Here is a 115819-nt window from a genome sequence, read left to right as displayed (position 1 = left end):
ACAGAGCATCATACTCATCCCTGTAACCCCACGTGCTTATCTGGCTAATCCCCCTAACCTTCACATCCTGGGACACTAAGGGGCAATTTACCATGGCCAATCCACCTAACCTGCACATCTTTGGACTGTGGGAGGAAATCAGAGCACCCGGCGGAAACCCATGTAGACATGGGGAGAATATACAAACACCACATAGACAGTCATCCAACACCGGAATTGAACCTGGGTCCCTGGTGCTGTAAGGCAACAGTACTAACCACTGTGCTACTGAGCCACCCTAAAGCAAAATACCAATTAAGAATTCAGCCCAGTTAGCAAATAACTGGGAAGTTCCTCTCTGACCTGCTTAGATCATCAGAATGAGTCCAGATTATCACTCTTGCCTTGATTAATGTTATACAGTCCCTACCCTTTTGTACAGGATGATGTCTACCTCAACCAGAAAAGAGTTCTCACATGAAAGATTTGAACAAACAGCATTCATTGCAGGGGCTAGCACCATGTTCAATTAGGTCCACTATTTGAGAGGATAACAACCACCTCTTCATATCTAAACTAGCTCTGTCTTTCCAAACAAAAACACAATCTACAGCACAGAAATAGACCATTGACGCAGACGAGCTGGGCTGAATATTTAGCTCCGCCTACTTCACCTCACCTTATTTGTATATCATTCTACTCCTTTCTCTCTCCTGCATATGTCTAGCTTTCCCTTAAACGCTATTCAATTCAACTACTCCAAATAGTAGTGAGTTGCACATTCTAACCATTCTCTGGGTAAAAGTGTTCCTGCAGAATTCCCTAATTGATTTATTAGTGACAATCTACATTTAGTCCCCTAATTTTGTACTTCTCCACTAGGGGAAAAACCATTTCCATATTTACCCCATCCAATCATTTGGAAAATTTAAAAATCTGCTTTAGGTCACACCTTACCTCATAGTTATAGGCCACGATACTCCCATCCTGCTGTGTTAATTTTTTAGCGCAGCAGGCTGAAGGAAATCACATGTTGCCCACGGGAATCGCAGGATTCCTGTGAGTGTTCATGCCACGCTTGCACATTCTAGGCCCAGATTTCCGTCGACAGAAATCAGCTGGGAGTTGGGGCTAGCATTTAAATAGTATTTTATATACTACTTAAAAGCCATTAGTGGGTCTCGGACTGAATTCTCCAGGCCCTCCACCTTCTCCCACTCCTGCCAGACCAGTTCACTCCAGTGGGGTTTAGAGTAGCTCCCCACTTAAGGGGCGCTAGCAGCCTGACTCTGCTGGAGTGAAAGGAGGCTAATTGGAGCCCCCAAGGGGTCAGGTGGTGGTGCCCCCTGGGCATGGGCACACTGGCAGTACCAGCCTGTGACCCCAGCACTCTCCAAGGGGCAATGTGCCCATGCCCAGGAGGCACCTTGGTAATGCCCACCAGGGATGGACAACTGCAATGTTTGTCTTCAGATAAGGCATTTTACAGCCTTCAAGACTTAACACTGAGTTCAACAACAACTTCATTTCAATTTTTAAAAATCTTTGTTTCCTCCCACTCCCTCGCAGAGTTATCTGTATCATGTTATGATGTTTTGGTTTCAGAATGTTTACCCTTGTTCCGCTTTTATATTCTGTTATCTAACCTTTATGCTACTGTTAGCAATTTCCTTATCCTTCAACAATATCATTAGCACTATTTGCCTTGTCCATGATCTCTTCATCAAATCTCTCCTGAGCTCCCACCTATCCCAGGCGTTCTATTTTGCTCCACCCCCTCATGAATAATAAAAAAGTCATATTTCTCTCTTCAGCTCTGAAGTGCTCATATGGACTCAAAATGTTAACTGTTTCTCCATCAACACATGCTGCCAAACCTGCTGACTTACTCCATTACTTTGTTTTTAATCTCATCATAACTTGCTTGTTTTTAAAGCCTATTCATTCAGAAATACACCCCAATACTTTGATTTCATTTTTTACTGTCTTTCTTAATGTTTATTCTTGGGGCTTGATATTCGCTGGAAAGTCAGCAATTATGACCTATCAGTAATTACCAGAAGATGGTCATGTGCCTCCTTCTTAGACTGCTGCAGTCCATGTGACTCAGCAACACCTTCCAACCCCTCAACTGCTACCATCTAGAAGGACAAGGGCAACCCATACATGGGAACACCACCAAACTGCTAACTATCCTGACTTGGAAATATATTACAGTAAAAAGTCTGGTGTTGTCAGACTTTTTACTGTGTTTACGCCAGTCCAACGCCGGCATACCCACATTGGAAATATATTACCATTCCTTCCCTGTCACTGGGTCAATGTCCTGGAACTCCCTCCCTAACAGCACTGTGGATGTACATACACCAAGGGATTGCAGTGGTTCAAGGCAGCAGCTCACCACCATCTCCTCAAGGGCAATTAAGGGTGGGCAATAAATGCTGACCTAGCTAGCAATGCCCACATTCCACAAATGAATTTAAAAAAGGTACACCCCATTGTCATTAGTCAATGGGTTACATGATTTTAAAGCACATTGCAGCTTTTAATAATTTGAGAGAGTAGCTCTTGATTCTACCTATAAATCCTAATGAATTTAAACAAACTGTCTAGACGAATTCAGCCCATTCTCTTCAAACTTCAGAGATGGCTGGGGCCCGATAATTGTGTGGGCTTAGATAAACTCTACCTATGCAGTTTTATGCCTCCAGAAATGTGCAACTTCATCCAGGTCTTTTATCCCCAAGTTTTTTAGTTTCCAGTTCATTTTGCGACATGTAATGGAGTACGTGAGAAGTATTGCGGCAGAGGTGGGCTGGTTGGAAGGCCTATTTTGCTTCTCCAATACAGTGGCCCAGCTCACAAAAAGGTCCCCTAAACCTCAACTGTCACTCACCTCCATGCACCTCAGCTCCTCCATTTTCAGACCTCATGAGCCACACAATAAAAGACTGAGAATTATTTTAAAATCATTGAGGGGAAAATTAAAACCCCAACAACATAATAAAACTCTGAACTCAAACACAGCATCATTGATATTAGAAGGAAGAAAAACTTTCTCTAGTGTAAAGAAATGTAATTCGTTAAGTACCTATTAGGTTTGTATACAAATAAGAAACCACATCAAAGAAATATTACATTATTACAGCTGCTTAGAAGTGTCAATCATTCATGATCCCAGAAACAGCTTCAAAGACCATGTACTGATCTGAAACCGAGGCAAAGTTTCATAATGACTACAAACTGCTATTGCGTACATTGCCCAAAACAGATGAACAGAATGGAATCCAATCTTTATTGTAAAAAAAGAGAGCCCATCAATTAAGGGGAGTAAGAGAGGGAGCAGTAGCATGGAAATATTTTCAACTTCCAAATTCTTTTTTAAACAGCCAGAGCTGTAAATTGATTTAAAATAATAGCACAAGCAAAACAGCAATGTTTGTACATTTTTAATTCATTATGTCACTTTGGACAACTTAATCAACTAGTTTAATACATAACAACAATTTCATAATATGGTCAAGATTACATCACTTACCTTTACAAGACATATCCTTATGGCGAATCAAAAACACATTTACATTTCAATACAGCATCTAATAGTGACATTTGAATCTGTCAAATCAATTTACATTTGTCTGTCAGATTTTTCCCCGATTCCTTGGCAGGCATTCTCCAATAAGTTTTTTTTAAGGGCTTTGAAAATCCCACAGTAGCACATGGAAATGGCAATTTTCTTGTAGCCTTCACAATGGGCAGCCCCAACTTTGGAAGAGGTGTGCGTGCATGTTTACACCAGGCCTTCTTAAGGTATGGAATGACCAAATGCAAATGCTGTGGGGTCAGGAAGGTAGAGGAATACATTTTTTCCTGATTCCCAATCCAGCCCCTGATCTTTTTTTGAAACTCTTGTCTCTAGGACAAAGTTCTAATTGGAGGTTGAATTTCAATTTCAGGGTTCTTTTGGAGAACTTAATCTGATTAAGTGTCCCTTTCAAACATCTGCAGGCAGGAAAGTGAGCAACGTGTCCATCAAGTTATGTTAGGAAGTGGCCTATCTGATTCAATGAGGTCCATAGCATTGTATGCTTAGTATCAGCAAGAGATGCACTATTGTAGATTTTGAGACAGTCACCTGTTTTGAATATATAATTGAATATATATTTGGGTAGTCTGTGGCATTGGAAACAAGATTCATTACCAGACATGTAGTGCAGGGTAGTGAATTGCATAGAGCAAAGCTGAAGAGAATTTTTGTTGTATCAGAGATAGGTTTTGTTGCATATTGATGACATGAGGAGCATGGCTTGTTCAACTTGGAGGTGATGTTGGTGGATTAATACCATGAGGACTGCCTGGATTTGAGAGCTGAGGCAAGGAAGAGATAAGTAAACAAATCATACAAGTACACAAAAGAATGGAAGTTAGAATTGACCCTTTAGCCCTTTGAGCCTGCACCACCATTCAATTCCACCTTCCCATAAGGTCCTCATATCCCTTCATCTTCATGAAACTGCCAACTTCTATTCTGAATGTGATCAGCAATTAAGCATTCTCCGTTCTTGGGATAGAGAATTTCTAAGGTTCACAATCCTCTTCCCTTACTCCAAAATGTTATTTCATGTTCTCTAATCCATAGACAAGAAACATATTTTCTCAGAAACCAGGCTGTCAAGCTCCTCAAGAATTTTATATGTTTTAATTAGATCATAATCATCTCTTTCTAAATTCCAGGGAATGTTCATAGAATCATAGAACCCTACAGTGCAGAAAGAGGCCCTTTGGCCCATCGAGTCTGCACTGAACACAATCCCACCCAGTCCCTAACCCCATACTCCTATATATTATATCCACTAATCCCTCTAACCTACGCATCTCTGGACACTAAGGGGCAATTTCTTAGCATGGCCAATCAACCTAACCCGCACATCTTTGGAGTGTGGGAGGAAACCGGAGCACCTGGAAGAAACCCACGCAGATACGAGGAGAATATGCAAACTCCACACAGACAGTGACCCGAGCCGGGAATCAATCCCAGGACCCTGGAGCTGTGAAGCAGCAGTGCTAACCACTGTGCTAGCGTGCTGCCCTTATTGATCCAATCTACTCAATTTCTCCTTATGGGACAATCCCCTCATCCCAGGTACCAGCCCAGTGAATCTCCATTGCACTTGCTAAAGACAAGTCAGTCTTCAGGTCACACCAAATGTTTTAAAATTTAAAATGAAAATGAGACTATACACTAATAAAAAACATTGTGTTGGAGACTTTCCTCAATTTTTTTTAAGAAACAACTGAACTGTACAACAGGAATATTCTCAGGCTCATTTGCTAATCTGTGCTATTGTGCAGTTCCAAGCAAGTGATTTTCTATTTACTTGATTGGTACAACTTATTGCATTAGTACAACTGTGATCTGGCTCAGGAAAGGTAAAAAGTGACCAATTTGGATTGGCAGACCACTACGTTATAAACGTATCTACCACATGGACTGCAGTGGTATCAACTTCTCAAAGGCAGTTAAAAATGGACATTAAAGAACAGACAACTGGACAATTAAGAATGAGCAAATGCTTGCCCATCTCTTAAGAATAAACTAAAAAAGACCGACACAGAAGAATGTGCATAACTCTGACATCCCTCCAGTTGAATAATTGTGGACATTTTCAAAGCTAACAGACATAAATAGAAGAAATTTGAATGAGGTGCCAGAATGTGCACAGCATCAGAGAAAAGATACTGGCAGAATCCAACAAACTAAGAAAAAAAGTAAACATTGTGCTGTTTTTAAACTACAACGTTTATTGATATGCAAGAGAAAATGGAAATGTAGTAAGTAGCATGTTAGTTTACCAGAAAATAGGATAAAGTGTATACTTAAACAACAACACAAATTCTACATTATTCATTGTATAAATGAAGCACGTTCAAGTGCCTTCATTAAGAAGCTGAGCTGCTTTCACATAAACCTGGTCAAAGAAATATCTTGAAGTGCTGGAGGGTGAAAATTGCAAGGTGGGGTGTAAGGCATGTTTTTATTGGGTGCAGACGGTGGGGGACAAATTAACTAAATTACATCTACAAATATCATGATCATGTAAGTGGTTAAAACCATATTCATACGTTAATATCTATAAAAACTTTATTTAGCACAAATATTTTATTGCTGGCAAAATAAATAATGCAAACCAAAACTCAGCACAGAGTAGATATGCTATATCCATGGAAATGTACAGAGCGTCATCTGCATTTCAGTCAAAGACAAAAGATGGAGCAATTAATAAACATGATGAGAATGGAACTTCACGAGTAATTTGAAAATAAGCAGCGCTGGTACTTCTCTTAAAAATAACCTGCTTCAAGTATTAACAGAAATTCAGTAACGCTTCTTAAAGTTTGAAGCACTGCAGATTGTTTTAGTCACTATGACGGAATTACTGATGGGTTTGTTAACTAGATTGAGGAATTTGCATTTTTAATCTTACAACTTTGAAATAAGAGGAAGACCATCATACATATCTGCTTTTAATTTAAACCAGTCAGATACTTTCTGAAGCATGCCCTTTTCCTGACTAAGTATCCGAGCAGCTTTCCTGAGCTTCGGTTCATTCCGTTCAAGGTACCGGGTCCCATCCATCTGCAACTGATTTAACTTCTCCTTCCGGTTTTCATCCAACACTACATCCTCACTCATGAAAGGATTGAACCTGAAGTAGGTGTCAGGAGGCAGAAGGGCATCAAGCATGGTATGAACTTCTGAAATAAATGTTAAAAAAAAAACTGCTCAGGAGAGTTCAAGAATTGTTAAAAATAAAATGAAGCAGATACATATTAAAAAATGAAGTTTACATTGAAAAGCTGAAAAACAATTGTGCACATTGCATAATTTTATATACGTCACCTTTCAACGTTTGATGGTAGAGTCTACGTACTGGATGAATGGCCTACATGAGATAAATTAACTTTTCTTCCTTCATATTTTATGAAAGAATGTTTATACTGTAAGCATTTTCAGAAGGAATGCCTCTTGGCCAAGCTTAGCACAGACCCAAAGCTACTTGTTCAATAAGTGAAAGTGCTGTGTAAGTTCAGTATTCCTATTTCCTACAACAGCTTCCATGCCACAGAGGTGTAACTTTAGTGCTAGGTTGCATAGCATTTTGAACTGCTGGAGAGGCAGCCAACGGTAGAAAGTCAATGCAGTTAGTGCATAGCAATTTGGAAAGTCTCAAATTATTTGCCAGGGATCCATTATAACAAGTGGGAGGCTCTGTATTTAAAAATATAAAATGACACAAGAAAATCTTGTAAATTTTTGTTCCAGCTGAAGTATAGAACAGGTTCAGTTCAGTAGAAGTTCTTTCACCACTGGTATCTCCCTCAACATCCAGAAAACTCTCAGACCTTTCTGTCATCACTCTATAGTTTATCCATACCAATGGAAATTAAAACTGCTTTTCTCTTCCTCTGGACTCCTGTTCTAAGCAACAGCATAGTTTTTCTACTGATGGCTTTGCTTTAACTTCCCTAAACTGCTAACCCCTTGGTAGCACATCTTTTCACTTCAAGAGTTGTAAACCCTCATTAAAATGTATGTATACAAACAGGGCCCTAGACTGGCCTGTAAGCAATATCTTGTTCTTAACACCACAAATACAACTTACTTAAAATTGGGCGGATTCTTACCAAATATGGTAAAATGGCACAGTGCCAATCTGTGTCAAGGGGCAGTACCAACCTGTGTCAGGGGCAATACTAGGCAGTGCTTGGCCATGTTGCTCTCCCCGAGGGACTATACTTGCCTTTACATCCCCAAGGGGATCCTAATGACAGAGTCACATTTGGGTGAACTTACTGTAAATATATAATGGGGTGATGGGGGAGGGGAGGGAATTATTTAATGATATTTAAATTCATTAAAATAAGGTTCTTGCCCTCGGTAGACATGAATTTCATTATGTCATTGGAGAGGTACGACAAAAATCAGAAATTGCAATCTTGCCAGCGAGATTCACCGGTGTTTGAGGATCTCGACAACCATCCCCTCCCATTCCCAGGAACAGAGATAGCAGGCTCAAAACTGTCCCCATTATATCAGCTTTATAACAATTAGTAGATTTATTTCAATTTGCCCATTTCCACAAATGATCTTAAGAGATCAAGCCAAGTAAGCAGCTCAAATAGCCCAACAATGCTTCAGACTCAAACTAATCATAAGCAATGGCAATGTAGGTTTGCCTACATTATTTAAAATATCACAAAATATCCTTTAGTAAAGCTCAGTGAACAGCCCTCAGTGGATTCAAATTCCAGTGATAAAGATGTCTCTCACCACCTTTACTTCATGTATCAAATGGGGTCTCAATCAGCTGCTGTTTAACACCAAGAATAAAGGATGGTTTATAATCAAATAGTGCCACTTTTAGAGAACTCTTCAGATATAATTGAAGCTTTTGTGGCATATGGAAGTGGTACTCAGCTCTCAGGAATAAAATCAAAAACAAATGGAAGCAGGCACTGATTTAACGGATGAGGGGGTGTGGAGGGATTGCTCGGTTGACTAGTTAGTTCAGAATAATACCAAAACCGTGGGTTTGATTCCTGTTCCGGCTGAAGTAAACTTAGGACCAGCCTCCTTATCCTGCTGCTGCAATTAGAAAGTGCTGGCAAACCAACACTGACAAAAATCTGCCAAGAAAATGGCTCAGGATCAAGCATCAGCAGAATATCAGCCAGGGACCTGCCTCCAGGCAGAGCGCATGTAGCATGACATTGGTTTAAAGCAGGAGTATTCCACAAACTGGCACTCGTTGCCCAATTACCTCATGCCTATTTGTGCTTATATTTCTCGTCGGCAGTTTTTCCTCGTTTCAATTTTTGTGGACTGGAAGTTTTGAGAAGACTTCTAATTAGCAGTGTTGCCTCATTGGGGAATCAACTGCAAGTTAGAACATCAAGGTGTACAAATGTCAGAAACTTTTGACAAATGCAAGCTAACTAGGGTACAATTTAGAGATTGCATGCAGCCTGTGAGGCCTCTGTAATTTGCAAAGACAAACACATGGACAATACATGGTTTACGGTACATTATATGGGACTAAAATAAGACATTTTCTTTTTAAAAGATAGTGCCCCTGGATATAAGACAGCATTTATGGGGATCAAATTGGCTCATCACAAGAATTTGGAGATGCCAGCGTTGGACTGGGGTAAACGCAGTAAGACGTTTTACAACACCAGGTTAAAGTCAGATGACGCCTGATGAAGAGGCAGCGCTCCAAAAGCTAGTGGCTTTTGCTGCCAAATAAACCTATTGGACTTTAACCTGGTGTTGTGAGACTTCTTACTGTCATCACAAGGAGGCAGGGAGTAGATACTGCACTTGAAAGAATTTTAAAAAATGCAAAACTATTTGCATTTATTCCATTGAAGACCAAGTTTTAAAACATCTGAAAGACAGTCATGCTTAAAAACCTTTCCAATTCCAGAAGTCAATTAATGGTTTATCTTTCATCAAGAATGGTTGCATGCATCATAAATTGTACTTGATGCACATTTACCACATTTAGTCACTAATGCTCTCATTAATCACCTCTGCCCAAGTCATATGTTAAAAAGGCCCAAGTGAAGTCTGTAGCATGAAAGTTCACAAGATTGGATTGAATCATGGCATTATGTTCACAGCTTGGCTATATACATGCACACAGGTTTTCAGTAATCACACATGTTTTAGTATCTCTGCTTTTCAATTTTTGTCACCATCAACGATCAAATCCATTACTTTTGAGCTGCTTTACAACTTATTTTGTTTGATCTGATATTTTGTAACATTGACTAATGTTAATTCTGCATCAGGACAGTTTAATTTCAGAACACGGAAGCTCAGTTAATGACCAAGGAAATCTCTTTTGCAGTTATCTTACAATGACTAACCTTCTGTATCTGTGGCACTGCTAATTACATTAGTCAGTTTTGCCTTGAGGCTTGTATAGGTCATATTGTTTTTCCCCAGTGTTTCGTAGCGTCCTGTTCCAAGGGAGATTACACACTGAAATGGTGTGTTTGGCCATAAACGCTTGCACTCATGTATGGCCAATGCGCACGGATTGTTAATGAGCAAACCACCATCCTATAGGAGGGAAAACAAATCGATTATTTAACCAAATTGGCAACAATATTCCACCGGATATTTACCAAATTCTCCTCTTCCAAAGGCATACATTTTGTAGAGTTATAATTCTAACGGAGTCAGTTATTCTGTTGTAACAGGATGAAATAACTACTCTTCACCAGTGGGCATTTGTAGTTTGTAAAGCATCAAAGTCAAGTCCAAAATTGTCGACTCTACTCCCAAACCTGAATACTTTCCAGTAGCAGTCATTAAACAGTCATCAGAGAAGGAAACTTTGGCTGATTTCCAACCTTCTCTTGTCACATCTTGTTCAGGGACATGAAAGCAATTGTAGCCTCTAGTGTCAAGCCAGTTGAGATCAACTGACCCAGCATAATGGAAGTCAACATAATGGGGCTAGTCATTTAAAGGCTCAATTTTGGAGTGCCTTTATTAATTAACTCATACTTTCAACATCTATCATCAAAAATTTGTTTAAACACATTCGGAAAAGTGGGGGGAAAAAAATCAGAAACAGGCTTAAGTAAGCAGGTGGAAAGCCACACCCAGCATCTTCCATATTGACTATTCTTCTAGCCTCTTTCAGAAAGGCTACCAATTGAGGCCAAACTGGGGGAAATTAGAGATGTTGTGCCACCAGACTGGACTGTAATTACATAATTCACTAGGGACCTTTTTAAACATGAAAGAAAATATTCCCTTCATCTCATTACCCCAAGATGGTATCAAACCCAGATCCAACAAGTGAAATGTTTTAATTAGGATTCTGTCCAAAACACTTGCTTTTTACAAAAGCAACTTCACTAAAAAAAACACATTCAAAAATATCAACTGTCAAACTATAAGAAAACTTGTAAATTTGGGACAGCCAAGTGACTTGGATCAAGTGCCCTTTATTTGCAGGGTATAAAGTGCTCTACAGCCCCAGACATGCTGAGCAATGGTATTATTTTCATACTGTTCATTTTAGGTAAATAGACCAGCTATATTGTATTGTACAGGATTAGTTATATCTCCTGCAGCTTTCCCTTTTTTCTCCTGCATGTGGAGATGGACCGAATTCTGTAGTCATTATTCTGTATGTATCATTCTGTAGATTTCAATTCATTTTGGATTGTTGCTTCTAGCTCATTGTCATCCTAAAGTCCTTTTCCACTGAAGAAGGGATGTCCTGATTCTGGATTCCATGATTTTCATAGTTTGTGAAGAACAAGATGGCTGTTGTTTGGCAGGAATGCCTGGCAGATCCCAGCCAAACTACAGGCCGGGGGGACTGATGAGAAGACATAAACATCCTACAGATCCCTATTCAGAACCCACTCTGTCCATATGTTGCAGCTACTGAAGTCCAAAGTTTTGTGAGGTGGGTGTTGTACTGTTAGCTGTTTACCTGTACTTAACATTTTGTCTTTTTAGTTCCTGCAAATTAGTGCATGTGATAATCTGACCGTTTAATTGTCAGAGGAGTCACTGTCAAAGATTGCTGGATATCCTATGAAGCACCTCAAAACCTTAACACTGATTGTGGTAGCTGGAAATATGTTTGCGTATTTTTAGTAGTTAATACGATTTTACTTTACTTAAAATCCTATTACAAAAGCAATGCTGAACTATTTCAGTCATTGTGATGTTTCCTTAACCACAAGAGCTGCTTACAATAAATCAAAGTAGCCTTATGAATAATCAATTTATCCTATGTGAATGAATTATTAATTATGAATTATTAATTTTGCAGATTGAGTTTATTATAGTACCTGCAGATCCATGTGTATGCATTTTTATACTCATGGTTTATTTGTCAATTAACTGTCACATGAAACAAATTAAGGTACTGGAAACGGTAAGGTCAAAAATGTGACAAAGATGACTGCAGGACTTCATTTCAAAGTAACAGATTATAAAGTGCTCATGACTCTAGCAAATGAACTGCAACAGGGATTGATTAATGATGCCAACAAATGAGTTTGGTGCTCACTGACACAAGCATACTATTCATATAAAGAGTGAATGAATGATCTAATCTAATAAAAGAAAATGCCAGTTGTGACAAATTACAAAAGGAAAAGCTGAAATGATTTTCAATCAGCTGTAAAGTAATCCTGCACAAGGAATGGAAACCATTGTTTCATAACATACCCGGTTTAACGCATATCCTTTACCTATGGGACAAAAAGAAAAAAAAAGAAAATAATGCTCCAACATATATTTCTTTGTATACCACTTTCTTTCTCCAAGTGCATATATTTTAAATCTCCTCTAACCAACCTATAATAAACAACTAACTTGTAGTTTACAAAGCAGGATGATGAATCTACAGGCTTCCTACATAAACAGTGTTTTATGACCTGTCTGTCATACACGCTCAGATGCGAAACCTATTAAATCTGCAGTATTAATCCCGCCAGTAGAACTGTCAATTCCTTTGCTAGATAAAGCATTTTGTATCAAAATGAAGGTGCACAATGTAGTTTGAAAAAAGAGAGAGGAAAAGAAGAAGAGAATAAATCCAGGAAGGTGGATCAGGAAATAAAAATGGCCTCTATGCATCTGTAAATGAAGGATGGTTCTTCATCTGAAAAAAAATGACCTATTTCCTGAAACCACTACTCCATCCACATTTCTAAAAAATTTTTAGATGCTCCCAATCCCTTTGGGTAATGCAAAGGATTTCTGTTTTCATTCCAGGAGTCTTCTGTAAAAATAGAGTGGCTACATTTGCAAATGTTTTACTGAACCTACTGTTTTCTACTGGACGCATAGAATGAATAAGTGATCTACCAGAGTCAGAGTGCAAATATTCATTTGATATCACAAATAAATAGTTCGCTTTCCTCCTGATGCTGAAAGCACCTGCTCCTCAAGTGTCTTTATTAATGGGATTTGCCAGCGACAAGATAATTTATTACATGTTTCTAGATTAAATTATTCCGAAGATAAATCATTCTATGTTGGTTAATCTTTCAAAAATTGAGCTACATTGCAATAATGTTCATTTCTAAGAGGGGAAAAAATGTTTAATTGGCAAACAACTTCCAAAAAGAGAACATTTAGTCAGTCATATATACCACTTAGAGCAGTGGTGGGCAACCTGTTGCCCATTAGACATTTTGTTAACCATTGCCCACATGTAGGGCTGCTACATTCTGCCAAATTTCCAAATGTATAGTCTTTTTAAACTTACCAGTATGACAGAAGTGACACACAGGTAAAGCAGGGGCACATGCTGACTGCACACAACATTGACTGCAAGAGCCACGCGCTCTTTCTGTTTTCCATTTTACCATTTGAAGTTGATGATAGTCCTATTAATATACGATTGATTCAGCATTTTCTATAATTTGTGGTGAAATATTCAGCATATATTAAAATGTATTCTATGTAATTCATATGGTCATGATTAATCAATAAGTCCAATAACAATCTTATGGCCCTCTATAAGAGGGCCATTAAGGTGACCCATTCACTAGCCCAGGTTGTCTATCACTGATTTAGAGCTTTCTTATTTAAATTTTAGCTTCTATTTCTTTCCTTTCTGAGCTTACTCTTACCTGCTAGCACCAACTTTCGATTAGAATAACTTGTGACGAACAGTCCATCCTAATGCAACAACAGGTTCATAAAGAAAGCTATCAGAGTGGTCCTCCTGTCTCTTTCAATAAAATTACTGAAAAAACATGCATTGAACTGACCATGGTTTTTAAATCTGAATGCACGTCCTTTGAAAAACCTAGTTCAATAAGTCAGAGGTTCAACCAAATCTTCAAGGGGATTTAGGTGGTTGTCATCAGATGGGGTACCTGGACGAGCACTCAGATCCTGCACAGACCAGTTGGCAGGTGGTATTCGTAGACATCTTTAACCTCTCTTTACACCAATCTGAGGTCCCTCTGAGGTTAATCCTACAAAACTCATCTCTAAACTCCGTGGCCCAGAGCTCAGCTCCTCCCTCTGTATCTGGATCCTGAACTTCCTAATTCACAGACCGCAATCAGTAAGAATAGGCAACAACACTACTTCCATGATCATCCTCAACACCCATGCCCCACAAGGTTGTCTCCTCAATCCCTTACTATGCTCCTTAGATACCTATGATTGTGTGGCCAAATTTCCCCCCAACTCAATTTTCAAATTTGTTGATGACACCACCATATTGGGTTGGATCTCAATGACAAGACAGAATACAGGAAAGAGATAGAGAATCTGGTGAACTGGTGCAGCGACAATAATCTTTCCCTCAATGTCAGCAAAACGAAGGATATAGTCATTGGCTTCAGGAAGAGTACTGGAGGACATGCCCCTGTCTACATCCATGGGAATGAAGTGGAAATGGTCAAGTTTCCAGGTGTCCAGATCACCAAAAACCTGTCCAAGTCCCTTCATGCCAACGCTATAGTTAAGAAAGCTCACCAATGCTACTACTTTCTCAGGAGGCTAAGGAAATTTGGCATACCCGCTAAGACTTTTACCAACTTTTCCAGATGCACCATGGAAAGCATTCTCTCTGGTTGTATCACAGCTTGGTATGGCTTCTGCTCTGCCAAGACAACAAGAAACTACAAAGGGTCGTGAACGAAGCCCAGTCCATCACGCAATCCAGCTTCCCATCCACTGATTCTGTCTACACTTCCCACTGTCTCAGAAAAGTAGTATAAATTAAGGACTCCAGGCAACCAGACATACCCTCTTTGAAATTGAAGATCAAAAGAGCAAACAAAATACCAAGAAATGACCTTCAAAATATTGGAAATCATCAAAACCAAATTAGTGAAAGCGCAACTTCAGAACAAGTTTTGTTTTCAAAAGTCTTTCACTTAGGCAAGGAAAGAAGTGTTAGATCTCAGTATATATTGCCTGTCAATTGCTCAGCCCCATCAATAATCATTGTCCTCTCACCTTGTTTATTCTGTGCACAGAGTTGATGTCAGAATTCCAAATTAATGCATATTCCAAGAGCAGACCTGCTTGCTCCACCTGGTTTCCGAAAAGCCAAACACCACACTTGGATTGAAAGAGAAAGTTGGTGTCCCTGCTGGCTTCCCGGTATGCTGACCGTTTCAGGCATTTCAGTCTGCTGTCTGCATAGGAACCAACCTGACAAGTTGAAGCTCGTTCCTCTCTGGCATTCTGATTTGATGAAAAAAATGCTAAATGGAAAATGTAACCTTGTCTCAAAACTGCAAAGTTGATAGTGATTGGAGAAAGCAGTTTTGCAATGACAAAGTTTTGAGTAAAATGGGTATTATAATTTTATTTCATTGTGTGCAGTTTTGGAGAATAGGTATTCTTCACATCACTGCAGACTGCGAAATCTATAAGGCTGTATTATACTGGAGGGGCCTACAGCACCTCATCAGAAATGACTCCGCTGAATCCATAGCAACCGTTCTGCAACAACAGCTGTGAGGAAGCACTTGGAATGTATCGATGACTTAAAACAGTATGACAGAAAAGATTTCAGCGACCTTCAGTGTAATGTGCGAATAAGAACAATTCTGCTCTTTTCTGCTTTTGTTCAATTCTCTATACAGTGAAATAAAAATTTAAAACGGGTAACTAAAGGTTATTAAAATAGTTTAATTGCTTGTGAGATTATTTCAACACAGTTTATTGAATGCTTTATGTGAAAACCTATAAAAACTGGACTGTAACAGATAGAACAGAGAGCTTAAATTATGACTTTACAACCCTTTCATTTTACAAGAAGCTTGTAACCAAATTACAAGATGGAACATATTCTGTAAACTCATTACATGACTTACAGTTTCAAATAAACTGAAATGTTAACCAAGAGCCAAGGCTTCAGTTATCACTGAACATTTATTCTAACGAATGTAACATATCATGATAACTGGGAGTTACCATTAAATGTAGCCAGGTCATTTTTTCTGTGTTTTGGAAATTTAATATAGCAGCACCAATAACGAGAGTATTTAAAATAGAGAGAAAAAAAATGAAGAATTTGGGTTTGTGATATACTACTTGCCATTTCCCTTTCAATCATTACTTCTGGTCAATTTTTCCTTTTCTCTTCACAGTGCTGACTTCTGTCGATTTAGTACCTCGCTCAAGTTGGCAGCGTTCATTCCTAATCCAGTCAGCAAGCATTAGTAGGCCGTAAGCACAGTGGGTCTCCAAGTTATATCCAACATTATTCTCACACAATGACTACATAACCTGATTTTCCTCAAGGGACGTGGGGTTCGATATTTGGCTGATTATTCCCGTACACAAATCAGGAGTGTTATTTACTGCCTATGACATCAACAAGTTGCATTAATATAGTGACTTTAACACAGTAAAGTGTACACAGGAAGTACAATCAGACTAAAAAATGATATTGAGCCAAACAAAGAGACATTAGGACATGCGATCTAAGTGCTTGATTGAAAGATAGATTTTCAGCAGAGTCTTAAACGAGGAGAAGAAGTGGCGTTGGGGACGAAATTCCACAGCTAAGGACTTAGACTGCTGAAGCCAATGATGGGGCGAAAGAAGGAAGAAAGTACACGGCATTAGCACTGAGGGAACATAACAGTTTTCAAAAGCTGGAGACGATTTTCGAGAAATAGAAGGACTAGGCTAAGCAGCGATTTGAACAGAAGGCTAAGCTAAGTTTAAAGAATTCAACAGATATCAGGAACTGAAGCAGCATTCATTTGTATTGCTCTCTTTTCCATTAAGAAATTCATAATTCCAAAATCTTTTTAGCCAATTTGACTGAGCCAATGGTATGAAAACTGAACAAATCCTATTCTGGGAACAACCAGCGTAAAGACCACCAAACTATTTAACCACAGAGGAAAAAACTAGTGGAGCCCAGCGCTGGTCTTTCATTATTGTGCATCAGGAATTACCGAGTCACAATCAAAATTGTAAATAGAACAGAAAACACAAGAAACACTCAGCAGCTCAGGTGTCATCTGTGGAACGAACAAAGAATAACATCTCAAGTTGATGATAACCCTTCAGAAGAACACGAGGAAAGATAGAAATGTAATCATTTTTGACAAAGCAAAAGGGGAAGGGAAAGAACAAAACTGAAGGTCTGCGATAATGTGGCAGTCAAGAGAAATTAAACGGCTAACATTCTGTTGTAATGGGTTCAAAAGTATGAGATGTGAATGGCTAGCTAGCACCTGTCCGACTGCAAAGTTATCAAAAAAAAGAGGAAAAACTTAACCAGCAAAAAAAAAAGTAATACGGAGGCAGAGATTTGCTCCAAAGTTATTGAATTCAGTGTGAAAATTCAGCAGGTGGAGAATGCAGAAAGATGAGGTGCTGATCCTCAAGCCTGCGTTGTACTTCATTGGAACGTAAGAACATAAGAAGTAGGAGCAGGAATAGATCATCTGGCCCCTCGAGCCTGCTCTGCCATTCAATAAGATCATGGCTGATCTTTTCATGGACTCAGTTCCACCTACCCGCCCGCTCACCATAACTTAATTCCTTTACTGTTCAAAAATTTATCTATCCTTGCCTTAAAAACATTCAATGAGATAGCCTCAACTACTTCACCGGGCAGGGAATTCCACAAATTCACAACTCTTTGTGTGAAGAAGTTCCTCCTCAACTCAGTCCTAAATCTGCTTCCACTTATTTTGAAGCCGTGCTCCTAAGTTCTAGTTTCGCCTGCCAGTGGAAAAAACCTCCCTGCTTCTATCCTATCTATTCCCTTCATAATCTTATATGTTGCTATAAAATCTCCTTGCATTCTTCTGAATTCCAATGAGTATAGCCCCAGTCTACTCAGTCTGTCCTCATAAGCCAACCTCTCAACTCCAGACTCAACCTAGTGAATATCCTCTGCAGCTTCTCCAGTGCCAGTATATCCTTTCTCAAAAAAAGAACAAAACTGTACACAATACTCCAGGTGTGGCCTCACCAGCACCTTATACAGCTGCAACATAATCTTGCTGTTTTTAAACTCCATCTCTCTAGCAACGAAGGACAAAATTCCATTTGCTTTCTTAATTATCTGCTGCACCTGCAAACCAACTCCAACACCCAGGTCCCTTTGCACAGCAGCATACTGCAATTTTTTACCATTTAAATAATAGTCCATTTTGCTGTTATTCATTTACCAACATTGTACTCCATCTGCCAGACCCTCGCCCACTCAGACTATTTATATCCTTTTGCAGACTTTCACAATCCTCTGAACACTTTGCTCTGCCACTCACCTTAATGTCATCTACAAATTTTGACACCACACTTGGTCCCCAAATTCCAAATCATCTATGCAAATTATAAACAATTGCAGTCCCAACACTGATCCCTGAGGCATACCACTGATCACCACTAGTCACTGATTGCCAACCAGAAAAACACTATTTACCCTCGCTCTTTGCTTTCTGTTAACTAATCCTCTATCCAATGCTAATACATTACCCAGAACACTATGCACCTTTATCTTATAGTCTTTGGTGTGGCATCTTGTCAAATTCCTACTGGAAATCCAGATACATCACATCCACAGGTTCCCCATTGAGAACATTACATATGCAGTGGACAAAAAATTCCACCAAATTTGTCAAACATGACCTACCCTTCATGAATCCATGCTACATCTTCCCAATGGGAAGTTTTATATCCAGATGTCTTGCTATTTCTTCCTTGATGATTGATTCAAGCATTTTCCCTTCTACAGAAGTGAAGCTAACCTGCCTTTTGTCTACCTCCTTTTTTACAAGATGGCATCACATTTGCTGTTTTCCAATCTGCAGGAACCACCCCAGAGTCCAGCGAATTTTGGTAAATTACCACTAGTGCATTTGCTATTTCTCCCGCCATCTCTTTTAGTACCCTGGGATGCATTCTATCAGGACCAGGAGACTTGTCAACCTTTAGCCCCATTAGCTTGCCCAACACTACTTCTTTCATGATAATGATAGTTTCTAGGTCCTCACCTGCCATAGCCTTCCTGTCATCAATTTTTGGCATGTTATTTGTGTCTTCCACTGAAGACTGACACAAAATACTTGTTCAATGCCACTGCCATTTTCTCATTTCCAGTTATTACATCTCACTGCTCATCCTCTAAAGGACCAACGTTTACTTCAGCCTCTTTTTTGTTTTATATATTTGTAGAAACTTTTGGTATCTGTTTTTATATTCTGAGCTAGTTTACCCTCATAATCCATCTTACTTATTTTTATAGCTTTTTTGTGGCTTTCTGTTGACCTTTAAAGATTTCCCAATCCTCTAAGTTCGCACTAATCTTTGCCACTTTGTATGCATTTTCTTTCAATTTGATACTTTCCTTTATTTCCTTAGATATTCATGGTTGATTATCTCTTTTTCTACAGTCCTTCCTTATCACTGCTTTATACTTTTCCTGAGTACTGTGAAAGATCGCTTTGGAAGTCCTCCACTGTTCCTCAATTGTCCCATGATAAAGTTTTTGCTCCCAGTTTACCTTAGCCGACTTGTCCCTCATCCCTTTGTAGTCTCCTTTGTTTAAGAATACAGTGGCAGGGCAAAAAAGTCAGGGGGAGGCAGATGGAGGACTGAAATGACATGTGAGGGGAAGCTCAGGATCATGTTCAAGGACTGAATGGAGGCACTCCACAAAGCGTTCACCAGGTCTACATCTGGTACCCCTGAAGAAGAGGAGACTATACTGTGAGCAGTGAATACAGTGTACTAAACAGAAAGATGCACAAGTAAATGGCTGTATCATTTGGAAATGCTGGCTTTTTCTCACATAGCCATGGTTACAGATGCCAAATGCAGCATGTCAAAATCTGCTCCAAATGACATCAATTGAATTTGAATAGATAAATAAGTAAATCTGGAACTTTCTGGTCTGTATGGCATCATGTTACATCAGACTTTGCCCACAGGGGCTATGGAAGGACCATCCCTGGCAAATTAGGACAAAAATTGTCCTAATTCTTGTTAAAATTATGTTATCTCTGCAGTTTCATTTACTGCTTTCATCTATTTGAATTCACTCAGATGTAACGTGTAGTGCATTTATTACTGCATATATTTAGTTTTTGGCACCTTCACTTCATGAACGTATCACCTATACACTTCTTCATAACTGTCATAACCAGAACATGATCGAGACACTACCAGTAAATTGTGAAATAATGCACCGTGCTTTCAAATATTGTCCAACAAATATCCAAATGTTTGGTAGCTTGTGCTACTAAATAAACCTGTTGGGCTTTAACCTGGTGTTGAGATTCTTCTTATTGTGCCTACCCCATCCAACACTGGCATCTCCACAAAACATCCATGATAAACAGCAGTTTGGAAACTCTGTCTCCATCTTTCACATTATACTTCAAACACTTCTGAAGGCATTCCACTCAGATTTGTCAAAAGAACATCATGCAAATCAGCAACAGAATGGTTTACCCCATTCCCTCCTGATTTATATTTGGTTGATCCCATGTCACTAATCAATGAGAATCAGGGAGAGGTCAAGTCCAGTCTAATATTGATACTTCAACCAATTCCACCAAAGTGGTGAACTAACTCTTTGCTGTTAATGGGGTCTTGCAGTATGTAAATTGGCACCCACATTTATCTACACAGCAGATGTGACTATACTTTAAAAGTAATCAACTGGTTGTAAATTGATTTGGAACTTCTGGGAGATGAAAGGTGTGATATAAATACAAGTTGGATCATTATTCTCGTTAAAATAAGTGGTTGAATAATGTACCAGTTAAGCTACATGCATGCGGTATATTGCAGCTAGCCATACCTGATGAAGGTCACTGCCGATTGCATATTCTTGGAAATAGCCAGGTGCTGCCGAGGATGCTCGAATTGCCTGCCACAGTTTGTACTGACAGCCACCCATATAGCGCGATCTTACACTGGGAAGATGATTGTAATTCCTGAATACGAATGCTTTCAGTGGTGTCCCTTTGTTTACTATGGTACTTACAGCTGCCACCTGAAAAGTCAAATAAGATAAATATTTAACTGCACGACTTAAAAGAATAAAATGACTGTCTCAATTTTTGTGAAGCACTGCATTAATTTAACCACTGATCCCCGTATGTAATGCATCAGCCTGCAGCTCAAGTTGTGTTTTTTCAATCCCATTCTACCATATATCATTGAATTTTTGTCTTCGGATTCCGGCTAATAACTGACAAAGGTTACAATCAAAAATTCTCTCCATGCCGCTTGGTTTAAAATGTTTTCACAGTAGTGCTAAGCATTCTGCAATATGAAACATCAATAAACTTTATTTTAGTTGAAACAAAAATCATAGAGTGTTGAGTTTAGCAACGCTTCACTTAAAGTTTATATTTGCCCCCATCCCTTTTGCTTCTCTTAGTGTGTATCTCATTGGGTCATGTGCAGCCAAGCAGGCAGACAGTTCATTTTCATTATCATACATCTATGCTATTCCTTGTACAGCTGCTACGTGATGCGAAGCACTTGCCTTGTCTTAGCAATAGCTTTTCTATAAGGTAGTGGCAAGCAGGAACCAGGCATTACACCGTAGATAAATGGCCTTTTTTTAAAACCGGGAACTTGGCAGATGAAGGTGGATAAGGAGGGTGTGGCTACAAAATGCCACAGTGGCAACCCTCAATTTTATTGCCACAACGCAATGTAACTGAGCAACATTTTCATTCAATGCCATCCTCAAACACCTACTTAGAACAAGGAATTAAATGTTCATAGAATCATAAAATCCTACAGTGTAGAAGGCAGCCATTTGGTCCATCGAGTCTGCATTGACCACAATCCCACCCAGGCCCTATCCCCATAACCCCATGTATTTACCCTAGTTAGTCCCCCTAAGGGGTAATTTAGCATGGCCAATCCACCTAACCCGCACATCTGTGGACTGTGAGGGGAAACTGGAGTACCTGGAGAAAACCCACGCAGGCACAGGAAGAATGTGCAAATTCCACTCAGACAGTGACCCAAGCTGGGACTCAAACCTGGGTCTCTGGCGCTATGAGTCAACAGTGCTAACCGCTGAGCCACCGTGCTGCTTGATTTATCTTCATTACAAATATATTAAGCACTGTGGCTATAATTATACCACATGGACTGCAGCAGTTCAAAAGGCGCTCACCACCACCTTCTCAAGGGCAATTACAGATGGGCAAGAAATGCTCGTCTTGTTTGTGATGCTCACATCTCATCAAAGAATAAACAAAAATATTTTACTTGGAACTCTAAACAATGTTATTCCTTCAACACACAATTTGTACTATACCAAGACCAGATGTATTTTTGACCCAGCAGTAAACATTTATGGCGCAACTTTTCCATGTAAGATTTCCATTTCAGAGATTCACATGGATTCTGCAGTTAGCTCAATGAATGAAGTCCGTACTGACTTTCAGGCACTCAATACAGTGAGTCACTTTTTACCATGGGCTTCAGGACTCCAGTGTCAGGTCTCGTGCCTGCACTCACCACCAGCAAGATCAGCTCAGTGATTACATTACAGGAGGCTTCCTAATTGCTACTTATAAGCCCACCTTAAAACTAGCGACCAGCAAAGGTGGATGCTGCCGAGAAAGGTTGGAGACTCCAATGTGACCTTACCAGCAGAAATAATAAGTTCAGGGTGGTCGTGTGGGCAGGTCCCACCGATCATCCCGCTCATGGAGCCTTCAACTTTGCTGACCACCCCCGCTGCCCCCCACCTCTCCATCCTGGGTTGCCACAGGGAAGCTGCCATGAATCTGACATGCCCCACATGGTGGCAGGCCACTTGACTGTTGCCAAGGTGCTGACTGCCCTGTATAATGGCCTTTGATAACAGTATTCTTAATTATGAAAATCTGCTGACTGTCTCTGTCAAGCAGGCAGCTCACCTGCCTTGCAGACTGGGCCACCATTGGGAAATTTGAAATTTCCCATCAGCAGGACAATGGAGAGCTGTCCCCACACAGATTGCTGGGATTTTATTTTTTAAAAACATCCTCCCTGCCTCCATTCCCACCATCCAGGGGCTGGCAAAATTCAGTCCAGTATGTCAACCCTAAATAGGAAAATCAATCTACTCAACCTTTGCCTTGTTTAGCATAAATATTACCACAAATCATGCAAATTATAATCCAAGAAAGCTCTCCAGGATGATGATATAAACTTTCCTTTTCCAACGTTCCACCTCTGTGGCCAATTTAATACTGAGAGGTTCTTCAGTTTCAAGTACATAGCTTTCCCCTTCAATGGTTTACTCAAAAAACTGAGGTTAAATGTGCATTTTCACTGCTTGGGTCCAAACTTAATAAAAATCAAGAGGATTGAACCTACAACATTCTTCACTTATAAAATCAAGCAGAGTGTACTTTTCTCCGAGATATTGTGGAACTCTTTCTAAATTTATATTCCTTAAAAAAAATTCCTTGAAATTCAGCCATTCATATAAAAACACAATTACACAGAAATATTGAGAGTAACAATGCTAATCATAGTATTAAAATAGGATTACACTTAAACATTTGATTTATTCGTGAAAAACACTATTACTGCAAACAACACACTTTCCTACATAGAAAGCCAAGACGACTCATTCCTACGGTTAGATGAAACTGATTGGAGAAAACATGGGGGAGCATGGCAGAGCATAGAGAATCCTGATGGAACAAGTTTCACACTTTTGGGGGGACATTTTTGTTTTGAACAAAGAACAAAGAAAATTACAGCACGGGAACAAGCCTTCGGCCCTCCAAGCCTGCACCAAACATGCTGCCCGACTTTTACTTACTCCAGATTGCATTCAGTAATCTTGTGCACAGGAGAAGCATTCAATCTTTCTCAGTTTCTGTTCTGGCTTACATGATTTACAAACTCCCTCTTCTCTCTCCCCCATCTACCAAATCATGCTTTCCTAATTCTCATAGATATCTCACAATTGTATGTGACTCCATACATGATGATTTTGAGTGGTGCTCAGCAAGCTTCAGTACTTGGAACTGTTGTTAATCTTAATCCACACTACTGAGTTTGATAACAAGATCAAAATCATCGCAGTAACCAGCCAAAGTAGTTAACAATCAGACAAGATTTAAATTGATGATTTAAATTTGGACAGCCAAATGACATTTTAACAGGGATAAACAAAAAGTATTGCACATATATATGATAAGCAGGTCTGGGGTGGCTGACAGAGTATCAAAAAGGGACGAGACAATGATGATAGTGAACCAGTTAAGTCTATCTATAAGAAAAGACAATCAAAACAAGTAGATAGAATCCTGAAATACTTCCAGGACAGTAAGGCTCCAGAGATTATGCTGGTATTTTATAATGCACTAGTCATTACAATTATTATACTGACCATGTGCAGTTCTGATAATGCCACTTGTTGGAGGGAAAACGGAGAGACCAACCCAGCAGATTACTTGTATAAAGGCAAATTAGTTATGAGCAAAAACCAAAGTTTGAGCTCTAAAATTTTAGTCCAGTTAAGCTTCTGTTAAGTGCTATAAAAATTTTGCTATGTTAAAGTATTTTATTGTAATCTAGAATTAAGATCTTGAAGTTTCATTGAGGAATATAAAATATTAAAAAGGTATATATTAATGAGGTAAATCCAGAACATTACTTCATGTTCAGCAGGAAAAAGTAGGCCAAGGGAAATTTAAATTAAATTATTAAAAAGTGCACTTAAAACATATTAGAAGCAACATACTTATTGAAGAAGTGCTAAATATAATGAGCCTGAAAAGCAATGAAGCCAAAGGTGTTAGTAATGTTAACTTTAGTTGCATATTGCAACGTGAGTAGAAAATGGTTAAGCTACCATGGGCCAAGAGGCCTTTTCCCACCCACGTATTTTGTGGTCCCAATGGCGTCACATAGGAGCAGTTTGTGACAGGAGTGACAAAACAACAGTTAGGAACAAAAGCATTGGTTCATTTTTTTCCTTTTCTAGCTTAGAAAATGAAGGCCAACACACCTGCCCACTGGAATAGAGTACAAACAATGTAGATCAGAGATAGGACTCAGACCCTCGACTTGAACTGCACTGAACAGTGAGTTATTCACCAAACATCAATCCCACATGTCTTCAAAGAACAAGTAAATCCTATCCAGAAGATACTTAATTCTTAAAACAAATTATGGAATTTTCCATAAAGAAGGTATTCAAGAGTGATCATAGAATCTTCACAGTGCAGAAGATACCATCCGGCTCATCGAGTCTGCACCAACTCTGTCAGAGTATCTTGTCCGGGCGTCTCTCCCACACTAAACTAATCCTTCTAACCTGGACACTAAGGGATAACTTAGCATACCCAATTGACTTAACCTGCACATCTTTGGACTATGGGAAGAAACCAGAGCACCCGGAGGAAATTCACAGACATGGGAAGAACATGCTAACGCCACACATACAGTTATCCAAGGCTGGAATTGAACCCAGGTCCTTGGAGCTGTGAAGTAGCAGTGCTAACCACTGTGTCACCATGCTGTGATGAAGAGCAAATTTAGCAATGGATTCACGTGATCACATTAATCTGCATGTGATTTAATGAAACATGCTTACTGCCTGGGAATGGCTCACACGACCTCTTATCTTTCATAATGTACACTGTGAAACCCAAACAGATAACACCATAGTAAGCTGTGTAGTTGGGACCAAAAAGTTCAAAAAGTGACAGACTAAATAGGTAGGCAAAATGTGGCTGATGGATTTCCACGTGAAAAAAAAATTCAGGTCATTTACTTTCAATCCAAGAATGACAGATCAGAAAGTTTTCTTAATGGGTTGAGATTAAGATCTGTGGTGAGGCAAAGAAATGTAAGAGTCTGTAAATACTAATACTACAAATTGGTGCAGGGAAGCAAAATAATAATCAGGGCCAAACTTCAAAGCTCCAAATAGTTTACAAGAACCTTTCTTTAAAATATATTATTCAGCATTCATAAAAAAAATTTCCCTTGACCCAGGCATTTTTTGTTGTAGCTCCGTGCTCAGAAGTAGATCAGAAATATACAGGAATGCAATTTTTCAGCTGCAGAATTCTTTGCATTCTCGTTTTCTGAACTATTTTAATTTAAAACCTTCCTGAATCCATTTTTAAATTTTAAAGCAAAGACAAATCAAAGATTATATACTGCTCTCACCTCTGAATAATTTCTATAATAATGGAATAGCTTTTACAACACTGCTGAATATATTTGTATGTGAATAAACCCCATTTTAAAACAATTCACTGAATAAATACAGTTTTCACCACACTTATACATTGTGGAAACGTGAATTAGGATCAGAAACAGCACTAATGAGAGAGATGCTTGCATAGTAAATTTGCAGAATATAACAAGGGGCCCACTTTGACAGAAAATAGAGATAGATTAAGAAAATGTTCTAAAATGATATATAAAATTTACCTAAAATTACCAGCATGGTTTAAAGTCAATCTGAATAATGAAAAGCTAATTTCTTTATTGCATTATTTTCCAACTGAAACTTTGTTGATTATATTCACCCATTTATTTTCTACTGGTCAGCATTAATCTTAATTACCTTGGGTAGACAGTTGATGCATTTTCTGATGAAAATTAAATATGGACTGTGTTGCAGCTAATCCTAATTGATCAGTCTCATGATCTGAGGAAATTATCAAGGCACCAGTTCAAAGGTTTTAGTTGGCAGCTTAGCATATTGCAATCCAGTTGGCCAAAACAATGTCTACAGGGTTCTCTGGCCTAACAAAAGAGACTGAGAAAGCTTTTAAAATGGCTAAATGGAAAGACTTTGAAATGAACCTAAAAAACAAAATTCTATTAATGAAATTAGTTGTCTCCAAATTTACATTTAAATACTGATCAAAGAAGTGGTTTGATTGTTTGAAACAGCATTGTTTTGTATACATGTAGACTGCTGTTTTTATCATACTAAAAAATTCAGTGCATTATCTCACACCAGTATAATTTTTATTCTAGTTCATAGCACACAGATATAATACATTCCGTTTCTTCACCTCAGCTTGCTAGTTAGTTGCCATATGGGGCAATAACTCCACATTAATGTTGAATGAGGCTTCTTCCAGCACCACACATTTACTACGTGCCAAAGGCTCACCTGTCTTGACTGATAGGCTTAGAAATGACTAGAGAAAATAAAATTGCTGACCTTGCAGTTTCCAGGAGAAATGATAAGCAGCAGAACTTTATAATTACAAAGGCTTTGTAGATATCGCAAAAACACATGATTTTGAAGCAGCATCATGAACTGGCCACTGTTCTAATAAAAATCTCTATAATGTTACTCTATAGTGCAATGTGGTATTGAGTTACAGTGCAGTGAGGTCCCAAAGCCTCTGCAGTATTGCCAATTTCAGCAGAGCAACCATAAATATTGCCTGGCCATGGAGGAATAAAATGACAAACGTCTATATTCCTGATCATGGTTGGAGATATAAACGAGTAGAAGTTCAGTCAAAGCCAGTAACAGCATTACAACTACCACCAATGTTCTCTCTCAATGTTCAAGTCACATCCATGTACATTATTCCTAATTGAACGGAACTGTTTGTCCAGCACTTCTTCGCAGCAGTTTTTGGTACAAAATTGAAGCCAAAACTGTCATGTTTGGTTTGATGCAATTTGCTGTCTATGATGCCATTTGCCATGACCAGTCCGTAGTTTACAACTTGGCTTATCCTCATGATTATAACTTACTTAAAGGTATCACATCACACCCAAAACCTTCACCGTGTAGTAAGTATACTGAGTAATTTAACTAAGTAATATATACTGTTACATATATTTCCCACCTCTCTTCTTCAACCTTCTCTTTACTCCAGAAGACATCTTTGATTAAACCACTTAATCTCACTGGACCCAAAAGGACAAAGGGGAAACACCACAGGACCCCAGCAATACAGCTTTTCTAGTTCCAATACCTAAGCAGGAGGGTAGGAAATAATTTTGGTAACACAATTAACTTTTTTATTGGTACTTGGAGAGGTAAGTTTTAGGGATAGGAATGGATATTAAAGTTTCCAGATCAAATTAAGAACATTTCTTGTGAATAATAATTTCACCTCATTTATACTGAACCAATTCAAAATGATAAGTTACTAATGTCACTGACAGAATGTATCTCATCTTTTATTGTCCATAATCAGTATGTTTTGTATGGAAAGTTTATGTTTTTGTTACCCTTTGAGTGTGTATTCCAATTAACACATGCATGCACCCACCCACAAACACGTGCACGCACACACACCCCCCACCCGTGGTTCTTGAATGGATGCGAGATTTAAAATTGAAATATGGCTGTTGTAAACTAATGGGGTCATAGCAGATTGTGAGGTTTTTTGTAGTCAAATATCTAGGAGTTTGGTTCCTATAAGAACTTTGAAACCAGAACATTAAGTACTTTGGCTGTTAGATCACTTGCAGCTAGTTTTAGAGTCTGGATCTCTGATTGGTTGACGAATGACAGTTCTAATGAACTGCTGGATCAAGGTTCAATAACATGACTGCTGGGTTAACATTTCTGAGGCTCACCCAGTTTAATTTGGAGGGGAGGGGCCCATGCGATACAAAGTAAAGTTGATAGTAGTCACTGCACCTTTGTCTTATCTTTCATTCAGTATGAAAAAGTTAAACAAGCAGTCTGGAAACTTGAAGTCTTTAGGTGGAACCAGAGCCATCCTTAAATGGAAATGTGTGAATTCCACAAATGGCTGTGATCACTTACATCCACATTGAATCAAGCATTCATCGAAGACTTAACAGTTAGTAGTCGAAATGCCAAATATTACGTGCTTTGCACCAAGCCTAACAGCTTCTTTGTGAACAATTTTTGGAAGGTTTGACTGAAAGAATATAACATGCCTATACTGAGCTTGACAATAGGAATTGCTGTTGTTTATGTACTATAGTGCTCTTTTCTCTGTGATCTGTCAATTCTCTCAGGTATGGGCATGTGACTAGAATACTGGAAAATTCATGCTCCAAGTAGTTTGATATTTTGTGAGCTCAGCCAAGCAATCCCTACAAGTTTTGATTAAACTGTATTCACAGATGGCAGCAGGACCTGATGATGCTTAATGTGGTACAGCCAGAACTGGTGGCAAAGAACCATTTGTCTGCCAAGCCTTTCAGGTTCATGACCATTGAATTTAAGGGAGCAAGATGAGGGCTGTATCAGGGGAACAGCCAGCCTTACATAACCAGGGTCACAATCTGTAAACCCAGAGGAGTGAGCACTACCATCTAAACCAAGCTGCCACATGTAGTCGTGCTCACCATCCCTCAGATAAAACACCCCAGTTGGAGGACAACCTGCCAGGAGGAAAGATCAAGGAATAGTTTGAATTGCATAAAGAGAGCTCTATATACCTTTATCTCCAAACAAGAATATCATTTTTGATTGAGTGTACATACCTACAAAATAATATTTTAACACTGCATTTGATACAATGGTACTGACTCTCAGAACAACATCTGTATCCACAAAACAAAAATCTTAATCACAAAAAGATTAAATTTCAATGCTTTTATTGCACAAAGCTATATAGGATTAAAGCTAAAACATTAATCTTTAAAGTCGAATTTCCAACTCTCTTATAGTTCCCCTTTTCCCAATCATCCTAAAAGTGTATACATTAGCCTTCTCATGTCTCCCTCAATCAAAACCTCACCACCTCCCCCCTCTCCTCTCCTGGAGCAACACCTTATCAATTTTTCCACTGGTTACAATTTTCACCCAAAGACTCACAGCAACTCAGGTATTGAAGTAAAAATGATACAAGTCACAGCTAATGCAAATACCTTGGTTAAAGTTATAAATTTAAGCTTAATCTATTTTGCAAATTGTCCATTCAGTACATAATACTGCTTAGCTTCACCTGGCACTAATTTTAAAAATAAGCAATCATTCCATGATGTCTCGTTATATTCACGTGCTTGAAGTAATTGGGTTGCTTCCAGACTTCTGTTATCATGGCCAAATTTCTTTCTATATTTTCTCCGCAAAATTGATCATCTCTAATTGTGCTGAAATAAAATTCTACTCGGGAGTATTTACCAAAATTATTTCCACTAAGACAAAATACACATTTCAACCTGGTACTAATGAGATTCAGTTTCAAAAGACTACAGTACATTTTTTTCATTGAAAGACTGCTGGCAATGATTATAACAGTACACAAGATATTAAGTCAGTCCACCAAGAACAAGTGCATTTCAGAAATTTACAACACAAAGGATAACTCACCTTAGGACTTTTAGGATTCCTTGCAGTTTGAATTAAAAGTTCTTCACCCATTCTTTCTCTATAATTGAGAACATTATTAGCCATGGTTATAAAAGATCCGAACTCCAAGCTAAACCTCAACAAAAGATAAAACTACAAGGAGTTGAATTATTCATCACTGCTGTGTCAATGTGCATTTCCCAGATCTTGTCACTCAATGAATTTGTTCATTGAGGGTAGAGCAATGAAATAGTAATGTGACTGAATAGCTAAAAGTAGTGCAGTTCTACAAATGGTGGTCTTCGAATAAAAGAAATGCAGGTCAGTGAGCATCCTTATTTAATTAAAATCAAAATGATAAAGAATTAATTTCTAAATTCAAGTTTTGGTATTATAATGCTTTGACAACTGCAAACACTAAAGCTTCTGAAGATGCTAGGGAGGGAGTCAAAAGAACTTTGACTTTTAAAGCTTTTATATGCTGTACATTTTCTAAAATCTTTTTGAGGGTATTGAAGAAAATGTGCAACTTTCTCGGGTGCATTTTGCCTGAAATATTTAGAGAATTCCTTGCTCTTACAAGTATTCACTATATTCCACACAAGAGTAGCTCAATTCTTAACCAAGAGAAAGCCCAAGGGCATTTTCATAATTGAAGGATTTATGGCTTCACCAGTTATTCATTTTCCTTTCCCTTATAATGCCAGGCTCCTGGGACAATTAGCGACGAGAGAGGCCAGCTGCCCTAAGTGCTGTTTTTTCCCTCTGTCCCCAAAACTATTAAAAGGAAGATCTCACAAGGATAGTTATAAGCTATAATTGCACCCTGAAAATCCACAAGATCTCTTGATCTGCACATTTACCTGATCTACAGTGTGGTTAGATAACTCTGGCCCAGTCAAGACGGTTATTTTTAAGTGAACTTAGGCAACAACAATTTCTGCAAGTACTACAGGATGAGATAGTCCTGAGTATTGTTTTTCCTGTGCTAATATTCTTAGAGGGAGGCCATATGGTCCTGGGGGCAGTGTCGTAGCAGCAAATCTCAAAAGGACTCGTGTCAATTTTACAAGAGCGTACTAAGCAACAGCTTCCAATGAGGAGATGCAGAGGCTACAATTTAAAAAAAATGTTCCTGAGGAATAAAACATTTGTTTTCAGTCAATGTTGGAAAGATAAACCCGATTTAAGAAGCTTAATTACTTCAGCAGACCAAGCCGCTGTATTAGTGCCGTTTATTCAACTGAAGTAATTTTAACATGGGACATCATTCTCACAACTCCTTTATTGCAAGGAGACTGATGCTACAGAAAATCAGCCTCCTTTTAAATCACTTCTCTTATTATACTGGCACATTTACTGATGTGTCTGCCACCCTAAACGTCTATCTCTGCTTAGTCACAGCTAACTGCTGAGTTTTAAGGCTCTATTACTGGAGATAAACTGAAATCCAAAAACTTACTTCAGTATCTTTTCCCACGGCTCACTCTCATAAAAGGCATGATTCCAGCCCATTTTCATTGTTCCAACTATCACATTCTGTTTGAATACATCACTTCCTAACTTCCGGTACATTTCCTCACAATCATCCAGTGAAATTTGGAAAAACCCCAGCATGAATGCCAGTATGGCACCTGAAAATAAAAATTGCAAATTAATAAATTAAGTCCAATTTAAAAATTATAATTAGGTGGCACTGCATTTACAGACTTTGACCTATCCATCCAGTTAAATTAGGAGTGGCTTTTGACAGTGCAATGCAAGGCTGAGAACCAATGGTGGCAGCAACTTGAGAGAATCAAGATAAGCACACAAGTTGTACATTAGCACTTTACAGTTAATTACCAACAATATGTTGGCACCAAGATGCTAAATGAACTCACTGACAACTTGGAATTTATTATGATGGTGAACAAACAGCCTTGGTAAAAAAAAATCAGTGATGGCATTTACCTAGTAATTACAGATCAGTTAACGTAACCTTTACAACCTGAAAAGTTCCTGAAGAAAATGCTTACAATTGCATGGCACTCGAGGCAATTCAAAATACAGTAAGATCCCACAAACAACAATGTGAAAATAACTGGAAAATCTGTTTGAATGATGTTGGTTAAGAGATAATGATTGAAACACCCGAGAGAACTCCCCTACTCTTAATTAAATGAAGTGTGATAGTTCACTGTCAGCTGAAAGGTCAAAGGGGATGTTAGCTTAATGTCTCATCTGAAAGATGGCACATCTGATCGTCAGCACTCCTACAGTGCTGCACAGAACAGTTGGCCAAAATAATATAGTTTTGTTTCAGGACTGGAACTTGAACCCAGGCTCGGAGAATGCTGCCACTAAGCCACAACCAGCATTCCACAGGATGCTATTAAAGAACATAAATGTCCTGGGGACCAGTCAGCAGGCTATTAGAAGAAACAGATAATTAATAAGCTACTGAACTAGATTAATTCAATAGATGGAGTTTACTTAGATTTCCAAAAAGAGGCGTTTGACAATGTTCCTCATGTAAGCCTATAAAAGAACACTAAAACCTCATCAATTATTTGACAAATTGTCATCAAGAATTGAGAACTGGCTGGTAACAGAAAATATTAATAAGTAGAAAATTTTCTATGATGGGAAATGCTAACCAGTGCAGTTCCATGGGGGTGTGTTGCCAGACCCTGCTATTTCCCAAATTTGTGAATGATAACACTACTAAATTTTTTAGCGATGCTGAGCTCTCTGGGTGATAACAAGGATGAAGCAGATCTCAAGATAACCAATTAAATGGAGAACATGAGATACGTGAATAAACTGGGCATTGCATGTGGGAACAAATTGCAGTGGACATGTATAAAATTGACAAGTCCTATTTTCTGGAGGCACTGCAATATCATGTGAATCCAGCCTAGGTAGAGGGGATGAAGGTTTGCCTGTCTGTCACATGGAAGGGTTCAATGTGAAACTGGTTTTCATTAGTATCAGCAGAATTGCTAAAGCATCCAGTCGGTAACGAACTGCAATGTTAAAGAAAGCCTTCATTTGTAGAGACAGAAAAATATTCTGGATTAATAATACTCAGAAATCGTCTAGCCTGTGGGGGGTCAAGTATTAAATGAGGCAAACCCGAAACGAGAATTGGCCTCAAACTCATCTGTAAAATGTCACCACAGATTCTGATAAATTGTCAACTGAAACAGATGAGTTTGAGGCCTGAACTGGAGCATGGCAAACAGATTAGCAAGAGTGACCAGAATGTCTGGAAACTAAAGGAGTTAAATAATCAAGAAAAATCTTCCCCAACAAAATTTAGATATATTGGAGCATGACTGAGGATAAACATGATTTAGGTTTTCACAGTAATGTAGAGGTTGAAATAAGCCTGATTTTTAACATGCAGTTTGAGTACAGGATGAACAGATACAAATACAAAATTCACAATGCTGGAGAATAAACTTTGTTTCTTATACGAGCTCATCCTTCCCTCACTTTTCATTCTTAATAATGGAGATGAGAAAAAGACTCGTGGACACGATAGCTAACACTGAATTGATTGGTATGGTTAAAATGAAGCTGGATCAATAAATGATGGGGATGACGGCAGATGGAGGAGTCTGTGGGGGAAGAAAAAGATACTGACAGCATTGCTGGATTCTTCCTTTAAAAATAAAAGGGGAATAAACTCAATTTTCCTAAAGAAAGGAATCAACTGTTTATCTGGAAGGCATATCCATAGAAGAATAAACACACACAGGTTTGGACTGAGCAGACTTGGTAAGCCAAGACACCTTTCATTGTTACTCAGTTTCATACACTATTAATCACTGAAGAAAACAGATCAGTAAGTTATTTAAAATGCTTTCATTTTTTAAAAAAGGGAAACAAAAAGATGTGAAATGCCATAATTAATTTTAGGTAGAATTCTTAGAGGAGATGTTCAATTCCTTAATACGTTAGCTTCCTCATTCTAAAGGCCCTGCTTGACTTGAAAGCCTGGATAGCTTATTGTGCATCTAGGCATTTGCTAATTATAAAGTAAGATTCTTCCCCTTGAAGGATGCAGCAGGAATCATCATATCTATCTTTCCTTATGTTTTGTTTACTTGTATAGGACATAGAATCAAAGCGCTGAATCTAATGCATTAGATTGGTATTATTAACAACTAGTGCCCTCTAGTGTTTAAGAGGAGCACTCGGCATAAATTTGGTAGAATACACTTCCTCTATTATATAACAACTTTACACAGTAAAATGTCTCAAGACACTTCACAGTAGTAAGGTTTGGCACCATTGTCACATAAGGAGATATTAGGACAGATTACCAAAAGAATGGTTAAAAGAGGCAGGTTTTAAGGAATACGCTAAAGCAGAAAAGACAAGTGGAGGGAATTCCAGAGCTTTGAGTGTTGGAAGCTGAAGGCATGGCTGCCAATGACAATGCAATTAAAATCAAAGATATTCAGGAGGAAGAAAACTGGAGAACCTGGAGGGTTGTAGGCCTGAAGACGGTTACAGAATGGGGAGCAGCAAAGAAATGGAAGAATTTGAAAAGAATGAGAATTTTGAAATTAAGATGTTGCTTAACCAGGTAATCAGTTCAGTGAGCACAAAGGTGACGTGTGAACAGGACTTGGTACGAGTTTGCATACTTGCACACTAGATACAGAAATGGAAAGGAAATAGAGTTTATGATATTACAGGGAGATAAAAAAGGTATATGATGCTTCAAAATAATTTTTTGGCAAATTGTTGCTGCTAATAAATAGTATATCAACTTGTTTTAAAACCACGTAGCATCATATTGATCAAACCTTTCAATTGATTGATTTTTTTGGGGACATTAACTTCAATTTGATGCATTAAGGAGTATTTTCTTCATGGATTTTGTTTTATTATTGTCACATGTATTAGTGTACAGTGAAAAGTATTGTTTCTTGCGCGCGACACAGACAGAATGAGGGGCAGGGTGACACCACCTTGTTATTCCATAAATGTTGGTCAAGGACTAACCCCCTACACCGGTGCACACGAGCCCTACTTCTCAGTTACATTTATAGCTTCATAAAGAACTTGAAGGGAAAGTTAAAGTTTGACTAGAAGTTTAAGTGTGGCACAAATAGAAATCCATAGAATCCCCACAGTGCAGGAGGCCAGTCAGCCCATCTAGTCTACACAGACCCTTCAAAAGCACACTCTACTCAGGCCCTATCCCCATAACCCTGTGCATTGATCACAACCAATCTATCTAACCTGCACATCTTTGGACACTAAGGGGCAATTTAGCATGGCCAATCCACCTACCCTGCACATCTTTAGACTGAGAGGGGAAACCAGAGCACCTGGAGAAAACCCATGCAGGCACAGGAAGAATGTCCACACATATAGTCATCCAAGGCTGGAATCAAACTCAGGTCCCTGGCATGATGATGGAGCAGTGCTAACCATTTTGCCACCGTGCCACACGTTGTTGGTAAAATCAATCCGTCATCCATGAGCAATGACTACTGTAGTACCATTAATAAATAGCAACCTACAGATTCCTACACAGTTGAGCTGTGGTCCCAAAATTACAATTAGTAATACACAAAGTAAGGTAGTAAGGGATGCAACATGACAGAAAAATCTAGCTGAGCCTGGTACCAGTGAGGTAAGTTTGTCTTTTTAGTGTTGGAAACTAGCAGTATTATATCTTCTAGATGGCAGATGTGTTTCAATGGGAAAATATGCTTCACCACCAAAATTCATCCAGCAATTTTATTACAGCATAGTCACCAGACTGTCCAGTCACAGGTCCAAACTGTCAAAGTAAATTTAGGACTGATGCTAGGTTAAGTTCGTGTTCCATAAAGAATGATCAGTGTAATGAACATTTGCATGCAGCCGAAGTAAATTCCTTTGAATCAAAATCATATGAGGAACAACACAATGCTCTCAAGGAAATAAATAGAACTGATAATAGGTTATCAGTGGCTGAATGGCATGCTTAGTTATATTGAGACTTAGATTCTTGCCTCAACATGTAACCTACCTGTGCTCACCCCACAGATGTAGTCAAAGAGTTGATAGATTTGCTTTCCAGTTAGTTCTTCAAGTTTACGAAGTGTCTGAAGAGCAACCAGTCCCCTGTAGCAAACAAAATATTTCTTTCAACACTTGCTCAATCTATTTTCATGCCCTAGTTCAGGCCTTTATGGTGAATGTAAGAAAGAATTTCTAAACTAAATGGTGTAGCAAATATTGTTGCTACAAACACCATGTTTCATTCTATTTGTTGCAAACAAACATTACTTTTTAATGCTCCCATCTCAAATGATATACAATTTTTTAAAATCCAATTCAATCAAGTCCAATTCAGAGTCTCAACAAGTTGAGACATTCCCAATCCAAGCTAAGACAGGGCTCTCACCTCCTGTCTTGAGCTTGATCTACATGATCCAAGCTGATTGGAGTAGGCATAGCTCCTCCTCCCAGGCTTGATCTCATTTGCATCTTAGCCAAAAGGCTGGGATGCCGCTTTTAAAAGCTGCTTCAAATAAAGCTAAAATGTAACCTAATGTACAGCATGTCGATACTATACTTGATCTTAAATGATATACAAATTCAACAGATCTGCAGATTATTTACCATTGGTGAAAGTCACATTTGGTGTGAAGCACCGAATACATAATGACTCACCACAAATCAATGCAGCTAACTGGGAAACTGTTTTGTATGTGTTCAAATTGTGTCAAATTAGTTATGTTTCATATGGAGCATTTGCACAAAAATCAATACTAACATTGCTGAAACAATGGAGGGCTTCATAATGACATAGAACACTCAAGGTGGGCAGCACGGTAGCACAGTGGTTAGCACTGCTGCTTCATAGCTCCAGAGACCTGGGTTCAATTCCCGGCTCGGGTCACTGTCTGTGTGGAGTTTGCACATTCTCCCCATGTCTGCATGGGTTTCCTCTGGGTGCTCCAGTTTCCTCCCACAATCCAAAGATGTGCGGGTTAGGTTGATTGGCCGTGCTAAGAAATTGCCCCTTAGTGTCCTGGGATGTGTAGGTTAGAGGGATTAGCAGGTAAATGTGTAGGGATATGGGGACAGGGCCTGGGCGGGACTGTGGTTGGTGCAGACTCGATGGGCCGAAGGGCCTGTTTCTGCACTGTAGGGTTTTATGGTCGTTGAACATAGTGGAAGATGCAATAATAACCTAAGTGACGACATAGAACTAAGATAAAAGCAAATTATTGCAGATACTGAAATCTGAAACAAAAATAGAAAATGCCAGCAGCTCTGACAGCATCTAGTCAGATTTCTGATAAAAGGTGATCCTGACTCAAAACATTGGCTCTATTCTCTCTCCACGGATGCTGTTAAACCTCTTGAGACTCTCCAGCATTTTCTGTTTTTGACCACATAGAACTATTTGGTCCCAAATGAGTCTAATATCCTAGCAATAAGCCAGACTTCTGAAATTTACCCAACAGCTCTCTGGGTTCAGTGCATTTGACAAAGTTCTGCAAGAACAACTCCCAGGAATGCAGATCTTGCTGGCAAAATTGAGACAAGGGTTGACTGATTGCATAAGAAAAGTCAACACAGGGAAGAGGATTCAGCCCATTATGCTGAATATATGGATAATCACTATGATAGTCACTATCATTTACACACCACCTAACTGATCCTCAATTCTGCAGAACAATTTGCCTTAGCCGAAAAAGTGTTTCAAACATCTCTATACGCTCAATTTAGCTCTCAACAGATGGCGTACTTTGTGGAAAGATCAGAAAAAAACATTTAAGATGGAAAAGGGAACCCATAACGTTGTAAATAAAGACTACATCAATGTTACATACTTTATTTAAATTGTAAAAGGGTCATGGCTTTGTTTTCTAAATGGAAGCAATGCCTGCTATTAGTCAAGTGCATTTGGTCTTTTTGTCCAAATGATCTGCAGGAAATGCATATGAAGTATAAATTTAAAATAGCTTCTGTCGTTCTGCCAAGAAGGCATGAAAGAAAATATATACCTACATCACTCTGGCTACCTCATGAATGTTTTAAAAATATAATGGACAAGAACTTTTACACTTTGTGAAGCCATGACTAGTAATGACTCACACAAAAGGAATTTTTAGCCTTCAGAAAACCACAGCAGCCTTGTTATCTCTAAAGACCTGCTAATGACCCCCACACCAAGCCCATCCCATGATTGCAAAAGAAATGCCCAAAGCCCTGTTTGCATTTCTGAGATGGAGCCCTGGCCAATGCAATCTGTCTGCAAGCACAAAAGAAGGACCCAGAAACTTTAGTAAACCTATTCATGGATGAAACATCAACTGTCTCAAGAATCCAGACCAGGAATTTACATCGTTTGTCAAAGGGGAAGAAATGGGAGTTACGTCACACGATTCCCCCCAATTGCTAGAACCTGTAATATTGCTTTGCGGAGCAAATTAAAGCAATATATTGCGTTCCGTCAACAGAACAGCAGAACTAGAGCTCTGTCCAAGTCTTGTCTTTATCAACATTGTTCCAGCTGAAACGTCTGAACTTCTGTACCTGTGGATACTACAAAACTACATTTCTGCATGTTTCGTCCATTGGAAAAGTGGATCATCCTGCATCAGCTTCAGTCTGCTGACCTCTCTGAAGGATTACACGACTTTCAATTCCGGAGACATGGGAAAACAATGAGCTGTAGTGCCTGAGGGGAATGTGGGGGAAGAGCTCACCAGGTAGTAGTTGAGAAGAGGGGGGTACCCCAAAGATATGTTGGGGAATTCCCTTTGGAAGTTCCGAGGTAAGGGTTAGCATGGCAATTGTTCAGAAGTGCAACCTTCCTCTGGACACAACACTGCATTGAGATCCATCCAAAAATGCAATTCAAATTACAAACTTCAAGTGGTTCCAACTGTGATACCCAGCTGAGCTTTATGCTTTACTTCTCTATGGCTCAATAGTTCTCATTTTGTATGGAGCCTTCACCTTGTACCTCTTTTGTTCCTTCATCCCTTTATATTGTATGAAGTGTGGGGAACGGAAGAAATCAAAAACCACCTTTCAGTTTACAGATGGGTGGTGAGAGAGAAATCAGGGCTGTTTGAAATTAAATCCCCACCTGTCTGTAACACTTAGTGTTCGCCAGAAAAGACATACCATCTTCGTGGGTCTTTAGGGCCAGAGTAAACAATAGAAAAATTATTTAATTAATTTTTCAGACTACATGGGGAAAGTTGAGACAGAGTTACTAACTATAAAGGCTGTTATATGGGCTTAAGAAATAGGAGCAGTAAGTCATTTGGCCCTTTGAGCCAGCTTTACTATTCACTAAGATTATGGCTGATTTGATTATGGTCTTAAGTTCTCTTTCCTTCACATCCCCATAATCCTTGATTTATTTATAAATTAGAAGTTGAAACCAGCCTTGAATTCATTCAATAATTCAGCCAGCCTCCACTGCTCTCTGGGATAAAGCATTCCAAAGACAAATTCAGAGAAAGTGCCCGTCATCTCAGTCTTAAATTCCTTTTAAACTGTGTCCCCCTGGTTCTTGATTCTCCCAAGACAGGAAACATCCTCTCAGCACCTAACCTGTCAAGCCCCACCAGAATCTTACGTTTCAATAAGATCACCTCTCATTCTTCAAAACTCAAAGGAGTACAGACCCAACTTACTCAATCTTTCTCTCTAGACAGCCATTTCATTCCAGAAATCAACCTAATGAACCTTTTCTACAACTATACCCCTCTTCAAGTAAGTTGACCAAAATTGTATAGAATATACGAGGTGCCATTTCACTAATGCCCTGTAAAGCTGTAGCAAGACTTTCTTACTTTGATATTCTAATCCTCTTTCAATAAAGGCCAACATTTTGACATAACTTGAGACGGAATTAAAAGTCACGTTGACAAATGCAGGTTAATTAAGGAGTGTTAGTATGGGTCTCTTAAATGAAAATCATGTTTAACCAACTTGCTGGAGTTTTCTGAAGAAGTTATAAAGCAGGTCTATGAATACAATGCGATTAAAGTGGGGTATATGGACTTTCAAAAGGCTCTTGATATAATGCTATACAGACTTGTGAGCAAAGTTATTGCACATGGAATTGGTTCAGTGACCGAAAACAAAAAGCAATGGTTAATTGGAAGATTGATAGTGGAATTCTCCAGGGGCTGGTACTGGGACCCTGGCTTTCCTGATAAATAATGATCTAAACTTTGGTGTATTGGGAACAATTTAAGAACTCCCAGATTTTACAAAACTTGGAAGCTTTGTAAAATGTGTGGAAAACACTGTACACTTTCAAAGAGGACACAGACTTCTTGGTAGAATGGGCAAATTGGTGGCAGATGAAGGTTACTGAGGAGAAACGTGAGGTGAACATAGAACCCTACAGTGCAGAAACAGGCCCTTCGGCCCATCGAGTCTGCACCGACCACAATCCCACCCAGGCTCTATCCCCATACCCCTACACATTTACCCGCTAATCCCTCTAACCTACATATCCCAGGACACTAAGGGGCAATTTTAGCATGGCCGATCAACCTAACCCGCACATCTTTGGACTGTGGGAGGAAACCCACACAGACACAAGGAGAAGGTGCACACTCCACTCAGACAGTGACCTGAGAAACGAACCCAGGACCCTGGAGCTGTGAAGCAGCAGTGCTAACAAATGTGCTACATTTAGTAAGAAGAACATAACATAAAGGGTATTACTTGAAAAGGAGTGCAGGAGCAGAGGGACCTTGTGCAAGTCATTAAAGGTGGCAGAATTTGTCAACAGAGTAGTTAATAAAACAAAAAGTATCCTGGAGCTTTATTAATTGGGGCATAAAATACAAGAGCAAGCAGATTATGTTGAACTTGTATAAACAATTGTTAGACCTCAACTCAAATACTGTGTACAGTTCTGGGCACCATATGAAGGGTGTGAAGGAATCGAAAAAAGTGCAGAAGAGGTTTACAAGAAAGGTTCCAGAGGTGAAAGGTTCAATTATGAAGACTGGAGAAGTTAAGACTCTTCTCCTTGTAAAAAAAGAGAGGAGATTGGATAGAGGTATTCAAAATCATGATGGGTCTGGACAGAATAGATAGGAAGAAACTGTTTCTATTTATGAAAGGATTGAGAACGAGAGGACACAGGTTTAAAGTAAAAGATGCAATGGCGATATGAGAAAAAAAAAGGGTATTCAAACAGTGAGTGATTAGGGTCTGGAATGCACTATGAGTGCAGTGGGGGCAGGTTCAATTGAGACATTCAAGGAGGAATTAGATGATTATTTGAAAAGAAACAAATCAGCAGGGTTATGGGGAGAAGGCAGGAAAATATCACTCAGAGAATTGCTCAGTCATCCAGTCCAGACATGATAGGCCAAAAGGCCTCCTTCTGCACTGTAACAATCCTGTGATTTGCCTTTCCCACTTCTCACTGCAAACGCCTGCTAACCTTTTCTGAGTACTGCACAAAAGCATCCAGATCATTCTGTACCAGGTCTTAAGAAAGTAACTGAACCTTATCGAAAAAGCTCTCGCTTTCTCCCTTTGTCAGAGCTGACAAAGATGCAGGACAAGATAGGCCTCTCATCACTGCAAAGGATGCAACTCACAGACCTTTATGATGTGGATATGCCAGTGTTGGACTGGGGTAAATACAGTAAAAAGTCTGACAACACCAGGTTTCAGTCCAACCGATTTATTTGATAGTAAATTCACTAGCTTTCGGGTTAGCCCCTTCGTCAGGTGAATGGAGAGTTCTGGCCTCAGACAGAGCATATAAAGCACAGACAGTTTACAGATTACTGATTAGAATGCGAATCTTTACACCTAACCTGCTGTTCAAGTCTTAAAGTGGCTAACAAAAAAGTGGCCTCTTTAAGACTTGAACAGCAGGTTAAGTGTAAAGATTCGCATTCTAATCAGTAATCTGTAAACTGTCTGTGCTTTATATGCTCTGTCTGAGGCCAGAACTCTCCATTCACCTGACAAAGGGGCTAACCCGAAAGCTAGTGAATTTACTATCAAATAAATCGGTTGGACTGAAACCTGGTGTTGTCAGACTTTTTACTGTATAGACCTTTATGAGAGACATTTGGGGTTGACAAAATGGGATTGCATCTCCCAGATCTAAAGAAACAGCCTATGTAAGGTTAACAAGATGTTCTAGCAAGAGATAAGCAGAAAAATGACTTCATAGACTAGGGGCTGGAATAAGAGCAGTATACTTCAAACACCTGCCCTTTGGCAATGGAAACTTGAGACCAACTAACAAGTAATTGGCATGAGACATCCATCAGCCCCCAAAGATAACATGTAAAAATGTATACTTATCAAGGAAATATGTCAGAAGAAGCTCTAAAGTTGCTGGATTTTGTTGAATACCTTGATCAGCCGAAAGATGTGGAAGTGATTACTATGGCAGAGCATACAGATCAGATGGCTGTTCTGTCCATCCGATCCTGGATCAAGAAACCTTCTCAGCTGTTATATGCCTCCTTCTATTTATTCTGATAATGTGTTATATTTGAAATGTTGCTGATCAATAAACAAACCACTTCAAATCTTTAAGCAGAACCACTTGCAATTTCTCCACTCCTGAGTAAATTGTTACCCCAGAGGAGTCAGAAGGAGAGTCCCTCACTGCTCAATTCCTATACTCTGATTTACATTGAAATCCAAAAGAATTAGCCAACTTCGATCCACAGGTCACTCGGTGAGGGCTTTTAACAAGGAAATGATTAAACATGTCACTCTAGACCACGGCAATCTGTACTCTCAAAATTCTTCTTGCTGTTCAGCTGGGTTCAATTGCAATTATTTTTCTATCTTTTAACTTTTTCTTTGGACTGGTTCATCCGGTTTTAAAAACAGCCAATGGCAATCTTGTTCTTTCTTTTAACCAGTCATGTCTCCCTGCCCACTTGCACGGTCATTGGAAAACGCAACTTTTACTTGAGTGGAGGTGCCAAAGGAATCATAACAGGCAGGGAATGGGGACAGGCCATGCAAAGGCCTGTTGATCTCAGGTGGGATCATCTGGCCTTGGGGCGAGCATGGCCAGAAATTCCCATCCTACATCTCAGACAGACTGAAAAATTTTGCTACAAAATAGGGGCAATGAGTGCCTTCAGCTTATGTTTGTGTCTGATGTTTGGAAGAAAGAGATTTCCCTCTCTTGCAGTTTAAACTGAAGAGTGTGAAATCTTCCCACAAGCATCTGCTGGATCAGATTTACACAGTAAAGGCTTAGAAAGTTTCTATTAACCAGAAGGCAAGCTTAGTCCCTAACCCTGAGTATGTTGTGAATCTTTCAGTTCTTTCTAAAGAGAGGATAATACCTAAATGACTGTTGCTAATAAACGTTGCTCAGTTACTCTATGAAAAGCTAATAATGATTGTTGTTACCTCATAAAAGAAAATTACTGTGGATGCTGGAATCTGAAACCAAAAGAGAAAATGCTGGAAAATCTCAGCAAGTCTGGCAGCATTTGTAAGGAGAGAAAACAGCTGACGTTTCGAGTCCAGACTACCCTTCGTCAAAGCTGTTACCTATTTTGTATCCACTAAAATTCTAAACTTTAGGCAAAACTGATTCCACTTTTGTTCCAAACAAGTGGGTCTTCATCCCCAATTCTCTTTCCTGGGAAATCTGACTTCAGCATTCCTAATATATCAGTGTGAATGTTCACACTGTCCCATAAAGTTTTTGAGGAAATATGCCTATTTGCGCAGATTGGCAGACGTGTTGGACAACCAACCAACATGATCTGTTAAGTGGGTTGAAGTCATCTTTCAATGGAGCATCCTTAAGAAACCATTATTCCATTGCTGTGATCTGAATTCATACCTCAGTCCAGTAAAAGTGCGATATAACTGATGAACTTTCCTTCCCCACTGTACTGACAGTGATTTTAACTTATAGGCCAGAATTTTACCAGCATGCCAGCCCCGATTCCGGAAGTGGGCTTGGCTCAGAGAACGGCAATCTCCATTGGCCGCAGGCGGGATTGTGCAAAACATGGGCAGACACATTCCACCCATTATGTTGTGTAATGGCAAAGTAACTTCACTTTGGAAGAACCAAGCAGAAGCTAAGTAACAATCAACCCTCCTATAAGCCAGTAGCGTTCTGCAGGGATTTCTGTAGTCATGATGTGGGTATGCCGGCGTTGGACTGGCGTAAACACAGTAAAAAGTCTGACAACACCAGGTTTTAGTCCAACCGATTTATTTGACAATAGACTCACAAGCTTTCGAGGTTTCCCTCTTCGTCAGGTGAATGGAGAGTTCTGGCCTCAGACAGAGCATATAAAGCACAGACAGTTTAGAGATTACTGATTAGAGATATTCTAATCAGTAATCTCTAAACTGTCTGTGCTTTATATGCTCTGTCTGAGGCCAGAACTCTCCATTCACCTGACGAAGAGGGAAACCTCGAAAGCTTGTGAGTCTATTATCAAATAAATCGGTTGGACTAAAACCTGGTGTTGTCAGACCTTTTACTGGGATTTCTGTAGCCAGTGGTGTTCCACAAGGATCAGTGCTGGGACCTCAGTTGCTTGTCATATATATAAATGATCTGAAGGAAAACATGGGGGGTCTGATTAGTGAGTTTGTGGATGACATGAAGATTGGTGGAGTTGCTGATCGTGCTGGGGATTGTCAGAAGATACACAGGCTATAGACAGATTGGACATTTGAGCACAGAAATGGCAGATGGCATTCAATCCGGACAAGTGTGAGGTGATGCATTTTGGAGGATCAAACTTAGGTATGAATTACACTGTAAATGACAGAAGCTTTAGGAACATTAACATACAGAGGTATCTGGGCATGCAGGCATTATGATTGGCACAGGCTTTGAGGGCCTAAGAGCCTGTTCCTATGCTGTACTGTTCTTTGTTCTAAAAGAAAAGGTAAGTGTTAAATCAAAGTCACAGATGGGCTTCCAAGAGACCAAGCAAAAAGCAACAATAACCTTAGGAACTATCAACACCATATGGTGGTCAGATGGCATGATGATTGATGATGATGTGTAGATGGAGGGCTAGCTTGATGCAATTTTAAATGTCTCGTATTATTAAACATCTCATATTATTTATTAAAATCAGAAATTTAATTACCTCGTTCCTCCTCCATCTATAGTCAAGACTCTAATGCCACGCCCTTTGGTAGGGTTTGTATATCCAATCAAAGCCAGGCTTTCCCTGACTGCATTCTGAAGGGTTTCATCATTTGCTTGCCTCAGACGTAATAAACAAGGAATTAGCTTCTCCTGTTTTCAAGAACAAGATTATTTTAAAAGCTTATCATAGGATTTATAATTCATGTTCAACGAAATAAAAAAGTATAGCTAACTATTCTTGCCAAATTAAAAATGAAACATTAATGAAAAGTGGAAGGCAAGATATATATTCAGTACAACTGCCCACAATCTCTTGTGTGTTTAAGTAATCAAATAGATCCTACAAGGTATAATACCAGAACCTAGTGTTGTTGATCACTTTCTGAAACTAGTAGTGCAAAAGCAGACTTCCACCAGGTTGATGGCCTGTCATCAGGAGCATACAGCTTCGGTGGAGTGGGCACACTACATCAAGAACTCTCTCCTGCTCTTACCACCAACCACTGGCGTGTTGAAAGGATTTTGCAGGTTGATAATTGACCTGTTGGCTGCTATAAGATGATATAAACACACCTTCCTTAGTCCTCAATTTCTGGGGTGGAATTAGAACCTGGAGTTTCTGGCTTAGAGGCAAGGATGCTACCCACTATCACAAGGCCTCCATTGTACCCATGAAGGGGAGTGCCGGCGTTGGACAGGGGTAGGCACAGTAAGTAGTCTCACAACCCCAGTGTACTGTAATTAAAATTAACTTCTTTGCTAAGCTAGACTTTAAAAGCTACTTCCCAATTTTAACTGCAGGCCTAGTTTGAATAGATTGAGAAGCTTCCATGCCTCATTTAAATCAAAACAGCAGAAATTTGACCACTGAAGTCTACTCTGCCTTACACTAATGCCTAAAATGAAAGGAGGCAAAATAAATTGAGTTCTCTTTTGGTGATGAAATTGATTTTGGTTTTGAAAGCTTCTACAAAGTGTACACAGTATGGGAGTGCAAGTCCGGAGTGTTCAATTCATTTGAACAAGGCCATAGAAATTGATCCTTTCTTCAGCTGAACTGAAATTAAAAATTTTCAATTAACCTTTATTTAGCTGCTTCAACCCATAGGAATATCACCAGCAAATCAAATCAGACAGGGCTGAAAGGTGTGAACTATAACATAAAATTTGCACCTCTAATTTCAATATTCTGTAAAAGGTAGGAATGTTAATCACAGCATCACAAGGCCTTCTAACACCTCGTGTACTGTAACTAAAATTTACTTTTTTGCTAAACCAGGTTTTAAAAGCTAGTTTCTAATTTTAACTGATGGCTTATTTTGAATAGATTGAGCAGCTCTTTCATTTTGTAATTCTTTAAAATGTTGTCAATTTACTTAATCCATTAATACTTATCAAGGAACATAAAAGAAATAATCTAATATTCTGCAGGTGGATGAATAAAAGAAAAGTCAGGATGGGAATAGAGTCACTTTGACATAGATAGGAGTGACAGCAAAATGGCAGAAATATTAAATAATTACTTTCCTTCAGGACTTGGCAGGAGGAGTGATCAGGTGGACACAATCAGACGATTAAATTAGAAATGATTTGATTACATTAACATATAAGAAGGAATATTAAATACATTGATCAACCTTCTCTGGTCCAGACAAATTGTATTGATGCATTTTAAAAAGAAACAGTAGTAGCACTCTTACACATATTTATTAACCTATAATTAATAAGCGTGCAGACTGGGCAAATATTCAGCAAATTAATTTAAACACAACTAAGTGTAAGGTATGACATTTTAGTCATTAATGTGACTATGGTGATTTAAGATTGAGGTCTATCTGTAGTTTCACATCCTGGCCACTGAGTGACACTGTAAAGCACTGTCCTCTTCAAACTGAATCGCATTACTGCCCCGAATGGATTTCTGTCAGTTGAGAGAATAAGTGAAACATTCATTTCAATTTTTAAAATATATTTTAAATGCATAAATCATGTTAACTTTGTTTATTTCCCTCCTCAGAGCAAGATTTTCACATCCCAGCTCTTCTGCGGCCACCAGTCAGCCTCTCACATTCTTGTCCCAACCTGGAATTTTTTCCTATTAGTTTGATTTTTATTCTAATTCAAGTCTTGTGCGCTTTACAATTTACTACCTATATCAACATAACATTTTGCATTTAAATATTTTGAGACATGGATGGTCCAATTCCCACTGACTCTGGTCTTCTCATCTGTCCACTGCCTATTTCCAACCCTATTTCCAGATGGCCCATTCGCAGTACAATGCTAACTTCTTGGGCAGCATTTTCTCACCAACAAATAAAACGTCCACCATCGGCTGCGGGTCCACACAGCTCCATGCTTCCACCCTAACGCTTTCTCTTTCTCTCTCTTTCTAAGCCCTGCAAAGGAGCTTCCTGCATGGAATTTCAGCCTTTTGTATCTGAAACCTGTTGTAACCCTGTTCTTCCAAGGGCACAATTTACTGACCCACTACGAGCAAGTGTTGGAATTAAACACATAGTCTATCATTTGGAGATGGGCAGTCCTGCAACCTCCCATATCCATTCTATTTAGTGAGGCCTCAAGCCACTGATAGCACATATAAGCTGAGGCAACCCCTGGACCTTCCACTCACTGAAAGGATTCCATCCACTCTCAGTTTCCCACACTCTTACATCCTACCCAACTCTCTTGATGCAAATTCAATTGCCCGTGTACACCCAGCATGAACAAAGTACAATATTTTTTCTTTATGTCCCATGTACAATGTCATTGGAGCGCTGGTTGACCTCCATCAACAGCTTTAGAAAACGGGTTCACGTTTAGTCCTAGACTGATATGATGTGGAGCAAAACAGAGTGATTTTTGGAGGGGAAGAGGGGAGGGGTGAGTTACAAATAAGTGCAAATGTCAATCAATTCACTCAAGAAAAAATAGACAAGAACTTGAATCTCGCGGTTACCTTGACAGCCACAGCCCGACTATCAGGAAATTCCAGAAGGTGGTAAGTTAGCTCTTCTACTCGATTGATATACACTCTGACATCGGAGGCTCTGTGCAATGCCTTTACTAGAGCTCTGGTCCGGTTATCCACACTGAACTTGGCAATGATCTAGGCAGAGAAGCAATAATGCAGCAATGAAAAAAATTAAATCTTTGCATTAAGTCCAAGAGAGTCGCAGTGACACAAACAGGTGCAGTTTCTCCCTGGTGGCTTGATCTTTTTGGAGGAAGGTCTGTACAGATGAAGCAAGAGTTTCAAAAACAATTTGACCAAGTTCCATATTGTTACACAAGCTATAATGTTGGAAAATCAAGGTACAACAAAGGAATTAATACAAAGAGATCAAATTTGTAGGCAATACCAAACTAGAGGGATAGTTGAAGATGTAACTAGGTGCTACAAAGAGTTAACCAAGTCATTTTCTAATAGCAGAATAGAGCTTTATATAGAAATGTACTAAATGCTGCGTATTGGATGAAAAAAAATATATACATCAAACATAATCTCTAGAGAAATGTCAAGATAGTTTGGAGTGAAAATGAATAACTTTAGAGGTATCAGCAGACACACAAAGTAAATTGAGCACTGAACAAAAAAGAATGCTCCATGCACAAGAAAGTCAAAACCATCATAGATCTCTTGTGTCATCAGGCTGTTTTATGATCTAGGAATCACACAGAAGAGGAGCAGGTGAAGAAGGTTCTTCTGAATCCCTACTGGATTTCTTGATAACTACCCTATATTGATGGCCTCTAATTATGTCTTTCCCCACGAGAGGAAACAGTGGCCCCAGGCCTACTGATCCTCACACTGGTGGATGATGAATGCTGAGACCCAATGAGGGTCACAGTGACATTGCAGCTCCAGGGACGGCACTTATGATGGAACCTGGAACTTGTGGTTTTGGAGGTCCTTCCTTTTCATTTTTATTCTTCTCAGAATATCTGTGCCATAAGATTCTGTGAGTCTTAGCATTCATCAAACCACCATTACCAAACAGGGTGACTAATCAGTTACTTCACCGCTGTTCGTGGGACTGTCATGTGCACAATCTGGTTAACCTGCTTGTCAAAATGGTGACTGTTCTTCAAAAAGGTTAATCTACACTTGGGATAAAAAGGCACAAATATTTTTCATAAACAACATCTTGGCTTTTAACCTGTTGAACCATTTAGCTGACCAGGTAGAAATACACATCCATTTTTCAGTTCTGTACCATCTGGCAGTTTTGGAGGACTCCAGATAAATCTCTTCCACAAAATTATATTGACTCTGCCTTGCTGCATTGAGATTTTCTAAATGCCCTCCCATAACTTCCTTAATAATAGATTCCAATATCATCTATATGATAAACATTAAACTGAATTGCCAGTCGTTTCCTGTTTTGTATCTCCCTCCTATCTTGATTGAAGGAGTTACATTTGCTATTTTCCAATCTGATAGGGTCTTTCCAGAATCTGGGGAATTTTCTAAAATTGAAACCAATGCATCGACTATCTCAACAGCCACTTCATTTAAGATCTAGGCTGAAGCTTAAAAGGGCCTGGGAACTTGTCAGCGTTTAATTCCATTAATTTTCTCAGTATCCTTTCATTGGTGATTGTGATTATTTCAAGTTCCTCCCTCCTTTTCACTTCCAGATGCACAATTGTTTCTGGGATGTTATTTGTATCCTCTGCAACGAAGATAGACTCAAAACATCTGTTCAATTCATCTGCCATTTTCTCATTTTCCATTATTAATTCTCCAGACTCTCTCTCTAAAGGATCAACATTCACTCACTCTTTTCCTTTCTAAATACTTATACCATCTGCTTTTATATTTCTCACTAGCTTTCTCTCATACTCTAATTGCTCCCTCCTTATTAATCTTTTCAACATTCTTTGCTGTTCTTTACATTCTGTCCAATCTAACCTGTCACTCATCTTTGCAGACTTGATTGCCTTTTCTTTCAATCCGATACTAACTTTAACTCCCTTAGCTGGCTTCTGATGGTACGTTCTTCTCTTAGACTCTTTCCTTCTTAATGGAATCTACCTTTTCTGAGTACTTTGCAATATCTCCTTAAATATCTGCCACTGCATATCTACTGATCCATCCCTTAACCTAATTTCCCAGTTCATGTTAGCCAACTGTGTCTTCAAGTCCTCTACTTTCTCAGAAGACTAAAGAAATTTGGCACGTCAGCCACAACTCTCACCAACATTTACAGATGCACCATAGAAAGCATTAACTCTGGTTGTATCACAGCTTGGTATGGTTCCTGCTCTGCCCAAGATCACAAGAAATGACAAAAGATCATGAATGAAGCCCATTCCATCACTCAAACCAGCCTCCCATCCGTTGACTACGTCTACACTTCCTACTGTCTCGGAAAAGCAGTTGACGGGAAAAAGATACAAACGTTTGAGGTCACGCACCAACAGACTCAAAAACAGCTTCATCCCTGCTGCCACCTTGCACTAAATTGATCTTTCTCAACACCCTAGCTATGACTGTAACACTACATTCTGCACTCTCTCCTTTCCTTCTCTATGAACGGTATGCTTCATCTGCATAGCATGCAAGAAACAATACTTTTCACTGTATACCAATAAAATATATTATATAATAATATACAATAAAATAGTATACAATAATAAAATTAAATCAAATAGTCTGAGATCCACTCCTTCCTCAACTAGAAGTTCAATCATATTATAAACACTGCTAATTATATCATTAAGAGGTCATTAATCAATCATGTCTCATTGTGCATTACCAGATCTAGTATTACCTGCTCTCCAGTGGTGCTGGAATGAGTTGGTCTCAGAAACTGTGCCAAGAACACCCAGTTATCCAGTCCATTTAGCCTATTTACCAATCAAGTTATAGTACAGATTTATCACAGTTTGTCACTAAGTATTTAATTGACAACATTTCCAAAGATGAAAATGGTCCACTGACCAGTCTGGCAAAATTCTGAACACAAGTGAATAGTCTGTTTTTTGATTTGTAATATTCGTTGTGCAGTTATCTTTCTTGTGTAGGCAAATACAGCAAATATTTTGTGCATAGCAAAGTCCACAAACAGCAATGAGACAAAAGTTAAAGTGTTGGTTGAGGGATAAATATTTGAATTATAGAACCTTACAGCACAGAAGTAGACCATTCATCCCATCATGCCTATGTCGGCTCACTAATTGTCAGTTTTCAATTTCACTTTAAAAATAAGAAGCACAATGTGGAGAAAGTAGAAAATAAAAATGAAAACTTAAGAGAAAACAGGTTAACAATTGCTCCTCATGTCCAAATACCTAAATGTTCATTTAGTCAAGCCAACCAGGGACCGTACGATGGCACAGTGATTAGCACTTCTGCCTTACAGTGCCAGGGACCCAGATTTTATTCCAGGCTCGGGTCACTGTCTATGTGGAGTTGGCACGTTTTCCCAGTGGCTGCATGGGTTTCTTCCCACAGTCCAAAGAGGTTGATTAGCCATATTAAATTGATCTTAGTGTCAGGGGATTAGCAAAGTAAATATGTGGGGTTATGGGAATAGGACCTGGGTGGGATTGTGGTTGGTGCAGACTCGTTGGGCCAAATGGCTTCTTTCTGGACTGTAGGAATTCTATGATAACCAGGTCCTATAAATAACCACAGGGTAAATGTCCAGTTAAGTTTTACTTGGTCAAAATACCTTCAGATGCTTCTCTCTTTCCTAGAAAGGAAAAGGTTGCGAGGTGACCTGATTGAGGCATACAAGATGATCAAAGGATTGGATAGGGCGGACAGTGAGAGCCTTTTACCTCGGATGGTGATGGCTAACACAAGGGGACATAGCTTTAAATTAAGGGGTGGTAATTATAGGACGGATGTCAGAGGTAGGTTCTTTACTCAGAGGGTAGTAAGGTCGTGGAATGCCCTGCCTGCAGCAGTTGTGGACTTGCCGACTTTAAGGGCGTTCAAATGGTCTGTGGATAGGCATATGGATAACATTCGAATAGTTTTGGTTAGAGGGTCATTAGATTGGTTCCACTGGTTGGCGCAACGTTGAGGGCCGAACGGCCTGTACTGCACTGTAGTGTTCTATGTTCTAGATTCTATAACATACACTTGAGCCATTGGGGAAGAAAGAACAGATTGTTAATTTGAACTCTCCTCTGAAAGGTGGCTCCTCAAGACAATATTGTGCTTGCCGTCACTACACTTGAGTAGCCTTTGATAAGATCAAACCTGCAACCCCCTAATTCAGAGCGTGCCACCCACTGAACAAAGCTCCGCATATCTTTCGTCCATCCAAAATTCAAAACCATATTTCTCAATTTATAATAATTATGACATTTCCATTTGGAGTCGAGGTGATGTGTGAATGTTATGCATGTGAGTTTGGGAGTATGGGCACAGGACAGCACAGGTAGTGTCTGCTTGTCAAGTACTCCAAACACCTGATTAACCAAAAATGTCAATACATCACCAATTTGTGAAGACTTCACAAGTTAAGCTGTGTTAAGTTAAAAATCATAATAATTAAAGCCATCAAGAGTGGCACGGTGGCACAGTGGTTAGCATTGCTGCCTCACAACGCCAGGAACCTGGGTTCGATTCTCAGCTTGGGTCGCTGTCTGTGTGGTGTTTGCACATTCTCCGTGTCTGCATGGGTTTCCTCCAGGTGCTCTGGTTTCCTCCCAGTTTCCTCCCGTTTTCCTCTACAATGTTGGCAAGTGTGCGGTTATCCACTTTGGTAGGAATAATGGTAGGAAGGACTACTACTTACAGGGCGAAAAGCTGCAGCACCCTAGGGTGCAGAGGGACCTGGGGGTCTTTGTGCATGAGTCGCAAAAACCCAGCCTACAGGTGCAGCAGGTGGTCAGGAAGGCAAATGGGATGCTGGCCTTCATAACGAGGGGGATTGAATATAAAAGTAGGGAGGTCTTGCTGCAACTGTACAGGGCACTGGTAAGGCCGCAGCCAGAGTACTGTGTGCAGTTTTGGTCGCCGCACTTGCGCAAGGATATTTTGGCCCTGGTAGTACAGAGGAGGTTCACTAGGCTGATACCGGAGTTGAGAGGGTTGAGCTATGAGGAGAGGCTGAATAGACTGGGTTTGTACTCGTTAGAGTTTAGAAGGATGAGGGGAGATCTCATTGAGACGTATAAGATGATGAAAGGGATGGATAGGGTAGAGGTGGAGAGGTTCTTCCCGCTCAGAAAGGACAGCAGGACTAGAGGGCACAGCCTCAAGATAAGGGGGGGGCAGTTTAGAACACAGTTGAGGACGAACTTCTTCACTCAAAGGGTGGTGAATCTCTGGAATTCTCTGCCCGTTGAAGTGGTGGAGGCTACCTCGCTAAATATATTTAAGACACGGGTAGATAGGGTGAATGTTGGTCCTTTAGAGGATGAGAAAGGGGGCCTAGTGGTAGGGGATGGGGATATGGCTAAGGTATTGAATAACTTTTTTGTTTCTGTCTTCACGGAGGAGGACGTGAATAATTTGCCGGGTGTTAACGATGGAAAGGTGGTAGGACTGGAGGGTCTTAATGACATTACTGTTACTAGAGAGGCGGTGCTCGACAGACTGGAGGGGCTGATTGTGGACAAGTCCCCAGGACCGGATGGAATGCATCCGAGGGTTCTGAAAGAAATGGCGGAGGTGATAGTGGATGCCTTGGTGGTTATTTTCCAGACGTCGCTGGATTCCGGGGAAGTGCCGGATGATTGGAAAACGGCTAATGTTATGCCGTTGTTTAAGAAGGGTGCCAGGCAAAAGGCGGGGAATTATAGGCCGGTTAGTTCAACGTCTGTGGTAGGTAAAATGTTAGAATCTGTCATTAAGGAGGAAATTGCGAGGCACCTTGAAGGAACTTGCTTGATAGAGCAGACGCAGCACGGTTTCATGAAAGGGAAGTCGTGTCTGACAAATTTACTAGAGTTCTATGAGGATGTGTCTAGGGCAGTGGATAGAGGAGAGTCGGTGGATGTGGTCTTTCTAGATTTTCAGAAGGCGTTTGACAAAGTGCCTCACAAGAAGTTATTGCAGAAGGTCGAGGGACATGGAGTTGGGGGTAGGGTGTTAGCGTGGATAGAGGATTGGTTGTCAAATAGGAGGCAGAGAGTGGGGGTCAACGGGTGCTATTCGGATTGGCGGATGGTGACTAGTGGAGTGCCCCAGGGGTCGGTGCTGGGGCCTCAGCTTTTTACCATTTATATAGATGATCTGGAGGAGGGAACCGAGTGTAGAGTGTCGAAATTTGCTGATGACACCAAGATTGGGGGAACGGCAAATTGTGCGGAGGGTGTGGAGAGTCTGCAGAAGGATCTAGATAGGCTGGGCGAATGGGCCAGGAAATGGCAAATGGAATTTAATGTTGGCAAGTGTGAGGTGGTCCACTTTGGTAGGAAGAATGGTAGGAAGGACTATTACTTACGGGGCGAAAAACTGCAGCAGGCGACGGTACAGAGGGACCTCGGGGTCCTTGTGCATGAGTAGCAAAAACCCAGCTTGCAGGTGCAGCAGGTGGTCAGGAAGGCGAATGGGATGCTGGCCTTCATAGCGAGGGGGATTGAATATAAAAGTAGGGAGGTCTTGCTGCAGCTGTATAGGGCATTGGTGAGGCCGCAGCTGGAATACTGTGTGCAGTTTTGGGCGCCGCACCTGCGCAAAGATATTTTGGCCTTGGAGGGAGTGCAGAGGAGGTTTACTAGGCTGATACCGGAATTGAGGGGGTTGAGCTATGAGGAGAGGCTGAATAAACTGGGCTTGTACTCGTTAGAGTTTAGAAGAATGAGGGGAGATCTCATTGAGACGTATAAGATGATGAATGGGATGGATAGGATAGAGGTGGAAAGACTCTTCCCGCTCAAAAAAGACAGTAGGACTAGGGGGCACAGCCTCAAGATAAAAGGGGGGCGGTTTAGAACGGAGTTGAGGAGGAACTTCTTCACTCAAAGGGTGGTGAATCTCTGGAATTCTCTGCCCGTTGAAGTGGTGGAGGCTGCCTCGCTAAATATTTTTAAGACGCGGGTTGATGGGTTTTTGATAAGAGAGGGGATTAAGGGTTATGGGGAGAGGGCGGGAAAGTGGAACTGAGCAGCGACAGATCAGCCATGATCTTACTGAATGGCGGGGCAGGCTCGAAGGGCTGGATGGCCTACTCCTGCTCCTATTTCTTATGTTCTTATGTTCTTAAGGCGATTAAGGGTTATGGGGAGAAAGCGGGAAAGTGGAACTGAGCCACTTCAGATCAGCCATGATCTTATTGAATGGCGGGGCAGGCTCAAAGGGCTAGATGGCCTACTCCTGCTCCTATTTCTTATGTTGAGTCCAAAGATTTGCAGGTTAAGTGGATTGGCCATACTAAATTGTCCCTCAGTGTCAGGCGAACTAGGAAGATAAATGTGTGAGGTTGCTGGGATAGGACCTGGGTGAGATTGTTTTCGGTGCACACTCAATGGGCTGAATGGTTGCCTTCTGCACTGTAGGATTCTATGAAAACTGGAAATTAAAATTACAGAAGAACGATGACAACAAAGACAAGTCAACCTTTACTCTTCTTCATCAATGTATGATGATCAATGCAAAAATAGATCATTTTGTATGGATGCAGTGAAGCAACTCCCCTACTCTACCTTTTCTCGCTGAAGATTCAAATGCTTGGCTTTATCATCCACTGATGTAGTTTCTTTTTCACTAGCTTGGTCGACATCTTTGACTGCACTTACATCCTTTTGCTTTTTCTTCTTGACTTCAACATTCTCTTTCAATTCAGTACGTAGCTTGGGGACAAAACTGCCAAAGCAGGTATCCACAAACGCTTGGACACTGTTTGTTGGGTATGAAAGTAAGTTAGCAAAACTCTTTTTTGCAGGTGGAGTTGAAGATTCTCCGGCTGCAGCAGCATGAGTACCACAACTACTTAAATCATCAAGTTTTTGCTCATCAATTCCACTAACTTTTGATGCTGTCCATGTAGGATCTGTTCCAGCCTCAAGGTCACACAAAGGCAATTTATCATTCTTCTTTACATCCATTTGCCTTGCATGCCCAAAATAACTGTTGATATGCTTTGCCAGAAAGTTATATGTTTCTCCAAAATTTGTAGTGATGTAGCTGATATGGAAAAGACTCTCTTTATCAATTGCACTAGTACTGGATGGTTCCTTAGATTTATCTTCAGGTTCTAAGCCAATAACCGAGGTGGAAACTGAGTGGACGGTATTTTTTGTCAGCTGGTTTAGATCCGAACCATCCTGGACTTTATCAGGCTTGGAAGCAGTTTCTTTCCTTGGACTTTCACATGCCACCTCTATTTGGGTTTCTGAAACTTTTGCTGAAATACTTAGACTGGGCTTCAATCGTACCAGTTTTCCAATGAGCTCAGTGTGTGTACTACTTACAGCTTTTGACACAGAGTCTAAAGTGCTCTTGATTCGCGACATGCGCTGCCTCAAGGGTGTTGTTCTTTTTGGAGGGGACGTACTTCGCTGCACAGTGCAGGTTTACAAAATAAATGTGTTTTTTCAAGTTAGCTGGATCACCAATAAGAGCTACTCCTCTTTAGATCCATTTTCAGTGAATACGCACAAAGATTTCTTGGGCCTTTCTTACCGGACGGTATCCTGCTCCGATGAAGTGGTCTAGAATAAGTATCTATCTGAATGGTAATTCTGAAATGCACAATCCTCTTGGATGGCAACTTAAGTGAAAGATTTTGTGCTGTTTCAAATATACAGGTTGCATTTCAAGACTCAAACTCAGGCATAACTGAGAGGCTGCAGTGCTTCACAGACTCCACAATGACCCTTTGCTTGGTACGTCACCTCGTTCTCTTCTCGGTTTCTGAAAAATAAAACAGAGATCAACTGTGAATTTTTTCATAAGTCTCAATTGACATCAAAAGAATGGTTTTAAAGTACAAATTCTCTTTATTATTGGAACAAATTTAAATTGCCAAAAGAATCACATGGATTATTGCTTTCAGATTGTTCTGTTACAGGGAATTTAATGTGAGTGTTTTTTCTCCCATGCTATTATTAGATCAATTCACATGTGCTGGTATCAATACGCGGATAAAAGAAAATCACACTAATCACTACACTTCTTGCAGCAAAGACACTCAAAACACTCTCGCCACGAAGTGACAATATCCATTCACAACTGACTGAACTTTGTGCCATATATCTAAAACTCCAAGTATTTTCTCTAGACACAATTCAAGAATGGCTAGACACAACTCAGGATTGGAAAGCTACTAACTCATTGACACAATATGAGAGTGATGCACCCAACTGTTGCTATGATTTCAGTGACATGCACAGAGATATCTTTACATGCCGAAAGTGGTGACTGGCCATTACTTTTGCTCCCAACATCAGTGGATGTCCCCCCTTCTCGACACGTGGTTGAGTTACAAAAGGCACGTACGCTTTATAGACAGAGGAGGACTGATGACGTCTTTCTACAAGATGGTAACTTCCAATTCCATCTTTTACTCTTGTTCCATGTTCTTAAATCTGCACACTAATTCTTTTAAACTTTCTAATAAGGGTCTTTTAAAATTGTTTAGAAATTTGACTGCAACACTACATTCTGCACCTCCTCCTTTTCTTCTCCCCTATGTACTCTACGAACAGTGTGTTTTGTCTGTATAGTGAGCAGGAAACAATACTTTTCACAAATCCCAATACGTGACAATAATAAATCAATTCAATTTTTTGTGCAATCCAAGGTAATAATTCTTGAGAACAAACATTAGTTAATGAATGCTCATTGAAGAAAGCGAGAGTTAAACTGCAGTTTATGATAGGTACCAGTGTTCTGATAATGATATTAGTTAAGAAAAGTGTTCTTTTAAGTGCCCATTCCCACCCAGTTTCTAAGTGGTTTAAGTTTTGCATGCACTCCAGTTTTTATGGTTATGATTCAGAATTCCCACAGGTTGACAGCCAACAGACTGTTTTAAAGTTCCAACTACTTGACAGAACTCAGCTCAAATTATATTCCTTTTATGTTATGAATTAACAACAGCAAGTTACAAAATTAATACAGGAATACTTCCTAAGACTGACTTCCATATTCAAGGTTCAAACTTGCAACCTGTACCATAGCGGAGAGTACAGAATGTAAATAATCAGCGGCATCAGTAAGATTTTCATCAACATAGGCTGGATTCAGAACATGTCTATAAATTACCTCTACTCGAACTCCGATTACCATCCAGTGGCACAATCAGAAATTCTGAGATACAAGACTTAAGTTTTCCACTCTCTGGTAAAAGACACATATAAGATGAGACAAATGCTGCAAATCTTTTCACTGATGGGGATAATCGTGAGAAGATCTTGGTGACAAAATATGAGCACCATAACAATTTAATCATACCTCTACTAATGCACTAAATAAGCCTAGTGATACCAGTCTGAGGCTTTTTCCCATCTGCATTGAGATGAGTTTTGCTCTCCATATTCCTGATGCTAAACGGAATGACGACAACAGAAGTATGCTACAGAACAAAAACTGCAAACGATAGAAATCCAAATATAATGAGAACAGAAAATACTGGCAGTGCAGAGCAGGTCAACAAACAGTACAATTAGGAGCGCCTAATAATGACAGGCCTAAATGCAAACTAATGTCTTTTCAGATACAGACTAACCATTTTCCAGTATGTTTAGTTCATGGATTAGGCATCAATTTTATGGTCTTCACATCAGGGAAATAGCAGAGTGACTTTGAATGATAATTAAGAATTCTGGAAAATAATAAATGCTTGGGGTGAGCTTTAAAAAGGTTTACTTTTCCTCCTCTGCCAAATTTGAATTTTCCCTATTTTGGCCTCTGCTGGACTATGGTGCCAAGAGCATCAGTCACCGTCGGTAACCTTTGTTAGACAATGGCCCTTCCCTTCGTGGGTGATCAGACAGAGTCACCTAACTGCAACAGGCATCTGTTGACAAGCCTGATACCACACATCATCAAAAGGTGCCCTGAGAGAGCAATCAGAGAAACTCTGTCTAACCTCTTCTTCGTTCCGAACTGAGATCAATTGTGTTTCAACTGTTACCTGATTCAAGTAAGCACAAACTGCTCACTCAACCTGCAGCATCCACAAATATTCTCATCTTGAATGAGGGAGGTGTCCAGCACATCAGTGTAAAAGAAAAGACCAAAGTATTTGCAATCATCTTCAGCCAGAAGCGCTGAGGGGGTGAATCATCTCAGATCCTCCTGGGATTTCCAGTGTCACAATGCCAGTCTTCAGACAATTCAATTCGCTCAACATCATATTAAGAAAAGGGCTAAAGGCACTGGATACTGGAAAGGCTATGGGCCCCGATAATATTCCAGCAATAGTGCTGAAGACTCATGCTCCAGAGCCCCTCGCCAAACTGTTCTAGTACAGTTAGAACTCTGGCATCTTCCAATCCAGCCAATTACAATCAGTCTACTCTCATTTATTCAGCAAAGTGACGGAAAGTGAAATTGACAGTGCTATTACAAGTCACTTTCTCATCAATAAACTGCTCACTGACACTCATTTTGACACTTCGCCGGGCCACTGAGCTCCTATCTTCTTACAGCCTTGGTCCAAATATGGACAAAAGGGCCAAACTCTAGGAGGTGACATGGGTGTGACTGCCCTTGACATCAAGGCAGTATTTGACCAACTGTAGCATTACGGAGTCCTGGCAAAACTGAAATCAATGGCAACTGGGGGAAAACTCTCCACTGGTTGGAGTCACACCTAGCACAAAGATGCTTCTGGTGAGTGGAGGTCAATCATCACAGCTGCAGGACATCGCTACAGGAGTTCCTGCAGTGTCTTAGTCTCAACCATTTTCAGTTGCTTCATCAATAACCTTGCCTCCACCATAATATCAAAAGTGGGGATGTCCACTGATGTTTGCTTAATGTTCGGCACCCTTTGCATCTCCTCGATATTGAAGCAGTTCTTGTCCGTTTGCAGCAAGACCAGAACAACATTCAGGCTTGGGCTGACAAGTGGCAAATAACATTCAGAAGTGCCAGTCAATGACCAATTCCAACAAGAATCCAACCATCTGGCCTTGACATTCAAGGGCAATATCACCGCTAAATCTCCAACTATCAAAGTCTGAGGATTACCACGGACCAGAAAACAAACCGGAACAGCCATATAAATCAGAACTGGAACTTCTGCAGTAAGTCCTGACTCCCCAAAGCCTGTCCATCATCTACAAGGCACAGGTCAGGAGTGTGATGGAATACTCTCCACATGCCTGGTTGAGTGCAGTTCCAACAACCCTCAAGAAGCTTAACAACCTTCTTGATTGGCACCTAATCCACCATCTGAAACATTCAATCCCCCCACCACCCAAGGTCAGTAGCAGCAGTGTGTACCATCTACAAGGTGCACTGCAACAACTCACCAAGACTTGGCCAATAGCACCTTTTAAACCCATGAACTCTACCTACCAGAAGGACATGGGCAGCAAATGCATGGGAACACCACCACCTGTAACCTCCTGTCCAGGGAACACACTATTCTGACTTGGAACTATATCACCATTCCTTCACTGACGCTGGGTCAAAATCCTGGTACACGCTCCCAAGCAGCACTGCTGATGCACCTACAGCATGTGAACTGCAGGGGTTCAATAAGGTGGCTGACCACCATCTTCTCAAGGACAATAAATACTGACCTAGACAGCAATGCCCACATGCCATGAAAGAATAAAAAACAACCTATGAACTTATGCTGGATGGCTCAGATAATACTTCACCGAGTGGGTGAAATTGATCACCGAGTTAGTGGTGTGTGAGCAATTAAACCTATGTTTCACCTAATATTGGTATGTGAACAAGCTACGCTGTCATAAAGCTGTAATCAATGAACTATGGGAAGAAAGTTCAATTGGTTTATAAAGGCCAATCAAAATACTGACATTTCAGGAGATTAATCATGAATCAACTTATATCATCAATGGAACTGAAATTGGAAATCATTTCAAATAGAATAAATTCGGACATTCACAAGAAGGCATTAACTGCTTTGCCAATGTGAAAGAAAATGTTCAAAACAGCACATTTTTGCTTGTACTACAATATCAGTCAAAATAAATTGAAAATCTTTACACCAAGTTACTGTAGGAGGCAGAACAATTTCACGATATAACTAGTTTCATTGCATTTCCTTTTTATCATATTCCTCAAAGCATTTCCCTTATTTGGGAATCATTCTAGGATCTATCATTTACTTCCGACTCATTTCCATCTATATATCATCCACAGACACAATATCAGCTTCTGTATATTCTGATGCTCCAACCCACTACCACCTTGCTTAATCCCCAAGGTCTCTCTAACTTCAGACTGCTTCCCTGACATCTGGTCTTAAATAATTCCCATGAGTTAAATATTGGGAAGACCAATGCTTTCATCTTTAGCCCTCGCCACAGATTAAATCCTCGTTAGTAAGGAGACACTTCTGATATAGCAGTGAAAACTATAAAAATCAGTGTTTCAAATACATTGTCTGCACATATACAATAAACTTGCATGTGAGCAAACATGTGAAACTTATTGTACATACCAATGCATTGGCATGGAATGCTGCAATTATTCTCATATACTGGCCCTCCCAATGTTACTAGAAATACTTATAATACACCTTATACTTAAACATTATCCCAAAAGTAAAAACAAGAACAAAAACTTTAGAAAGCAAAATATACTTCTGCTAACTCCTTGGAGATGCATTCGATAAGTTAACTGAACCATACTAACATGAGCATCACAGTGGTTAGCACTGTTGCCTCACAGCACCAGGGACTCAGGTTTGATTCCCGACTTGGGTCACCGTCTGGATGGGTTTCCTCCGGGTGCTCCAGTTTCCTCCCACAATCTGAAAGACGCGCTGGTTAGGTACATTGACCCGAACAAGCGTCAGAGGATGGCGACTAGGAGAATTTCACAGTAACTTCATTGCAGTGTTAATGTAGGCCTTACTTGTGACTAATAAATAAACTTTAAGACAAACATGACAACTGGAACATGTGAATCAATCTTTGCATTCCTCAAATCAAACAGGGAATGGGATGAGAGAAATCAGGTAGGCAACCCACTTGTGTGACAACCCAGCAATCCCTTGTGCATAGAACACAAATGAGGTCAAGCTTCTGTGGTCAACTGTGTCAAAGACTGCCAATGGAATGAGAATAACAGAGAGAAAATGCATCATAGTCACAGGGGAATAAAATAAAAGCAAAATATTGTTGCACTGGAAATTTGAAAAAAAAAGAGAACTGCTGGAAAAGCTCAGTAGGTTTGGAAACATCAGGGGTGGGGGTGGGGTAGAAAGAGAGAGTCAACGTTCTGAGTCCAAAATAACTTAATTATTTCTGAAAAAAGTTATTTTTTACCTATATGACTCTTCTTTTGAATTGGTTCTGAATTTCAAACCAGTTTCCAAAGCACCATATTTGACTTGAAACAGTCAATATAATCAGGGTCATTTCCAGCCTGTGGTAGGGGCAAAAATCCAACAGAGAGAATTAAATAAGCATTTGCAGCAAAGGTGCTTTGGAAAACACTGGCGCGAGGGTGGTCATTTACAAGGGCCTGGCTTGGTGAACAATTGAAAGAAGGAGATGCAACAGGAGACACTGAATGGATGGCCTCAACCTTAATAACAAATAAGCCCATAAGCCTCTCCCACTCACTCAGGATGGCAGGGTAAGGGCTGGGTTTTAAGGAGATGGTGGACTACGTTGAAACTGGGAGGTTATCTTTGCACATCGGGATGGTTCAAGCCATCCCCATGAAATGGGGAAATACATGCATACAAATTAGCCCCTCAAACCAGAGTCATACAGTACAGAAGGGGCGCTTCAGCCCATTGAGTCTGCACCGATAAAACACTAAATCTAAACTAATCCCACTTTCCAGCATTTGGCCCATAGCCTATATGTTACGATATTTCAAGTGCTCATTCACATTCTTTTTAAAGATTGAGGTCTTTTGCTTGTATTACCCTACCCCATGCAGTGCATTCCATGCTCCCATCACCCTCTTAATGAAAATATTTTTCCTCAAATCCCCTCTAAGCCTCCTGCCCCTCACTTTAAAATTAAGTCCCCTCATTGCTGACCCTTCAACTAAGAGGAACAGTTGCTTCCTATCCATACCTGTCATACCTTTATACAGTAAGAAGTCTCACAACACCAGGTTAAAGTCCAACAGGTTTACCCCTGTCCAACGCCAGCATCTCCACGTCATATCCTTATACACCACAGTCAGATTCCCCTGTCAGCCTTTTCTGTTCTAAAAAACGACCAAGCCTGTTCTGCCATTCAATAAATTTGTGGCTGATTGGAATGTCGCCTCAACTCCACATTGTGCCTACCCACAATAACATTTCACTTCCAAATCTATCTACCCAGCCTTAAAATTATTTCTCAATCCCCAACTCCATTACTCTTTGCAGAAGAGAGAGATCCAAAGACACATGACACCCCAAGAGAAATAAAATTGTCATCCCAGTCTTAAATGGGAGACCCCATATTTTTAAACTGTGCCCCCAAGTTCTAACCTGTCCCACAAGGGGAAACACTGTCACAACATTGCCTGGGCAGCATGGTGGCACAATGGTTAATACTGCTGCCTCACAGCACTAGGGACCCAGGTCAGATTCCCAGCTTGGGTCACTGTGCGGAGACTGCACATTCTCCCCTGTGTGGGTTTCTTCCCACAGTCCAAAGATGCGCAGGTTTGGTTTATTGGCTATGGTAAATTGCCCCTTAGTGTCAAGGGGATTATCAGGGTTAATATGTGGTTTATGGGGATAGGGCCTGAGTGGGATTGTCAGTGCAGGCTCAGTGGGTCAAATGGTCTCCTTCTGCACTGTCGGGATTCTATCTACTTTGTCAAGTCCTCTCAGGACCTTACACTTCAATAACATTGCCTCTCCGTTCTCCTGAATTCCAATGGATACAGTCCCAGCCTGTCCAGCCTTTCCTTATAAAACAGGCAAATGCTGTTCCGAAGTGATGGGCAATCATGGCCTCTGCTGCCCTCAGTTTAATTTGGCATCATGCTTGGCACAACACTGTGGGCCAAACGGTCTGTTCCTGTGCAATACTTTCCTACAATAACTTCTCCATTCCAGTTACGAACCCTAACTCCAACATAATATAAATCTCTTCTAATTTTCCTTGTTCTTAGTTCTGACAAAGAGTCATGCAGACTCAAAACGTTGGCTCTATTCTCACTTCAGAGGTGCTGTCAGACCTGCTGAGGTTTTCCAGCATTTTCTGTTTTTGTTTCAGATTCCAGCATCCGCAGTAATTTGCTTTTAGCTTTCAAAGCAGTTCTTGATGAAGGTGGCGCACAGCTGCTCCAGATGTGCTCTCACCAACGCCCTATATAACTGTTAACAAAGACAAAACAAAGATGCAGAGGGGCGTTCCCACGGACGGCGGGGGGGGAATTATCCGGGGCTGAGGATGTGGGCACTGACAGGACGAGGGACCTCTGCAGGCCCGGCTTCTGGGCAACAGACCCAGGCTGTGGGCTAACCGGAGGTGGAAAAGCTTACCCGCCCGGTCCGCCGCATCGGACATCCTAACCAGATTCTGGCAGCTGCCCAGCCGCCGAGACTCTATCATCCGCGAAAGCTACGGGCCCCTCTCACTCGGACACCGAGAGCCAACGACACTCCGCGGCCTGGGCCTGGACCTGGATCTGTCAATCACTAACTATCCCCGCCCCTCTCCTCCAGAGCAACTCGCCCAATGGCTGGGCCAGGCAGGCCACCGCCAGCCTCCTCCAATCAGAGAGAGCAGGCAAGCTGACCCCGCCCAGCTGTTATCTGTGACGTCAGCGCCGGGGTTACTGGCGGTCAGAGGTGTGGGCTACTGCAGTGATGACTCTGTATGTCAGTTCAAAACACTGTAAAAAGTCTGATAGTAAACTCACTATCAAATAAATTGGTTGGACTTAAATCTGGAATTGTTGGACTTTTTACTGTGTTTACTCCAGTCCAACGCCGGCATATCCACATCATGACAACATTGAAAACACTCACAGGAAATAATAATACTGCCCTTCTCCTCCCTCGTCTTCTAATCACATTGGTGAAGGAAAATACACGTTTGTCAACAAATGGATCCCTGCTTTTCTAATTGGGATAGAAACAGAATGTGCTGGAAAATCCAGCTGGTCTGACAACATCTTAAAGTTAGCTGGAAAGTTTAATATGACTCCTTCTTGATGTTTTGAAGCAGAGTCAGATTGGACTTTAAATGTCCTTTGTCTCTAGAGACAGTGACAAAACATGAAAGTTCATATTCCCTGCCACTGGATGGATTTTGTACACATAGTTTAAATGGCAAAATATTAGATAGAATCCCAACAGTGCAGAAGGAGGCCATTTAGCCCATCGAGTCTGCACCAACCACAATCCTACCCAGGCCCCATTCCCATAACCCCACCTATTGACCCTAGTTAGTCCCCCTGGCACTAAGGGGCAATTTAGCATAGCCAATCCACCTAACCTGCACATTTTTGGTCATATATCAAGGAGGTTTTGAAGTGCTTGAGAGATCTTTGTTAACTAAGGTCATACTGAACATGTCAACTTTCAGTTAAATAGCAACAAGGAACTTTGCAGGTATGAAGCTATTTGGACCGATTAAATTTTGGCATCATAGAATCATTGAATCCCTACAGTGCAGAAAAAGGCCATTTGGCCAATGAAGTCTGCACTGACAACAATCCCACTCAGGCCCGATCCCCGTAACCACATGTATTTACCCTGCTAATCCCCCTGACACTAAGGGGCAATTTAGCATGGCCAACCCACCTAACCTGCACATCTTTGGACTTTGGGAGGAAACTGGAGCACCAGGAAAACTTACGCAGACACAGGGAGAATGTGCGAACACCACACAGGTCAGAATTGAACCCTGGTCTCTGGCACTTTGAGGCAGCAGTGCTAACCATTGTGCCGTGCCATTCTGCCCCTATAAACTGAGTTTTTAGCGATAATACCACTAGATCATCACCTCCCCTGTTGGATGTTTGTACAGGTTTGGTGGGATTTTCTACTTTGATAAGGAGTGAGATGGCCAATGCAAGGCTTTAGTTAGATGATTTAATGATATTTCTTTGGAAATACTATATGAAGTTCAGTCCAGCACTTTAATAGCTTTAAATTGTTCCCTTGCAGTTTAGAAATCAAAGGGGTTTTGAGGCACAGTAGATAGTGTCCCTGCCTTTGAGCCAGAAAGTCTGGGTTCAAGTGTCACTCAGGGACTTGAAGGTCAAGGAAGGTGTATTCACAATATGGCTAAAGAGGTTCAGTATCAGCTTATAAATACTTCCAGCATATGTCAATGCCAGGTGGTAAGAGTGGGAGAGATTACTGGTTAGCTGGACACCTGACAGATATTGGTTAAAAATGGGACTTAAATTAAAGATAGAACTTTGTCTCCACAGCAGGAGGTTTTGTTGTCCATATTTGACCAAATGCCATGAGACTTCATGAGGTCCATAGCTGATGTAGAGGACTCGCAGGGCAACTCCCTCCTGACTATACACCAACTGTGTCAACACCTCCACACGGTCTGTTCTACCAATGGGACAAGACAAAACAAAAAGATGGTGATGATGATATCTGGCACATTGCAAAATTTATTCCATGGGATGAATTTGTCAGGCTGTTCTTTGACAAGCCTGTGGGATAGCTCGCTCAATTTTGGCACTAGTCTATTGTTAGTAAGGAGGACTTTGCAATGTCGACAGAGCTGAGTTTGCCATGGTTGTTTCCAGTGCCAAAGTTAACACCAGGTGGTCCATCTGATTTCATTCCTTTGAGATGTTTTAGTTGTTTGATTCAACTTGCTCGGCTATTTCAAATGGTATTTAAGAGTCAAAGAACAAAGAAAATTACAGCACAAGAACACGCCCTTCAGCCCTCCAAACCTGCACCAACCATGCTGCCCGACTGAACTAAAACTCCCTACCCTCCCAGGGACCTCTATTCCCATCCCATTCATGTATTTGTCAAGATACCCCTTAAAAGTCACTATCATTCCACCACATTCCCCAGCAGCAAGTTCCAGGCACCAACCACCCTCTGTGTAAAAAAACTTGTCTCATATATCTCCTTTAAACCTTGCCCCTCACACCTTAAACCTAAGCCCCCTAGTAATTGACTCTTTCACCCTGGGAAAAAGCTTCTGACTATTCACTCTGTCCATGCCCCTCATAGTCTTGTAGACTTCTATCAGTTTGACCTCAACCTTCATTGTCCAAGTTTCTCCAACCTCTCCTCATACTAATGCCCTCCATACCAGGCAACAACCTGGGAAAGCCTCCACATCTTTCTGGTAGCATGGCAACCAGAATTGAGCACTATATTCCAAGTGCAGCCTAACTAGGGCTCTGTAAAGCTACAACATGACATGCCAATTTCCAAACTCAGTGCCTCAGCCAATGAAGGCAAGCATGCTGTATGCCTTCTTGACTACCTTCTCCACCTGTGTTGCCACTTGCAAAGACCTGTGTGCCTGTACACCCATATCCCTCTACCTATCAATACTCTTAAGGGTTCTGGCATTTACTGTATATTTCCTATCAATATTACACCTTCCAAATGCATTACTTCGCATTTGTCCAGATTAAACTCCATCTGCCATCTCTCCACCCAAGCCTCCAACTGATCTATATCCTGCTGTATCCTTTGATAGTTCTCATCACTATCCGCAAATCCATAAATTTTTGTGTCATCCGCAAACTTACTAATCAATCCAGTTACACTTTCCTCCAAATCATTTATATATATTACAAACAACAAAGGTCCCAGCACTGACCCTTGAGGAATGCCACTTGTCACAGCCAGAATGCCACATTCAAAAATGCGCCCTTCCACTGCTACCTTCTGTCTACTATGACCAAGCCAGTTCCGTATTCACCTTGCCAGCTCACCTCTGATCCCTTGCAACTTCACCTTCTGCACCAGTCTGCCATGAGGTATCTTGTCAAAGGCCTTACTGAAGTCTATGTAGACAACATCCACTGCCCTACCCTTGTCAATCATCTTTGTCACTTCCTCGAAAAACTCAATCAAGTTCGTGAAACATGACCTCCCCTTCATAAAACCACATTGCCATGGCTCTGGAGTCACATGTAGGCTAGATCAGATAAAGATGGCAGATTTCCTTTCATAAAGCATATTAGTGAACCATACGTGTTTTTACAACAATCGACACTGATTGCGTAGTTACCGTTAGATTTTTAACTACAGATTTTTTATTGCTTTCAAATTTCACCATCTGCCATGATGAGATTTGAACCCAGATCCCCATAGCATTGCCCTGGTCTGCCCTGGGTCTCTGGATTATTTCAGCAGCCTGTTTTAGCAATAAAAAAAGTTAAAAGAATTCCTCACGTGAAATAATCGCAAAGCACTTTTAGAATGCAGTAATTGTAATCAGATAGGCAAAACAGCAAACATCCTGCAACAACACTATCTTGCAGATAGCAATGAAGGAAAGTTTGGTTAATCTTTTTCTTGGCAATAGTGGTTGATAAAGGAATATTGTCCAGGTCTTCCTGCTCTTCTTTTGAATCAAACAATGGTATATTTTAACATCCACCTGAATAGTAAGCAGGAACCTGGGGTAGCAATTCATCAAATGTATAGCACCTACAGTCATCACAGCCCTAGGGCATTATTGCAGCATATCATCAAGGAAGACATAATGAGACATCTGGATATAAATTGTCCCATTGGTAAGACACAGCACGGGTTCGTGAAGGCAAGGTCATGTTTGACTAATTTGGTGGAATTATTTGAGAACATTACATGTGCAGTGAACAATGGGGAACCTGTGGATGTGTTGTATCTGGATTTTCAGAAGGCATTTGACAAGGTGCCGCACCAAAGGCTACTACGTAAGATAAAAGTGCACGATGTTACGGGTAATGTATTAGCATGGATAGAGGATTGGTTAACTAACAGAAAGCAAAGAGTGGGGGTAAATGGGTGTTTCTCTGGTTGGCGATCAGTGACTAGCGGTGTGCGTCAGGGATCAGTGTTGGGACCACAATTGTTTACGATTTACTAAGATGACTTGGAGCTGGGGACCAAGTGTAGTGTGTCAAAATTCGCAGATAACATTAAGATGGGTGGCAAAGCAAAGTGTGCAGAGGATGCTGAAAATCTGCAAAAGGATATAGATAGTCTAAGCGAGTGGGTGAGGGTCTGGCAGGCGGAACACAATGTTGGTAAATGTGACGTCATCCATTTTGGTAGGAATAACAACAAAATGGACTGTTATTTAAATGATAAAAAATTGCAGCATGCTGCTGTGCAGAGGAACCTGGGTATCCTTGTGCATGAATCTCAAGGGGTTGTTTGCAGGTGCAGCAGGTAATTATGAAGGCAAATGGAATTTTGTCCTTCATTGCTACAGGGATGGAGTTTAAAAACAGCGAGATTATGTTGCAGCTGTATAAGGTGCTGGTGAGGCCACACCTGGAGTACTGTGTACAGTTTTGATCTCCTTACTTGAGAAAGGATATACTGGCAGTGGAGGAGGTGCAGAGGGGATTCACTAAGTTGATTCTGAATTGAAAGGATTGGCTTATGAGGAGAAACTGAGTAGACTGGGGCTATATTCATTGTAATTCAGAAGTATGAGGGGAGATCTTATAGAAACATAAAGGGGAGGCGGTTTAGAACGGAGTTGAGGAGGAACTTCTTCACTCAAAGGGTGGTGAATCTCTGGAATTCTCTGCCCGTTGAAGTGGTGGAGGCTGCCTCGCTAAATATTTTTAAGAAGTGGGTTGATGGGTTTTTGATAAGAGAGGGGATTAAGGGTTATGGGGAGAGGGCGGGAAAGTGGAACTGAGCCACAACAGATCAGCCATGACCTTATTGAATGGCGGGGCAGGCTCGAAGGGCTAGATGGCCTACTCCTGCTCCTATTTCTTATGTTCTTATGTTCTTATATAAGATTATGAAGGGAATAGATAAGATAGAAGTAGGGAAGTTATTTCCATTGGTGGGTGAAACTAGAACCAGCCCACAGCTGAATCTGGATCTTAACCAGGCATGGGTTGACAAGAGTCAGATAATGATGAAAGCAAAATACTGCAGATGCTGGAATCTGAAATAAAAACAGAAAATGCTGGAAAATCCCAGCAGATCTGACAGCATCTGTGGGGAGAGAATAAAGCCAGAATGCCACTCAAGAAGTTAATCATTTTCTAGGATAGAACAATTTTCTTAGCTGTCCTACTTGGATAGGATAGAGAGTAGGATAGATTAAATGACATTGATGTCATGAAAAGGCAAAGAGAATGGAAATACCTGGAGTGAAAAAAACAAAGCATTTATCCAGAATGGGTTTAAATGCCAGACTAATGATCAGCTCTGCCTGATAACAGAATCACAAAAAATCAGATTCAAACCAGCACAAGGTTAAAAAAAAACAAAATTTAAAGAGTTCATGGTCTGAAATTATTGAACTTAATGTTGATTCTGCAAGTCTGTTAAGTGCCTAATTGGAATATTAGATGCTATGCCTTGAGCTTGGGCCATTAACATCTGAACAATCTAATTTAGATTTACATTACCATTGCTTCACTGTTCATTGTTCAATGTCTTGGAATTCCCTATATAGCATGATTCTGTCTCCACAAAAGCTAGCAGTTCAACAAGAAGGCCCATCACAAACTTCTCGGCATATCCAGAGCTGGCAATAACGTGGCCTTACCAGCATCACTCATGACCTGAAAACATTACTTTTATAAAATCTAGAAAGAGAGAACTAGTTTTGCTATAGTTTCTTGGAGCCTACATCATGGAACTGACCAGGGATAAAGCTATCTTAAAGTTAATATAGTGTCATGAAGTAGGGATAGTTAGTAATGCCATGGCAAAAGACCCACTGCAAAATAGTGATCATAACATCATTCAGTTTCACATTACGTTTGAAAGTGATGTATTTCAATCACAAACAAAAATCTTAAACATAACCAAGACCAATTTATATAGGTATGAGGGGAGAATTGGCTGGAGTCATTGGATAAACGTACTAAAACGTATGGTGGTAAATTAATGTTGGGAAAAATTTAAAGAAACAATTTAAAATCTGCAACAAAAACACATTCTACTGAAGGACAAAAACTCAACAAGCATCTATGCCTCATTCAGAAAGTTAAGGGTAATATTAGATTAAAGAGGCTGACTTTTATGATAGTCATGGGGGAATCATCAATAGACCTCCACATGGACCTCGTAGAATATTAGTGCAGGCTCGCCCAATAAGACTCAGGTCGGCATTTGAAAAACTTTGGGGCCTGACCTGTACACTGCAGTGACAATTTCAGCATGTTCTAAATAAATGGTGATGGTGACGAAGAATGGCCTCAGTGATGGAGTATTGTGTGCAGTTTTGGTGTCCTTAGCTGAGGAAGGATTTCCTTGCTATGGAGGTTTATCAGGTCGATTCCTGGGTCGGCAGGTCTGTCATATTAGGAGAGGCTAAGTCAGTAAGGATTATATTCACTGGAGTTTAGAAGACTGAGAGGGGATCTCATAGAAACTTATAAAATTCTAACAGGGTTAGACAGGGTAGATTCAGAAAAAATGTTCCTGATGGTGGAGGAGTCCATAACTAGGAGTCATAGTTTGAGGATAAGGGATAAACCTGAGGTGAGGAGAAATTTCTTCACCCAGAGAGTGGTGAATGTGCGCAATTCATGACCACAGAATGTAGTTGAGGCCAAAACATTGTCTGATTTCAAAAATAAATTAGATATAGTTCCAGAGGATAAGGGATCGAGGGATATGGGGAGAAGGTGGGGTCATGACATTGAATTCGATGATCAGCCATAATCAAAATGAATGGTGGAGTAGGCTCAAAGGGCCGAATGCCCTACTCCTGCTTCTAATTTCTATGTTTTTATGTTATATTTGTGACGAAGAGTCAAATTAGTATCTTTTCTTTGCTCTGAACCATTCTTACTGACAAGACAAATCCTCCGGAAATAAAAATGCCTCTTATTAGTAAACCTGAAGTCTATGATGCAAGCATTGAAGACTGGGCCTTATATGCCAAGTGCATGCATTACTTTTTTCAGGCCAACAATATTGAGGGGGGCAAGAAGCAGAAAGTGATGATGTTGATGGCATGCAAGGTCCTGACCTTTAGTATAATAAAAAGCTTGACCTACTCAGATGCCTCTGACTCCAAAATTTGTAATGAATTGATAGACTTTGTTAAAAGCTATTATGACCTGAAATGCTCCACAATAGTCCAGCAATACCACTTTAACATGGCAGGGTGAACTCCTGGGGAATCTGTCACCAAATTTCTGACAAGGTTACAAAAATTGGCAGAGCTCTGTGAATTTAGGCCACTCCTGAATGACATGTTATGAGATGGACTGGTCTGTGGAATTAACAATATGACAGTCCAACAAAAATTTTTAGCAGAACCTACTTTGGAGTTAAAGAAGACCATTGAGATAGCACTATCATAGGAGAATGTAGAGAAACGAGTTCAGGAGCTATAGGGAACATCAGACAACAGTGTCCTCTGGTTTTTGGATGGGCCTCATGCAACATCCATTGCTCAGCTGAGAGCAATGGTATCAGAGAATCCTTTACAGCAGTGGAAGCCAAGTTGCATCAACACGAGTCAAAGAAAGGCCGGGACAGCCTGGGAGCATATTCCAGAAGGTTCTAGAAGCCAGATGGTGGACTAATGCAAGTGCTGCAGAAAACGTTTGTTCTATTCTCGGTCCACAGATGCTGTCAGACCTGCTGGAATTTTCCAGCATTTTTTGTTTCAGATTCCAGCATCTGCAGTACTTTGCTTTATCTTTGTGAAATGATAATCAGAGCAGCCAAATTTTGCAGTCCTGGGAACTGATGGCCATAATAAAAGAATATTTGAGATCTTGTACAGAGTACTTAAGTAGCCAGACCATCCAGATTGACAAGGTTGGTAACATTCAGACTTCCTCCTGTGCCACGTGCAAATAGGCTAAGTCGAGGAAAAATTGAAGAATTAACTTGTGCTTATAAGCCTACTAGAGGAGGGAGTAGTTCACAATTCCTAATCATTTCTGGCATAAGCTAAGAGTATGCCAAAAATACAGCATCAAAAAAGGGTGAAGGGTAGAGTAGCGGAGGAATTATAATAATATAGCAGGGGGTGGAGAAATTGAATGCTTGAAACTAGAAAAAAAGAGAATATGGTTGATAAAGATACTAGGATAGATCATGATGGCTTTGCTGAAATGAATGGCGAGGAAAAGCTATCAGAAGATATACAAACAGGAACAAGCAATGTAAGAGAGTTGTGTTAGATGCTGTTAAAATTAAATGAACTATTTGGTTTGTCGCTACATAAATCGCCATGTTATACTATGTCTTGGCTTTATTTGGGCACTGAGAACATTATTACTCTTCTGGTCCCTGATCTGAATTGAAATGAGCAATACTGGACCAATATACCCAAACTACAATCTTGGGGCCTGATTTTACTCCTGCGTCATGCCTGTTTTCGGGTGTGAAAACTTGGTAAAGACATGTGTGATGCAATCCGTGCCCATGTCTGCACGGATGCCCACCTTACCAAGGCCCGAAAATGGCCGCAATCCGCACTGTACCCGAAACAGGTGCAATCGTGATGTAAATGCATTTGCATGCATTTGAATTGAATTAATGGGCTACCCGCCCAACTTTACCAACATTTCCCCCTTTACCCATGTTCACCCATCCAGATTTGGCGCGAAACAGACATACTTGGCAAAGGTTTGTTTCGGGCACTTCAGCTTCTGAAGAGATAAGTTCAAAGTTTCCAACAGCTTTGTAACTTAGATCGGTGATGGGGGCGGTGGAGGCGGTGGGGGTGGGGGGGTGGGGGGGGGGGGCGGTGGGAATGTCGGGTGGGGAGACAGGCCAGATCATTCTCTGGTGAGGTGGAGGGGGTGGTGTGGAGGGAGGCCCGATCATTCTCTGGTGGTGGGGGGGGCGGGAACGTGTTGCAGGGGCAGGGGGGACCACTGCCACTCTGCAGGCGATTGGTGGAAGAGCAGCGGGGGACCGCTGCCCCTCTACGGACGATTGGTTGGCGGGGGGGGGAATGGGGCAGAGGGTCGTGATCGGTCTGGGTAGTGGGGAGTTGAGTAGATAAAGGGAACAGGTATGTTGTGGGGGTGGGGCGATATCTGTGGCGGCCATTGCTCCCACTTTTTGCTCCCGGGCTGCTTTTTGCGGACTGGGAACGATATAATGGGAGCATTTTTCAATTTTTTTTGCACGCACAGTTCAAAGCTCCGATGGGGGCTGCAGTGCTTCGGGCATGATAAGCCCCACCCACAGCACAATTCAGACTCACGGTTTTTTTTCAGGTTATAGGGGCACCTGAGAGCAGATTTCCAAGTTGGATCTGAATTGCACCCAGATTCAGCACTCAGAATCAAAATGATAAAATCGGGCCCTTGGTTTCCGTGCAACTTTCTGTCCAGGGAGAAAGGGGCTGCAAACATCTATATGCATGCACTCTGCCCACTTGTATTAAAATCTTGGTTAAAAACATTGGTTTCAAGTCAGTGATGCAGTTTACTCACAGTAATTTGTTGTCAGTTAGTTTGAGTTAGCACTTAATTTAATTTTTCTCAAACAGAGAATCTTTTGTGCCTTTTCACTGAAGTTGCTTAATTCAAACTATTGAATAATTTGATTTATTTACAGTAAAAGAAAACTTCAATTTAACGGGAGAATGTAGATTGCCCATTTTGTAACAAAGTGGGTCATGGACACAAGCAATAGGATGCATGCACAGTGTTACAAAGTGCTTGGTTTTAGACTTGGAGATATGGTAGGTGGGGAGGAATAAGGAAATGTTTAGACTATTTGATTGCCTAGTCAGAGCTGTACAACTCTGAGCATCAATGCACTCATAAGACAATTGGCATCTGGCCATTTCTGAATTGACAAGTCCTCATTGCTGCTTCACAGTGAGGTGAACATGAATGTAGAACAACAACAGAACAACTGAAGCAGTCTGTAGTCGTATGTAATAAGACCTGGATAGCATTCAGGCTTGGGCTAATAAGTGTTATGTAATATTTTTATAACACAAGAGCTAAGAATCACCGGCTCCAACAAGAGAGAATTCAACTGTTCCCCCTTGATATGGCATTATCGTTGCTGAATCCCCCACTATCAACATTTTGTGGTTGCCATTGAGCAGAAACTGAATTGGACCATCCACCAATGCTACAAGAACAGGTCAGAGGGTGGGAACTTCACAAAAAGGAGCTCACCTCCTGGCTTACCAAAGCCTTTTCATTGTCCACAAGGTACAAGTCAGGAGTGTGATGGAATACCCTTCACTTGGATGAGTGCTACTCTGACAATGCTCGAGAAGCTCAACATTGCCCAGGACAAAGCACATGTTCGATTGGCACCCAAACCATCACTTTAAACATTCACTCCCTCCACCATCAACGTACAATAGCAGCACTGTGTACAGTATGGAAGATGCATTGCAGCAACTCACCAAGGCTCCTTTGACAGCACCAATTAAAAAGATAAGGGCACCAAATGGATGAGAACCCCTCCGAACCACAGATCATCTGACTTGGAAATATATCACCTTTCACTGTTGCTGGATCAAAATCCAAGAATTCCCTCCCTAACTGCACAGAGGGTGGCATGGTGGCACAGTGATTAGTACTGCTGCCTCCAAGCGCCAGAGACCTGGGTTTGATTCCTGGCTTGGGTCACTGTCTGTGTGGAGTTTGCACATTCTTCCCGTGTCTGTGTGGGTTTCCTCCGGGTGCTCTGGTTTCCTCTCACAGTCCGAAAGACATGCTGGTTAGGTGCTGGAGTATGGCGACTAAGGGGTTTTCACAGTAACTTCATTATACAGTGTTAATATAAGCCTAATTGTGGCGTAAATAAATAAATATGGGCTGCACTGATTCAAGAAGGCAGCTCACCACCACCTTGTGAAGAACAATTGGGGATGGGCAATAAATATTGACCCAGCCAGTGACACCCACATTCTGTGAACGAATAAAAAACGAAGTTGACAACGTTACCAGGTAGATGGTGTGGGAACTCTTTTAAAACGTCCCTTTAATGCGGCAGGCAGGTTGGAACTGTCTGCCCTGGGTGATGTGAACCGCCCCCTTAATAAAATGCACCCAAAATTGATTGCCTTGCGAGCAGCCTTGACTTTGGGCAACCCGTTGCTTCCCTTCGCTGCCTTTTCCTTAGCGTGGCTCCCTCTCGGAAATCTCATTCTGAGAGATTTCTCAGTTTCGGAATTCCCAAGGGTTTCAGCCGGCTGGCCCAGAAAAAAAAACAATAACGGGATTCTTCAATAGAAATCTGTGGAGTATCTCTCTGGATTTAGAAAACCCGTTTTGGTTTCTTTTTTGGTTGCCAGATCAGAATTTATTTTAAAGGACTCAGAAGGCAGTGAGATCGCTCTTTTTAAAATCAATCTTTCCGAAAAGGTGCACACTGCGTGAGACCAACCTGCCTTGGAATCAAATCTCCTCGAATTCTTGGCTGACATTTACCCCCACACATCTCATCTCTCCGCTCTTCATGTTTGCCTGGTTCAGGCTTTACACATTCTTCCCCGGTCACTTTTGATCCACCTCTCTTCTGCCCTTCATGCTCACCCACAAGTTTACTGTGACCGCTGTCCCTCCAACAACTTCCTGTCCTTCCCGTCCGGTATTGCTCAATGATTTTCAAAAGGGAGAGAGAGAGAGGAATAAATCTTTGCAACGGTAACAGTGAATAAGCCGAAGTTCATTCACCCATTCGCCCGTACAGTCTTCGGTGTTAGTATTTCATTTGCTTCCCAGGAAAGCAAGCAGTGATTGTGTGTTTTCAGTCAAGAAATCAGTCGCACTCATTGAGATGAGTTTCATTTTGCTGTGTGGCTTTCACAGGACACGACTGGACATTAGCGGCAGGATTTGTAGGAATAGAACTCTCCAAATGGAGTGGAAATTACACAATTAATTGCATTAATGACATTATTTTCATGACTCGAAGTGAATAAATTTGTCATTATTTACCATTATTTCTTCCTGAGAAATTCGGGAGAGATTTAAAAGAAGAAAATTAAAAAGGAGAAATTCAAAAGGAGAGATTCAGAAAGAGTTAGAAAGGAGATTCAGAACTAGAGATAGTACCATAGACAAGGGACCTTGGATTTCACCTCGAGGTGAAATTTTCAACAATTGAATTGATTGAACAAAAATTAGAGAGAAATAAATCATTTTCTCTTTGTGTTGAATCCCTGATCTCCCTCCTCTCTCTCGCAGGTGTGAGTTTCCTCGGCTCTAAATTTACCTGTTGTATTCTGCGCGCCGATTGGTACATCTGTCTACGATAAGAATGTAAAATATCCCAGCCGAAGGCTCTCTCTATAAAACACGCTGCCCGTGGCAGACAGATGCGAAGGAGAAGAGGAGAAGACATGCTTCGAACCAACTGAACCCAGCAGAGCTCGCAAGCCGCCTCTCGTTTGAATGCAGACAAAGATCCATGCGGGGATATCCCCCCGAGCTGCCCAGCCGGCAGGACAAGCTGGCGTATCGCAGATAGTCACTTTGGACAGGGGCAGCCGAAGGGAAGGGACCAGGGCTCATACAGAGCTCACACACACACACAAGGCAACAAGTTGCCCCCTTAAGGAAGCAATGAAGAACCTGTCCTTGAGTGAGAGTGCTGGTTTCAGTGGCTATAGTAGGTGGCACGTCCTCCCAAATGGCACCTTGGGCACCCTTGATCTCTCTGAGAGGGATGAGCAGCTGGCTCAAGCCGAGGTGGCAGTGCTGGGCATCATCTTTGTGGTGGCCACTGTGGGCAACAGCTTTCTGATCGGGATCCTGTGGAGGAGGAGGAGGCGAAGCAGCCGCATGTACATCTTCCTGATGCACCTCAGCATTGCCGACTTGGTGGTCGCCGTGTTCCAGGTATTGCCCCAGCTCATCTGGGACATCACGGAGATCTTCCTGGGGCCAGATGTGCTGTGCAAGGCGGTGGCCTACCTGCAGCTGGTGGGGATGTTCGCCTCGACCTACACCATGGTGGTGATGACAGTGGACAGGTTCCAAGCGGTCTGCTATCCCATGGTGACTTTTCAGAAGAGCAAGGCGTACTGGAACACGGCCACCTGCACCAGCTGGATCCTGTCCCTGGTCCTGAGCCTGCCACAGCTCTTCATCTTCTCCAAGACAGAGGTGGCCCCGGGACTGGTCCAGTGCTGGGCAGAGTTCGTCCAGCCCTGGGGGCTCAAGGCTTACGTGACCTGGATCTTCCTGGTCATCTTCTTGATCCCCACCGTCGTTCTGACCATGTGTCAGGTCAGGATTTGCAGGGTCATCCGGCTGAACATTTACACCAAGACCCACCAGCTGACCGAGGCGCACACAGTGCATTCCAGGGCCAGTAACGTGAACTGCATCTCCAAAGCCATGAACAAAACAGTGAAGATGGCAGTGGTCATTGTGCTCGTCTATGTGTTGTGCTGGGCACCTTATTTCACAGTCCAGCTGTGCACAGCCTGGTATCCAAGTGACATCAATGAGGGTAAGTCCTGCCAACATTTTTTCAAACCGCTACCTCCTTTAAAAAAAATCTTCACATCATTCCCAGTTTAATTTTCCCTGTGCCTCCCTCCAGACCCTTCCCAAACTATCCCTTCTCCAGTGAAAATAAACCAAAACTCCAGGACTGACTTTCCCAATGTATCGCGTTAGTGGGAATGCCTTCTGTGTGACTGGAAAAGAGGAAGAGAAAATGCTGGAAGATCTCAGCAGGTCTGGCAGCATCGGTAAAGAGAGAAAACAGCTGACATTTCGAGTCCAGGTGACCCTTTATCATTTGACAAAGAGTCATCTGGACCCATTTGACAAAAGGTCATCTAGACTCGAAACTCTTTTCTCTCCTTACAGATGCTGCCAGACCTGCTGAGATTTTATCCAATTACAATTGGTTTGAGATTCCAGCATCCGCAGTAATTTACTTTTATGGAGAAGAGGAAGTGTTTCTCACAGCCCTTCAGTTAAAGTAGCGACGGAGAGAGAGGGAAATCACTGGAGTATTCCATGCTGCTAACAATGGTTCTCAGTCACACAAAAACAGAACTGCTGGAAAATCTCTGCAGGCTGACAACATCTATGGATCTGCTAAGCTTTTCCAGCATTTTCTGTTTTTGTTTCCATCTTCCGCAGTCTTTTGCTTTTAGCTTCATGATTCTCAGCCGATTGCTGTCATAGGTTGTGCTTCTGCAGAATTTGTTGGCGAGTTGTCAGAACGGCTGACTCACAATTTTATGATTAAATAGAAAATTTTACATTCATATAGCGTCTTTCACGGCGCCCGGGAGCAATGCGTGCCCAATGCAGTGATCCAACGTAGGGAGTGAAGGAGGCAACTCGCGCAGAGCAAGATCCCATCATCAGGAGTGTGGTAGCAACAGATAATCTATTTCGGCATAATTGGTTTGAGGAATAAATGTTGGCCAGGGCATGGGCCGGGCGGGGAGATGATATTCCAATGATGCCAGAGAAGCCTTCACAGTCACATGAAGACGCAGAGGAGCCTCTTACCCAAAAGGCAAGGTGCACCTTCACATTTTCAACAGTGCAGCTCCCCCTCAGTACTGCACTGGAGTGTCGGCCAAAATTGTAGAATCCTTTAATGCAGAAGGAGGTCATTTGGTCCATTGAATCTGCACTGACTCTCTGACTAAGCATCTGACCCCGGGCCATACCCTGCTAATCCCCATAACCTACACATCTGTGGACACAAAGCGGCAATTTAGCACAGCCAATCCACGTAACCCGCACATCTTTGAACTGTGGAAGGAAATTGGTGCATCCGGAGGACGGATTGAGGCACGTACGCACCCAGGCCCGCACACACTATATTACATCCTAATGTCCCCACTACTTTTGTTTAGGAAACAACTCTGCAGTTTCATATATTCTCTTTTAATTTTAAAACATGCAGATATTTATTTACACAAAGATAAAAAATGAAACCATAAAAAAGGTTTTTGGGGGGGCGGGGTGACAGAGGAAATGCAATCAGCACTGATGAAGTCAGTGAGGCAGATATAGCGTACTCATACGGAGAGATGTTCCTTTTTATCTCCAATTCTTGAACAGAAAATCAGACAGCCTGTGCACTTTAATCTGCTGTAGCCCTTTAAAATGAACTTCACATGAATCCATAACGAACAGAAGTCTATAGAGTAATTAATTGTAAAACTTTGAATTTATTATGTAGATAAAGGGGTTTGACTGCAGAGCAATGCACTGATGGGAAAGAACAAGCATGAATGGTTCTGGTCTTTGCATTAATGTGATAAAGGCAGCAAACGCGCTCCCTCTGTTCACTACTTTAAATTGAATCATGTGAACCAGTCAGGCATTAGTTTTTAATATATTAATTTTTAAGACAAGGTGAGGTGGTCAATTATTATTGTACCTTGGTTGCTCTGGAGAAGGTGATAATTAATCTGTTTCTTGAACTGTTGCTGTCCACATGAAGGCAAAGAGGGTTCCGGGATTATGACCCAGCAGCAATGAAGGAGATGGTGATACATCTTCAAGTCAGGTTGGTGTCTGACTTGACGGTTCCATTCTTAAAACTCCCTTATTGGACAGAAAAGTTGAGAAACCTTCTCATGGTGTAAACATGTAGGAACTGCAGGAACTTTTTTCCCCCAGCAAGGCTAATTCAAGATGCATCTGGTCTTCATCGAGAATCTTGTGTCAAAGATGCAGCTGTTGGCTGGCTGAAAGTCAATATACAGCAATGTTCCTCACACTAGGACAATTAGATTGAAATCACAGAGCAGTAATATTTCTTTCATGGGTGGCTGGTTAGTGAATTGTATCCAAAAATAAAAAATCCTATATCCAGTAATGATGAGTACTTTAACAGGAATTTAATATCTAATGATGACCATGAAACCATTGTTGATTGTTGGAAAAACATTTGGTTCATTAATGTCCTTGGGGAAGGAAATCTGTCATCCTTACTAAGTCTGGCCTACATGTGACTCCAGATCCACAGCAATGTGGTTGACTCTTAAAATGCCCTCAAGGGATGGATGCTAAATGCTGGCCTGGCCAGTGACACCCACATCCCATGAATGAACTAAAGTAAAAAAGGAACCTAACATTCCTGTACCGTCAGTTTGTAGACAACACAGAACTAAGATGCATTTACTACAATGGCATTGTGATTTGTTTGGATTCAGAGTGGGGGAATCCTTCTTGATGGGTGACCAACAGATATTAACTGCAGCCATAATACCTCAGTGATCTGAAATTGGTATTTCGCAAAGCTCCACAGTCAATGTTGCCACTTGCTGCCACTCACTCCCAGGTTAACAACAATGAAGCTCTGTATACATATGGGAAAGTTCAACTCTGGAACAATAGAGCGGCATGGTGACACAGTCGTTAGCACTGTTGCCTCACAGCGCCAGGGATCCCAGTTCGATTCCCATCTTGGGTCACTGTCTGTGCAGTATCTGCCACATTCTCCCCGTGTCTGCATGGGTTTCCTCTGGGTGCTCCAATATCCTCCCACAGTTTGAAAGATGTGCTGGTTAGGTGCATTGGCCATGCTAGATTCTCCTTCAGTGTACCTGAACTGGCACTATAGTGTGGTGGCTAGAGGATTTTCACAGTAGCTTCTTTGCAGTGTTAATGTAAGCCTACTTGTGGCAAATAAACTTTAAAAAAAAATACAGTGGATACTAGAAATCTGAAATAAAGGCAGAAAATGCTAGAAAACCTCAGCAGGTCTGGCAGCATCTGAGGAGAGAGAAACAGAGTGAATGTTTCAAGCCTAATATGGTTTTTCTTCAATGCTCTTGAAAAACTCCAATGTTAATTCTAAACATGGAATGTTCCCTTACAATGAGAGACAACAATGTCCAGTTTTGTTCCCAAACTGGAAAAGTACGTTTCCAAAAAGGTGACTTTGCACTTGATGGGAGCAAAACTGACAGACACAAAGCAATCCCTTGCAAAGTTATCCACATTTCCCTACCCTACAATACTGAAGATTTGGACATGACTCTGACTCATGCTAGAAAATTACTATCTATGCAAATTTAACGCTACTAGCTAATGACACCAGAATGGCAATGAAGCTTGCCCGGAGATATACTTTTGTGACAGCTACCTTCATTTAATTTCTCTTATTTGTCCCACAGGTGCTGTTTTCACCATCCTCATGCTCTTGGGGAACTTAAACAGTTGTACAAATCCCTGGATTTACATGTATTTCTGTGGACAAATCCCGTGTTGCACAAAACATCAACCAGGCTGCCCAGTTCAAAAAGAGTCGGCTGTCACAACCAGCGTCAACTTGGCTGACAAGAATGTTGCAGAAGCTTTCACAGCTGTCTGAGAGTGCAGAAACTCAGATCATAGTCACTGGAGGAAACAGAATTAAGATGATTTAAAAAATCGAAAGGTTAAAAGAATCCTATTTTCCTCCCACCTAAAATGTACATTCTCTTTCAGACACTGATCACAGCCCGATTTTAACTGTGTGTACGATAGCGTTTTAGCTGGGTTAAAATCTGGCCCTCACAGAGAAAGCTATTTTCTATTTCTAACGTTTCTTCTCTTTTTATTATTCATGAAGTCCAAATTTGATCTGATTTTCAGCAGCAACAATTTGCATTTAATACTGGGTACATACATCATGTTTTATGAAAGGTTTGTTCTACACTCTTCTCCGTTGATTAAAAATAATAGAATTGAACTAGATTTTATTGCAGTGAAAGCATGAATCATTCACAGATGAGATTAGGTATCATCTACATTACATTGAACTAATATGACACCAATAGACACATCCTCAAGTTTTTCTTCAGCAGTTAAGAACATTCTGTGACTTTATTTTCTTGCCTTGCTGACATCTACACATTGAGCTCATGGTTCAATATATGCTATGTTAAGGAAAGCATAATTTGGGGAGATGGTGACGTAGTGATTATTGCTGTTGGACCATTGCAGAGACACAGTGTCGTGGCCATGGGTTTGAATCCCACCATGGCAGATGGTGAAATTTGAAATCAGTAAAAATTGGGAATTAAAAGTCTAATGACCACCGTGAAACCATCTGGTTCACTAATAAACTTTAGAGGAGGAAATCTGCCATCTTTACCTGGTCTGGCCTATATATGACTTCAGACCCACAGCAATGTGGTTGACTCTTAAATGCCTTCTGTTCAAGCAATTAGGAACGGGCAAAAAATGCTGGCCCAGTCAGTGACGCTCACATCCTGTTAATGAATTTTTAAAAATACTTGCACTGTTGTCCAATTTCATCGCTCTAAACATTAGGTTCAAAATTGTCAATGATAGTACTAGGGAATTAGAATCACTTCTGGGTTCGTCAAAACCTGTAGTGCTAAGTTCTTTAGCATTATTGAGACAATATACACATTGAATGAGTATTTGAGAGTCTGTATCCGAGCGTGGCCATTTTAACTTATCTCTATCATTTTGGATTGAAAGTGCTGACAAAGTTAAAGTGAGTAGTTTTTTAAAGTTTCAAGTTAAAGTTAATTTATTAGTGTCACGAGTAGGCTTATATTAACACTGCAATGAAGTTACTGTGAAAATCCCCTAGTCGCCACACTCTGGCATTTGTTTGAGGGAGAATTTAGCATTGCCAATGCCCCTAACCAGCATGTCTTTCAAACTGTGGAAGGAAACTGGAGCACCTGGAGAAAACCCACACAGACATGAGAAGAATGTGCAAACTCTGCACAGACTTGACCCAAGCTGGAAAGCGAACCCAGGTCCCTGGAGCTGTGAGGCAGCTGTGCTAACCATTGTGCCACCATGCCTTAAAATTACTACACAATCCTCATACTTGACCTAACACATACTTTGACCAATGCTTATAATAACCTAAAAATGTTAACTCCACTTGTTTCACTCTAATCAAGGAGGAGTGACAGAATCAGTGAAGTCTTTTCCTCAAGCACTCACAGGTTAGATATAGAACAGTAAGTAAACTCCCTCTAAATTGTTCCAAAATTGTGCCTCAGCTTCAAACTCACAGCTATTACCCCAAGATTCTGATATATGTAGTCATATATAAAACACGACAACATTTATTGTCAAAGTAGCAGTGATGCCAATAGCACTCACTTTTTTAAAAATCTTCCTTCATGGGACATTGGCATCACTGGCAAGGTCAGCATTTATTGCCCATCTGAAACTACACTTGAGAAGGTGGTAGATAGCTGCCCTCCTGAACTGCTGCAATCAATCTGGTGTAGGTAATGGAGGGGGTGCCAGGTTTTTGACCCAGTGACAGTGAAAGAACAGTAATACATTTCCAAGTCAGAATGGTGAGTGGCTTGAAGGGGAACTTTCAGGGGGTGGTGTTCCCATTTGTCTACTGCCCTTGTCCAAAGAAGGTGTTCCACTCCAAGCCACTCACCATCCTTAGAAATATATTACTACTCCTTCACTGTCACTGGGTTACAGTCCTGGCACTCCCTCCATTACAGCATGGTAGGTCACCACATTGAATGTCAAGGGGTACCGGTTAGATTCTTTCTTGTGGGAAATTGTCATGACCCGACGCAAATGTTTTTAGGCCCTTGTCAGACCAAGCCTGGACTTGTTCATGGACTGCTTCAGTATCTGAGGAGTTATAAATGATGCATTCACATACATGCATAGTAACCCTGATTTAGATATCATTACTTTCTCCCTTACTCTGACTTCACTTTTTAACTAACTAATTTCCATCTGTCCCTTCCTGTATTTTGTGCATCCTGGTATTTCTGTAATATTTCCTCTTGGTTCCCACACCCCTGCCAAGTTAAAGTCCTCCCGGTAGCATTATCAAAACTAGCAAGGGCCTCAGTCATAGCTCTGTTCAGGTGCAACCTGTTTGACATGCCATCTCCCCACAGCCAGTCCCAGGAATCTAAAGCTTTCCTTTCTGCGCCATCTTTCCAGCCACGTGTTTATCTGTCTTATCCTCCTATTTCCATACTCACTTTCATGTGGCACTAGGTGTAGTACTGAGATTACTACATTTGAGATCCTGTTAGCTATTATTTTCTGCCTAGCTCCTTAAATTCTGATTGCAGGACCACATTCCCCTTCTTACCTTGGTCTTTGATACTGATATGGATCACGACTTCTAGCTGTTCACCCTCCCCCAGCAGAATGCTCTCAGCTGCTCTGTGACATTTTTGATTAACAGTATTTGTGAGAGAGTTGCATTTTCATTGATTCTAAATATTTTATATGGTGTATCAGTAGAACTTAACTTTGCAGAACACTAGAATAAGACACAGACTGAAGCACATGCTTTTTGTTGCAATTTTGATATTGGGCAATTTGTGTGTTGTTGAGAAACTGTGATCAAGAAACCTTTTGCAATGAACTTGGGGTGACCATAATGGGTTCCCCAACTGTCCACTGGGCCCTAATATAAATTCTGAATTTGTGAGAACTTGTAGTTCCCATATTGTCACGGTGCTTCTCTTATTCATACCATATCATGGGATAGCAGGTTCTCTGCTGCTGTTCTTTTGATACTCCCCACCATGTAGTGGTTTATATTTTATCCCCATCGACTTTCTTATATAAATAGACCAAATCTCTTGTGAGCTGTTATTCTCCATCCAGTATTGATTAACAGATAATAAACACTGAATCACCTAAATTACTCACCAGCAAGGGATGCTCATCATACTTTCCTGTCACTCCAGAAGGTACAAAGATAGCACGTTGTTTAGTAAGTTTTTTTTAGTTTAGTTAGTGCATCATGATCAGCATGGGCTTGAAGGGCCAAAGGGCTTGTTCCTGAGCTGTACTATCTTTTGTTCTTAATTGTATACAATCTAAAACTACTGACTGGTGTTTATTTACATATACAATAAATAAATGCAAAAAAAACTTAATGCAAAAACTTAAGGCCAAGACAGCAAAGGTAATTGTTGCTTTTGACTGACTGTTTGAAGCCTGGTTTAATGGTAACCATAGATTTATTTCTGATGAAGCTTTCATTGGTTCCATATATACGTTGAGGCTTTGTGACTGGAAGTTTGAAGTCCGCAGGAGGTTCCTTCAGTTATAAGGAACTATATTCCTTTGACATAGAGATAGTCTCTTTTCAACATTGACTTGAGGTTGTTGCATTGTAGGCACAGTACAAATGAAGCCATGGCACAGGCATTCTTTCAGATTTCAATTTCTGACATTTGGCAACAGATAAAATTACTTTTTCATTCCGACTGCTATCACCAAGATGCAATTACAAACTTGTCAATGAGGGCAAAGTCATTTAAATAGCCAATCACATTGTTGATGCAAACAGTAATCATCTCCCATTCAGGATAGCCTTACTCGCTGAATTGTTAGACAGGGTAATTGTAATGCAGCTAACCACATGTACAGCCCACGTATGTGCAACTAGTATCAGAAAACAAAGAAAATATCACCCAGACGTCTCACAAGGCACAGTTTGCTAGAGGCCTCATTTAAAACTGAGTAAAATAAAGACAGATATTTCTATTTTATGACCATGGGGTCCACAAGAAAAAATAATCAACATTTGCAGTGCATAGCCAAAACACAACAAAGTTTGAAAAGCACTGTGTGACAAAGCATAGGCAGAGGTTCAAGATCAATGTTTCCAACACTTCATGTCACTGCAGCCTGTAAACATTGTCATTAATGTTCTCTAAAACCCATTTCAATCTTTATAGCTCTCTTTGTAAATAATGTAAAAAGATCCATTGTAATTTTCAATGAAAGAATTGGACAACATTTTGCAAGATTAGCTCAATATATTACTAACTTATTTGTAAGTTCAGCGTTCATAAAGCTTTGTTGCATCTCTGTTGCTTTGAAAATACTGCAGTGTGGAAGTGATGAAATGTGGGCATTATACAAAATTGTAAATAAGGGTTCATGAGTTTTTGGAGGTCTCCAGGGGCCTGTAAAGACTGATGAGTTCAAGGAATTTCAATCATCAGTTAGTGTTATACTCTATGCTGTGAGTACCAAGTCGTGCTAATTCTGCAATCTTATCTTTTTTCCTTTATTTGTTGACTTTCTAGTATGTTTGCTGTATACTAATAAAGATAAATAATTCTCTGTAATGATTGCACAGTTTTTCTTTGGATGACGCTGTTGCATGGTGAGGATCAAAACCCTTTGAAATATGTCAAGGTTGACAGTCTGAGCCTCTCAAGTTAAAAATTGAACTCTGTGGTTTCATACAATCAATATTTTGAAAATCCTCAAAAACCCTTGTTTCTACTAAATATAAAGCCATTTTAACTGAGGAATTGGAGAAAGACTGCTCTATGACCCCAAATAGTGCAGATACACTTTCATACATTCATATTAAGGCTGAACCATACATTTGTTGAATTTCTAGCAGAATCAACATTAATGATGAAAGCCATGAGGCAAATTAGAAGTAAATGGATATCTCCAATCCAGGAAAGAAAGAGATGTGCATTTACATAACTCTTCTCACAGTCTCAGAAATCTCAAAGTGCTTTCTAGTCAGTGAAGCACATTTGAAACAATTTTGGGATTTTATGGCCTCGCTCAGGCGAGACCAGAAATTCCCACCCAAGGTCAATCGACATTTCCATTGTCAGACCCTTGCTCGCTCCGATTCCATGGCAGGTGAGCTGGTAGAATTCTGGCATTGTTACGGAAAGAGAATTCTAACTGCATTATTGGTCGCTTATTCATATTGTCTGTTTGACATTTGTTAGCTTTAAGTGAGATTGTCAGCCATGTATCGAAAAGTTTCAATTGGAAAGTATCCTGATTCTTCACAACCAAAATACGGAGCACTTCCTCAAAAATGGACTTCGTATTTGTAAAGTTCAAAGCCTTGTTCACCCTTAGCCTCCCTGCTATTTTGCAGAACTGGCTGGATTTTCAAATTAAATGTGAAATTATACTCGCAACAATAAGTTAGAGTCGGTCCCTTTCAGCTATGAGAGAATTGTGTACAATAATTTTTTTCTTGCCCAGGAAGGGAATAAAATCTTATTCTTGAATGTAGTAAATTAAATGTAAAAATTGAAATAAAAAACCCTTTCTGTCTCTCATTTTCCTATCTTAATCCATTTTTTCTTCCTTTTTTTGTCTGTTGACTCTATTCCACCTTCCTTCTCTATTTCTGTTCTCTTTCTTTGGCATTCCTCAAATTGCATTGGTTAAAGAACTATACCATTGGTCCTAGATGCCTCTGTTATCAGCTTACAAGGAAAGAAATATTTGAGCGGAAGGGTACATCATAGGTCTAACTAATGGCATGTGCTAAGAATGCTCTGCTCCAGCCAGATCTGGTCCACTATAAGTAAGTGTTCATTATTAGAGCAAAAGAAAAGTTGTAAAAGGGCAAACATCCCAGAAAATTATTTTAAATATTGATCTATGCCATACTTTTACTGATATTTTACACTGTAAAATGAACTCTAAAATACAATAGCAGCATTTTATTGGCCTGAGTCACCACAGCATTCACATGCATCAAATTGTAATTTTATTTTGTCCCACCTTAATGAAAATTGAACTCTTTTAAATGGAAATAGTAATCTACAATTAACATTTCGGTTGCAAATGACAATCCCTTGGTCTACAGAAGTGACGCTTCTAACAAAAACGTGGTGGCACAGACTTTGAAGTTAGCATTTCAAAGTGCTTCATTTGAATGAAATACTGATTACATTTTACTGGAATTTTATTTAAATGTTTTAGTTCTGAAACTTTGGGTTCTATATCCAGTGTTTTAAGAACAAAAAATGATGGTGTGTAGCTGGCATGAGGGACTTCTGTGCTTTAAGTTTTTTATCATTCTATGATTCTAATAGTCCAGAGATAAACAAGCTTGGGAAACATTAATCCAGCAACATAGTGGATGCAAGTCGACAGAAGAGAAGCATGCTGGGCCCATAAACTAGAGATCGATAGAATGAATCCAATCTCTAGTAATTTAAAAGAAAATGTAGCACTCATCGAGATTAAAGGATGATTGCACCTGATGCATAGGGTTGTTAACTCTGATTAAATGTATTCCTGGAGGTTCCATCACATGACTTGCCCACGTTCCAGCTGTTAGTTGGCCAATCCTTGTTATGCGCTGCCTTCCTACACCAACTGGAAAGCAAAATCATTAATTTCCCAATTGGATGATGTTCGACTGTCGGCCAAACAACCCTTTTTCCCTCATTTTCAGTATTTTAAAATCTGGTAAAAAGGTGTCTAAAGAGAAAAACAAATAACATCTTTTTCAGTGTCTGATGATTTTTAACCCAGGATTGTGAATCTTTAGGGTGGAATTTTCCCATCCCACCCACTACGGGAATTATAACAGGCCGGACCATGAAAAGGTCCATTGACCTTAGGTGGGAATTTCTAGCCTTGGGGTAAGCACAGCTGGAAAATCTTTAATTCCTGGGGACTCCAGGCCCATCCTGAAGTGTTGGCAGCCCGATTGGTATGCCATAAAGATATGGAACCTGACAAAATGATGTAGTACAGTGGGCCAAACAAATTACTTCCATTTTCCCTCAGTTCATTTCCCAACCTCACCTACACTGATCATTCTTCCTGTATCTCTTGCCTAGGCAGGCTGAGAGAAGAATTGCTGAATCATTGGCAGGAAGTGGACACAGAATCATAAAATCCCTACAGCACAGAAGGAAGCCATTTGGCCCATCCCACATTTGATCACAATCCCATGCAGGCCCTATCCCCATAACCCTACTAACCCCCGATCACTAAGGGGCAAATTAGCATGGCCAATCAACCTAACTCCACACATTTTTGGGATGTGGGAGGAAACCGGAGTATCCAGAGAAAACGTACACAAACATGGAGAATGTGCAAACTCCACACAGTCAATCAAGCCAGGAATTGAACTTGGGTCCCTAGTGCTGAGAGGCAGCAATGCTATCCACTGTGCCACCATGCCGCCCCTTGCTGGGATGGCAAGTCTTTCCCGACAACATTCAGGAGGATGCTATCAGCCTATTCCCTGTGGGGGTTAAATGCAGCCAAAATTCAACCCTTGGAAAGCAAGGGAATGATAAAATTAATGATATCAAATTAGAACGGTGTGGACACACCAATAAAATTAGAGAGGAAGCCCACAAAAACAAATTCAATAAACCTTGTTGCTGATATTGTGCAGCATGAACTCACTTGACCAATTTTAACTCATTTTAAATGTTTGTGACTTTTTACAGCTGAAACAATAACACATGTACACAATAACTTTTTATAGAAAGTAAGTACTAAATAGCAGAGTGAAACTTCAGTGCTGAGTCATTTACAAGGTGAAGTGTCTGAGATAAAAGCTCAAAATTCCAGAAATACAGATCCATCAGAAAAAAAACTGAAGAAAACAGTAACAGGATAGGTTAATCTATTATTTAGGGAAGCTGTACTAGAACTAAAAAAGGGGGAAGTTGATTGATTTACAATTCCAGCTTCCAGCTGGTACCAATAAAAGCAAGCCATACCATAGGGTGAAACCTGGCTTGATAGGTCCTTTTGTTTTGAAACTGCAGAAGAAAATTACTGAGCAAATTCACAAGAGTATGCTGCCAAACCTTTAACACAAAGAATAAAATATTTATTGAACAAGAAAAATGAACTATATTATACAAGGAAGAAAGGATGGAAAGAGTGCAATACAAATGACAGAAGAGGATTCAATTTCCCACCACTCCTATGCCCAGCAATATCTTTTCAGGCACATTAACCAGTGAAGAGTTACCACCAACATGACACAAAGCCTCCATGCTTGGGACTGGCACATGTGCCAGTGATTTCTTCCAGGGAATTCTTGAACATTCATTTTGTGCTTCTAGCTCAAGTCAGAACCCAAAAGACCCAAAACTGGATTCTAAACCCATTATTGCCTCAACTGCAGAGTAAACACAAATTCCCTAAATTCAGTCTCCCTGTAGCCTTGTAGAATTTATTATCTCAGAGCTGGAGAACTCCTGTCTTCACTCTCTGCACACTGAACTCTTCCCTGTCTTTTTCTTAGTGACTTGACTACTGTTGCTAGGCAGCAACCCATTTTTTGTATTGTGTTTTTTTCCCCAAAATTACAAAATTTCTAATCCAATTTTAATTCATCGCATAACTTCTGGAGTTGTAAAATCCCATTGAAAATGTATGTATAAAGAAACCCAAAAGACTGACCTTTCAACTAGAGATTCACCCAGAATTCTAGGCATCAATGCTCGTAACATACCTACATGAAACTGAAAGCCTTTTTGCCTCACTTAACATACAAATATATATATATTCAACTCTAAAAGTTATACACTATTCCTAACAAAAAAAAGCGGCAGAATTAACAAGTAGGTTAAATCTGTGACACATTGACAGAATGAAATGGGTTTCATGGGTTTAATAGTCAGTGAATGGATTTTCTTTTCAAAGCCTCAGGTTGCCTAAACCCTTAAATGTAACAATTTTAATTTGGTTCAAGGAGGTTAGTATGACTTGGTAACTTCTTGGTAACAATGTTCACTCAAAGGCCAAAGCCAGTGGAATGCTTTCTCCTGATGCAGACAAGAACTGTAGCTGACAAGTGGTTTATAAATTACAAGTGACTCACAAATAAATGGAGCCGTACGGGTAATGGCCACAGCTCGGAGTCCGAGTGAAAGAAGCTCCATTAGAACAACCTGCAACGCGTAGGAAGGGAAACATAAATGGACAAGATTCAAACAAAGGTGTACATTAAACTCAGTCCTATTGACGCCAGCTTCCTTTAAAAGGGCCACTTAGACACTTTTTTTTGCACCATTTTATTAACAAGTGCCATGCTGACATTTTCATTTGCGGACATCACTTATTTATTATGGTGACAAATGAGCAGTTCAGCCAGAATTTGTTTTTCCATTTGACTAGGTCAGTGATCTTTCCTTTCATTTTACATCCAATTTGTTTCAGCCAGTAATATTAAGTCATTTACTCGACTCAACAATGGCAGACCCCCAAAGGTCCATGGGCCTGGATTTCCACGGTTATGCTAGGATTGTGCCCACTGATATTTACAGGGTTGTTGGAGGAAAACAATTTTTCCAGCAAGCTGGTGGCAGTGTGGACACAATGAGGATGCCCGAATGCCTCACACAGCTAGAAGGTTTGGCATTGCCTGTACTCAAGGCAGTTTCCAGTCCCTGACCCCATTCAATGTCCATTTGGGTCCCTACCGATAGAGAATCAGTCAGGGGTCCTGCCCAGATTTTATGTTTTAAGATTGGAGTTATGTTATAAGGCATTCAGGTTGTCTTTGCCATTTGAAACAAAACCTTCCCCTCACTGCCCCCATCCCCTGACTCCCTCCAAATGAACTCCCCTGGATTCATTCGCATCCATTTAATTGCAAGCTCTATTACCCGTTTTGATGTAGGTTACAGATCTCAACTGAGCCAGGGAATGGTGTGGCTTCCCATGTATGAAACCCATCACTACATGTGTCGTGGAACCATCCAGAGGAGTCAGAAATTCCTCCCCTTACAAGATTTCCCAGAAAATCCTTAAAATGATGGGGAGGCATCTCAACCTGGTTCCGGGTAATATCCACTGGGTTCTGCTGGAGTTAACGTACGAGTCAGGTGGAACACCCCGAATAAGGACTCATTCTCATGAATGTTCTCCAAACATTCTCATCAGTGCTTCTCTTTTCTTCTGATGACATCGGTGATTGCCAGGCCACAGACTGACCATCACTGGCAGCCCTTTGGCATCAGGTCCAAATAACCAGTGTTCAGGTGTGAGCTGTGGCCAGGAGTATTTTACCTGGCTTGTAGAAGATATAACAACTGAGTTTCTCACACTTTGCCACCCACATCCTCTGGCAGCAGTCACAGGATCAGAAGGCGTTAAAACTGCAGCTGATTTTCCTCAGAAAACAGAAATTGCTGGGAATAGTCAGCAGGTCCAGCATGATCTGCAGAGAATAAAAGAGTTAACAAGTGAAAGGGATTTTAGAGTGTTGTTCAGTTGCTTTACTTCTGCAAACTATTTGAACTTTCCTTAGGAAGTCAAAGGCCCTCCAATTTTCACCAAGCATCAACACCAACAGCACAGAGATATTGATCACTGGGATGAGGAATGAGTCAGTGCCGACACATAAAGTCTATATTTGGGAATTATGGACCTTCAACCACAGGGAGCACTTGGATCATTGCAGCAAGAATGCCAGATGACTTCTTAATATTATTTACTGATGAGAATGACAGAGGCAGTAATTCCCATCCAGCTGAATGTTCAACACCTTAATTTCTCTTTTGATTTTAGAAAGGTAAGAACAGTAGTTTATTTACCCCCTCTCCATCCCAAGCCTGTTTAACTATTGAATTATATTGTGGTTGATTTGTATCTCAAACTCATTAACCCACTATTTCTCCATAACCCCTTAATATCCTTCCTGTCAAAAATTTCAAGCATGAATGCCCAGTGGCGGATTAACTGGACCTCTAGGCTAAACTTTAGTAAGGCCCCCTGCCCCACTCTTCATTGAATAGAATAAAGTGACGTTAAGTGACATTAGATAACTTATATCATTGTACTATGTACAATGTACTACATGTATAATATCATAAAGTTATATGAATCAATTAAGCCCTTTTATTCATTTATTTTTCATTTTCTTTACATTTGTACTTTAAAAAGCTTCCGTGTTTTTTGGTTTACAAAAGTGTCGATAACAGCATGTAAATCAACAGATCAAAGCATTTGTTCACCTTTAAAAAGGGTTAAACCAATTTTTTTTGCTCTCGGGACCCCCCGGCTTAAGCCTACTCAGCCTAATGGTTAAGCTGCCTTTGTGAATGCCTCATTTATTCCAGCATCCACAGCCTCTAAAAAAGGCTTCCCAATCTCTTGACAGCCAAGATTGCTGGCTCAGTCTGGTCTGCCTGTGTGACGTTATGGAAATCCATCTTCAGGACTTTTTTTTCATTATGTATCAAAAAATATGACAGGAAAAGCTGGCAGTGGAGCCACTGGACTACACACCTCTTTTCCCGTTAACACTTAGTCAAAAAATGATATAATTTCACCCAAGGTGTGATCATAGAGGGCACACACATTATAGCTGGTTGAGCTCTAGCCCTCCAGATGCCTTTGTCTTTGTGCTCTCAACCTGTGACTACAAATTATTGTTTTCTAGACTGATCTACTCCATAACCTTTGACCCACTTTCTGTGCTAGATGCCATCAATTTGTCACAAGGCCTGAGAGACACAATGATCCCAAAGTTGCACCAAAAGCTTTAATGATTGGGCAAGATATAAACTCAGAAGGACGTCATTGGAGCAAGAAAGCAAATCTAAATCATAATAGTGTGTGACCCAGCCCAGAAACAAACTGCGAACAACTACTGGACAGGAGTTATGAAAAACACCAAGTAAAAAACCTCAATGCACTCCTAAAACTTCTCAATCTTAACTGAATCACAGAATCCCTACAGCGCAGGAGGCCAATTGGCCCATTGAGTCTGCACCAACCACAATCCCACCCAGACCCAATCCCGTAACCTTACATGTTTACCCTCCAAATCCTCTGATATTAGGGTCAATTTAGTATGGCCAATCAACCTAACCAACACATCTTTGGATTGATTAGAATAGAAACCTTTTATCACTTGGGCTAACTGGGATGAAAAGCAGAGATGGATTGAAGGGGGATATTAGGTAAGTACATGAGAGAGAAAATATTAGAAGAGCATTGATGGGTTGAGGTGAGGTTCATTTGGAACACACACACACACACACACACACACACACACACAAGCATAGACTTGTTGGGCCAGATGGTCTCTTTTTGTGTTGCATACTCTATGCAATTGGGACACCAAGGTGGCACAGTGGTTAGCACCGCTGCTTCACAATTTCAGGATTCAATTCAGCTTTGGGTGACTGTGTGGAGTTTGCACATCCCCCTTGTGTGCGCGTGGATTTCCTACGGGTGCTCCAGTTTCCTCCCAAAGTCCAAAGTCTGGGGGTTAGGCTGATTGGCTAAATTGCCTCTTCGTATCAGGGGGAGTAGCAGGGTAGTTGGGTTACAGGGACTGAGCCTTAGTGGATTGTTGTTGGTACAGGGTCAATGGGCCAAATGGCCTTCTTCTGCACTATAGGGATTCTATTCTATGATTCTAATCCAACTCTACATGGACATTATATCAGCAACTTTGTGGCCAGATGTGGCCCTGACAACTCAAGTCTCAAACTCCATGGAATCCATTCCTATTTTCAGCTTTCTTACTTGATAGTATGAAGTATGTTCTTTTGGAACATGGAGGGCCTAGTGATTTGAAATGTGCCAGTGCTACAAAAGTTAAATAAATCTTAACCAGATTTAAAAGATACATTTACTTGACTGCCCTTTCAGAGTTGTAAATTAAGTTATTGAAATTGGATTGGTCCAGTTTAAATCCAAGAGGTTCAAGAGACCTTCGAGGATAGGGACCTGTCACCCAACATGCAATTCTAGTCTCAATATGCAGCTCTCTCTGAAGTGGCCTACAAGCCAGTCAGCTATATAAATTAACAGAAGTAGAACTTTGTCAAACATTCAAGACTGGGTCAGGACAAGATTAAGGGAATCCAAGGTGAATTGCTCCAGCAACACCCTTCTCCACAAAATCGGAGGACTGGTGTCCAAAGTTGGAAAAGCTCTGGCATTGTCAAGGAATAAGCCAAGAGTGACATGATTCTCTGAGTTGAATACAAGAAATGCAATAACATACTTTGACTACCAGTCAACATCTGGGCCTCCTCTGTTACCAACAGGTCAGAGCAAACTTTTATAATTCTATCCCATCCAGTCAAAAACCCAGATGGACGGTCAGTCAGTTCAAGGGAAGAAGAGGCTCTTTATACATCCTTATCTTCAATCATGCTACAGCCTCTGAGGGAGTTCCAAGGAAAAAGGGTAGTGTTTGCAAGAATTGTCAGCTAAAAGCACCAAGTGGGTGATATTGTCAAGGTCCTCAAAAATATAGATTTTCAATGTCCAGTCAGTTGGGTTCACTCTGCATAACATTCAAAAGGAGCTAAATACACTGAAGAGAGCAATGGTAGTTTTGCAGCAAAACTAGCCAAACTATTCCAATGCAACTTAGAGGCCAGCATTTAACTGATAATGTAGGGATTTGGCCAGGTATATCCACACAAACAAATCAAGTGGAAGCAGATAATTTCTAACATATCAGAATCCCCTAGAATTGGATGCAATGCGATGGAACAAGCCACTTATGGTGCTATAAAGCAACATCTACTCATTAATAACAGGAGTCGGTTAGTTGGACAACTGGTCCAACCAACAACATGGTTGAGGTTATTGGCTGTGGTTATTGATGAAGGCCCCATCTTCTCAACCTTGCCCCTTGCTTGAGGTATAGTGGCCCTCAGGTTAAAATCACCACCAGCCAGCTACTCCCCCTCACCCCTCAAAGGGAAAAGCAGCCTTCCACTCCTCTGGGACCACGGTGAATTTAGATTTACTGAACAATAAACAGCTTGCTAATGAACAAACCCAATGCAAGAGTTCCATGGAGCAATTTTTCCTTGGCTCAACTAGCTGTCTCAATGACAGTGGCTGTTTGATGATGTTCTAGAGTTAAACTCCAACACAACCTTTCAAGTATAGAACAAAATTGCCATCTTCTCTTGCACTGGCACAACTTTCCAATTTACTTTGATAACACCTCCCAATCCTACAACCTCTAAGACTGAGAGGGCCAATATGATGAAAGTACCATTTGAATTCTCCTTCAAATCACACATCACGACGGCTGGGCCATGTATTATTCCAACACTTGGGCAAAATCTTGTAATTCTCTGCAGGAGTATCACCACCTTCTCAGGGCCACTAGGGATGCACAATAGTTGCCAATCTTGCCAGCAACACCCACTTTTGGAGAATAAAACTTTGATCTTTTCTTGTTGCTTGCTTAATTAACCAATTGCATAACATGATTACATAGCACCACCTACAGGCCCAGTCGCAATTGCAAAACAATTTGTTATCATTCTATTGGTTCTTCATCCACTAAAACCAGAAGGGGGCGGTCACAGAATGCTTGGAGGAAGTTTTTGGAGGATCTTTGAAAGGAAAAGGATTAAGGGTGAAAAGTTGAAGATGCAGAAAGATTTCAGTGTTTGTATCAAATACAATACAAACTAAAGTTTAAATAGTTTATTTTGTAGCTTAAATTCCTAGGCCATGAAGTCAGAGCACTGTAAAGCATTTGCAAAGCTGGCTAAAGCTAGGAAGACATTGTGCATGAACCAATGATGGCTATTCACTGTAGGTATTGTGAGAGACGAGGCCCACATATCCCAGACGAAAACAGAATTGCCAATACCATAGCAACCAGCCTATTGGAAATGAATGTTGTATAACTTAATGCTCCAAAGGATACCTTTAATACTTTCACTGAGATGAAATAATCTTTTCACTGAGATGTCTATTACAGACTGTAATCTGAACCTTAGTGAATTGACCTCAACTACCATTATAGTAAGGAAAATCCAACCAATGCTCCAAAATTGTGATGCATATAAAATATTCTTATGCTTTATGTTTAGACTCTGCTGACTTGGAAACAGAGTATTAGGTTATTTTTACTATTATTGCCAATACTTCAACATTTGGATGGTATTAATCAAGTTAGCATTGATACTGCTAAATGAAATACAGCTAATTAATACATAGCTATGTGAGGGGACTTGGACTAGATGCCTCTGACAAGAGACACTTCATTCGGGTGTTATATCATAGTCCTGTTACGTATATACCTGACTTAGTTAATCAATCCGATTTGATTTAGGTAAATGGGATAGTGTCAGCCCAGCTAACTTGATAATATTTCCCTAACTTCTGCTGCCAGGAATGCTCTAGAAGAAGCCAAAGATTGATGTTTAGAACACATTAACCAAATATCATCTTAAAGAGAGAGCCAGCTGAAAATGCTGCACAATATCACTTAGGGAATTAATATTGTTCCATTTAATTTTAATTGTTAACTTGTTACATTGTTGTTTACCCAATGTTGGACCGTTGACAAATGGCTGCCCGGGTGCCATTAATCACATCTTGGAATTTGAGGGTTGCTTTTATGTGGAAAAAACCTTATACAACTTCAATAATCTATTGGGTTTCCGTAAAGGAACAATGATGTTATTTGCTCTAGGAACTGCCAACTGTTCAATACACCTAAGCACTACAGTAGTTGGCATTTTGAGGTATTAAATAATAACTTGCATTTATGTCAACGATATTCACAATCTCAGGATAGGACAAGGCAATGTACTGTTGTAATATAGGGAATGCAGCAGCCAATGAGCAATGTTACCATACGAAGGAGATGTTTCCCCCTGCGTGATTTTGGAACTCCCACCCCCAAAGAGATATATCTTGCCTCATAATCTTAAGTAAGAGTGTATGAGATAGTAGGAAGCTACTGGTTTTGGTAAATTAAAGCAGAGTCTGCCACACTCTATCATGAGCAATTAACAGATTTTTACTTTTAAAAACTGGTGACAATCTTATTAAGACAATTAACAAACTGAATCAACTCCCCACGAGAATGCTGTTCCAATTACAAGAGTCATTCAGGAATAATGAAATAAATCAGTATAGAGTATAGTCACCCTCAAATAACATAATACCAAGCATCAGTTAGAAATACGAACTTTCTTCTGATGCTTCAGTCTGGAATACTTTGTGTTTGTTTCTCCTTCTATTTGATGAAGACATACATTAAAACTGCAGTATTTCATATGAGAGCCTCATCTACCCTCTTGCCCCAAGAGATAGCAAGCATACTCTAACCTTTATTTCCCCTTGTCCGAGTTAAATACCTAGAATTCCCTCACAGCATTCCTATAATCCGAGTGGCTTGAGGCTGTCAACAACACTCAAGTTTGAATTAAATTGGTTCTGTGGCTTTGAGTGCTTGCTTTAAACTCATTGGTCCAATTTCAAAAACTTATTTTGTTCAGCTGGAACTCCGGCTGCTGCTTTGGATACAAATGTTGCAAAGTTGGCTTCTGCAACCTGCTTTCTGCAGGTTAAAATCTCAAGCGCAGGGACATGTTGTTTAAAGAGACAACGCTAAATGATTTCTTTTGGTTTTCTTAGCTTTTTTTCAATAATTACATTTGTCAAACGCTGCATTTTTAACCTTACATATACACACAACTTCATAATAGCAGACATCAAGCTTTTACAATCTGCAAAGCAATAATCATTACATCAAGTGTTTTCCGCATGTTGGTTGAAGCATGACTATGGGCAGGAGATTGGGAAGCGACTCCTGTGTTCTTCATCAAATAGTGTCATGGGATCGTGCACATTCACTTGAGGGCCTGATGGAGCTTTGGTTCATCTTAAAGACAGTACTTCCTGCAGTACACCAGTGGACTCAGGGCTCTAAAGTTGAATTTGAACCCATGACCTTCTGACTCAGGGTGGGTGGCGGGAAGAGAGTGCTACCACTGAGCCACAGAAGACACCTAAATGTGTATCTGTGGGTGAATTCAAGTGTACCTCATAGATTCAAGTAGACTGCATTTCTTGCCTAGGAAAGTAGTTTTAATTGTTTATTTTGTCAAAGGTGTGTCTGGATCTGAAGACAAGGCTGTGAGTTAAGGGAAGGCGGATAGGCCAACTCTGATACAACTGAACCTACCTTGTGTCTTTCTTTTTACTCTTTTGCTCATCTTCTCCCAAATAACGCAGCAAGGAGAGAGGAAGTGCCATGGGAAATCCTGTTTCCATAACTGTGATTGACACTTTGGGAAACTTTGCTGATGTAAATATTGGCCAGAGATGGGATTCTTCCAAAAATAAATACAAGTCCAATAAAGAAACAAATGTTAATGCTAAACAATTCGCCTCTCAAATCCTGTATTGAACCCATTTTCATGGTCTACGCAGGCTACTTTCCCTTTAAGGAAGACTGGTATTGATACAGCACCTTGCTGCTCATAAGTCCTATATAGCCAATGGTACTATGAAGTGTGGTCACTGTCGTGGCCAAACAAAAGCTTGCTCAGCCCAGAAAGTACCTAACCTCAATTGCTACATTTATAACTGTGATTGAAGCACATGGAACACTTGCCATGAAAACATTGATGATTTCAATATCATTGATATTCATTTGTAGATTCAAATGAGGTTCATGCCCATTTTGAGAAGATCACAGGTGAAAATCTGGTGTGATCCACCTGCTCCTGGCTTGGGTAGCACCGAGATTTTCACACTATTGATGTGGTCTTGGTATACAGTACATACACATATGGTGCGAGCTGCACCATTTGCCATCTTAAGTAGGGTGTTAACGCAGGTGCAGGAAACATGTGGCAGGTGGATGCAGAGAAGGCTAATTCTGACAATATTTGCCATGTACTGCTATTTTAAGGCCAGCATAGTGATTTTAGAGCCCAATGTTCCAGCATATCTCTATTAATTTTCAGCAGTTTAGCATACATTCAGCAGATTGAACATCCCTCACCAGTGCTATTTTTAAAAAAATCAACTACTTTCACGTGAGGTGCTGATTTGCTGCTTGTTGCTGAGTTTGTACAAGAGTTTGGTTTGTAATGCGAGTTAAAGGTCTTAAAGGATCCTTCTTCGACTTCTTGTTCCCAGAGGTGGATGTGCTAGATTATACACTGCTACCTCCAACCACTCCCTCCCCCCGTCCCAAAGCATGACAGGGAGAGCGAGTAGAGGCAAAACAGATGAGGGTAGGCTACTTAAAGAAGATGGAGGAGGTGGAAGTGAGCCTTGTTCACTGCAGACAGCCATATCCACTGGGGACTTCAAGGAGCAATTCTCCTCCCTCAACCTCAGCAAGGACCAGCATGTCAGATATCTCCACTTCACCAAGGAGGTCCACACTGAAATCTGTCACCTGTTGCAACCAGAGTTGTAGTTTCAGAGCAGGACGGGGAAAGTATTACCATGTGATTGTCAAGGTGCCTATAGCACAGTGGCACAGTTGTTAGCACTGCTGCCTCACAGTGCCAGGGACCCAAGTTCAGTTCCAGCCTTGGGTGACTGTCTGTGTGGAGATTGCACATTCTCCCCATTCCTGTGTGGGTTTTCTCTGGGTGCTCCAGTTTTGTCCCACACTCCAAAGATTTGCAGGTTAGATGGATTGGCTGAGCCAAATTTCCCCTTGGTGTAGATTAGAACATAGAACATTACAGCGCAGTACAGCCCTTCAGCCCTCGATGTTGCGCCGACCTGTGAAACCAATCTAAAAGCCCATCTAACCTACACTATTCCAATATCATCCATATATTTACCCACGTGGATTAGCCATAGTAAAGCAGGGTTATGGGGATAGGACAAGGTAGGATGCTCTTTCAGAGAGTCAGTTCAGACTCAATGGGCCAAATGGCCTCCTTCCACACTGTAGGGATTCTATGGAAATGTTATGTGTGGGCATCCTCCAGATTGGAACAGGAAATATCTGAAACATCTCTTCATTTATTGTCCACTATTACATAAGAGAGGTCACTGTTTGCAACGAGTGGAATGCATTTCATTCCCTTTTAAGAGAGATGCCGGCACAGTGACACACGAATTGCTGGCTTCCTCCATGGTGTAGGGTGCCCGTGAGTGCATCCATACCTCTATGCAGACACCAGATGTCAATTTTGAATTGTACTGCCACTATCTCTCTTGTGGGGACCATGAATTGGATTCAATTGGAATTGGAATTTGAATTTTGGAGCAAGCAAGAAATGGATTAGGATCTGCCCAGTCCACTCCACTGGCTTTGTAATTGTACAGTTAATAGTCTCACAATACCAGGTTGAAGTCCAGCAGGTTTATTTGGTAGCATGAGTTTTTGGAGTGTTGCCTCTCCATCAGGTGATTTGTAATTGTAAGAATGTAAGGGACTCCAATCCCTCAATCCCAGAAGGAAAAGGCAGTTCAGGCCACTATTGTTATTTCCCTGTTTTACTAATGATCCATTTTAAATTAAACAGGACCAGTTCAGAACAGTACTGTTATCTCTCCATTTTACTGTTTTTTCTTCTGGGATGGTATTGTTCCATTACGAGTGAATGATACAGGTCAATGCTATTCGGCAGTAGAGTGCCTTCATTCTGCAGCTGTCCACTGTACTATGTGCATTCAAGGCACCATGACAACAAGGCATGACTATTGGGTGACTACAGCTATTTACTGACCACATCACTTGACTCATGACTCCAGTCCACAATCCTCAATATTGCAAACCACGCTGCTGAAACAACACTCCCATTGCCTGGATCGCTCTTGAAGATCCCTGCAGAGCGGGTGACAAGGTTTGTCATGGTCTGCTGCATGAGGGCATAACCTTGTTACCAGGATCAAAGAAAACAGTTGAAGAAGAGATAAAAAAAAGGAGGAAGATGTGAACAAAGAGGACACAACGAACACATCCCCTGTCTTGCCTGGCTGTCCATGATCGACTCATCACCTGTCATGCCAGAGAACACAATGTTGATTCCCCATTCACTACCTTGCCTTCCCTCTGCCACAGACCCTCACATCGTCCACTTGGCCGTAAGGCAAAAATAAAAACCAACACAAATTAAATATTTCAAATCAAAATTATAAATCATAGCATCCAATATTCCATATAAAAATCAACTCATTGCTCTTGTACGTTCCCTTAGTGAGTGTCTTCAGATTGCCTTTGCTTGTCCTAGTGCATCTAAGCAGTAGGACTTGCTTGTGCTACGCTGCCACTTCTCAGAGAGAGAAAAGTGGGGTTTGAGAAGGAAGTATTGAGTCTCACACTAGTTACAGCCTCGGTCATAGCTGCTCCTGTGATGGAGGGCATCGACATCCTTGTAGACTTAAGCCATATCTGACCCTTGCTCACTAGATGCTGCTTCCTCCTTGTTCCTCAAGAGATAGGGAAGTGTATCAGTGAGTGCGGTGCAATCCATTTGGGTGATGTGCTGACAGAGTCGAATAGCTGGCAGTTTGTGCAAGCTATGTGATGTTGGCTTGAAGCTTCCAACAATGTTAAGTGTGTGAGACTGTGCTGAAACTGTGAATGTGGCACATGCATCATGATCAATAGAGGTTATTGACAGGTGAATGAACGGAAGTGGTAAATTGAACAGTTGCTCAGTCGCTGAGGCTAGCAGTTCATTTGTAAGGCTGTCGCATTTAGGGCAGGCAGTGTCACAGTGATATCCTTACTACACCAAGTAATCCAGAGACCTGGGTAATGCTCTGGGGACCCAGGTTTGAATCCCACCATGGCAAGTGGTAAAATTTGAATTCAATAAAAAAATGTGGAATTAAGAATCTACTGATTACAAGGAAATCATTGCCAATTGATGTAAAAACCCATCTGGTTCACTAAAGTCCTTCAGGAAAAGAAATCTACCGTCCTTACCTAGTCAGGTCCACATGCGACTCCAGATCCACAGCAATGTGGTTGGCTCTGAAATGTAAGGACAAGCAGGGATGGGCAATGAATTCTGGTCCAGCCAGCAATGCTGACATCCTATCAGCAAATTAAAGCAAACCATTTGAATCATAAACTCATTGACTTTGACCACTTGTAAGGTCATTAACCATTAGCGGCATTGTCTCCACTGTCAGGGTTACACTGCCTGCATCGATCATGTTAGTTACCTGCTCTCATTCTCTGCTCAGAGTCTGCCCAGAGGGCCTCCTGACCCTGGGTAGATAGAAGACATCTCTCCTCATACTCACCTCTTCCATCAAGGCCTCCATTGCTGCATGCATTCTGCCCTGTTGAATCATTGCCAGTCTTCCTGCAGGTTGGACTCTCATCCCCAGCTGTTTCCAACACCTGTTTCAGCCAGAATACACCTCCCTGTAAGATGTGCAGATGGGCTTAGAGTAGTGCTAGCTTTGCACAGATATCAGCCCTTACTAATGGATGCAGCTACTCAACAGCATGTTTACCACTGGGCTGCTTGCTGAGTATCATTCAAATCAGCAGCAGAATGAGATTTTCCTGGATGGGTTAATTGTGCATCGGTCTGTGTTTAGGGTAGTGGATTTTGCAACCCTGGTCACCTGGCTCACCACTTGGACATTGTGTTGGTCATGTGGACAGATGCACACCTGATATACAGGCAGATGGGTCACATTGCTGTATTCAAATCCAGTCAATTTACATCCTTCAGCTGATTCAAAGGGGCTCATATAGATCATTCCCTAACTGGCTTGTCACTCTTCATTACAATTCACTTATTTTTATCATTGAATTAGCTCTTACAGACATTGCCTGTTCTTGAAAGGGAATAAATTCAAAACTGATCTGGAGTGAGCAATACATCTACGGAGTAGACTCCCTCAGGAGATGGGAGAAGCAGTTTGATTCATTCAAATACATGTTAGATAAAGAAAAGAATGATAACATTGGATAGAGTTAACATGGATTTATGAAAGGAAAATTACGCCTGACAAACTTGCTGTTGGGAGTCTTTTGAGGATGTTACTTGTAGCATAGATAAGGGAGGACTAGTGGGTGTGTGTATTTGGATTTTCAGAAGGCTTTTGATAATGTCCCATACAGGAAGTTAGTAAATAAAATTAGTGCGCAGGGGACTGGAGGAAATTTAAAGCAATGTATCTCTGTGTGTTTAGTCACAAGGCATGTTGTGACGTTACTTGTAGGGTTCTATTTCTCTCCCATCTTAGATTGTGATGAAGCAACACCTATCTCAATAAACTCTGACTTGTTGGTTAAGTAATCCACAGTGTGGCTAGCTATTCTTTTGCTCTTTGATATAAAAGAGGCTAAGGCCCTAAAACATAACAGTAAGGAACAAAACTGGTGACAAGATGTGCCTTCTAGGAAGATCATCAAACATGGCCACGAGGAACCACAGTCAGAAGAAATAATTCATTTGGACTTCAAGTCAAGAGTCGATTTTCAGGGGACCCCCACATCTTTGATCAAAATTTAGCCATGGAAACAGGTATTTGCACATTTGCTGACGGCGAATTTTAATTTTTAAGTTGATAAAAGCATTCTGGATCATTTCGCTATCATTTTAATTAATGCGACCTCAAGGTGGCTTGGAGAATTCGAGTGCTCAGAAAGTAATCGTCGCTGAACATAACAGCAATACTGCTTAATTAAAGAAACCGATGGACAAAACCCCCAGGAAAAAGAGCAACTAATGTGAATAAGGGAGTAAATCTAAAATCAATAATTTTACTTACCAAATCAAAGAGTCTTTCAGGCTGCACACCATTGCACAAAACAGCTTCAGGCACTATGTTTTATAAAGAGGGAAATACAAGTACACCAACAAAAATGCAAAAGTAAAGAAAAATCAGAATTTAAATCTTCTAGTTTAAAAGGCAGATTGGTGTTTGCTATAAAAATAAATAGAAAAAAAAGCAGAATGCTTTTCTCCTAATGTCACAATTCAGCCAAGAAATAATTTAAAGAAACAACGCAAATTAAATTTGGAAGAGCCTCTTCTGCAGCAAAGAGCAAAAAAAAAGGTAGCCACACTGCAGATCACTTAACCAACAAGTCAGAGTTTACTGAGATAGGTGTTGCTTCATCTCAGTCTAAGATGGAAGGAAAAGAAAGAGGGGAGAAAAATTTAAAGTAGTACGACAACCCAAGAATAGTAACTGCAATGGTGGGCAAAGGCGGCACTATGGAAGTTGTCAAGGAAAATGTGGAAATGGAATGCCTACAAAGAGACATTTTAATTTATCTTGCAATGAACAGGATACTGAATGAATTTAAAGTCGTCACTTTCCATTACATAGTAGTGTAAACTCTTTACATTGGTGAAGAGCCTCTTTCATCCTGAGAAGTCTACGAGGAACTGATCCAGATTCTCGAGAATCACTTTTCATGTAAACCACTAATAATTGCTGAGAGATCAAATTCCATCAACAGACTCAAGAAGAGGGCAAATATATCACAATTTGTAGCAACATTAAGAAGGCAAGCAAAAAATTACAAGTTTGGCTTGACCCAGGAAGACACGTTGTGAAACAGGCTTGTTTGTGGTGTTCGAAATGATGCAATTCGAAGACAATTGCTCACCAAAAAGCACTTTAATACTGAAACATGCTGAAGAGATTGCAGTGCCCATGGAATTGGCTGCAAAAGGATCTTCACAAACTGGAGCTGGAGCCAAAATACATTAGATGGAAGCTGACAACGAAACCCTTAAAATGCAAGCATGCCACAGGTGCACCAAGGCAGGGCACTTGCTACATCAATGTTGGAACAGAAAAAAAAAATGTAAAAGCTGTGGCAAGAAGGGCCACATAATGAAGGCATATTGGACAAAGCATCCTGAATTCAGACCTTATATAATGAGGGAATTTGAATTGACTGTCCACAATGAAGTATTGCTTTGGCAGATCAGGATGGATCATTCCTCCATGCTTACAAAGCCAGATCCTAGATCAACTCCATGAAGGTCAAACAGGAGTCATGCAGATGAAAGAACTCACATGAAGCTATTTTTGGTGGCTGGGATTGGCTTACAAATGGAAAAATAGTGGAGCAATACCAGTCATGTGCCAGAATGTGGAATACTCCACCTCCACCTTTACAACCACTTCATTCATGGAATTGGACAAGACAACTGTGGCAGAGGATACATACTGACTTTGTGGGACCCACTGAAGGCTACATGTTTCTTGTCCTAATGAACCCACATTCAAAGTGGCTCAAAGTCAGGTTGATGAAATTCACCACGATGGAAAGAACCATTGGAGTGTTGGATGAGTTGTTCGCAAGACTTGGATGGCCTGAGCAACTTGTCAGTGATAATTGGATGCAATTTACAGCTCAAGAATTTGTGAATTACCTTAAGAACAATACAACACATAAGGACTGCCCCATGTCATCCATCCACTAATGAATTGGCGGAGAGGCTAGGTCACTGAATCATGCCATTAACATGTCCAAAGATGAAGGCCCATTGTCCAGGAGAGTAAACAACTTTCTCATGTTTTTTTTGGAACACCCCTCAGGCCACTACAATAAATTAATCTGCAATGTTGTTCCTGAGTGGGAAACCAAGAACCAAATTGATCTACTCACACCACCTGGCACTACTACAATAATAGAGCCATTTGCTCTATAACTGCACAATAAGCACAACTTACTCGCCGTGAACAAATATCAAAAACAAGGACAAAGAGTTTGAGCGAGAAACTACTCTACAAACGAGAAGTGTGTATCTGCAACCATTCCAGCTAACACAGGCCTGGTTTCTTATACATACGATCCCTACAGTGCAGAAGGAGGCCATTCGGCCCATCTAGTCTGCACCAATCACAATCCCACCCAGGCCCTATTCCCGTAACTCCACGTGTTTATTTTGCTAATCCCCTGACACTAGGGTCAATTTAGCATGACTAATGAACCTAACCTGCACATATTTGCACTGTGGGAGGAAACCCATGCATAAAACAGTGAGAATATGCTAACTCCACACAGACGGTGACCCAAGGCTGGAATTGAATGCAGATCCCTGGTTGTGAGGCAGCAATGCTAACCACTGTGCTGATTTGCATTAATTGTAGATAATAATACTTAGCAATGTAACTGATGTTCATAATAGATAATCATTAATGTTTAAAAGTTTGTTGTTGTACTGTTGATGTAAAATGGGAGGGATGTTATGTGTTGTAAAGCAATGCATCTATTTGTGTGATTAGTCACACAATATGTTGTGACATCACCGGAGGCATTTGCAGGGTTCTCTCTCTCTCCCATCTTAGACTGTGATGAAGCAACACCTATCTCAATAAACTCTGACTTGTTGGTTAAGTAATCCATGGTGTGGCTACCTACCTATTCTTTTGCTCTTTGCTGTTGAAGAGGCTAAAACTCCACACCATAACTGGGTCATTCTCAGGATGGTAGGCTAGAGTTTCACAAGATCGTTGTCAGGTCCACAGCTATTCATAACTGACATAAATTTAGAAGTGGGGATCAATTGGTGTCATCAGCAAATTTGGAAATATTACAAACTGGGTGAGGATATAAGTTTTGAGGAAGATGTAAGGAGACTTTAAGAAGAGTTGGACAGTCTAAATGAATGGGCTAGAACATGGCACATGGAATATAATGTGAATAAGCATGATGTTATTCTTACATTCCTATCTTTCTTTGAAAAAACAGGAACAAACCGTTCGTTGTTTGTAAGCATACTTGGTGTTAATCACTTTTCTGTTCAGCACTTATTGCCCAGTTTCTGAATCTGAGCTACAAAGCAACAACTTGAATTTATCTGACACCTTTTTATAATTCATTCATGGGTCGTGAACATCACTGACAAGGCTATCATTCATTGCCCATCCTTAATTGCCCTTGAGAAGATGGCGGTGCGTAACCTGAGAAATCATAGAATCATAGAAACTCTACAGCGCAGAAGGAGGCCATTTGTCCCATTGATTCTGCACTGACATCAATCCCACTTAGGCCTTATCCCCGTAACTTCACATTTACTCCACTAATAAGAAAATTACAGCACAGGAGCAGGCCCTTCAGCTCTCCAAGTCTGCACCGACCATGTTGCCCGACTGAACTAAAACCCCCTATCCTTCTGAGGACCATATCCCTCTATTCCCATCCTATTCATGTATTTGTCAAGACACCCCTTAAAAGCCAGTACCACATCCACTTCCACTACCTCCCCTGGCAACAAGTTCCTGGCACCACCACTCTGTATAAAAAAATCTGCCTTGTACATCTCCTTTAAACCTTGCCCCTCGCACCTTAAGCCTGTGCCCCCTAGTAATTCACACTTCCACCCTGAGAAAAAGCTTCTGACTATCCACTCTGTTCATGCCTCTCATAACATTGTAGACTTCTATCAGATTGCCCCTCAACCTTCATCATTTTTTGTGAGAACAAATAAAGTTTCTTCAACCTCTCCTCATAGCTAATGCCCTCCATCCCAGGCAACATCCTAGTAAATCTTTTCTGAAACTTCTCCAAAGCCTCCACATCCTTCTGGTAGCATGGCAATCAGAATTGAACACTATATTCCAAGTGCAGCCTAACTAAGGTTCTATAAAGCTGCAACATGACTTGCCAATTTTTAAACTCAATGCTCCAGCCAATGAAGGCAAGCATGCCGTTTGCCTTCTTGAATACCTTCTCCACCTGCATTGCCACTTTCAGTGACCTATGAACCTATATACCCAGATCTCTTTGCCTATCAATACTCTTAAGGGTTCTGCCATTTACTGTATATCTCCTATATGAATTAATCCTTCCAAAAGGCATTACCTCACATTTGTCCAGAAATCCCTCTAACCAATGCATCCCGGGACACGAAGGGAAATTTAGCATGGCCAATCCACATTACCGCACATTTCTGGACCTTCTTGAACCACTGCAGACCATATGCTATCTGCTCACCCATAATGCAATGGGAAGGGAGTTTCAGCAATAACGAAGGAAGGGCAGATTGGTTACAAATCTTGAGTGTGGATTGGAAGGAAAGCTTGCAGGGGGCAGTGTTCCCAAACTAACCTTGTTCTTATAGATGGTAAAGGTGGTGGATTTGGAAGGTGCTTGGTGAGCTGCTGCTGTGCATCTTGTCGGTGGCACCCAACGCTACCACTGTGTCAGTGACCGAGGGCTTCTTGAGGGCTCTTTGAGCTGCGTTCATTCAGGCACCTTTAATGTAAGATCCCAAGGTGCTTCAAGAGAACATTGTTGAATCATATTTGACACCAGCCATGAAAATGGATATTGGTTCCAGTGAGCAAAAGCTTTGTTAAAGATGTGTAGGAAACTTTGGAGCATATTGACTGAACTGACATTTACTACCCTGGTGTCTACAAACTGGAGGAAAATTGATAATGTTGGCAAGAAATCATTATTTGTATTTTTTGTGGGTCAGATAGCTAATTATGAATCCAATCAAGAGAAAAAAGTGGAAACTGAACTTGAATGGAAAATTTCAGTTTTGAAATAAAGATAACAATTAAAACTGCTGTTATTCTTGCAATCTGATAACTTAATGTGTTCATTCTCAATGTGAAACTCCTCCCATCCCTTTTCATCTTTCAGCATATTCCTCTCCCCTTATACCCTTATGTAGTTTTCCCATAAATACATCAGGTAAGATTTACTGATAAATTACTGACAAACATTGCTACTCGCATAGAAAAAGATGGAACAGAATGACACAGGAATGTTTGAACTATTTGAGCTCCTTTTCTTTGGACTGTCCCCAATTGACTCTGTTGGAAGCTTTAGTTCTCGGCTTAATTTGTATGCAGCACACTCACTCTTCTGTACAAGAGAACGGCATTCCATTCAACAGTAATATTCCTTCATGTTAGAATTCATAAAAACATTGCTTCACAAATAGAATACAAACCATATTAATTATTACGTTGTCTTTTTCTGGTTTCAATTTCCCAAATGGATAAACTTGTTGGGTAAAGTAAATCAATGATTAACCTTAAACACTTGCTGACACTGTCCTGGGTGGAGATTAAATAGCCCACACACTGTTTTGTAAAACTGGTGAGTTCTCCCAGTGTTCCGGTTGATATCTGTCCCACACGCATCACTAAACCAAATGATTTGGTCATGGATCTTCTTGCTATGAGTGAGTGATAGCTGTGCACATGTTACTAACCCTCATTTCTGACATCGTGACAGTGATTCCCCTTCAAAACCACTTTACTGATTGTAAACCCGAGTAAAAACCCTGAAGACCTGTCAGCCGGCATTTTCCAATATCCCCGATGTGGTGGGAAGGAAGTTTCCTGGGTGGGAAGAATGCCCGCCTGAGTTGCACAGTGCCATGGAATGACAAACACTTAAGTGTTTGTCATTCCAGGAAATCTGTGTTCAAAAGCCAGGAGAAAAAAATCTGCAAAGGAACATCCGTTAAAGAACAAAGAAAATTACAGCACAGGAAGAGATCCTTCGGCCCTCCAAGCCTGCACTGACCATGCTGCCTGACTGAACTAAAACCCTGAACCCTTCCAGCGACCATATCTGTGGTAATATAATCAGGGCCTGGTTTTAAGGCTGATTAAATTGGATATCCGAAATTAAAGAATTGGAGTTAGAACATAGGACAGTATAGCACAGTACAGGCCCTTCGGCCCTTGATGTTATGCCGAGTTTTTTCTGAAACCAAAATCAAGCTATCCCACTCCCTATCGTTCTGGTGTGTTTCATGTGCCTATCCAATAACCGCTTGAAAGTTCCTAAAGTGTCCGACTCCACTATCACAGCAGGCAGTCCATTCCACACCTCAACCACTCTGAGTAAAGAATCTACCTCGGACATCTCTCCTATACCTTCCACCTTGAAACATAGTTATGCCCCCTAGTAACAGCAGTATCCACCCAAGGAAACAGTCTCTGAATGTCCACTCTATCTATCCCCCTCATCATCTTATAAACCTCTGTTAGGTCGCCTCTCATCCTCCTCTCTAAAGAGAAAAGCCCCAGCTTCCTCAAATTGTCCTCATAAGACCTACCCTCCAAACCAGGCAGCATCCTGGTAATTCTCCTCTGCACTCTCTCTAATGCTTCCACATCCTTCTTATAGTGAGATGACCAGAACTGCATACAATATTCCAAATGTGGCCTCACCAAGGTCCTGTACAGTTGCAGCATAACCCCATGGCTCTTAAACTCTAACCCTCTGTTAATAAATGCTAACACACTATAGGCCTTCTTCACTGCTTTATCCACTTGAGTGACAACCTTCAGAGATCTGTGGATAAGAACCCCAAGTTCTCTCTGTTCCTCCACATTCCTCAGAACCCTGTTGACCCTGTAATCTGCATTCAAATTTGTCCTACCAAAATGAATCACCTCGCACTTAGAGTTAAACTCCATCTGCCATTTTTCGGCCCAGCTCTGCATCCTATCAATGTCTCTTTGCAACCTATAACAGTCTTCCACCTCATCCACTACTCCAGTAATCTTGGTGTCATCAGCAAATTTACCAACTTCAGCCCCCTCCTACAAGTCATTGATAAAAATCACAAATAGCAGAGGACCCAGCACTGATCCCTGTGGTACACTGCTGGTAACTGGTCTCCAGTCTAAAAATTTTCCATCCACCAAGACCCTCTGTCTTCTATGAGATAGCCAGTTACTTATCCAATCGGACAAATTTCCCTCTATCCCACACCTCCTTACATAAGCCTACCATGGGGAACCTTATAAAACTCCTTACTAAAATTCATGTATATGACATCAACTGCTCTATCTTCATCTACATACTTAGTTACCTCCTCAAAGAATTCAGTCAAATTTGTGAGGCAAGACTTACCCTTCACAAATCCGTGTTGACTATCCTGGATTAAGCTGCATCATTCCAAATGGTCATAAATCCTATCCCTCAGGACCTCTTCCATTAACTTACCAACCGCCGAAGTAAGACTGGCTGGCCTATAATTACCAGGGTCATTCCTATTTCCTTTCTTGAGCAGAGGAACAACATTCACCACTCTCCAGTCCTCTGGCACTATTCCGTGGAGAGTGAGGATATTAAAATCAAACACAGTCAAACCTCAGGCAGGCCAACTATACAAATACACAAACATGTCTGGGCCTGGCCCATCAATAACCTATCAAAGATCATTGCACTCTACTGAGACTCAGTAGGAGATCATCGCACCCCACTGAAATGCACCAGCCTATTGTTAGAAGCCCAGTTCAGGCCAGACTTTCAGTTACTGAAAGTTCCTGCTGTTACCTTATCTGACAACACATTACATGTAAGGAACAGCATAGAGATAGATGCCTGGGAGCGGGCCCCGGTGTCCTGTCAGGCAGACATCAAGAAACCCACTAGGTATTGGGGTCCCCACCTGGCACCTCACCAGACAGTTTCTGGAAAGACAGGCAAGCAGGGGGATAAAGGTACATATCCCAGACACCAGGTGCAAAGACTCGATGAGAGAGGTGACCTTGACCATCCGGAAGACTGACCAGAGAAGGAAGGAAGGAAGGAAGAAGCTGCCATTGAGACTCAACTTTCACGACGATGGATGAGAGGGACTCAGAGAATTGGGGCCTGCAGTTTAACCAAACCATCTTTGCAGGTAGTATTTTTTAAACTGGGGTATCCTCTTGTTTTATGTGGGTAGTTTAAGGGTTAATTGTTTTATTATTAATAAACTTATTGAACCTTTATTTGTGTTTGTGCTTTGTCCATCTTGCAAATAAGAGCACTGGGGTAAAACCTTGGAATAAGCAAACTGGTCAAAAGTATCTGAGAATTAACATGTACAACAGTATCCCTCTATTCCCACCCTATTCAATTGTTTGTCAATACGTCTCTTAAAAGTCACTATTGTATCTGCTTCCACTACTTCCCCCGACAGCGAGTTCCAGGCACCCATCACCCTCTGTGTAAAAGTCGCCTCATCCATCTCTTTTAATCTTTGCCCCTCAAACCTTAAACCTATGCCCTCTCATAACTGACTCTTCCACCCTGGGAAAAAGCTTTTGACTGACCACTCTGTCCATGCCACTCAATCATGCAGACTTCTATCTGATCTCCCCTCAACCTCCATCATTCCAGTGAGAACAAATCAAGTTTCTCCAACCTCTCCTCATAGCTAATGTCCATATGAGGCAACATTCTGGTAAGTCTTTTCTGTACCCTCTCCAAAGCCTCCACATCCTTTTGATAGTGTGGCAACCAGAACTGAACACAATATTTCAAGTGCAGCCTAACTAACGTTCCATAAAGCTGCAACATGACTTGCCAATTTTTAAACTCAATGCCCTGGCTGATGAAGGCAAGCAGAAATACAGAATTGGAGTACTAACATTGATGCAAGTGGACGTCCAGCTGAATTCAAGCTGGACACAGGAGCTGGTATCTCAATGTCGCTGGACAGATTTTCATGGTTGAATAAACTAACTGTCCTCTATTTGACATCAAGGTTTGGGCGGAATCAAGCTTAAGGTCAAAGGTCAGCTTGAACACCACAAACACAAACATACGGTAATTTCTGAAACATTGTGCATGATTATGAATCAAAAATGTTCTTTGCTGAGCAAAAAAGCCTCTGTAGCTCTAAACCTGTTTATGAAAATTGGCAAAATCAACAAACAGGAAGAGAAATCTGTCATTTAGAAGGTTGAAGGCATTTGCAGAAAGAGCCACCTCTGCCCTCCTCCTTGGCAACACCTTGGCAGGATTTGTTTAACCCTAAAAGAAATAATGGTTGATTATTATTCCTGTCGGATAAAGGTGCAGAAACTACATAGCCTCACCTATGAAGCTGCTATGGCCTCCAAGAAGAAAATGTTCTCCACACAAGTCATTTAGGACACTGCCATATCTGATAACAGGTTACAACTCATCTGCAAGTGTTTCCAATCCTTTGCAGCATCTTGAGTTTGAGAATGCCACAATTTTGCCAAAGTATCCTCAGTCAGAAGCTGAGACAGGAGGAGATACTAATAAAAATCTACTTGAGAAGAATGATGACTTTGAGCTTGCTCTGCTTAATTATTGCTCAGTGCCGTTGCATGATGTGAACTTCTGATGGCTAAGAATCCAACTCCCTTTCCTTCCATACATGTTGCGGTAGAAGATCGAATTGCAAAAAAAAGGAAAAATCTACCAAGCGTGTCAAACCTATAACTTTAACCAGACACAATTCTTGGAAGGGAAGAGAGCGTATGAATCAGGGACTGGTACCAAGAAGATTCTGCAAAGTAGAAGCTGCAGCAGCTGAGACTATATCTGGTCAAGCATCCTTTAAAGGAGTGCTTGAAATGCCATTGCATGCAAGGCTATGGACCAAGTGCTGGAAAATGGGATTAGAATAGATAAATTACTGATGGCCAGCATAAATACAATAGGCTGAAGGGCCTCTTGCTGTGCTATAAAAATCTATGACTCTATGACTTTAAAGGAACAGAGCTGCCTAATTTTAGCAGATGTAAAACCATAAGCAGAATGGTCAGAGTACCCTGAACCTCAGGAGATCATCAATACTACAGAAACACAAATGGTGGAAACCAGGCATGACAACCCCAAGAAACTGACCTCAGAAACCACATTCCCATTATTCCAGAAAGAGTTCACAATCATTCAGGAAGACTGTTAAAATCCCCGAAGAGACTTCCCCTTTAAAAGAAGAGATTTTAGAGGGACGTATAGGAAGACATGTATACAATGGTACAAAGATAAAGATGGACGGTGGGGTGAGTGTTGTAAAGTAATAGATTAACTCTAATGGTAGCTGCTAAGCATGTGCATAAGAAGCTGTGTTATTGTGTTGTCACTGTCTGACAGAAAATGATTGAAAGTATCTCAGAGAGTAGCTCTAGCTATGTTGTGATATTTTCTAACCTTTGTAG

General features: G+C 40.8%; 2 protein-coding genes across 3 annotated transcripts; one reads left to right on the top strand and one right to left on the bottom strand.

Moving 5' to 3' along the window:
• Positions 1–3415: 3415 nt before the first annotated feature.
• On the bottom strand, positions 3416–76996 carry pnpla8 (patatin-like phospholipase domain containing 8). 2 transcript variants are annotated; one of them, XM_080190687.1, is made up of 10 exons: positions 76905–76996; positions 55984–57193; positions 48332–48481; positions 45368–45519; positions 36283–36377; positions 31726–31897; positions 30285–30342; positions 20829–21023; positions 9913–10108; positions 3416–6735 (listed from the first exon to the last, which is right to left on the bottom strand). In XM_080190687.1, the coding sequence occupies exons 2-10, from the start codon at positions 56791–56793 to the stop codon at positions 6461–6463; spliced, it is 2103 nt and encodes a 700-aa protein (XP_080046813.1). In that variant the 5' UTR covers positions 56794–57193; positions 76905–76996; the 3' UTR covers positions 3416–6460. The 2 variants fall into 2 exon arrangements, with proteins under 2 accessions (XP_080046813.1, XP_080046812.1); XM_080190686.1 differs by lacking the exon at positions 76905–76996 and adding an exon at positions 64929–65070.
• A 918-nt stretch (positions 76997–77914) lies between these two features.
• On the top strand, positions 77915–82823 carry LOC145344357 (vasopressin V2 receptor-like). Its single transcript, XM_080191484.1, has 2 exons — positions 77915–78977; positions 82627–82823. The coding sequence occupies exons 1-2, from the start codon at positions 77915–77917 to the stop codon at positions 82821–82823; spliced, it is 1260 nt and encodes a 419-aa protein (XP_080047610.1).
• Positions 82824–115819: the final 32996 nt, after the last annotated feature.

This window comes from Carcharhinus amblyrhynchos, chromosome 6 (genome assembly GCF_965287045.1).
Source record: "Carcharhinus amblyrhynchos chromosome 6, sCarAmb.v2.hapA, whole genome shotgun sequence".
Classification (NCBI taxonomy): Eukaryota; Metazoa; Chordata; class Chondrichthyes; order Carcharhiniformes; family Carcharhinidae; genus Carcharhinus; species Carcharhinus amblyrhynchos.
This window is presented reverse-complemented; position numbering and strand designations above follow the sequence as displayed.

Bases quoted from the DNA above. Each gene is read 5' to 3' on its own strand.
- pnpla8 (XM_080190687.1), bottom strand. From the start codon at position 56,793: ATGTCGCGAATCAAGAGCACTTTAGACTCTGTGTCAAAAGCTGTAAGT. The intron at 48,482-55,983 runs GTAGAGTAGGGG...TTCTCTGCCTAG, and splicing joins TGAATCTTCAGCGAGAAAAG to ATCATTGCCAAGTTCAGTGT. The intron at 36,378-45,367 runs GTAATTAAATTT...TGTTTGCTACAG, and splicing joins ATAGATGGAGGAGGAACGAG to GGGACTGGTTGCTCTTCAGA.
- LOC145344357 (XM_080191484.1), top strand. From the start codon at position 77,915: ATGCAGACAAAGATCCATGCGGGGATATCCCCCCGAGCTGCCCAGCCG. The intron at 78,978-82,626 runs GTAAGTCCTGCC...TTTGTCCCACAG, and splicing joins TCCAAGTGACATCAATGAGG to GTGCTGTTTTCACCATCCTC.